The sequence below is a fragment of the Puma concolor genome, chromosome A1, assembly GCF_028749965.1.
Source record: "Puma concolor isolate L17-30 chromosome A1, mPumCon1.1.hap2, whole genome shotgun sequence".
In the NCBI taxonomy this organism is placed as follows: domain Eukaryota; kingdom Metazoa; phylum Chordata; class Mammalia; order Carnivora; family Felidae; genus Puma; species Puma concolor.
In genome coordinates, this window is record NC_141667.1 from 239,093,096 (window position 1) to 239,237,274 (window position 144,179).

Below are 144,179 nucleotides of genomic sequence, written 5' to 3' on the forward strand. Positions count from 1 at the left end.
CTCTCTCTCTCTCTGCCCTCCCCCTCTCGCTCTCTGTCTCTCTCAAAAATAAATAAACATTAAAATTTTTTCAAAAAGAACTTGCCAAAAATACAAATTCTCAATCCCCACTTCATGTCTACTGAATCTGAAAATCTGGAGGTTGACTTTTCCTTTGCCTATATTTGACTCCCACAAATGGTAATGATCATGCAGAGCATACTTATTTCTTCTGTAAATAGTTGATTATCTTTTAAAAGGCTTAAAAAAACAGAAAAAAATAAACCTTGCTTATTTTCTAGCATATATACCATTTCTGGTTGTGTTCATTCTTTTGCATGCATTTGTGGTTTACTTGGAATTATTTTCCTTAATCTAGAAGAAATTCTTTAAAGATGTCTTATAGATCTGTAAAGAAACACCAGTGACAACTTTATTAAGATATTGTTTATTGGGAAATATCTTTATTTTTCTGTTTTTTAATAATTTTGTTACATTTAAATTTACTGGTTGACAATTCTTTTGTTATTTTTATTTTCATGTTTATTTTATTTTATTTTATTTATTTTTATATTTGAGAGAGAGAGCACAGGCAGGGGAGGACCAGAGAGAGGGAGACAGCTTCCAGACTCTGAGCTGTCAGCAAAGAGCCTGAAGTGGGGCTTGAACTCAGGAGCAGTGAGATCAAGACCTGAGCCAAAGTTGGACGCCCAACTGACTGAGCCACCCAGGCACACGCCTGTCATTTTTATTTTCATGTTAAGGATGTTATTCAGTTCTTGCACATCGCATGGTTTCTCATGAGATCAGCAGTCATTCTTACCTTTGCTTACTTGCATGAAATGAATCGTTGTGTGAAACAGCCTGCGTTAATGATATGCACTTCATTATTGGTTTACAGCACATTCATTATGATGTCTTCGTATGTTTTGTTTTTTGGTTTTGTTTTTTGCCTTTATCTTGCTTGGCATTTATTGAGCTTCTCAAAGGGATAAGAGATAACAAGCATGTTGAGAAAAGGAAACCATTGTGTGCTGTCAGTGGGAATGTAAACCAGAGTGGCCACTATGGAAAACAATACTGAGATGCCTCGCAATGTTAAAAACAGAAGTACCATATGATCCAGAGATCCTAATTTTGGGTATATATACAAAGGAAATGGAAACAAGATCTTGAAGAGATATCTGCACTCCCAATGTTGCAGCCTTACTAACAGCCAAGATATATAAGCAACCAGGGGCGCCTGGGTGGCTTAGTCGGTTGGGCGTCCGACTTCAGCTCAGGTCATGATCTCGGGGTCTGTGAGTCCAAGCCCTGCGTTGGGCTCTTTGCTGACAGCTCAGAGCCTGGAGCCTGCTTGGGATGCTGTGTGTCCCTCTTCCTCTGCTCCTCCCCTGCTCACGCTCTCTCTCTCTCTCTCTGAAAAATAAATAAACATTAAAAAAATTTTTTTAAAGATACCTAAGTATCTGTAAATGGATGAATAAAGAAGATGTGGTTTATATGCACAATGTAATATTATTCAGCCATAAGGAAGAAGAAAATCTGAACGTGTATGGAAACATGGAATGACCTATGGGCATCATGCGAGGTGAAATAAATCAGAGACAGACAGACAAATACTGGATGATATCACTGGTGTGTGGAATCTAACAAAAGCTGAACTCCTAAAGACGGGGACTAGAAAGCTGGTCGCCAAGGTTGGAGGGTGAAAGAAATAGGATGTGTTGATCAAAGGCCATAAGCGTCCAGTTATAAGAAGAATAATTTCTGGAGATCTAATGCATAGTTTGATGATTACAGTTAATAATTCTGAATTATATACCTAAAAGTAGCAAAAGAAGTAAATCTTAAATATTCTGTCTGCAAAAAAGAAATAGTAGGGGGAACCTGGGTGTCTTAGTCAGTTACGCGTCTGATTCTTGGTTTGGACTCAGGTCATGATCTCATGTGATCTCGTGATTCGTGGATTTGAGCCCTGCATTGGGCTCCACGCTTGGAGAGCAGAGACTACTTGGGATTCTCGCTCTCTATCTCTCTCTCTCTCTCTCCCTCTCTCTGCCCATCCCCTGCTCTCTCCCTCTCTCTCTCTCTCAAAATAAATAAGTAAACTTAAAAAAAAGAAAGAAATGGTAATTATAGGACAAGATAGAGCTGTTAACTTCTGCAAAGGTGGTATTCATTTTGCAATACATTAAGTGTATTAAGTCAACACATTGCACACCTTACACCCACGAAATGTAATGTCATATATCAACTATATCTCAACAAAGATGGAAACAAAACAAAACAAAAATAAAAACACTACCTCATTTGCTGATTTTTTCCACTTTTCCAATGGGAACATTTCTTTTTAATGTGGGTAAAACCAACCTATTAACTATCCTTTTCCTAATGCCACGTTAGGATATAATGTATCCCAGTAAAAATATATATATGGGTATTACCTAACCCCAAATACATATGATTCTGTGGTATCAAAAGAGCTCTATAATAATTGATAAGTGCTTCGCCTGGGATGTTACGGTAGCTAAAAATAAATAGGAACTCTCACGTCAGAATTCTCAAAGGTCCCTTGCTCCCTAAACCCTTTCCTTTATTTTAAACTTGGATGTTTGTCCTCGTCACACATTGCAACATCAGTTCTGGTCAAATAATAATAGTAATAATCTTCGTTTTTTTAGTAGGACTAGAGAGTTCACAAGAGGCCTTGCTGTCCACATGTTTTGACCCCACACTAGTACTGTGTTGTGTATGGAACACTCTAAGTTTTATAAGAAAGTTGCTATTTTAAAGTCACGTAGGCATTAAGGCAAACATAGCCTTGGACACCAATTGCAATCCTGCCCTTTTTTGAGAAAGAGAGAGAGGGAGAGAGAGAGAGAGAGGGAGAGAGAGAACGTGTGGGGGAAGGGCAGAGGGAGAGAGAGAGGGAGAGAGAGCAAGAGAGACAGATAATCTTAAGGAGGCTCTCTGTCCAGTGTGCAGCCCACGGCAGGGTTCGCTCTCACCACCGTGAGATCGTGACCTGAGCTGAAATCGAGTCTAACGCTTAACAGTCTGAGCCACCCAAGCGCCCCACAATGCTGCCTTTCACAGGCCCTGAAAAGGATTCTAATTGCGACCTACACCTATAAAATGCAAGGAATCGTTATTTTAGAATTAGATGCTACTTATTTTGTTTGTCCTTGAATTCTGATTCTGTATCCCACTCTAGCAACATCGGTGGTGAGTTTGTGATCTCTTCAGTATAGAGTGACGCTACCCAGCTGAATACCCACTGTACCTAGTCAGGCTGGATTCCGCATGCTTTGAAAATACGCTTTTCTGTTTCAAAAGAAATATTACAGTATAATATGCCTACAGTAACATGCACTAATGTATACAGCTTGAGGGCTCGTTAGAGGTAATTAGCAGGTGTAACCGCCACTCCGATGAAGAAAGACAAAATTTCTTGTACTCAAGCGGGTTTCCAAACTCTCCTTCCCACTCAGTAGCACTTTTCCAGAGGTTACTTGGTTTAACCTTTAGTACCCTCTGTTTATCCTGCCTGTCCTTGAACTTCATTAAAATGGCATCGGACATGATGTACAATTTTCTATTTGGATTGTTTCAATCATCTTTATATTTTTACATCCATCCACATTAATGTCTGCTATCTTGTTGCTGTGTGGCATTCTGTAATATAAATATACTTTATTCACCCCTTCTCATGTTGAAGGACATTTGGTTTGTTTCGGCTTTTGGTTGTTAGGAATAAACTTACTAGAGATAAAGATGCCCCCCCTGTTTCAGATTCTGTGTCTCCATCTCTCTCTCTCCCCCTCCCTGCTGGCACTCTGTCTCTCTCTTTCTTTCAAAAATAAATAAACATGAAAAAATTTTTTAAAAATGGAGTGCTTGGGTGGCTCAGTCGGTTGACCATCTGATTTTGGCTCACGTCATGATCTCACTGTTCCTGAGTTTGAGCCCCACATCGGGCTCTGTGCTCACAGCTCAGAGCCTGGAGCCTGTTTCAGATTCTGTCTCCCTCTCTTTCTCTTCCCCTCCCCCTCTTGTCCTCTGTCTCTCTCCCTTTCTCTCTGTCAAAAATAAACATTTTTAAAAAATTTAGAGATAAAAATGCCATAAAAAATCTTGTACGTGTTTTTGATGGACTTACACACTCATTACTCTTGGATACAAATTGGGAAGTTAAATTGCTAGATCATAAAAGAAATGACTGGATTTTGTCAGTCTTTTCTTTTTTCCTTTATCTTTTTAATGTTATCTTTTTAATTTTTTTAATGTTTATTTATTTTCGAGAGAGACAGACAGAGTGTGAGCTGGGGAGGGGCAGAGAGAGAGGGAGACGCAGAATCCGAAGCAGGCTCCGGGCTCCGAGCTGTCAGCACAGAGCCCGACATGGGGCTCGAACTCTCGACCCATGAGATCATGACCTGAGCCACCCAGGTGCCCCTGCTTTTCCTTAATGAAGTAGAACTGACATACGTGTTACATTAGTTTCTGGTGTACAACGTGGACATTTAACATCTCTATACATCGTGCCATGTTCCTCACAAGCATAGCCACCGTATGTCACCATGCAACACTATTACAATACCAAGAACCCTGTTCCTTAGGCTGTACCTTTCATCACTGTGACTTATTCATTCCATAATCGAAAGACCGTACCTCTCAGTCCCCTTCACCCATCATCCCTCCCCCTGCAATGTCTCCCCTCTGGCAGCCATCAGTTTGTTCTTTGTGTTTGTGGGTCTGTTTCTGGTTTTGTTTGTTCATTCGTTTTGGTTTTCAGGTGCCACAAATAAATGAAATCACACGGTAGTCGTCTTTTTCTTCTCCGGCTTATTTCACTTAGCATAATACCCTCTAGGTCCATCCATGTCACAGATGGCAAGATACCTCATTCTTTTATATGGCTGAGTAATAGTCCATTGTATATATATTCTTTAAAAAAATTTAAAGTATAGGGGCGCCTGGGTGGCTCAGTCGGTTGAACGTCCGACTTCGGCTCAGGTCATGATGTCGCGATTTGTGGGTTCGAGCCCCGCGTCCGGCTCTGTGCCGACGGCTCAGAGCCTGGAGCCTGCTTTGGATTCAGTGTCTCCTTCTCTCTCTGCCCCCGCCACCCCCCACTTGTGCTCTGTCTCTCAAAAATAAACAAATGTCAAAAAATTTTTTTAATTTAAAATGTATGTATTGATTTTGAGACAGACAGAAATAGTATGAGCAGGGGAGGGGCAGAGTGAGAGGGAGAGAGAGAGAGCATCCCAAGCAGGCTCCACAGTGCCAGGACAGAGCCCAATGAGGGGCTCAAACTCATGAAATTGTGAGATCATGACCTGAGCCAAAACCAAGAGTCAGATACTTAACGACTGAGCCACTCAGGTGCCCCTTATATATATATTCTATTTTACATGTCTCTTCTTCATCCATCCGTTGATGGACACTCAGGTTGTTTCCATATCTTGACTATTGTGAATAATCGTACTGTCAGGTTTTAAGAATGGTAGTATCAGAAGTGGTAGTAATAATTTTTAGTCCCCAAAGCAACGTATCAGAGTTCCAGTTGCTTTCTTTACTCAGCAAATGACTAGTATGTTTTTTAAATATGTACCTTTGCAGTATACAGTCTACAGTACGTGAGAATGTTTATAACTTCTCGATTCCAACACTTCAGTTATAGCTATGTCCCTCCTGCCTTCTCTTCTATTGCTGGAATACATTTGTATTTATAAATTTGCTATAAACCTTTGAAGGTATTTGGATTATTATTGAGTTAAACAGTAATTTATTTCATAGTCACTCTCATATTTACCCTTTGTAGTATACTTCTCTCTTTCTGGAAGTTCCTTATGGTCATCTGGTGTCATTTTCCTTCAACCTCAACAATTTTCTTTAGTATTTCTTATAGCATCATGCCCGTTGGTAATACATTCCCTCAGATTTTGTGTTTCTTATCACTATGTTTCCTTTATTCTTAAAGACTATTTTTGTTTTATATGCAATTCTTTTTTTTAGTATGAAATTTATTGTCAAATTTGTTTCCATACAACACCCAGTGCTCATCCCAACAAGTGCCCTTCTCAATCCCCATCACCCACTTTCCCCTCCATCTCACCCCTCATCAACCCTCAGTTTATTCTCAGTTTTTAAGAGTCTCTTATGGTTTGGCTCCTTCCCTCTCTTTTTTTTTCTTCCCCTCCCCCATAGACTTCTGTTTAGTTTCTCAGGATCCACATAAGAGTGAAAACATATGGTATCTGTCTTTCTCTGTATGACTTATTTCACTTAGCATAACACTCTCCACTTCCATCCACGTTGCTACAAGAGGTCATATTTCATTCTTTCTCATTGCTGCGTAGTATTCCATTGTGTATATAAACCACATCTTCTTTATCCATTCATCAGTTGATGGACATTGAGGCTCTTTCCATAATTTGGCTATTGTTGAGAGTGCTGCTATAAACATTGGGGTACAAGTGCCCTTATGCATCAGCACTCCTGTGTCCCTTGGGTAAATTCCTAGGAGTGCTATTGCTGGGTCATAGATTTTATTTTTCTAGGTTGTTCACACTGAGCCTCTAGAATGTCAGCAATTACAGTTTAGTTTTTCCCACCCTGATACTTGTTCTCACGGGATTTTCTTCTCTGAATTTATGCTTGTGTGAGTTGTGCTTTTCTGTATCTACTTGTGTCCTCTTCTCTTTTTGGAACAGTGGTTTGCCCTATGACTTAATTTATAGATCTAATAAGCATTGTTGAGTTTCCAATTTACTCAGCTTATTACTTGCATTAGGCTGGAGTGAAAATGTCTTAGCTTCTTCCATGTTGGACTGGAATAGCCATTGCGTTCGAGATACTTTACATACATTGTTTGAAACCCCAGCAATTCTTAAAGGTCAGGTAACTTTCTAGAGGTGGGTAGCAAATGGTGTGGGTTCTGGAGCTAGATGACTGGGGTTCAAATCCAGGCGCTGGCACTTGTTAAATAATTAATCCTGGATAAGTTACTCCAAGTGTCTGCATCCAAATTCCTCTTTTGTATTTTGGAGATAACAATAGCTCCTATCTCATAAGGATTTTATTTTTTAAGGATTAAACAATTTAACAAACTTAAGGAGCTTAGAACAGTGTCTGGCAAATAGTAAATACTCAATAAATATTAGCTATTATATAATTTATGGGAAACACAATTATGGTTCACCTAGGTTTTGTAATTGCTCTAATGTGGCATAGCCAGAAAATGTGGCAAATCTTAGCTTTGAACTTAGTTAAAGGCTTTTAAAACCTGTATTCGTTGCCATACAGTGTGAGTAGATACAATTAACCTATATAAATTTAATGTGTTCTTACTGGTTAACAACACCCAAAAATAGCTGAACCAATTTTCACCAAATGGGACGGTTATGTTTGTAATTATTTTATTTAAAATACACCATTTTAAATCCTATAGATATCTCAAAGAGAAAAGCAGCCATCTTTTTAAAATTATTTTTAGTTGCTGAGGTACTAAGTGATACTAAGTGCTGAGGTAAGTGATAAATGATAAGTCAAAATAAAACCATAATATAAACATGCCATAGATTTTTAAATAGAGAGAATAAGCAGTTGTTTTATTGATGGGGCCCCAGTCAAGTCTGATTCGTGTACACGAATGCATGTATTATCCCGGCAGACTCTCTTGTGGAAAGCTGTATGTTAGATTATTAGCAACAAGAATTTGCTTAATTAACAGTGGTAATAATTCCCCTGAATTAGTGCTTAATGGGTCAGTTAGCAAATATCTACATATAAGTCTCCAAGTCCTTGGCCTGTGTTTTCCAGATGAACATCTGGAGTGTTGGGGTGCAAGCTTGGGAAACACAGGTGGTCCAGCTCAACTAGGAACTCATTTTTTCAGTACTGCTGATATGACCCTGCCATTGTTGAGTTTCAAACATCTCCCTAGTCCTTACAAAATAATCCCTTCACTTTTAGCATCACAAATGTCTGCTTTTCAAAAGATCCTGACAAAAACAAGTGACCAGTCAAGTCAGATTCAGGCAACTCTAAGATTTCTTTCATAGAAGGAATGTAGCGAGCTAATCACAAAGCTAGGACACATCATTTTTTGGTTTAGAAAGTTTCCATGATGTATCACTTCTGTAGAAAGGCCTCAGTGAATAATTGAGAGGATAAATACCATTTGGTCATACAGCTGCTACCGCTGGGACCCCTTTGTAATTTGGTAATCGTATACACCTAGCCATTGTATCAATGCCTACTTATTTGCCATTATTCAGGAATAAATTCCCCTACTTGGTTTGGTCAAAAGTAAAAGAAAAGCCTACTGGGTTAAGCAATTGGGCATTTACTTTCTTCCATGTACAATTCCAGGGGGAGACAGTCCAGAGATTTGAAGTGAGGATTCAAAGTGTTAGAGACCCGGGCTTCTTGAGTTTTCATTCCCCAGATCACTTTTGTGGCCTAAGATGGCTATCACAGATCCAGTCACTATCTCCATATTCCAGCAAATAGAAATGAAAGAAGGGGATAAAGGACATGGCTGTTTTCTCTCTCTCTCTCGAAGGTATTTTCCAGAAGTCGTCATTCGTGTTTACATCATATAGTCCATAACTTGGTAATATAGCCACACTCAGCTACAAGAGCACAGGGGAAATGTAGTCCTTCTTGGTGGACGATCATGTGGCCAGCTAAAACTTGGAGGTCTTATTAGAAGAATGGAAATGTATTAGAGGACACACAACAGCATCCACATTGATAAATTTACGCTTTTATAAATTCTTTACCAGTTTGTCTGGAAAAAGTGGTCTAAATATACTATGGACTTCCTAATTAAACAGAGGATGTCGAACACGGTTTCATTTTTTCTCAGAGTCGGAGGGGGTCATGGAGAGGAAGTGATCACAGGTTGACCCACGAGTTGGACCCAGGCAACTGGAGGCACCCCACCTCTTCCCCTGTCCTTGGAATGTCCATCCCACCTACCATTCCCATAGCCAGAGCTGTTTCAAGGATGTAGAGAACAAGGTGTTGTTTAGACCATCTGGACTGAATATGTGACTGAACTCAGTTAAGGCCTCCATAAAAGCTTTTAAGAGTCAGGTGGGCAAATGCTGGAATCTACTTGCCTTGCGGCCACGGAGATAAGCCTCATGTATCAGTTCCCTTCTTAAAACTGACACCTACCAGTCTGGAATAGTCTGTTTCTCTCTTCAGGCTCTCCTTGCCCTCCGTGTACAGGGGTCAGTTTCAGATTTCATCTGGGAAGTTCCAGACTTTGCCAGCCAACACTCAGTTACTCGGGGTTATGACATTAGCATCAATGAGCATGAAATAGTATAGTCAATAACATGGCTGTACCTCTCTATGTATCCCAGATCTGGGAATCAGAATTCATGGATGCCATGCCCTTATTTTAAGACTGTTTCTGGGGCGCCTGGTGGTTCATTCGGTTAAGCGTCCGATTTCAGCTGAGGTCATGATCTCACCATTCATGGGTTCGAGCCCCGCGTCGGGCTCTGTGCTGACAGTTCGGAGCCTCGAGCCTGCTTCGGATTCTGTGTCTCCCTCTCTCTCTGCCCCTCCCCTCCTCATGCTCTGTCTCTTCCTCTCTCAAAAATAAATAAATATAAAAAAATTTTTAAAAAAGACTATTTCCAAAAATGGCAGAATCCGAATGGTTAGCAATGTCAGACTCTTCTCCCCAACAAGCACCTTCCATTTACTACTTAAATAGGTAGATAAACCAATACATCTACTGGAATTTGAACCATGCTCTTTTTCTAGATCCCACATTTCCTGGAATGAAGGTCGCTATTTGGTGCAGTTGTTTCCATAGGACAGTGCTGGGCAGATCCAAGATCTGGCGCTTCTTGGTCAAACAGCGAGGATTTGTGCAACTCCTTATTCCAGCATCTTCTCTCCCCACTCCACAACCTCTTACACACCATCCCAGCCTAGGTACTCTTCCTTGTCTATGCATTTCAGCCAAACTGCACTCTTGCAGGTTGACTACAACTCTGATTTGCAAGAAAGAGAACCTCATCTAAAATTCGCTTAAGCACAGGAAAATCTATCCATTCATACTCTTGATTCATTCAGAAACCATTGACTATGTGCCTGACACTGTGCTGACACTGTGCTGGGGATAGAGCAGTGGGCCAAGGTCCTAACCTTTTATGGGCGATTCAGAAAATAAACAAATAAATATATAGTATTTTTAGGAGGTAGAGAGAAGGTTTGTGTATATATGCGTGTATATATATATGCAATATAATATATATTATATATAAATCTATATATTATATAAAAAATTTATATATATATATATATTTACATATATATATTATATTTGTAAATTGACTTGGGTGATTTTAAAACTGACCTGATATATATATGAATATAATATATATTATATATAAAATTTATATATATTATATTATATGCATATTATATATATTATATGCATATAATATATATGTAAACTTATATATATATTATATATATATGTAAATTGACTTGGGTGATTTTAAAATTGACTTGAGTGCTCAGAGAAGGACATAGAAAAGAAGCTGGGGTTTTCCAAAAAATAGAAGGACAACCAGCCACATCTCAGAAATGAGCTAAATCCTGGGTCCCGATACAATTGAGACTTGTAGTCCCGTCTGGGCTTCTCTGTCTACAAGGCTTTATTCTTGTTTCTTTCTAAAGACTATCTCTGATTATAAAAAAAAAAAAAAGAGCATAGATATAAGTTTTCCCATTTTGCATCTTAAAATTCCAGCCACCAGAACGGATGCCCCGCTGTTATTGTGTAGCGTCCTGATCATACGGCCTGATATTGACCAATTCTAGATTTAAACCTGACACAACCGTGCCCTCCAGATGTGGTGCCTAAATTGTCTGTTTGCTCATCTGTCATCAAGTGGGTCAGTTTCTTGATACCCCTCCCCCCACTACCCTAGGAAGTAATTTTTATGACCAGTGTTGATTTGTTTTTTTCTCTTCTTACCAGTAAATTTACCTCATATTTATCAAGTGCTCACCATACGCCATGCTATTTTAACGGTTTTTCTTGAATGAGCTCACCGAACACTTATGCATGCTTTGTGTGAAATATACCCACTCTTTAGAATTGTGTACACTTGTGACTGGGTTTTACTGCAGATGGCTGTGGCTGCTTTAGGTTTGGCTTAACGTAGTGACTCGTATTTTTTTTTTTTTTTTCAACGAAAACTAATAGCAGTTGATATGGAGTCTACCTGCCTTGGATGCAGGATAGTCACACACACAGATGCTGGAGCTAGGTCAAATTCCCTGCTTCCCCAACTACTGGCGAGGCAGCTCAGGCAAGTTAGTTCGCCTCCGCGTCCCTCATTCTTGATAAATAAGGATTTAACCAGTAGTACTCGCCCCCGTAGTATTCCGTGAGTGGGAATATGGACAGTCCTGACCACTAGCAGGGGTTATAAAATTGTAGGACTTTCCTCCTGCATGACTTCTCAGCAGAAAAGTCCTCTCCGGTGATGCTGATCCGTACCAAGCTCCAGCTGATCGCTGCCTTGGCAGTTCACTGATACCATATTTAAAATTGTAATTTAAGGCTAAAGAATATTTCTGCTCCCTGCCCAAGAGAGATTGATTCTAAGCACTCAAAGTCTAAACGTTGTCTAAACACTCAGACGAAGAAGACCCATGATGGATCACCCTCCGTGTAGAGTTAGAGATGCAGAGATTCTCACCTCGATTCCAAATTCCCCCGGGGCTTTGCAGAATGTGCCCGCGGTTGCTGTAAGTGCACGTGTGCTAATAAAATGTCTCTCTTCTCAAGTCGGCCATCTCTTCCCCCCCTGACATCAGAGTCAAAGAAAGCCAGATTTAAAAAGGGTTTTATGGATGAAAAAGAAAACACAATGCTACAAGGGCTCCAGAGCCAAGGAGAGAATTGAGGCTGGATGCTAATAAAACATTGTTCTAAGAACTGGGCAGAACGAATCTGCCCCTGTCAGGGAGGTGATGAAAGGAAACAGACCAGAAGAAGGACGACATGGGTTTGACGTGTTTCGTTCCACAGGCTCACAAGATAGGGCCTTGGCTGCAGGGCCCCTGCCTTAAACGCCCTTCCAGGGAAAATCCGAAGTGGGTGCTCTGGAAGCATCGCTCCGCCTCCTGGTTCTTGTTACTCACTGTCCGGCCAGGGCCGAGTCTCTAGCATGTCCTGTCTGATTTTGTTTTTTGACAAGAAGGCACATCTGAAGGGCAAGCCAAGCTGTGTGGCCATGCCTCGTGCTTTTCTCCGTATGCACAGCTCCAGTTGAGCAAACCAAAGCACGTGTCAGATGGTCTTGGATCAGAAACCAAGAGAGGCAAAACAAACCAACCAGTGGATGATCAAACGCCCCAAGAAACTAAAAAATGCTCCTGGATTATTTTAAATGTGCAAATATTTCCCTAGAGGAAGGTGTTATTTTCGTAAAGGGATCTGCGCTTGTGGTGGGAGGGAAAGTGTCAGGACATCTGCCTTGCTGCGGAAGAAGCAAAAATAAGCTTTCTGTCACATATTTTTAACAGGCTGAGCCCGAACAAGCAATAGCTACAAATATGAGTGCCCTTCATTTACATCTATGAGGTTTCCTTCGGATCTCTAGACTTTTAGGAAATAAAATATCTACAAACAGTTCAGGACTCAGGAGATAGATAATGCTTAAAGGTAATGTTTTTTTTCCCTCCAAATTGTAAAAAGAAGGTTTTAGCAGATTCTATAGAATCTAGATTCTAGATTCTATAGAAGATTCTATATTTTGGTTATATTTGTTTTCTTTTGAAGTTTTTATTTCTATTCCACTTAACATACTTTGCAATATTAATTTTAGGTGTACAATACAGTGATTCAACACCTCCACACATCGCCCCGTGCTCATCACGACGAGTGCCCTCCTAATCCCCACCCCCTGTCTCACCCATCCCCCACCCACCTCCCTTCTGGTAACTATCAGTTTGTTCTTCATAGTTAAGACTCTGTTTCTGGGGCGCCTGGGTGGCGCAGTCGGTTAAGCGTCCGACTTCAGCCAGGTCACGATCTCGCGGTCCGTGAGTTCGAGCCCCGCGTTGGGCTCTGGGCTGATGGCTCGGAGCCTGGAGCCTGTTTCCGATTCTGTGTCTCCCTCTCTCTCTGCCCCTCCCCCGTTCATGCTCTGTCTCTCTCTGTCCCAAAAATAAATAAACGTTGAAAAAAAAAATTAAAAAAAAAAAAAAAGACTCTGTTTCTTGAATGGTCTCTTTCTTTTTTATCTTTTTGCTCCTTTCTTTTGTTTCCTTTTCAAGTTTTAACTTAAATTCCAGTTAGGTAACAAACAGCATAATTTAAATTCCAGTTAGTTAACATACAGTGTAATATTGGCTGCAGGTGCACACTTTAGTGACTGGACACTTCACGTACGTTATATCTGTAATCATACCACTCACGATCGATTATGAGCAGAGACGAGGCAAAGTCTGAAAGTGCTTTCTGGAGGATTTTAATCCTCCTTTTCCATTTTGACAGAGGTGTGCAATTAAGAAAACGTATCTGTCCATAATCTGCTTTATACGCATATACGAGGCACTTTCCCGAAAAATAATTCACATTCAATAAAATGCACCCATTTTGAGGGGTTGGTAAAATAAGCTTGGGAAATCGATGCGATCTTGTAATTACAATTTCAACAAGCTATGAAAGGTTATGCTGTCCCCAGACTCCCCTGTGTCAACGTCTTTGTATTCAATCCCTCCCTGTGAGGCAACCGCTGACCTGATCTCTCGAACCGTAGATTGGTTTTGCAGGTTAGAAAACATCCCGTAAGCGGAACGTGACAGAATGTGTCTTTTGTGTCTTGACTCTTTCGATCAGTATCATGTTCTTGAGGTCCACCCATCTTGCTCCCTATATCTGTGATATGTTGCTATTCTACGTTGAATATTATTACTCTACGAATACAGCATGGATAAATTAATGTTTGTCCGTTCACCTTTTAATGAACATTTATGTTGTGTCCAGCCTGTTGTGAAGGCAGCTGGTATACACTTTCAGGTACCATTCTTTCTGTGAACTACTTTTCTTTTCACTTGGGTAAATAAGTGAGCATCTGTAGTCGCAAGTAACCGACAAACTGGTTTACAAGGGGTTGCGCTGTTTACAGCCTTGCACCACAGTGTAAGAACATTCCAGTAGCTCCATGCTCCCACAATATGTGGTATAATTAACCGTACTTATTTCAGCCGTTCGTTGTGGTTGAATTTACTCTTCCCTGAAAACTGGTAGTGTTGACCAGCTTTTTTCCTTGCTTCCTGGCCATTTGTATATTTTGTAAGGGTCAATTCCAATCTTTTTGTTTCCCTGTTTTTCTCTGAGTCTTTGTTCCTTGTACCTGCTAAATACAAGCCATTTGCCAGGTATTTGCACTCACGATATATTTTCCAGTCTCTAACTTGCCTTTTCCTTTGTTTCTCAACAGCGTCTTTTGAAAAACAGAGGTTTTAAGTTTACGGAAGTTTGATTTACTATATTTTCTTTGGCCATTAGTACTTTTTCCGTAGTCTTTACCGCACTTCACAAAAGCATTATAGAAGCATGTGTAAAACTGTTAGCTTTGTTATCCATTTCAAATTAAATTTCGAATGTGGTGTGAGGTTGAGGTCAGAGTCCTTTTTTTTGAACCACGTATACCCAGTTGCTCAGTACCATTGGTTGAAAATGGTATCCTCGGGGTGCCTGGGTGGCTCGGTCGGTTGAGCACCTGCTTCAGCGCAGGTCATGATCTTGCAATTCATGGGTTCGAGCCCCGCGTCGGGCTCTGTGCTGACAGCTCGGAGCCTGGAGCCTGCTTCGGATTCTGTGTCTCCCTCTCTCTCTGCCCCTCACCCGCTTACATTTTTTTTAAATGTAAACATTATCACTGAGATATTTTACCTTCCATTTTTCACACGATCTTCAAATTCTTATGGGCATTTACACCAACTGCTGTGACACATCGCAGTTGGGACTAAGGCATTGCAGGTACTCGATGGCCACATGGGTGGCAGTCATGGAACTCAGAACAAGATCCTGATTTCTGAAGTTTTATATTAAGCTCTCTAATCAGGTGGTATACATCATTCCGCTTTCTCAAAATAATTTTGGCTAGACCAGGTCTTCAGAATTCTATATAAATTTTATCATCAATGAGTCAAACAGGCCACTAAGATTTTAACTGGCATCGTGTTAAATCTGAGGATCAAATTGGAACAAATTGCCTTCTTAACAATCTTGAGTATTTCAAATCACAGACAAGTTATATGTCTTTTTAAAATTTGTTTTAATGTTTATTTATTTTTGAGAGAGAGAGAGAGAGAGAGAATCAAAGTGTGAGTGAGGGAAGGGCAGAGAGAGAGGAGGACACAGAATTCGAAGCAGGCTCCAGGCTCCGAGCTGTCAGCACAGAGCCCAACGTGGGGTTCAAAGCCACAACCTGTGAGATCATGACCGGAGGTCAAGTTGGACGCTTAAGGGACTGAGCCACCCCGGGTGGCCCAAACAAGTTATATTTCTTTATTTAATTAGATCCTTTTTTTTTCTTGTTTTTATTTCACCAGGGTTTTGTTTTTCACGATCAGGATCTTCACTATCCTAGCTTTGTGTATGTTTAAATTTCTTATAAACTTTTTCATGTTTTTGAAGTTATTATGAATAGCATTTAAAAATCATACTGTCCATTTTTTGTGGCCAGTGTGTATACATTGAACTGATTCTTGTCATCAGTTCTGTTTCCTATATTCATGCCTGCCCCATTAATTCTGGAAGTTTTTTCATAGATTTCTTAGGACTATATATTTAAAGAATCAAGCCTTTTAAGAAATAGGACAGTTTTTTTTTTTATTTTTTCAATTCTTTATGCTTTCTGTTTCCTTTTCTTGTTTTATGGCACTGATGAGGATTGAGAGTAAAATATTGGCTTTTCTCCTGAACTTAAAAGGAAAACATTTGGTCTTTTAATGTTCTGTGTATGTTGTTTACAGTAGATATTTCTTGGATGCCCTTTCTCGCTTTTAGAATATTTCCTCTGATTCTTAGTTTTGCTGAGAATTTTGAATACAAACAGGTGTCAAAGTTTGTGTAATACCTTTTGTGCATCTGTTAGTTTGAGTATATAGTTGATAGTCAATATTTAACCAACCTTGTAATTCTAGAATAAACTGTTTGGCTTGGATGTAATATTGTTTTTATATAATCCTGAATAAAATTTACTAATATTCTTTTTGAGGTATTACATTCATGGTCACGAGGATAATTGTTCTGGTCCTTTTTTTTTTTTTTTTTTTTTTTTTACTTTCTTAATCTTATCTTAGTATCAAGGTCATGAATTGAGATACGTCTTTGTAAGAGTGGTATTACTCCTTCCTGAATGTTTTCTCCCACCAGTGAAATCATGTGGATTTGAAAATTTATCTGTGGGAAGTTTTGGAGTATTAATTAAGTTTCTTTAATAGAGAGCGGGCTATTCAGATCTTATTCTTTTGTTTTGTTTTGCTTTGAGCCAGTTTTGGTAAGTTTTGCCTTTCAAGGAATTGGGCCTTTTGAACAAGTTATTAAGTTTGTTGACATAAAGTCATTTATAATATTCCATCTTCACTCTTGTAATGTTGGTAGAATCCTCAATTTCTTTCTTGTACCTAGAAGTTATGCATATTCTCTTTTTTTTCCCCTTAATTAACCTTGCTAGGAATATATCTATTTTATTGACCTTCACGAGATACAGCTATTGGATTTGGTAATTTTCTTTGTGTTTTCTACTTCACCAATTTCTACTCTGATTTAGACTATGTCTTTGCTTTTTCTTGGTTTACGTTTATTTTACTCTTGATTTCTTCAACTTCTTAGCTTAGCAATTTGAAGTCAGTTGATTGTAAAACGTTTCATTTTTTCTAATAGAGGCACCTACAGCTACAAATTCTGTGTAAAAATTGCTTTAGCTGCGTCCCTTCAATTACGATATCGTATGTTTTTATCATCAATCAGTTTGGAATCTTTTTAAATTTCTCTGTGCTCTCATCTTTCAACAATGAGTTTAGTCTCATAAATGCAATAAAAACTCAATAAAAAGTTCATTCTTTAATTTCCAAGCATGTAGACATTTTAAAGCTATCTTACACATTGATTTCTTACTCAATCCTCCCTTAACGAGAACGTATGCTGTAAAGTTTCAGTCGTCAAGAGTTATTGAGATCTTTGATATCAGTTGAGATCCTTATATCCCTGCATATGGTTAATCTGGTTGATCTTGGTAGATATTTCTTCGACATCTGAAAAGAATGTGTGTTCCGCAGTTTAATTGGATCTAATATTCTAGAAATAACCATAAGATCCATTTGGTGTATAATGTTTTAAACTACACATTCTCTATCATTCTTACTGGTCACTGTTTCTCTAATTGCTTAACTTTTAATTTTTGTTTAAAAATGAACAAATATTTGTAATGATTGTACGTGTCATAAGTTTTATAACCAATCATAACACATATGAGTGGAAAAAACTGCTCCCCTAAAAGGCTCCGTTTACTTTTTGCCGCATATATCCGAAATGCTACAAATTTTGGTTTTTGCTTTTTTTTTTTTTTTCATATAAAGGAGTAAACTCTCTGGATAAACTAACTTTCTGAAAGAAGAACCTTTCTGAATGAATGCTGTTATGGGCTGAATGTCTGGATCCCCCCAACATTCATACGTCGAAGCCCTAACTCCATATATACGGCTATATTTGGAATAAGGAAGCAATTATGTTAAGTTCTTAACACCATTCAGAGAAGATCTTCATGGATTAGTGTCCTTGTAAGGAAGAGACACCAGAGAGCTCACTCTCCATCTCGGCAGACATTCACTGAGCGAAGGCCACGGGAACACACAGCAAGAAGGAACACACACCTGCCATCCAAGAGGACATCCTCACTGGACGCTGACCTGGTCGGCCCCTTGATCTTGGACTTCCAGATTTCAGAGTTATGAGAAAATAAATGTCTGTGGTTGAAGCCTGTCATCCTACAGCACTTTTTTATGGCAGCTCAAACAGAACAAGGCAAATCCTTCTCCAATTTTGTCTTGCTTCATCACTGTTCAATAAGGAGATAGAGTAGGCTGGTGAATAAAGTTATAAATGTATTCTCATGAAATCGAATAGTATGGAGTGGAACACCAGGGTGCCTCAGTTGGTTGAGCGTCCAGCTCTTGATCTCAGCTCAGGTCATGATCCCAGGGGAATGAGCCCCGCATTGGGCTCCGCGCTGAGTGTGGAGGCGAGGAGGCTGCTTAAGATTCTGTCTCTCTCTCTCTCTCTCTGTCTCTCTCTCCCTCTGCCCCTCCCCTGTCTGTACTCTCTCTCTCTCTCTCTCTCTCTCTCAGAAAAGAAAAAAAGAAAAAAGAATAATATGGAGTGAAATAAATTCTCTGAAAATTTTACCAGATCCCAGAGAAAACGGTTACAAGTATTGGCATAGTGTTTCTGAACAAAGTCCTAGTATGGATGGGTATCCAGTCAGGAAAGGGGAGAACGTGTCCGGCATTTCACCAGAGGGATTTTAACACGGAGAACTAGATATAAGGCTGTTGGAAAAGCCAAAAAGGCAACAAGGACAGTAGGAGGCAATCAGTAGTCCATGGACTGAAATAACAGTGGGAGGAGGGTACAATGACCAGAATCCCAGACCCAGGGTGTCCCGGCAGCAGATGGGACTATGGAGGACACACACCGTCCTGGAGAAGGGGCAGAGGAGAACAAGGGGGCCTATCGCTTGGAATCTCCCTTCTTCCCAACCTTCAGTTTTATACTAGAGCCTTCCATTTCACAAAGCAGATGGATACCAGTTGGCAAAGGAACAGAGAAAGGAAAGCTTTTGCAGAGTTAAGACCCCGAACACAGAGCAGAACAAAAGGAAAGACAGGGTGGATCTGAGAGCAGACAGGGGAATGACCCGCGCAGCCTTATCACCAACACCGCTCTCCATCCATGAGTTCCTAATGTCACCGATCTAAGGCAACATGATGCATGGGACACACACCCTGAGATTCTGTGGGGAAGCCTTGGGAGTTTGAAGAGTCAGTACGAGAATATGTATGTTTGCAGATGTATGTTTGAATTCAGAAACTATTGTGACATCAAATTAGAGATGAGCATTTGCCCAGAGGCTGAATCAGATATGCACAGTGCTAGTATATTCTAATTCAGCCCAATTCCCCCAATCAAAAGACCTAACACAACAAGGTAGGAATCATTATGCATTTGAAGTTACGTTTTGTTAGTATGAAAACAGTCATGTTGGTAAAATGTACAAAACTTTTGAAGACAGACCATGAAACCGAAAAGAAATTTCTTTCCTCCCCGCATGCAATCCTCACCCCAGACCTCATTCTGCACACCAAGCCCCAGACCAGAAACACTAAACATGGTACCTAGCCTCAGAGAATTTACTAAGTGATTTGGCTGGGGGAGTAACAAAAACATTTTAACACACACACGGAAAAAAATTACAAAACAAAATTGAACTATTTTAGGGAACTTACATTTATTAGTCGTCTGCTAAAGACCCCACCACGCTAGACAATTCATTCATCTAGTCAAGAAACGTTTGATTACCTACTATTTGCCAGGCCTGGTAATAAAATGTTAATTGTGTTAAGGAGAACAATCTGCTTATTTGTAGACCTGTCTTCTCCATTGGACGCCAGCTTACTGACGATAAGAGCTCTGCCTTTGCTTCTCTTTTGAATTTCTAGCATTTGGTTCAGGGGCTGACCAACGCAAAACACTCAGTAAATATCATTGACCCAAGGAATGGTTGTCTGCCTTAAACTTGCTTATCTAGACGTCAGTCCCCAAGTTCCACCAGTCGCTTCACGTTTTGGCCATTTGGCTTTCTCTTTGCCATCATCATGTCACCTCTCCCCATCCTGTATGTATGTACCCAATTGTATTCTTCACCCTTGGCCCCAAACCAGTCCTCTACAACGATCCCCACTGATTAAGCTATACAGTAAATGAAAGAAAATACAAATCGATCACCACCAGCTGCACAAACACATGTAGGGCAAAAATAAATTAAAAAAAATTTTTTTTAATGTTTATTTATGTTGAGAGAGAGAGAGAGAACAGATTATGAGCAGGGGAGGGGCAGGGAGACAGGGAGACCAGAATCCAAAGCTGACTCCAGGCTCTGAGCTGTCAGCCCAGAGCCCGACGCGGGGCTGGGACTCACGAACCACAAAATCCTGACCTGAAAAGAAGTCAGATGCTTAACCGACTGAGCCACCCGGGGCACCCCAAAATTAAATTTTAAAAGCGCCTACGAGATAGCCTTAAAAAAGACGTGAAATGTGTTTGAAATGGCCCAATTGCCTTATTGGAGTCGATGTCACCAGTAAGCTTGCCCATGTGTCTTTGGGGAATCTAAATGCAATACAGGAGATAACGTTGCTCACGTCCGAGTCGTGATCCCTTAGCGACATCACATAAATTCATTTGCACAGGGCAGAAGAGCGTGCTTCACCCCCGCCGTACTGGAGCACGGAGGCAACGCGTACGCACACACATTTCTATTTCTTAGGAGTCCACCATTTGTGATCGAATGTTCTACGGAGGCCACTTTCTTGACAACTCTTTCAGAAAAGAAAACAGATCCTCATGCTCCAGAAACAGGGCAAGCCAAGTGAGAGGAGGGAGGTCAGACAACAGCAGCTGAAGCACTCCGGAGGGCCAGTCCCGGTTTGGTGTTGCTTTGTTTTTACAATCATCAGCCGCTTATGCATCTTTTAAGCCTTTAAAGAGCCAGACGAGGTAGAAAGTACTTCAGGACTCCAGAGGAATTGTGTCTGGACTTTTTCCTCGCTGCTTTGCTGCGCGTGTAACAGAAGGTCACTAGACGCTAAATGAGGTCTGTCCTGGGTGGTCTCCACCTCTTGCCTCCCAGACGATGATTCGTGTTTCTTTCTGTTTCCAGAGAAGGGGCAAGTAAGGAAAATTCAAAAGAGCTGGCAGTCTGTCCTTTGGATACAGCGACCTTTCTAAATAAGCATTCAGCCTTTGGAACGGTGGCACACAAGCATTTTTCCCTTTGTTGTGGATCTTTTTACAAAGCCACACGCAGAAGGAAAACCAGAGACAAATTTGAAAATACACTCATTTCGGGTATTTCGAGTGAAGTCCAATCGTTAGGCGGCCCAAACGAGACGTGCTTGTGTGACTTAATGGCAGAAACAAAAATGGGGTTTTTCAACACCGCAGCGGGGAAATGATGGTTTCATTTTACTTAACAAAAATGTGTCCATAGTAAAAGTCTTAACAGGAGCGAGGAGCTCAAAGTGATCAGCACGCATGTATGTGTATGTGTGTCTGTACATTTTCTGTGCATTTGCTGGGTGATGTCTGCATACGTGTTTGTGTTTTTGACTCTCTCTCTCTCTCTCTCTCTCTGTCTCTCTCTTTTTAAGTTAAAGCAACCAATTAATTACTTGACCGTGTTTACACCTGGAGGGGGGACTCCCCCGTGGCCCACGACATGCTGGTGGACAGACCACTTACAGCTCAAGAGACAGAAGCCAACTTTCTGGTTGAACTCTGGAGAGTGTTCCACGCGGGCTCGGCCGTTGTAAACTCACTAGAATAAATCACTCATACATTGCTGCATTGTTATTGTGGTATTGGGCAAAAATATTTGGCAGGCATTTCAAAGTAAATGCTTCAACGGAATGACGGCAGCTAGAGAGGAAAATGCCAAGGACTAAAGCAAGTGCATACTTTGCTATGAAAGAAAGTGTTTTTCTAATGGAATATTTAATAAAATGAATTGCAGTCATACCTTAATTTAATTAGAAGGGTGGTAACTTTCTTTAGGAATAAGAGGAAAGGTCAATTTCAACATACCGTATTTTTCATGAAGACGTTAAAACTGACAAACGTAAACATGTAGAAAATCTGCAAAATAGAACATGTGAAGAAGCTGTCAGTTCAGTTCAGTCATGATAAATACCCAATTCTACTTTGGAATTCCTCCCTGGAAATATAAATTGATTTTCCTCACAGCAAGAATGTGGTATGAGTTTGAATATAGAAAAACCAGATTTATTATTATTATTATTATTGAAGCATGTTGCCTTACCAGAGCTTAGGTGCGTCCAAATTTCCATTATAAGTTGCTGTTTTCATAAGGACTTTATAACTTGGACATGATAATTGGCTTTAGCCTTTAACTTGGTAAATAACATCTCAGCCTGGGGCAGGCTTTTCTCTGCCTTTTAATAATACCAAAGGCAAAAATCGGGTGAGACAGCTGCTTATTTTTTTCCCCCTTCGGCTTTGAAGTAAGTTCGGAAGATACATTTCAACGTCAAATAAAGATCAGTACAAGTTATTTAAAAAAATAACTTAAAACTTAAAAAATGCTTTTAATTTAAAAAAGCTATTCATCGAACAGTTAATATATATTTTTTTGAGTTTAAGGGGAAAAAAGTTAGGTTCCCCAAATGATCGATTTATACGTGACATAATTTACTTTCATCACAATTTGGATTTGTATTCTGATCTGTATGCTAAGTATTCCACATAAAATACCTTGCCTGTTTATATTATCTTTTGGGAAGGCAAAATTAAATAAACTAAGAGGTTTCAAAAATATCCAAAATGTCAAATCGTTCCTCAATTTGAGTGCTCCAGTGGGATCATTCAATATGGCATCATCTTCTGGAAATAGGAAATTTCTTCCAGTTTTGAACCTAAATTTCCTTCCTCTCTCAGATTTGCATATTTGAAATAAATATATGCCTTAACTGTGAGGAAACCAAATTGTGTGGAGTCTTTTTTGGTTGAAAAATGATTTTGCCATTGCTCGACATCCTTGGAGATAAGCTCTGTGTGGAGGGTCAGGGTTGGTGGCGGGGACTTGGACTTGCATCTGGAGAACAGAGCTGTGTGGGCAATTGTCTGGCTCGCCCGTCTGGCTCTTCACCTGGGCCTCAATTTCTATGGCCTTTGTTTGGATCGACTCCTCTGGATACTCACCCGGGGCCTGCCTCCCTCTGCTGACTCACTTTGAATATAATTCTATAGCTGGACCCCAGCATCCGGGCCTCAGCCATAATCCATTTCCTTGCCGCAAATAAGGAAACTAGCATCACAGGCAAGAGGAGTGCCAGCTTTCCTGTCAGAGTCAGGCACGGAGCACAGATCTTGATGTGACACCTGGCTGTACTCTTTCTGCAGTGGGTTGACTAGATCTTGTTTTGTTTTGTTTTGTTACATTTATTTATTTTTGAGAGAGAGAGAGAGAGAGAGAGACACAGCACGAGCGGGGGAGGGTCAGAGAGAAAGGGAGACCCAGAATCCCAAGTAGGCTCCAGGCTCCGAGCTGTCAGCACAGAGCCCGATGCGGGGCTCGAACCCACGAACTGTGGGGATCATGACCTGAGCCAAAGTCGGACGCTGAACCGACTGAGCCACCCAGGCGATCTTGGTTTGTTTTTTAATCTTGTGTGAGTCACGAACTCATTGGATCATCTAAAGAGAGCTAGGAACTCCTTCCCAGAAAAAAAAAAAAAAAAGGTGTATCTAAAGAAAATCATTCATATAGTTTTCAGGGCCCCATGGATGTGCTAAAGGCCATCCATCAACTATCAAATCCAGGAGCGCCTGGGTGGCTCAGTCAGTTAAGCATCCAACTCTTGATTTCGGCTCAGGTCATGATCTCACGGTTGGTAGGTTCAAGCCCCAGGTGGGGCTCCATGCTGACAGTGGGAAGCCTTCTTGGGAGTCTCTCTCTGCCCCTCCCCCACTTGCGTGTGCACGTGCTATCTCTCTCTCTCTCTCAAAAAAAAGTAAACTTAAAATAATTTTAAAAATATTAAATCCATGTGCCCCACCTAAGAAACTCTGTTCTATATACCATCCAATTATCATAATACAATAATTACATGTGGTTATTCGTATCTTCTTTTCTCCAACTTCCTAGGCACCTATTATTACTATCAACGAAAGCCCCATTTCACTGAGAAGACAGAAATAACCTGAAGAAATCTTTTACCAGCTTCTGCCACTGCACATGCCCACCTGCAAGTATCTGTGTTTCGTCTGACTGTTGTCTTGTTCCCATGGATGAATGGTCTTGGCTGGCTAGTTAAGGTGAACCCCTCAATCTATACAATGGTTTGGAACCTTCCTTGCTCACTCCAAGAACATCACTCCAGCCATTTGCTGACCTCTCCCCTCACTGCATCATTTGTTTCTCTCTCTCTGGAGAGTCTTTCCTGTCAGCAAATTAACAAGGTCTTATTTCTCCCACTTACAAAAGAGAAATTAAAGCCAACCTACCTAATGTTCTTTAATCCCAGCGCCTCATCCTAACCCACAATTCCACCCCCAGGTCTTGGTGCATTTCTATCTTTGCTTAACAGGAAAACTCCTTCAGAGCGGATGTCTCTACTTCTTTTCAAGTGCTTGTTTTTTCTTTCCCCCTTTTTAAACGATTTTATTTTTAAGTAAATCTCCACACCCAACGTGGGGCTCAAATTCACAGCTCCCGAGATCAAGAGTCACAGGCTCCACTGACTGAGCCGGCCAGGCACCCCACCCCTCGCATTATTTCCGTGAACCAAAGAGGTTCCTTCCATTTCCATCCATCCTATCAAAGTTATTCCTCATCAAGACCACCAGTGACTTCTGAACTTCAGTTCAGGCTTCATCTTGATTGACCAAATGGGAGTTACGTTATGGAGATCTCCCCCTTCCCTTTGGCCCTCTCATGTTTTAACAGCAAGTTCCCAGAAAAGCACGCTTTCCTGATTTTCCGTGTACTTCTCAGTATCCTTGAGTGGTTCTTCTTTACCTCCCTGACTGCCGACTAATAGAGTGGCTCCCTGCTTAAGCCTTAGACCTCATTCCTTTCTGATTTGCTCTTGTACTCTTGATGACTTCCCAAAATCTTAATAGCTTGAAATTCCATCTATGTGCTGATGACTCAAAAAATTAAAACCATAGTCTAAATCTTCCCCTTACAGGGGAAGATTCTACCCTAGGGCTTCTCACCATCTGACATGTTATAAACTTTACCTTTCCCTCTTAGTGTCATTCTCCTTCTAGAATGTAAACACGAGAAGGGCAGGGACCCTAGCATATTCACTGCTGCATCCCCAGAACTGAGAATAGCTGACATGAAAAGAGACAATACGTATTTATCAAATAAGTTAATAACCACAATAATAATTTCAAATTTGTAAACTAAAAAAAAAACAAACAAAAGAGATTGAATTTCTCCTCGGTGGCTAGCTCTCATCGCCATAATCTCCCACCACCCCCAACTTAATACCTTGGACAATTCTCATGATTTGAATTTTACAGGTGAGTCAGCTGAAGAGAGTTGAGATCTGGGCTCAGCAAACTGTTGTCTTGGGCCAAATCCAGCCCATTCCTGTTTTTTTATGACCCAAGCACTACAAGTTGACATTTTCAAATGGGTGAAGAAACGAATCAAAAGAACAATGGTATTTCATGACACATTACATAAAATTCAAATGTCAGTGTTTCTCTAGAAAGTGTTATTGACACAGAGCACACTTCTTTGTTTATGTATCTTCCTAAGGCTACTTTTGCGCTGTAATAGAGACTTCTGTAGAGCCTGTAGGCCCAGGTGACGTGGCCTATAAAGCCTACACTATGTACCAGTTGGCCCTTTCCAGAAAAAGTGTGGCAACCTCTGATTTGGATTATTTGTCCAAAGCCATGCAGTTAGTGAACAGAGTAGTGGGGGTTCAAATGTGGAAACAATTGGTTCTATGTTTTCTCAGGCTCCATGACTTCTGGTGGCTTCTCTAAGGTTACAAATAAGGTAAAATAATTTTGTGACTGTTAGGCCTTCCTTTCAAATTCCGTTGTACATCACAGAGCATATTTAGAAGAGACTGCTGTGACATAAAACAAACGATGAGGAAATGTTTCACTTACACAAATGCCGATTATCCACGCTTTACGAACCTACAAAGACCCTTGAGAGCCGAGGAGGGGCCAGTACCTACTCGAAGCAATGTTTCGTGTCTCTATCCAGTGCTTGAATTTCCTAATTTTAATACTCCCTTCTTACTCCAAGAAAAAGGAATGCTTCCAGTGGTACACGGCTCTGTGTTAGCGAAGAGAGAGATTGATAGTGTCAATGGCTGACCCTTGTGGAAAACAGGGAAAAGCGTTTTCCCAAGAGCAATATCAATCTACTTATTTACTAGTGGGCCAGCCCCTCTCTTTCACTTTGAATGTTGAACAAAGAGCATGAGAACAGCTGGCCCCATTTAATTCCCCTTCTAGTAAAGTTGTGAAAGCAACGTTAGACCAAGGCTAGAACCCTTACTCTGCTGCCCCTAATCAGCTGCAGGACCTTGGGAAACATTTAACATCTTTTTATTATATTTACAACATGTATTTGCCATCTCTTGGCCCTATTTGACTTCTCTATAAAATGGCGCTAAATATTGTACCCAATCAATAAGTTCGTTGCGATTAAATCGCTAAGCATTTCCCGACATACAACCTCACACACACGGATTCAAAACAATCATTTTTACATATTTCTTTAATCATTAGGGATAAAAAGCTTTTGGGAATTTTTCTCGACTGTTTTTGTGAGGTTACTACAAAATTGATAAAGGAAAAAAATATAGCTCAACAAATGTTGCTGGCAAAATTGTTTATTCATATGGAAAAAAGTGAAAATGGTACTTCTTACCATACACAAAAATCAACTCCAGATGGATTAAGAACTTCAATGTCAAAAGTAAAACCTTAAAACTTTTAGAATATAATATAAAGGAGCAGCTTTATTACCTCAGGGTAGAGAAATATTTTTAAACATGACACAAAAAGTGCCAAGCATAACAAAAAAGAATTATACATTTGATTATATTAAAATTTTGTTAAAAATTTACCTATCAGGGGCGCCTGGGTGGCGCAGTCGGTTCAGCGTCCCGACTTCAGGTCACGATCTCGCGGTCCGTGAGTTCGAGCCCCGCGTCAGGCTCTGGGCTGATGGCTCAGAGCCTGGAGCCTGTTTCCGATTCTGTGTCTCCCTCTCTCTCTGCCCCTCCCCCGTTCATGCTCTGTCTCTCTCTATCCCAAAAATAAATAAACGTTGAAAAAAAAATTAAAAAAAAAAATTTACTTATCAAAAAAAAATCTTAAATACAAGCTACAAACTGGAGGAAAAATATTTGCAGCACCTAAAACCAACAAAAGATCAGTACTAAGAATGTGCAAAAAAAAAAAAACGCACAAAAATGCTTTGCAAAAAAAATAAGAAAAAAAAATTACGCAAGAGAAAAACTGAACAAAACACAAGAACAGGCATTTCACAGAAGAGAAAACGCCTAAGGGTAGGAAATTTAAAAAGATAGTCAGTTACTAATGAAGGAAATGCCAAGTCAAGATAAAATAAAACGTCCTCTTAAACACCCCTCTAGTTTATGAAGATTAAGAAGTCTGATGATACCAGAGCACCTGAGTGGCTCAGTTGGTTGAGCATCTGACACTTTAGTTTCAGCTCAGGTCATGATCTCGTGATCGTGGGATCGAGCCCCATTGCCAGTTCCATGCTGTCGGTGGAGCCTTCTTGGGGTGCTCCTTTCCTCTCTCCCTGCCCTCCCCAGCTGTCTCTCTCTCTCTCAAAATAAACAAATAAACTTTAAAACAATTTAAAAAATAAATAAAAAAAAAGAAGTCTGGCAATAGCAAATGTTGGAAAAGATGTGGATCAATGGGAACTTCCTCTACATCACTAGTGGGAGGGTAAATTATACTACCCCATGGAAAACTTTGGGCATTAATTTGGGAAATTGAACATCTGCGTACCCTATGAGCCAGGCTCAGGAATGTGCCCCAAGATGTTCTATCAAGAGTCACAACACCAAGAGAAGCCCTTTTCTTAATTACCAAAAACTATAAATAACTCAGATACCCAGGTACAGAAAAACTATAAATAAGTTAAGACGTATACACAATGGAGCATTACAGAGCTTTGAAAACAAAGGAGTGGCCGTCCGTACAACAACATAGATTGAACTTTGTGAAGTCGCTGTCTTAGCTCCAGCTGCTGCAAAAAATAGCATTAACCACGTGGCTGAAACAGCAGACTTCCTATTTCTCACAGTTCTGAAGAGTGGGAATCCAAGATCAAGGTGCTGGCAATTTGATTCCTGGTGAGAGCGGTCTTCCTGGCGGGCCGACAGCTGCCTTCCTGTTCTGTGCTCACGACACCTTTCCTCAGTGCGTGTCATGAAGAGACAGAAAGTTCTGGTTTCTCTTCCTCATCTTAGAAGGGCACTGATTCCACTGTGAGGGCTCCCACCCTCATGACCTTATCTGAACTTACCTCCCAAAGTCCCTACCTCCCAATACTAGCACCTTGGGGGTTAGAGCTTCAGAATATGAATTTGGGGAGGGTATAAATGTTCAGCTCCTAACAGTCACGTCAAGTGAAAAAGCAAATACCAGAAGAAGCATGCAGGATATTACCCTGAAGCAAATAAAGGTACACGATGCATTATTTAGGCTGCATCGTGCAGCATGAAGAGCACAAAGTTAGTGGGCATATTCAAGGTCTTTGATTAGGTAGCAGTCCGCAGGAGTTTATTTACTATATTAAATGAATGAATGTAAATAAACAAATAAGTGGAAGACGGCTGGCTAGGCATGAACTCAGAATTACGGTGTGCTAGGATGTCATTAACCAATGATTATAATTAATGCAGTACTTGAGATCCTTCCCCCTCCCCGCAAAAGAGCGAGAGAATGGACAGACATTGGTGAGGTTCAGGCAGTCAATACCAGACAATGGAAACTAAGTATAATTTCGGAGATTTCAAGAATCTCGACTGGAGCTCGTGTGAGCATTCAGCAAAGGTGCAAACACGTGGCAGACAGTTTTGTAGGCAGACCGCAGAGAACCATTTAGAAAATTATCTTCCTTCATGAATCCATCCTTTCGGGGCAGGAAGACAGATGTGGAACAAGGACATTACAAGCCAGTTATGAAAATAAAAAGTTGTGAATCACATTAAGCTTCAGCCCGAACTTGACTTAGACCATGATGGGGAAGATGGCAGAGTGATAGGTTAGCACTTCTCCCTTACCTTCTTCCAAATTTTGTTTTTATTAGAGTTCAAAAGACCTAGAAACCACACACTTTCTGTCATTTTCCTGTCCTCGCTATTACCCAGGCAGTCTCGAAGGAAATATTTGCCCCCACGTTTGCACCTCCTAACTCAATTTTCAAGTCATTTCAAGTCAGAACAACTCTGTGCACCTGAGTTGCAAATTCCTAGGATCAGGAATTCATAACAAAAGTACAGTAACCTTAGGATTTTCTGGTTCATTACCCTTGGCTTGATTCATAAAATATTTAAAGTGGCGACAAAAGTAACAGATGAGCTAAGAGACGAGCCCACTCAGCAGCACAAATGACTTCTCCAACCAAGCCGCCCCGCTCAGGCATTTCTCAGTGTATACACTTGAAGGTTGAAACATCCCACCCACCCCACACACCTTCCATCTCCCACCTCAAGAAGGCTCTTCTGGATTAGGCAAGGGTGAGTTTTTCCCAGCCCCACTCCCACCACCCACCACTGAATAAGGCAAAGTTGACTAACTGGGTCTTTTGCTCTGGGGACAGGCAATTATGAGTGGCAGTCTGGCCAGGAGACCACCAGACCAACAAAACCTTGCATATGAGAGAAAGAACTTTTTTCCCTGGATAAGCAAATTCAATACCCAGGTGAGCAATTTGCCACGCAAAGAGTGTGGATGAATTAAAAGCAGGCTGACATGTATATACGGTGACCGTATAATTTATCGTCTCAACAGGAACATCTTTGAGCATGAGACTTGAGCGCTATTAATAATTAAGCGGAAGCAGATGACCTTAACCTGATGCGTGCAGGCTACCCTGTATCTACGCCGTAATAACTACAGCAAATGGGTCTCTTACATCAGCTTCCTCCCTCCACCTTTCCCTTAGGGGGCTACTCAGGAAGACAAAAAAAGACAATACTGAACATGTGACTTTGAGCGCATCAGAAATCTAAAGATTCAGGACTTAACCTTCTCATTCGGATAGGGGTTTATCTGGAAGGTGACATTTTTTGGCAGTGGTGTTTCTTTGCGATCAGAAATGTGCAAATACGCACATGTTACTTTTAAAACTGGAAAGAAATATGCCTGAGCATCCCTAGTGGTTAGCTCTTGGATTTAAGATTATGGACTATTTTATTTTATTATTTTTGAGAGAGAGACAGAGAGAGACAGAGTGCGAGCAGGGGAGGGGCAGAGAGAGAGGGAGACACAGAATCCGAAGCAGGCTTCAGACTCTGAGCTGTCAGCACAGAGCCCGATGAGGGGCTCAAACTCACGAACCGTGAGATCATGACCTGAGCCAAAGTCGGATGCTTCACCGACTGAGCCACCCAGGCGCCCAGATTTTGGACCATTTTCAGTTTCTTTGCATACATTTCTTTCCATTTATCTAAGAACTGTATTCTATTTCTAGGTTGCATTTAAAGGGCTTTATCTCGTTCTTACACTTTGTCCATACCTTTTTTCATAAATCAAATCGCCTGACATTATCTGCTCGTGAAGACCTTTAAAGGCCATGTCCGTTCTGGAAACATCCTCAAGAAGAACCTTTGGGATCCATCTCTGTTAGGAACCTTTGCCGTCAAATTTGTGAGACTTGTGAATTTCTCTCTTTTGTCAAAACCCTGCTTCAGAACCACTTAAGATTACAGGTGGAGAACTAGGCACCTTTTGTAGGCATTCATCACACAAGTTCCTGTGGCGTAGATATTAATAGCAATATATTGGCATATGTAAGAGCTGGGGCCCTTTGAATTGCATTTCCTGTGAGCACTCAGTGACTGAATATTGTCTGTTGACTTTAGCGACGAGTCACATAGCGTGTCAACGAGAAGCCCCTGACAGAGCAGTTGTCTCAGCAGGACCCTTACACAGCTGGGCGTAAGCGCTCAAAGACCCTCCTGCAAAGCAGTTACGGTCATTTGCGGCCCTGCACAAAGTAAAAGAATGACAGGGCGGCCGGCTGTCATGTGCGATGAAACTTTCTAAAACTTAAAGCAAGACATTTTATCTGACTTTGCAATGGATGCTTCTTCGTGGAAATGATTTGAAAATGCTACTTCCCTTTGAGCGAAAGCTAAAACGGGACAATGGATGATGTGGTTTTCCTGTGTGTATTTTTAAAGCGCACATCTGGAGAGATGCCTCATCGCTAACGTGTCACCGACGGGCCGTGCTGGACGGTCAGAGCCAGAGGCTGTCCGTGCCCCAGAGTTGCTGGCTGAATGAGGTCTCCTTGGAGGAGCGGCCCTGCCCTCGTACCCCAGGATGACTCAAGAGGATTGTGTGGAGCCAGTGGAGTGACTGCAAGCCCTCCCCCCGGATTAAGCTGACTGAAAAAAATAAAAGCAACCCCGCCGTGGAAACCAGTCTTTCTGGGGTTAACGTCATCTGGAGTTTTGAATGCATGTCAAAGCCTAAGATGCGGAACACCAAATTAAGTTTTCTCTGAATATTCTCAAAAGGCTCTTTGTTTGCTCGTGCTGCCTCTATTCAGAAATTGGGCCTCCCCTTGGTTTCTGAAATATTCAAACTGCTACCACGGAATTTGCTCAAAAATTCAAATACATGTTATAATAATAAATCTCTTTCCACCATAATGATCGAGCTTAAGCACAACAGCTAAATCATAGTTAAAACAGAAAAGCAGCTGGAAAATGGATTCTGAGGTCGTGGGGGTGGAGGTGGGGCACGACTATCTCTTTGTAGGTAATAATTCCCTTGATAGGAATAGGGGTCTGAATGGTGAAACACTCCCGGAAGAACCCTCACCCCCATTTCTCCCTCAGTTCACGTGCTTTTCAACGGAGCCACCCTGACTTTCACCTGGGTGACCAGAGAATCCAGCCGTGCCAAAAAATAAAATAGAAAGTAAGCATCGCTTTCGTTTTTTTTTTTTTTTTACAATGTCAGTTTCGTTGTTTTACAATGTCAATTTCAGGCCAGGCGCTGTGTAAGGTTGAAGAATGTCACCTTAACTGCCTGTATTTAACTTCTCCCTCGCTTCATTGTTATCAACCGGCCGGCAGGATATCGGTTCTCTTCTGGTCTTTCTATGGGTGCTTCTCACACTTTAATGTGCATCCGCGTCACCCGGAGATCCTGCTCACGCACAGATTCCGCTCGCCTAGAACAGGAGCGAGGCCTGGGATTCTGCATTTCTCACAAGCTCCGGGGGCAGCTGAGGATCCAGGACTCTGAAGACCCTGCTGGGAGTGGTAAGGCTTAGGCCGGCTCCCGGAGATAGCCGGTGGTGATGAGTTCATTTCTACACCTCTACCAATCATACCGGAGTGGGTTTAAGTGCGTGTCTTTTTTTTTTTTCCCTCCAGAGGATAAAGATGACAGGAGGACTCCCCTAGTTCTCCTTCTTCACTGCCACCTGCTGTGGATGCCGAGGACAGGCGAGGACAAGGATGAGGGCTTGAGGGCTGCTGCCTTTTGCCCTGCTCACCACAGCCCCTGGGCTCCCTGGATTTCAGGCCCTCGCAGGGCTGAAGCGCCACTGATTGATGGCCCCGACCACCGCAGTGACAGCAGGAGCATCGAATTGTCAGAGGTCCATCTGTGGCTGTTGAACTTAGTAATGTTTCCTTTGAAACATTTCCTTTGGGCATGTCAAATGCTAAGAGGTTTAAAGTAAGTGTTGTAGGTGGTCTGTCTGATGAACTAGAACAGATGCCCCTTTTATTGCCACCCTAATTGTATCAGGCCTTCCTGGTGGGAGATTTAACACTTTTGGAGGGAATAGATAGCATCACGTTCCTTTTTTTCCTTTTTTTTTTTTTTTTTTTTTTTTTTTTTTTTACCTTAAGTCCCAAGTGTCTTAGATTCAAAGTCTGGTTTACAAATGGGAAATTCCTAGATGTGTTTCTCCTCCTCCCCTTTGGAGCCCAGAGTTCAATGCATGCTTAACTTTTGCACCAGCCTTTGGTGCTTCCCTATTGTTGTCCCCGCTGCAAGACAAGAGGAGAAAGCCCACTTGGTCATTTGCATCTCATGCTGGCAGGAGAGAGCTTCGTAAAAGAAAACCAACAGTGGGGCTGGGCACTCAAGCAGCCCATTAATATATCTTTGGGGTGGTGAGTGAAGAAGGCCCGAAATGTGTGTCTTTTTGTTTTCTGTTTCATCAGCTCGGATTTATTATAAGCAGATATCTTTCTCACCATAGCAGGGTCCCCACATTGCACATGAGTCCAGCCCTGATCCCACTTGTATCACACTAGTAGAAGACCGGAAACCATTAGAATGAAAAAAGAATTTATTTACGAAGAAATAATTAAAAGGAAAAAACAGACAGACAGAAAACCACCAACAATGTGGCGTTGCCCGCCTCTGCTTTCAAGATGGTTAAAGACAAAACGAACTAAAGCAGAACACAAACAAAACAATATTTTTTTCATTTCAGTTTGAAATTCTCAGCTTAGTTTACGAAGCTCTTTTCCTCTCTTGCCCCTCTCAAAGTTTCCGGCCTGAGTTATCATTTTCTCTGATACACAAGCCCTGTCTTGTTTTATGCAGATGAATATGGGCGCGCCCCGCATTCCCTCTATCAAGAATGTTTCCTCTGCTGGTCCTGCCTCTCCCTGCAAACGTGGTGGCCATCAGCACATATGTGGTCACCTGCTGTAAATGTCAGTTCGGTGTCCCCACGTCCACCCCAGGCTTTGAGTCACTTCAGTCGGCTGGTTGATTGCTGTTCAGACATTGCTGCACGATCACTGTCCTTCGTGGTCCCCGGACTGCATGGTCTGCTTCCTTGAGTAGAACAGATCTTCAAGAGCAAGTTTTCTTTATTCCCCATCATTCTTACCAATACAAATAGTGCACGCCAGTACTCGAGCCCTCCCAAGAGCGTGGTTAGTTTTTGTTTTCCCAAAAGCCTTTATGACATTTCAACAAATTTATTATGTTCCGTTTTTGGCAAAATGGAATTCCTGATCACTGTGGAATATTTGAAATTATGTGGAAAGAAGAAAACCCAAAACATCATCCATAAACTACAATTTAAATTTTGCAGTATGTACTTCTAGTCCTCATTTGAAGGTTATACACACATATATACTATTTATTGGCATCTATCATCTATCTATCTATCTATCTATCTATCTATCTATCATCTCTCTATCTATCTACCTATCATCTATCTATCTAACATCTATCTGTCATCTAAGAACAAGATATTTTATTTAGGTTTCCCTCTAAAAACCTGGGCTTACATTGTGCTTGATATTTTGCAACTTACATTGTATTTATTTATTTATGTATTTATGTATGTATGTATGCATTTATATTCTAGAGAGAGAGTGTGTGAGCAGGGAAGAAGGGCAAAGGGAGAGAGAGTCTCAAGCAGGCTTCATGATCAGTGAGAAACCCAACTGGGGGCTCGATCTGATGACCCTGGGATCACGAACTGAGCCAAAATCAAGAGTCTGTGGCCAAACTGACTGTGCCGCCCAGGCTCCCTGCAACTTACATTTGGAATTGGCTATCATGTGAACAATATGGGATGTCATTCTTCTAATCTTATTATTACGATTATTATTACAACATGTTTTTAAATAGTGAACATTCAGAGGAACATCCATGTGGTAGAGGGTTACATTTTTGGGCTTCAGAATCACATCGCCCGTGCAGCGCCTCCAACGCTGATTCAGCCTTGGATATGAGACTTGTATATTATTTTCCTCTTTGCCGCTGTGCCAGATTATTTCAAATTTAGCGACTTAAGAGGACCAGATATATTATTTTACCGTTCTCAAGGTCAAAAGTCCAAAATTGGTCTGACAGGACTAAAATCGAAATTCAGCAGGGGCGGCTGGGTGGCTCAGTCGGTTGAGCATCCGACTTTGGCTCAGGTCATGATCTCACAGTCCGTGAGTTCGACCCCCGTGTCAGGATCTGTGCTGACAGCTCAGGGCCTGGAGCCTGCTTCGGATTCTGTGTCTCCCTCTCTCTCTGCTCCTCCCCTGCTCACGCTCTGTCTCTGTCTCAAAAAGAAATGAACACATTAAAAAAAAATTTTTTTGTAAATTCGGCAGAACTGTATGCCTTCTGGAGGTTCTTGGGGAGAACTCATTTTCTACATTTTGTAGCTTCTGGAGGCCACTTTTGTTCCTCAGCTCATGGCTGCATCGCTCTAGTATCTGATTTGGCCATTGGGTTTACTCTGACTCTTAGCCTCCTCTCCCTCTTATAAGGACCCCTGTAATTACATCAGGGCCACCCAGGTAATCCAGGATTAGTTTGCCATTCCAAGATCCTTAACTTAACCACCCCTATAAAGTCCCTTCTGCTGTGTAACCAGATTACAATGTAGACATCTTTGGGGGCCATTATTCCGCATACCGCGAATTGCTTGAGTCAGCGTCACGTCAGCAAATGTAGTGCAAACTAATTGTGGACAAGTGCCTGAACAATAGCTCATCCTCTTGGCCTCACGCTGCCACCGTGTATAAAATCTACGTGCTGTCCTGATGAAAATACCACTTGGATAGGCATTCGAGTGCCCGTGGCCTTTGCAGACAGTCAGATAGACCTAAGAGCGAGACTATCGCGGATCACAAGGCCCTGACCACATTGGCTGATAGAGCCACAGGAATAACTCCGGGAATGACCAATAGCAGAGCTGCTGAGCCTAGTTAAGCCCAACTGAAACTGAAGGATCTTGAATAAATACATCATTCTAGTTTTGAGGCACTATGTTTAGGGTCTTTTGTTATGCAAAGATATAGAACTTACTATTTTAAACAAACTTGTGATGAACGACAGTGCATGCAAATCTTCAGGGGGACATATGAGTTAGTGAGAGCCCTCTTAGAGATTAGGGGGACCCAGAAGGACAAGGCTCTAATGATAAAATTTCTAGGAGCTCTGTGGGTGGAATCATTTCCTTTTGTTAAAAAGCCCCTTTGAGGGATGCCTGAGTCTGACTCTCGGTTTCGGCACAGGCCGTTAACTCACGGCTTCGTGGGTTCAAGCCCCACATCAGGCTCTGTGTTGGTAGTGTGGGGCCTGCTTGGGATTCTCTCTCTCTCCCTCTCTCTCTGCACTTGCACTGTCTCTGCCTCTCTCAAAATAAATAAATAAACTTTAAAAAAAAAGCTCCTCTGAGTAACTTTCTTTTTTTTTTAATTTTTTTTTAATGTTTATTTATTTTTGAGACAGAGAGAGACAGAGCATGAATGAGGGAGGGTCAGAGAGAGAGGGAGACACAGAATCTGAAGCAGGCTCCAGTCTCTGAGCTGTCAGCACAGAGCCCGACGCGGGGCTCAAACTCACGGACTGTGAGATCATGACCTGAGCTGAAGTCGGCCGCTTAACCAACTGAGCCACCCAGGCGCCCCTCCTCTGAGTAACTTTCAAGCCCAGCCAAACTGGTAGCAATGCACTCTAGTGGAAGAAAACATTGACCTTGGTACGACCGATCAAGTTTTGCATCTTTGAACCTTCATTTTCTCAGAAAATGGAATTTAATTAGTGAAACAAAAATGAAAAATAAATGGAAACTCTGTCATTCTTCTCTTTCGGGACTGCTATCGTCCAGTAAAATTGTCCTTATTAAACGTGCTGTGCCAACTTCGGAGTGCTGTAATCATGCAAGCTCTTCCTGGGTTCTCACTGGGCATTTGGATGTACCAGCAAGAGGACAGATTTGGTCAGAGAGCTTTGAGAACCCATGTGACCTTGACCAGTTACTTCCTGTCTCCGATTCCTGATTCTCTCCTGTTGACTTTCACCTCTATGAAAACCTCTTGGTCTTTCTGCTTTTCAGAGTTTCGTCGAACGCTGAGTGAGACGGCAGACGTCAAGCTCCTAGATTTCTTCTTCTTTCTTGCAGTGCACTCAGCTCCCTCCACCCAGCCATCACTGGCCGTTTACATCAGCTGTGTTTAATGTGCGTATTTTGTGCTGCCTTTATGAAAAGAGGTAAGAATACGGGCATAGTCATTACTTAATGTTTTACAGGAACATGCTGAATAGTGTATATGTCCTATAGTACTCAAAGAATTAAAACACACTGGCAAAGGACTGCAAGATTTAAAAGACAGGGAATGGGCAGAAAAGCATCTAAAATGCAAGGTGAGCCCAAAAATGATGAGAAGGAATGCAGGAGTTAGCCAGCCAGGAGTTTATGGCCGTTAGTAAAAACTGAGGGACTTAATATTTTATATTAAGTCAAAAATATCTCTGATGATAGATGAGGTAAAAAAAAAAAATCTAAGCAAACTTTTTGTTACCCAAGACAGGGATGGTTAGGAACGCATTCACAGACTCAAGTCAGCTGAATTATTTGAGATTTACATTTATGAGCAATGAATGCATTCAATAAGTAAAATAGAACAGGGGCTCCTGGGTGGCTCAGTTGGTTGAGCGTCTGACTTCAGCTCAGGTCATGATCTCACGGTTCGTGGTTTTGAGCCCTGCGTTGGGCTCTGTGCTGATGGCTCAGAGCCTGCAGCCTGCTTCCGATTCTGTGCCTCTTTCTCTCTCTGCCCCTCCCTCGCTTGCACTCTGTTTCTCTGTGTCTCTCAAAAATAAATAAATGTAAAAAAAAATTTTTTTTAAATAGAACAGATGGCATATCCAGCCCACTTCCTCCAGGAAGTCTTCCTGAATGACCCAGCATCTAGTCGTCCTTCTTGCACTGTGGACTCCAGATATGATGTAGTCCTTGGTCCAGGCAACTTAGTGATAACTTCTATTTTAGTACTTAATTATACGAACTATTGTAAATTATTCACAATTGTTTCATTGGCGTGACTCTTATCTTACTTAGACTGAAAGATCTGTGAGGAAAAAGGCCATGTCTTATATGTTCTTATGGTTGTGATTGGCCTTCTCCAAACCTTTCCGCCCACGTTCAGAAAAATAACAACACATTCTAGAACTGAATTGGCATTTTGATAACGACGGAGCCAATGTTTCACAATCATTCTGAAGGCCTGCCTTGTCATTGTTTAGGGGTAAGTCAGGTTGGGTGGGCCCAGGGTTCTGAATGGCCTTTGGCCCTATCAGAGAGCTCACTGCAATGAAAAAGCCAGAGAACTAACAATTACCATCTTAACTTAGACATAGCCTTTAAATTTCTCTTTAATTTCTTATCTTATCAGTATGAATTTACCCACTGTGTCACTCGTTTAGCAATTCATCATATCAGAATATAAACATGAAGTCTAGTAGAAGGCTGTTTTTCTGTGGCCCATGTCATAATCATAGCCTATCTGCGAACAATCTTTTAGTGGGTTGCAAGGCATTACTCGAATGCAGTATAAAATTAACCCAAAGGAGGAGGATGCTTTTCTTACAGATTTCTGTCCTATGTATTGACATCCTCCTCCTCTGCCAATTTGAAAATCAGGAAAGTGCTCAGATTGGGTTATGTTTTGTTGCTGTTGCTGTTTGACTACAGCCACCTGATTTCGAATCAGCGGGGACACTCATTTCAAAAATCAGACTCCTGACTCTAGACCAAGATCTACAAATGCAGAATCTGCGAAAGTGCAGCAAAGACTCTGTGTTTTAAACAAGCTTCGTACGGAGTTTTCTGGATCCTAATGTTTGAAGACCGTGATTTTATTTTATTTTATTTTATTTTATTTTATTTTATTTTATTTTGTTTCGTTTCGTTTCGTTTCGTTTCGTTTCATTTCATTTCATGTCAATTTACATTAAATTTAATTTAATTTTTATTTAATTTAATTTTAATTTAATTTTATTTAATCTTTGTTTGTGTGTCTTTATTTTTTTATTTTGAGAGAGACACAGAATACGGGTTGGGGGAGGGACAGAAAAAGAGGGAGACAGAATCCGAAGCAGGCTCCAGGCTCTGAGCTACCAGCACAGAGCCCAATGCGGGGCTCGAACTCATGAACCATCAGATCATGACCTGAGCCAAAGTCGGATGCCCAACAAGCTGAGCCATGATTTTAGTTTTAATCATAGCTTGATTTCCTAGGAACCGATGCACATGTTATCCTCCCTCTTTTTTCTACTTGGTTCAGAAGTATCTCCCATTTATTCATTAAAGCTTGTTTTTGTCTCTTGTCTTATTTTGTTTTAATACCTGAATTGCTGTTAAGACAGCCTGCCTTAGAGTAATCGTTCTGAAACTTGGCCTGCATCAGTACCATCACTGGAACTTAAGAAAGAACACCCAGGCCCTACCCCAGACCCGCTGAGTCACACTCCTGATGCCTAAGGATGGGTGTACATTTGCTTCAAAAGCTGGACGGGTGACTCGGCAGCTGGATGGAGAAATGCCACCTTAAGATGGAGGTGTGACCATCTGGGAGAGCGGCACTGCTTCCCAGTCCCCAGCGTCCTGGGTGGCAGCGGCGGTCTGGCCCTGCTGGTTGGCAAACCCACGTGGCCCTGGGTGTCCTAGGTGTGCAGGTGTAGAGCTCATGCACAGCCCGTGTGCCTGACCTCTACACACCCTTCCCAGCATAGACCCATCCTCCTCTCTGTGGGCAAGTAAGTGTCTGCGAAGTCTTCCTCCTGTACTCCTAAGCTGATGGCCCTTGTCCCCAGAGCCTCTAGTGGCCAGTCCAGGAGCAATGCTTTTACTAAACCTTCCAGAAGCAATTAGAAAGTTTTCCAGCTCATTTGAAAGATAAGTTATTTAATGGGAATTTTCACAGAGCGTTCTAGATTTACCAATTAGCGTCGTATTCCCAGTTCTGTGCCTCTGCCCTAGAGGTCCTTAAGCCACCCTTGCCTGAAGGAATCTTTCATATTCCAAACTGACCTTCCTGGGTAGAATGGGGCACACCCTATCACTTCTTCATGGCGAGATCTGCATGTCCAAATGCAGATCTCGAGGGCGCTTAGCATACTCTCCAAATCTCTGGCAGATGACCTTCCTTCATATGCCACGAAGACATCTGCGCCTCCAGCTTTAGGGACAGGCAGACAAAGCTGATAACATTCTTTGGACAATATGCAAATTAAAAACCAGCAACAAACTGGTTTTCAATAATGAGGTGCCAGTGTCAACATCTCCTCTCCAGACAAGCCAAGGACAGTGAAGGTGGCCCGGGTCTACATACGGGTCACAACCACCTCGCTAAGTTTAACACCACTGCTCTCCATTTTGACTTTTGGGGCTGGTGAATAATTTAGCTAAAGGTTTTGGAGAGAACAAAAGGCATGGGCTCTATTCAGGGACCTCCTGTATTTTGAATTTTTGCAGGCTTAGGTCAGTCCATGAACTATAGGGCTGTTTTAAAATGTAATCATAACTACAAAGGTACTCTCTGGAATTCTTGCATTGTTTGGCATTTAGTGATTAAAGCTGACATTCGTTGGGCCAAACCGGAGTTTTAGAATTGATAGACCTCGACTAATCCCGGCAATAAAAATGGTCACAAATGAATGCTGTGACAGGTTTTGAACCAAGAAAAATCATCACTGAGCTCACTAGAAAAGATTAAGAGACTGTCAAGTTAAAAAATGATTGGCTCCATTTACACTTGCTTTGGGTAGTGAATGCTGTTTTATCCATTTGTATTTCCTCCTCCGTCTCTTTCATGTGTCTTGTTATAATAATTTCCAAAGTCATAAACAAAGAAAATAAGACATCATCTCAGATAAAATGGCACAAGATTTAATACAAAACATTAGCTATGGCACACCCCGGCTTCAGAGAACAAAGGAGTTTAAAATTCATCTTACTTTACAGTGTTAGAATGCTTTACATTAAATATAGATTTTCCCCCTGATTATATTGTTGCACATTCCACTGTTCCCATGCCATCAGCCCGGAGGACTTTATTATTTATGTAATTCCAAGATCTGATGCAGGGTAAGTGCATCTGATCTCAATGAATGACATTGGATAAAAAAAAAAAAATTATCAGTAGAATTTAAGGGAGAGAAAAAAGACCATTTTAATTCTCTTGCAAGGCTATTGATTAGTAACAGATGTTGCTTTTCTGATTGAATTATTTTTGATTCATTTTTCAAAAAAAATATAGATGTGTCAAAGTATTTTAAATCATCTAGAGATAGAGGTTATTTAAACAAGATTCTTTTATTTCTCGGTTTATGGAGAGCTTCCACCATCAATGCTGCACGTTACGCGGGGATCTAATTTAGAGTGACATATGCTTGAATGTAGAGTAGTGCCAGCTTCATCTGGGAGCACCTAGTCCAAAAGGAAAATCATTGGGTCCACTCTGGTGTCAAGGATCTTTGAGCAGAAGGAGAGCTACAGGGTAAAACTTGTATAAAGGAGTCTTGGACAGGCATGAAGTCTCTTTTATAGGCTTAGTTAAGAATTTGGGAGTTCAACCAACAGGGATTCCAGAGAGCAAATATTCTTTCTTTCCCAGCAAAGAATCTTCCTGAGATTTCTCTGTATACTTAGCTCATCGCCGGCATCTATGCTCTACTCTCTTTGAATGGAAGAGCTAACCTCAGAAGAGGGAAATGGGGAGTTCAATTTGGAGATAAGAAGGAAGATTCCTGTGACCGTGTCCCATTAGTTTCCAAAGGGATATGGGTCTCCTCTCCAAAAGAATGAACGAGCACCCTTCCTCTCATTTTCAGAATTTAGGCCATGTGTTCGTTATGTGCTGAAAACTTCCAGCATGACAGGCAGAGGGTGATGAAGAGAGGAAGAAGACCTAGAAGAAGCACATCATGTTCCAAATAAGAAATTTGACAGTAATAAAACAAAGCAAGGAGAAGTAAAAATGTCATTTTCCGTGTCTCTATGACAAAGATTGATAACCCATCAGATATACGGGGTTCTCACAAAATTAAAAAAATAACCGTACGTAGTAAAAATATGAAAATAAGGGCATATAAAGATAGATGAACCTGGATCCTTGGCTTCTCTTTTAAATTTTTTTTTTTCAACGTTTATTTATTTTTGGGACAGAGAGAGACAGAGCATGAACGGGGGAGGGGCAGAGAGAGAGGGAGACACAGAATCGGAAACAGGCTCCAGGCTCTGAGCCATCAGCCCAGAGCCCGACGCGGGGCTCGAACTCACGGACCGTGAGATCGTGACCTGGCTGAAGTCGGACGCTTAACTGACTGCGCCACCCAGGCGCCCCATGGCTTCTCTTAAGAAACAAAATAGAACATCTCCACTCTGGGCCAATTTTCCCACCTGGCATCATTGGTGAGGGCCCAGCAAATTCCAACTTGAGATGATAACATGACCCATACTTCAATGCCTTTCCATCACCCTATTTTCTCCCCTACACTCAGCTTCCCTTTTGTATATCGCATCCCTAGGCCTTCTAGACACTGAAGTTTTCCATCATTTCTCTGTGCCGTCCTTGAAATTATTGTTTCCTTCTCCTCTTGGAGGTAGAGTCCCCACTGAGCTTTCTCGAAACGAAGCTACTTTGGCTGATTTGGAACCCAGATACGTTACTTTATGGTTTCTAATATCTCTGGGTTTTTAAGCTTATTGATTTTGAGACAGAGAGTACATGTGTGTGAGAGTGCCAGTGGGGGAGGGCACAGAGAGAGAAAAAGAGAGAGATAGAGAATCCCCAACAGGCTCTGTGTTGTCAGCCCAGAGCCCGACGCGAGACTTGATCCCACAAACCAGGAGATCATGACCTGAGCCGAAACCAAGAGTCAGACACTTAACCGACTGAGCCACTGAGGCACCCCTGATAGCCGTCTTACTACTGACAATATGCTCTTGACGATGTATGACAGAGTCACCTGCAGTCCCTGTATCCAATGTTGTAGCTGCTCCATTCATAAAATAAATGATGCGATCCATGAATATCTAGAATTGAAGAAATAGAATTGAAGAAAAAAGTGAACTATAGCAATGTGTTACCCTCTGAATTCGTATTATGTATCAGTGTGGGCAACAGTAGGAAAGTTGACTGGGGGGGAAGAAAACCAATGGAGAAACAGGTGGTGATGTCCTGACTTCTGGTCTGTATTTTCCATTTGCTAATAAGGTAAGTTGGTTCCAAAGTAGTACATATAAACTTTTGTAAGGAAATTGATAAAATGCACTAAGTGAAAGCCCAGCATTGGAATTAGGAAAGGAAGACAACCGAAAGTCTCTGTCCAGGAGCATCCGAGGTGAGCCGTACCTCCTGCTGGGTTTCTGTGGCCATCTCTGAGGCCGACTCATGACCCTTTCTTGAGATGTGTCCAACTGTTCTCTCCAGGGTGATTGGCCAACACGTTTCCTGCTTAAAGGCAATAAGTTAGCCCATATGAGATAATTAGTCCTTTCTTAAAGGCCACATTAGGTGCGAAATCAGAAAAGAAAATACCATATGTAAAAGGTATCAGTCTATCTACATAAATTGCCCGACCTGGCACATGAGGTAGGTAAGCAAATAAAAATTTACAGATTGACTCGTACAAGCTCAAAGCTGTCACTGTAATCAGAACAGGCCACGGAGGGCAGTTGTCTTTGGCGTCATGGAGAAATATAGCAATATAGATAGTACACAAAATCTAACATAGATAAAGAATGGCTGATTGCATTTCTCATCTATAGGTCAGATCAAACATTCCAGAGAGCCAAAGGTTTATCTTGTGCAGAAAAATGCAAGGTGAATTGCCAACTTGGACAGGTTTTCGTGGATCCTTGGAGGCTTGGCATTGATTCTCTGCTGACTATAATCAGACTCCTGGTGCATTTCAGGCATTTGTGTTTCTCCCCAGTCATACTGATCCAAGTCTGGCTGAAGATAATTGGACATTGGCCTTCAATACAGTGCACCTAGTGCAGACTGACAGGCTGGAAATGATCCTTATGGCCATCCTTTTGTAGTTAACAGTACTGACAAATGTAACTTTTCTCCCCTCCTAAAACACATTTATGTAATATAATTTCAGGGTATTAATTTCTTTACTTGGATTCTGTCCTGAAACAAGAATACTATTGGTTTGAATGTCTGGGATTTTAAAAATGTTAAAATGATCACCACATAGGTTGAATAACAACATTCAGGAAATGTGTCTACAGAGAGAGGAGACAAAGCTAACTTTTAGTGGTCTTGCAATTCAGTGCAAGGAAGAAAGAGCTCTTCCCAAGTGTGACCCACAATTCAAATAGCATAATATAGGGACTACAGAAAATTATTTTTAAAAATTGAGAGCGCTCTCAAGGAAAAAGACAGTAGCAAAGATTGGGAGGTGAGCATAGATTATGAATAAAAACAAGTATTGAATCAGCTAGGTCAACGGAACCTAGAGTTCACAGAAACCAGGCTAGCCTGAGAGCTCTGTAACTATTGAGGCACTTGGACAACAGGAACATTCCGAAACGCATTGGCCTCAAAAACAGGGTTCCTTCAAGATACCCATTCAGTGACATGACTCAAAGATTTCACAGCTGGTTCTGAGATTAGCAGGTGGAGATGAGACATTGATTTTGGTTCCCATGCTTGGGAAGAAAATTATAGAAGAGTTGGGTGGTGATACAATTAAAACCCAAAATTTTAGAGTTAATGCCAGCAAAGACTTAGGAGAGACGCCTACATTCCCAGAGTGGCAGACTCCCCAAAGAGTGGACATAAATGAAAATTCCTATTGCCCATTCCTGGATGGAAGATATCTAATGCAGCTATGGCATATTTAAAATCAACTCACAGTAACAAAAAATTCCCAAATTTGAAATGACTTAGAACAAAATATGCTACAATGGAAAGGACCTAACTTGGATCGGAGGATGTGATCTGGCCACACCTTTACTTGATGGGTGTGCCTTTGCCTCTGCTACTTGACCTATTGAGTTTCAGTTTTCTCTGAGTTGAGTCATATCCACCTCAAAAGCCTGTTGAGGATCAGATGAGGGAACCTGGTGTGAGAATAAACAAACCCAAAAGTGCTAAGCAAATGGACAGTATTATAACATTTGTAATCATAAAATCACATCAGGAAAAAAATCATCATGTCCGTTGATGTCACTTCTGCCCAAGCCAGGAGATGATACAACTCTTGTCTGAGCACCAAAGGCAGAATGGATGAGTGCCTGAGAGTTTCTTGTCTCCTTGTCAATTCATAGCCACTCTTTTGGGTTTTTCTGCTCTGGAGTCACTCAGTTGGTCACCCTGGGCCATCCTCTTTCGCAAAAGAGGGATTAAAGACCACAAAAGGAAGAGCACAGAGTAACCAGAACTAAGTTAACATGTAGTACTTAAAGTAAAGCAAAAATTAAAAAAAAAAAATCCAGACAGAAGTTATTAAGAACTCAAACTGAAATATGTTTAAAAACTGAAATATGATGAGGTCTTCTCTAAGAAGACACTTATATGGTTTATTTACTCTAAATTCTATCATCTGTCATTTCCAGAGGGCTCCATCAGAAGTCCCAGCTCAAAAAATAAATTGTTGTATATCCCTAAACACGATACAGTATATCAGCTTATTTCTCAAAATTAAACATTAAATTCCAGTTTACTTTTCAAAGAATGATTTTACATAGTATTTTGATTGGTGTACTTAATTCCCAAGTGTATTAACTCATTTTGTTAAAGATGTTTCATTTCCACTTAATCATCTATTTTTATCAACTAAAGATATTGTATTTAAATCTCCATAATTGTTGATAACAGTGTTGGATGTCATGAAAAGATTCAGTTAATATTTTCATTTATCTCCTTGGTTTTCAGTCTTTTCACTAAATTGGTAGCACTCTTCAGGGATAGGTATCACCATGGTTTTTTTTTAAATTTCCAAAACCTCAGACGGTAACTAGTTTTTTAAAGATAGCCCGACTGGGGCGCCTGGGTGGCTCAGTCGGTTAAGCATCTGACTTCAGCTCAGGTCATGATCTCACAGTCTGTGAGTTCGAGCCCCGCGTCGGGCTCTGTGCTGACAGCTCAGAGCCTGGAACCTGCTTCAGATTCTCTGTTTCCCTCTCTCTCTGCCTCTCCCCTGCTTGTGCTTTGTCTATCTCTCAAAAATAAATAAACATTTAAAAAAGTAAAAAAATAAAAAAATAAAAGATAGTCCAATGGATTTTAATGTCACCAAATGCGAAAAGTTCACTGACATGGTTTCAGATTTGTTGTCATCTAATGTAGATAATGAATACTTGATCAATAAATGAGTGGCAATGAATACTGTCAACTATATGTTAGCATCTTCCTATGCTTATCCATCTGAAAGAAACTATGTTAATTTCTTTTTTTTCTTTAAAAAAATTTTTTTTATGTTTATCTATTTTTGACAGAGAGAGAGAGCATGAGCGAGGGAGGGGCAGAGACAGACACACACAGAATCTGAAACAGGCTCCAGGCTCTGAGCTGTCAGCACAGAGCCCGACGCGGGGCTCCAACCCACAGGCCGGGAGATCATGACCTGAGCCGAAGTCGGACGCTCAACTGACTGAGCCACCCAGGCGCCCCGAAACTATGTTAATTTCTTAAATCTGAAACCTCTTACAGCTTTGAGTCTTTAAAAGTCCTTTTAATATCAGCTTTGGGTTTTTTAAACTTTTAATAATGTTCCGTTTGTAATCTGGATTTCTCAACTGGGAAGTTGCAGTGGTGAGGGTTATGATGGATTTGTTTCAAGCGTATATTCCTCACATTTTAGAACCACTGCGAGAGCAAGTACTATTATTAACAGCAGTTTGTAATCTCACTCAGGTATTTTCAAGTGTAAGAAAGATTGACAAGTCCTTTAGTAGAAATCACACTGTGAATGTTGCAGGGGGAGTGCTAGAGTTATTTTTAGTGTCTGAATGCACACAAATTTCTATCATTACCTGATGGGTAGATAGTGGCTCTTTCCTGGAAATAAGAAGAAAAAAAAAATGCATAGACATTTTTTTTGTTCATTTGTTTTCTTTGAAACTTTTTATTTTGCTATGATTGTAGATTTATATGAAGTTGCACCAAAGTAGTACATTACCAAATCCACAACATTGGCATGGGTACAATGACAGATCCTTTCAGATACCATTATTAATACACACACTCGTGTGTGTGTGTGTGTGTGCGCGCGCACACGCGTATGGTCTTCTGCAATTGTATCACATGTGTAGAGTTGTGTAAACACTAGTTCAATCAACAGAAAGAATGGTTCCATCATCACAAAGATTCCCAATGCTACCCCTCTATTGTCTGGCTCCCTCCACAGCCCATCCCTAATCCCTGGAAACACTAATCCATTCTCCGTGTATATGATTTTGCCATTTCAAGAATTTTTATCTAAATAGAATCAGATAGTCTATTGACTTTTAAGATTGGGGTTTTTTTTACTCAGCATAATTTCTTGGAGACCCCATCCAAGTGTTCTCATGTATTTCAATAAGTTTGTTCCTTTTTATTGTTGAGCGATATTTCATGTTGTGGATGTATCACAGGTGTTTAACCATTCACCCAGTGAAGGATATTTGTTCTTGTATTTTCTAGGTGTTGACAATTATGGGTAAAGTTGCAATGCACCCTTGTGGGCTGACCTTTGTGGGTGAACCTAAGTTTTCAGTTTTCTGGGATAAAAGCCCAACAGTGCAATTTCTGGATCTTAGGGTAAGTCTAGTTTAGTATTTACTTAATATTTAGAATTATAAGAAAGTACCAAACTGTTTCCTAGAGAATCTGTACCATTTGCTTTCCCACCAGCGATGTGTGAGAGATTAAGTTCCCCACATCCTTCCCAGCGTTTGGTGCTATCACAACTTTTAATGTCAGACACATAGCTGAGAGCTATGGTGACACCTTATTTGTGGTATTGATTCCACGTGCTTATTTAGCATCTATATGTTGTCATTAGTAAAATGTCTCTTCATGCCATTTGTCCATTTTCTACTTGGATTATTTCCTTTGTAATGTGAGTTTTGAGAGCTCTTTATATATTCTATATGCAGGTCTTTTTTTGGGGAAGGAGTGCTATGTGGCTTATTTTCTCCTATTGTTTATTGTTTTCATCTTCTTAACAAGGTCTTTGACACAGCAGATATTTTTTAATGCTGCTGAAGGTCAATTTATCATTTTTTTTCTTTTGTGGTCATGTTTTGGTGTCATTAGACTGTTTTTTTTTATTATTGGAAACAATCGGTTTCTCATAGTGGCAAAACTGAAAGATCTTACAGACGTTCATTTTTACTTTTCTTCCAGTAAAAGGGAAACAGGTGGGAATTACGGGTGTGGGCATCAGTATGGCTTTTGTTATTTGACAAAGAGAAAGTGTGCCTGGTTTCTGGTCTTAGAGAGCAGATCAAATACTAAAGGGACCCAGAGATTTCTATGACTTGTGGAGTGCAGCGTGCTTAATCTCCTCACACACCCTGGAAAGGTTTTGCTTGTAGATTAAAAGATTTATGGTGCTTCAATTTCATTTAACACAAAACTATAACGACCAGAGCTGTTGTCAGCAGAAACTAATAATTCTTAAGAAGCCTCGATTGAGTTATCTTATTGTGCCGATACATGCATTTTTCTTTAATTCTTGCTCTGACTTTTCACCCATCTAAATCTACTAATAAAGTGTCTCAATATTTGCTTTACGGTTTAGCTTTAAGCACATAGATTTCATATTGCTTACAGTGTGATCCAATGGAAAATAACAACGTGCTGTTGGCTAAACTGGTGTGGCTGTTTGGACTGTTCAGGGTAAGGCATCACTGCCCATTGGACCACAGTTGAGTCCTGCTCACAGGTAAGCCAGCGCCTATGAGAGAACAGTTTCTTAAAACTCACTTGAAATCCAGAGGAAAAATCACTCCTTAACCCAGGACTTTGGGAACTATCTTCTTCTGTATAAACATTGGTCTCTACCAGCTACCGTCTGTTTCTAACGTGAAGACAGCTTCAGTTAGCAGAAAGTTTCACCCTGACGTAATTAACAATCTACAGTTACTAGAAATTGCCAGTTAGCCTGAGATCAGTTGGGGACCTTGGATGAAGTCTGTATTTGTAGAAAGACATTTATACGGCATAGTATCATTCTATGTATTTGTATTTTGTATTTTTGTATTTCCCATTCACATACAAACCCCAAAAGTACAACTTTGCCAAGCTATGCAATTTCCTGATAGAATAATTGATCTATGGTCTTAAAAATTAATACCATTTGACAGTAGATACCTAAGCATCCTATTTTAGTACTTAGACACTGTTTTTATTTGTATTTATTTATTTTTTAACGTTTATTTATTTTTGAGACAGAGAGAGACAGAGCATGAACGGGGGAGGGTCAGAGAGACAAAGAGAGGGAGACACAGAATCTGAAACAGGCTCCAGGCTCTGAGCTGTCAGCACAGAGCCCGACGCGGGGCTCGAACTCACGAACCACAAGACCATGACCCGAGCCAAAGTCAGACGCTTAACCGACTGAGCCACCCAGGCGCCCCTTAGACACTGTTTTTAAATGAATGCTTTTAGATGTAGTTATTTGGGGTTTTCGTTTGTTCATTTTTTGTTATCTTGACTGTGATAACTTGTAATGATCTTTATAATTTTCTTCTCACTGGGGCGCCTGGGTGGCTCAGTGGGTTAAGCGTCTGCCTTCGACTCAGGTCGTGTTCTCATGGCTCATGAGTTCAAGCCCCATGTTGGCTCTGTGCTGACAGCTCAGAGCCTGGAGCCTGCTTCGGATTCTGTGTCTCCCTCTCCCTCTGCCCTTCCCCCACTCGTACTCTGTGTCTCTCTTTCTCTATCTGTCTCTCAAAAATGAATAAACGTTAAAAAGTTTTTAATATAATTTTCTTCTTCCTAAGAAAGATTGTTGAATATCTGATCAGAATTGTGTTGATAACATTTTGAATGCGAAGAATGAACTTTCTTAAAGAACTCATCCACTTGTATGGTTTCTACTTTACTTGTTTCTAAAAATACAATCACACTCCCGTGTAGTTTTCTTGTTAGCGCTAACGTGTTTGGTTTACTCATTTACTGGCCATATTTTATCGACACCGTTTTCAAACCTGAAAGTCGGAGTGACAAGTCACAGAAGAAACAAAAGGCCACTGTGGAGACAAATAAGACATATGTGAATGTTTTAGAGATTTCACACTGAATATAGAAGCACTCCTTCCTAATCCATAAAGGAAAACACCTTATGTCGAAAGACACTGGAACTGTAGCTGCTCTTAGGTAGCTTTTTTGAGGCTGTGAATTACAACTGTTCTATCACTGTAAGGTGGTGTTGAGGGATTTGGAATGGATGGGTGCTAAGCCAACTTTCCTCTCTACCTTTAACTTTTGTTTTTAAATTTTTTAAATCTTTATCTATTTTGAAAGAGAGAGAAAGCAAGCGGAGAAGGGACAGAGACCGGGAGAGAGAGAATAGCAAGCAGGTTTCATAACGTCAGCACAGAAGTCTGACTCAAGGCCCGATCTCACAAACTGAAACCATGAGATCATGACCCGGGCCAATATCAAGAGTCGGATGCTTAACCAACCAAACCACCCAGATGCCCCTTTCTTTCTTTCTTTTTTTTTTTTTTTTAGATGAATTTATATAATCAATTTTTTTTTAAAGAAAACAAACACAGTAAACCAGCCTACAGAGAGAAGTTAGAAGCATGTCTACGTCCAAAGCCACGTCTCTTTCCTACTCTGTCATTCAGAGTTATCATTAGTTGTATATTGCATACTGCAAGTGAAACAAACTCATTTAAAAATGTACTCAAGTGCTGGCGTGTCCATACTCAGCCTTCCTTGCCTTTCTCACCCCAGTTTGCTCCTCGCAGGAGTTTTCTGAATGGAGTGTTAACGTTTCCTACCTTCTACCTTGCTCCTTTTGAAGACCAGCCACTCTGACACCAGATGGGCACTCTGCACTGAGCTGAAGTACTTGCATTTGCTCAGAAATTTTTAAACGTTCACTATTTAGTGTTGACATATAAGCCCCAATATAAACTCCAGCCAAACGAGGATGGAGAAGATATTTTTGTCTGAATGTAAAGTGTTGCTGGCTTATTGTTGATTGCATGCTGTAAAAATAATGTTTATCTCATGTTTCTCAATACGGAAGTGCAGACAGTGACAACTCAATGTAGGAGGCACAGACCGGAAGTGCTCACAAAGCAGGGGTCCTGTACAGATACAGATACTCCAAACCCCCGTCCGTCTCATTGTGACGTCATCACTCTAAAGATTAAAGGATTTTCTTTTTTTTTTATTTTTTAAATGTTCTTATTTATTTTTGAGAGAGAGAGAGAACTGGGGAGGGGCAGAGAGAGGGAGACACCGATCCGAAGCGGGCTTCTGAGCTGTAAGCACAGAGCCCCATGTGGGACTCGAACTCGTGAACCACAAGATCATGACCTCAGCTGAAGTCGGAGGCTCAACTGACTGAGCCACCCAGGCTCCCCAAGGTTAAAGGAATTTCAAATACAGAAGCAGATTAAAACAAATAAACAAAGCAAAACAAATAGCCTCACATCTTGCCATCAAATTGAAAACAGAATTAAACTCTCTTCAGAAAAAAAACAAGACGTAGAAGATGTTCTAAAAATTAAAAAAAAAAATTTTAAAAAAGGGAACATCTGGGTGGCTCAGTCGGTTGAGAGTCCAACTCTTGATTTCAGCTAAGGTCATGATCCCAGGGTCACAGGATCCAGCCAGCCCTACGTCTGGCTCGGCACGGAGAGTTGAGCCTACTTAAGATTCTCACTCTCTTTCCCTCTGTCCTCTCCTCTGCTCACAATCTCTCTGTCTCTCTCTAAAAATTAAAAAAAAAAAAAGAGGTGGAAGACATTGATTCTTATAAAAGAATGATTCCTTGATGGGACTCGGGGTTCTATCTAGAAGACAACCCCATAAATAAAGCAACATTCCGTAGTCGCATTCAATAGGAACTCTCTAAATGGCAATGACCATCACAGAATTTTCTGCATGATGGAAGGGTTCCATATCTGCACTGTCCAAATGGCAGTCATGAGCCACATATGGGTATTGAGCACTTGAAGTGTGGGTAGTGCGATTCGTTTTAATTTTAATGGTCACAAACGGCTACTGGCTACTGTACTGGATGGCATAGTTCTGAAATATAAATGCTTCCTTAAAGAAAGTCATGGAGATTTTTACTGGTCATTCCTGTACCAATTCAACTTTCCATGCATTTCCTGTCCTAGGTATTTCCTATATAGCTTCCTCTCTGAACGGTGGGCTTTTGCCTGCTCTCAAGACCAGCTGAAGACCCACCACCCAGTACATGAGCCCAGAGACACATCAGGTCATAAAATCCCCCAATGAACGCACTGAGACTCAGGTCTGTCCATCTACCTTCAGACCATAATCAAGGCTCTGCATTGAGTCTTGTGACTTCTGGAACACCACTGAAAAATTCAAATACACCTTTGTGTCTAAAGGGACCCATCATACTTTGGAACACGCTGAAAGGTAAAGATCTCCAAGATGGAGGAAAGAATGGCCAGGATCTCAGAGGCACAATTGGACATCTCTGGTACATCAGAGAGGGCTTGGTGAAGCAGGAAATACAGATGTGGCATTGCTCTTGTCTCCTGTTTCACTCTCGACCCATTAGCGAGGACACTCTGAGGCAGAGGCTGAGAATGTGAGAGGTGGGGCTGGTCCCGATAAGGAGCCCGCTGGCAAGCACTGTCAGGGCTGATGTGTCTTCTGGTTTTCTAGACTTACAAGATGAGCCGAAATGAGGTACTACAGAGAAACAGAATGTTCTTAGCCCTCTGCCCAACCTCTCACATGGCTACCCATCTTCATGGCCCCAACTTTCCAACTCCTTCTCCCATTTCCACCTGCACACACACACACACACACACACACACACACACACACACACAGGAGTTTTGGGTAGTAACTGGGCTCTAGCCTTGGGATGTGTACTGTCCATCCGCGTGCCATCCTTTGGGTGGCAGCAGCATCGTGAAAGTCAGCTTACTCCTTCCTACTCTTTCCGAATTCCGACACATCCGCTGAGACTTACCAGCCCTGGAATAAAAGAACACAGAGCCCCGAGGAGGCACGATCATTATCGTGAGAGCATCTCTCACAGTTCCGGTTGTCCAGGAGATAACTCACAACACTTCAGTGTTTCAGCACCAAATTACTCCCTCCTCTCCCTTTTCAGATTGTACTTCTAATCATTGCCTGTGGGTTCCTGGACTCTTCCTCGTAACGGACAACAGATGCATCTCCTCACTGACGAGGACCCGAAGGAGTACAACGGGCCGTCTCCGAGTTAAGCCTAGACTGGGCAGGATGGGGGGAGAGGAAAGTGGGTGGTAGGGTAGAGGAGCCCTCTAAAAGAGATCAGGGCATGGGTGCAGCCGCCAGAGGGGTGTGGCTGTGCCAACAGAGAGGAGCCTGAGATTCATGCCTTTAGATGACACCTCCTTCAGAATGACTTCCCTGACCATCCTGCTGCTGGAGAGGGCTCCCAACTCTGCTCACCGCCATGGAGATCCCACCCGTGCCCTGGCTTCATCCCATCATGGCGCACTCCTGGGGATATGGTCATGGCCGAATTGCAAGCTGGTGCCTCCCACATCCTTGTTTCTCTTGGACTTCACCTGGGGCCAGACACGTTCCGTGAAGAAATGATGAACGGGAGCCTGGAAGTAAACGTTTTCAAATCGTCTTAAACCACAACACCTTCTTTATCCCCTTCCCTTCCTCCTCCTCAGCCTCCATTTCTTGCCGACAAATGAGATAAACGTTAGTAGTAAAGATTGGCTGAAGGTGTGGGGAATTAGATGTCATATCTAAACTAGATTGTTCTGAGAATTGTTATTAGCTGTCATTGGAGTCTGATCAGTATACGCAGTCTGGTCGGTGTGTGGAATCTGGTCAGTATATGGAGTCTGGCCAGTGTGTTGGAGTCTAATCAGAGTATGGAGTCTTGTCAGTGTATTGAGCCTGTTCGTTGTATTGGAGCCTCGTTAGTACACTGGAGTCTGTTAAGTATATAGAGTATGGTCAGCATATTGGAGTCTGGTCAGTGTACTGAGTCTGTTTATTATATTGGAACCTGGTCAGTATATTGGAGTCCGGTCAGCACATTGGAGTTTGTTCAGTATAGGGAGTCTAGTCAGTATGTTGGAGTCTAATCAGAATATAGAGTCTATTTAGTATATGGAGTCTGGTCAGAATATTGGAGTCTGGTCAGTATACGGCTGTGTGATCAGTATACTGACATCTGCTCAGTTTATGGAGTCTGGTCAGTATACGGCTGTGTGATCAGTATACTGACGTCTGCTCAGTTTATGGAGTCTGGTCAGTATACGGCTGTGTGATCAGTATACTGACGTCTGCTCAGTTTATGGAGTCTGGTCAGTATACGGCTGTCTGATCAGTAGGAGAAAGGGAAGAACAAAGTTACATCTGACAATAAAATCAAGAAGGTATCGAATTGTCCCTGATTCTGTCCTTGTTTTTCTTTTTTAATTCACTACATAGGTGTTTTCAAGGGATTTATTTCAAATAATATATACAAGCAAAGTTAAAGCTAACTTAATTTTCATTCTTTGAGGTAAGCAGAGTAAGCAATGAATTAAAATCATTGCCAGAGATAAAGCATCAAGACAAGCCAATTTGCCTTTTGGTTTTGGAGGGATGAGAAGCTGTTGTCTCCCCCTGGACATCACTGGGTTTCAGTTCTGCTGCACAGACCTCGAGCTTGATTGGCGTTATGGTGACCTCTAAAGGACCCTGGTCCCCACAGGACCCACAGCTTGTGTCGGCCAGCAAAGGGCGGCAACCACAAGTAAAAAAAAAAAAAAAAATCTTTAAAACACAATGAAAAGAAGCAGAAGGAGGAAAATCATTAAACACAGAAACCATCTGTGCCTCTGCCCCGTGCAGGTTTATTTTTCCAATGCCTCACATACCTCGAATACTTCAGGACGACTCCTACGTTTGAGAAGAAGAAAAGAAAAATAACAAAACTCGATATTTTATTAAGCAGATTATCTATATTGACATGAAAAATTGGATACTCATTTTTAAGAAAACAAATACAACTTTTGTTTGTTTTTGGAAGCTCCCTGTGTCTGCTTCTTTGGCCAGACGGGTATCTTTCCCACATTATTGTCCCGGGCTGAGTGTAAGTTTGCATCCACTCTCAGGTAGTTTAGGGGGCACTGTTATGCTGCGCATGTCACGGGCTAACACTGCAAAAGGGAAATGAGTCAAAAAGAAGCAGGATTGCTGGTAGACTTTCTTTTTCTTTTTTTACAAATCATTTTACAGCCCATGTGCATTACAGTGCTGATAAGAAGTTGTAAATTTGTGTTGGGCAGCTTATTTTTTTTTCGCTTTAAAAGCAATTCCTGCATCTGTAAACGCTTCATTTGTGAGTATACTTTTATTAATTAAAAAAAAAAAATCTTCACGCCTAAATTCTCCCTTATTGCAGGGTTTGGAGTCACGAAGTTGAGTGGTTCCATATACGTCACACTTAACCAGACGGACCATCATATTTTTATGTAAAGTCTTTCACCAACACCCTGATCAGAAGGTGATTGGGGAGGCACTGAATAACTCTTGTTCATTCTGAGTTAATTTCATGGGATGTGAGGTTTCATGACATTCTCACAAAATGTTTTCACACCCTTACCCTTAATTAAAGTTAATTTGTCTAGAAGATTTTATTTGAAAACATTTGGTTCTATCTAAGTAGGTGCTTGTGCCGTGTAAACAATCATGACCTTCATTCAAAAGCAATCTTTGACCTTCTTCTACAATTGCCAGACAAATAAAATAAAGTAAACATTGTCGATGCACTAGGAAATTTCTATTTATCTGGAAGCAAATGGAGGTAAGAGATCATATGTTTCACGTTTAGTTCTATGAGTTTAGAAGTCCCGATCTTTAAAGTCGTCCTGTATTGCTTCCCTTAGAAACCCCCAGTCACTGCAGTGAACAAAATATTGCTCTATTTACACAGGAAACTTTGCAACGCGCGGTGGTAGAAAAACATGACTGGACCTCCTCAGATGGAGTTCTGTCTCCTTTCCCAAGGAGAATATACAGTATACTTCAACTCTTTTCCACATAAACTTTTACACGGGAAGATAATGGTGGCACCGATAATGTTGATGATTAGAGATACCCACACACTTACGTAGTACGTTAGGCTGTTCGTCTTGGGCTTATGTATGGTAGTTACCACTATTGTCTACCTGCCAGGGCTGGCTTTTCTATTCCTCTCTCATGAGCTATTTGAGACCATAGATCCAAATGAGCCATTTTGTCTCTGGCTTCTAGGGAGCCATGAATACACCAATTCTTCATATTCAATAGTCAAACTCCATGGTTCTCCGTTGTGGCTTCTGTGCCTTCATGGCTTTTATTCCTAGGAATTTTTCATGATTCAACTTATTAAAACAAACAAAAAGCCAACAAATTCTTCCCACCCTTATGCTAGAGAGAACATTTCTTTACTGCCAATTGAGTCGTCAGGTCTGATACGCAGATAGCAGCCGGGGTCTCAAAAATCGGTAGTTACTGCAAGTAAACCTTTCTTTTGTTAATAAAGCATAAGCCATTAGTATTACTTAGCACATCTGTGTTCTCTGCGTACATACATTTTTCAGTTCTCGTTCTGAGGAATTCTGCCATCTCATTTTTTGAACGTTCACTGTCACCTAAGTTACCAACTGCGTCATTCTCTTTGGGCGAATGTACGACACGTGCTCAAAGTTAACTTGAACTGTCTATATATTCTGACCTATAACAATAAGAAAAAGTTAGGAAGAGTAGTGACTTCTTTTTTTCTCTTGTTTTGGAAGAACAGTGACTTCTGCCTCTCAGCGTGTTAGGTTTTTATTTAATTAGCGCCCCTCCAAAAAACTGATGATAACTTAAACTTGTGTTCCACTCATGGATGTCACGAGAGCTTCAGCAGCAAGAGCTATTTGGCATGCAGAGGTCATTGCCACATGTAAAAGAAATGATCCCACATCATCAGGCATGTGGAAGGGGTCGCAAGTGGCACAGAGTTTGCAAGTACCCGAGTCATTGGTTGTGACAGGATGCCGGACCTTTTGCTAAGTTTAGAATCCCCTCAAGCGTCCTGAGGTTCAAGTACCATTAACTCTTGGCAATATTCTCCTTCCTAATTCAAAGAACAAAGGATTACTAAAGCCCATAAAAAGGCTTCTCGAATTTCAAATAGCTTTTCAAAAAAACATTTAATGAGTTAAGAGTAATTGAATCAGAAACATATGGGTTACATTTTCCTTGAAATCACAAGGATTTAATATGGAGGGAGAAGTCATTCGGCAGAACCCCCCAAAGATTAGCCAAACCCATTTTTTACGACCAGCGCGTCATCTTCTACAAGCCTCCGTCTTCACTCGTTTATCTCCGTCGAAAGAATTTTGTGGTTTGAGTGGTATTGTGTTGATTACAGTTGTACCAATAGACGATGCATCTGTCAATAAGAGAGCTTCGAACATCTGCTGCGTATGTCTTCATGGCTGGATTTACTTATTTACTTAAATGTAATTTAACTGTGTCATAGCCTCTTCCATCTACAACCGTGCCTTTCGACCTGTGTAACCAACATGAGCTTTTCTTGTAAGCCCAATCACATGTGGTGATGCACCGGCTGGCAGGTTGAGGGGCAAGAGAAAGACGCTCTAGTTTCCACCTGAGGTGGCCCCTCAGCACCTCTCTGGGGTCCTGGAACACAATTTACAAACCTTTGATCTAGCATTCTAGCCAAGAATAGGGAAATATGCAAAATAAAAAGGGAAGGGGGATTCCTAAGAAGGCCAATGGACATTCCACAGTCCATGAAACTATCAGAAAATTCTTTGGCCAGAACCTTTATAGTCTTACTTTACAAATACCCCTAGCAAGCATGGATGGTTTCTATGTCAACGGAAGATTGAGTGTAGCAAACTGGGGGACCTAAAATCGTAGGAAAACTAGAAGGGAGGGAAAGGAGGAAAAGAGAAAATCTGGACAATTTTCAAAAGGGTTAGCAACTCTCCCTTAGGTTTGAGAGAAACAGGCTCCTATCTCAATAGACTCAGTGCTATCGATGCTTCGAAGGCAACATAATAACACGTACGCATAATTGGGACCTCAATCCAAGACCTCAAGGAAATCTTCTGCTCAGAAATGCTCTAGAGCAAGAGAAAATTTGCGGTGCATACAATAGACCCAAAACTTTGTGGTGGGCTCCTAGGAAATGGGAAATACAGGATAAAATCTACACTATAGCTGTGGGTGCCCACCTGGCCCCCCTGCCACCCTTCAACTTTTGTGCACATTTCTTCTAGAGCTCAGTTAATATAAAATAGCAGGGAGTTCAAATCCACAGGGACAAAAATACTTGGGTCTCTATGGTGTGAAGCGGCTGTAAAAGCAAGTACCACCATGGATAGCATTCATTCCATGAACTGGATAATCCGCAAACGACCTATAGAACTTCACTACATCTATGTTTTCAAGACGCAGTGAAATCCGTTTGGAAATGTGGCAGCAATGTGTTAGGCGTAGTCATAGCTGGAGGCAGATGTAAGATTCAGAGTAACAGAGAAAATGTGGATCCAGAAAGAAATACCAAATTCCCTTAGGAAAAAGAAAACGGGTTGTATTATCTTGGCACGGAATCAAGTCTAGGTAGAGCTTTCAAAGACCTGTGGAAATTACTAACAGCACATTTTGACTTCAACAGATTAAGCCTCAGAATATAGTAACACGGCTCATGCCTTCCTTCGTAACTCCATCAGGTAGGATTCTTGTTGGCAAAAAAGACGCACTAAAATGATATCTGGGGGGCGCCTGGGTGGCGCAGTCGGTTAAGCGGCCGACTTCAGCCAGGTCACGATCTCGCGGTCCGTGAGTTCGAGCCCCGCGTCGGGCTCTGGGCTGATGGCTCAGAGCCTGGAGCCTGTTTCCGATTCTGTGTCTCCCTCTCTCTCTGCCCCTCGCCCGTTCATGCTCTGTCTCTCTCTGTCCCAAAAATAAATAAACGTTGAAAAAAAAATTAAAAAAAAATAAAAATAAAAAAAAAAAAATAATAAAATGATATCTGGGATTTCTTTATTTACATGTGTGAAAATGAGATTCCCAGAGCTTAGATGAATATAACCTCCCTCTTTTGGAATATTAAAGCATTGCTGATGAATGTTACCAAAAAAAGATCTCCATATTAGAAGTTCCAAGGCACTGAACATTCTGAAAATTATTCACCAAGGGTTTGACCTTTTACAACCACCTAAAATTGAACCCAAAGCAAAAAACTAGAAACCCAACAGGGAAAGGGAAAAAAACAAATACAAGGACACAAATGTAAAACTAACACAAAGGTAACACATGACGTGTCCAAACCCCATTTTGGAGCAGAAATGGGGCCATTTCTATGGATTTGAAGATTTTGCAAAATAATTGGTGCAAATTTAATGTCAGTATCTCATTCCCTTAAAACCCTAACACCTATCAGAGAACCCTGCCAGTTTCCATCAGAGTACAACAAAGACCTCACTCTCCTTGAAGCTAAGCCAAGATCTGGTCTTCTGACTTGAATGTCTGCACCGGCAATGTTGCCAAATGTCTTTGAGCCCTGCAACCTCCCACCGATGAGTCCTGATTTCTTCTGGATGGTGCTCTTTCCTTCACTTCCACGGGAAGAAGCATATCGTTCTGGAGCTCAAAGCAGGACGACCTTCTGCCCTTCTGAGAGCTTGCTGTAACAAACATGTTATTTCGCCACGCCTCAGTTTGTCAACAATAGGAGAAAAACTGCGATGCTGCTGTTTAAAAGAAAAAAGCCAATTTCGTAACTCGAGCAATACAAAAGGAAGAATGCTTGAGGACGTGGTTTTGAAGACCCGAGGTACTGACACATTTACCTTACCAAGGGCTGGTAGAGTTAAAAGGAGAATTTGTTTCCTTTTTCTTTGATTAGTTCATTTCAGCAAGCTCTGGAGAAAAACACCAGATGCTCCCAGGAGGAAACTTTTACCTGAGCTGCTGGCAGTCCTTTCTCCCGTGGTCTAGCGCTGTTATGACTCTGGGTGTTTTTGTTTTGTTTTGTTTTGCTAACATCCGACACGCCCCTTCTTTGGGAGTAAAATGCCATACCACGAGGAAATTTTCAAATCAAAAATCCACGTCTTTTGAAAAAGCGATGTTCAGCCATACCTTTACATAACAAAAAGTTCATGTTCTAATATGCTGAAAGTCCAGTAAGTCTTTATGGGGAAACCCGAGCATAGTAGGCTGAGGTAGGTGCACTTGGGTAAAGTCAGAGCAAGGGCTGAGCTCAAGAGGAAGGAGTCCTTTCTCCCCTGCGACGGGGGAGATGGAACAGACCGAAGGCGGCGTAACTGTCTGGCTGTGAGGAACGCTCTAGCCTCTGGATGGAAATACGTCCATGACGTATCCGTGCCCCATGTGCATGTTGTTTTGCAGACTCCCCACATTGGAAAATCACTTAGCATCACTCAGAACTGGAGCCAGAGCCGTGTGTGTGTGCATTTTTACTAAAGCAAAATGTGTGCTCATATTTAAAAATAAAATAATACTGAGCGCTTCAAATTAAAAAGCAAGGGCGCCCTGCCTCCTGCACACCCCACCCAGCACCACTCCCTCAAAAGGAACCACTATTAACTCTGTTGGCAACTTCTGGCGATGACCTCCGTTTCTCTAAAACTCTGGACTTGTAAACTAAAAAAAAATTTTTTTTAATGTTTATTTTTGAGATAGAGAGAGAGAGAGAGGGACAGAGTGCGAGCAGGGGAGGGGCAGAGAAAGAAAGAAGGAGACACAGAATCGGAAGCAGGTTCCAGGCTCTGAGCTGCCAGCTCAGAGCCCAAGGTGGGGCTTGAACTCACGAACTGTGAGATCATGACCTGAGCCACAGTTGGGCGCTTAACCGACTGAGCCAGCCAGCCACCCCTAAAACCCTAGACTGTTTTTAACCCTCGTTCTTGATTCATCTATTTTACCCCTTACCTATTGACTTACAATCATGGCTGATGAAGATCGAACTTGCCTAAGGTTCCAATAAAGTCCCAGCTGTATGTTAATTCCTTGGCAGTCAGTTACCTTTGTCACTGGAGCAACCCGTGCTTGCCTTCCTACTTGCCCTTCCTAAGTCTCTCTGTGGTACAGTTTCCACGACCACCCGAGCTTCTAGTAAGAGAGCGTAAATAATGCTGTGTGTCTCAGCTGTAAGCAATTCAAAAGTGAGGCCTCGACAGTCCCTCCAGGCTTCTGCTTCCTGAACGGTAGACGGGCCCCGCACTGCATGTGGTTACATTCGATTTATCACGTGGCTCCCAACCTTTAGCAAGTTTGTGAAAGGGATGAGCTGCTTTGCAAATGGAGAAGTTTCACGGTGCTGCCGAGGGGCAGGACCACATAGTCTCCATCTGGGCAGCCATGTGCCCAAAGTCCTCTGGTTCCTTAATCATGAGTCATTCGAAGCTAAATGATTCTGCCTTAAAAATACTTGTCCCTGTCCTCTTAACATATGTCAGTCTGTCTATATCCTCTTTAATGTGACCTCACAGTAATGTGTCTCTGAGACAAAATTCTGCCTTTAATGACCTGTATGGCTTTGGGCATGCCATCTCACCTCTCTGAACCGGGGCACCTGGGTGGCTCGGTCGGTTGAGCATCCGACTTCGGCTCAGGTCGTGATCTCGCAGTCCATGAGTTCGAGCCCTGCTTCGGGCCCTGTGCTGAAAGCTCGGAGCCTGGAGCCTGCTTCGGATTCTGTGTCTCCCTCTCTCTCTGCCCCTCCCCCGCTCATGCTCTGTCTCTCTCACTCTCAAAAATGAGCAAAGTTAAAAAAAAAAAATTAAATCAACTCTCAGAACCTTGGTTTCTTTGTATCGACTACAATTGTTTTTAATGTCCAAGAACAACACATAAAATTGGAGAACTATAGAATCTTCAATGTGGAAAAAAATCTCAAAAGCCTGAAAATTCCATCTCTTTTCAAATGCCTAAATCCTTCCCGAGTATCCCTGGAATATATCAGTTAGTGCCTAAATTGTTGTAATAAGAGGGAATTGAAAACAATACTTCACGTGTGGTCTGACCTGAGCAGAGAACAGTGGGATTATTAACACCCTTGATCTTGACACTGTTCTATTTTAAAAAACCAAAGTTTGCATTATGTTCATATGTAGTTTTTGGCTGCTACATACTTTTGGCTCATTGAGTACTTGTGGTCAGAGAAAATTATGAGAGTCACACACACACACACACACACACACACACACACACACATCCTGAACTTAATCTTTTTCCTTCAAATAAGACTGATTTTTGTTTTCTAAATTGTTTCTTGCTTTTGTTACTGTTTTGCTCTGATCAAATAAGTAATTCAGGTTTATTGTGAAAAAAGTCTGAAAGGTTTTCAGAAACAGGAAGTGAAAATCAATTCTAATTCCGACTCAGAATGTGCCACTGTTATATTCTGGTCAATATCGCTTCAAATGCTTTTCTCCTCTACATGTATGTGTATCTACCAGCACGTGCACTCACACGCACTCACACACACACACACACACACACACACACACACCAAATTATGGTACATTTCATTGCATTTGGGTTGACCAAAGCCCACTTAAGTAAATTGATTTCAATGATGAAGGGAATCGCGAGGCTTTGTGGATCTGAGTCCAAAGGCAGGCCTGCTTTAAGGGGTGACTGGTGCAGTCGCTCAATGATGTCATCAAAGACCTGCCTGTGCCATTTTCCCACCCCATTGCCCATGGTATCAGCCTCCCAGTGCTGTCCTTTTCTCAGGATATCAGGATGGGTGACAAGCACCAACGGAAACAGATGTGCGCATATCCACATCCAAGAAGAGGGACTGAGAGCCACTTCTGGAAGTTCTCTCAGGAAAGCAAAGACCGCCATTACTACAAATTTCCAGCCAACGTGTTCTCCCATATCACTCTCCTGAAGGGAATCACTGGTCCATATGTGATTGAATAATTGTAGCCAGGTGATGGCATTACACTGATCAGTTTGGGCCTTCAGTAACCACTCCACTACTAAGGCTAAAGTTAGCTTCTTCCAAACTCCTAGACTGGAATGAAGAAGGTGTAAACCACTCGATGAAATTTACTAGGAGGTAAAACAGGTCATGGTGAAGCATCTGCTATGGTCACTATATGCATTGTTATATAACAGCAAGTATTATTCTATTATATATCATTATTAAGTAATACGATATTATACATAAAAACCTTTTAGATAGGTAGGCAAGTAGGTAGGGAGGTACATGGAGAGATGTATGGATGCATAGACAGATAGAAAGACGGATACATTAGGTAGATAGGTAGATAGGATCAAGTCGCACAAGTTGTTTCAGAACCTGCTTTTCACAGTTACCATGTGCCATGAACACTTTGGATGCCAGTGCTCAGATCCTTCCATCTTTTTAAATGGATCAGTAATACCCTGATATGATCTTGACTAATGGTTTTAATTGGCCCTTATTATGGAGCAATATGATATTTTTGGTTCTTTCTAGCAAGCGTGCGATGCTGAAATAACATGTTTGTACACGCATTATGGCACAATCAGCTGCCTGTTTCTCTTGATAAATTTATGCAAATATAATTTCTGAGTAAAAGGATAGGAAAATATAAAATTTCAAGACATATGGCCAGATTGCCTTCCAAGAAGGCTACACGCACCTATTCTGCCAATGATCATATGTAACTGCCCATTTGGACACACAGTGAACACAAATATGATTTTTACCCTTCAAGTCTAAGAGGGGGGAGGGCAATGATAAGTGCTCTATGTTTGTTTTCCAGTTGTTTTGTTACTAGTGGGGTTGAACATCTGAACACATATGGTTGTCTCTTTTTCTTTTGCCTATTTTTCTATTGAAGTGCTCGTATTTTATATAAGTGTGCAAATACTTTGTAAATGTTTAACTGCTGCTATATTTGTTGCACATTAATCATTCCTTATTTGTCCTTAAACTTTATTTATGGCGTTTTTGCCATATGAAGTTAACACATTGCAATGTAATAAATCTGTTGCTGTTTTCACATGGGGGGGGGCGGCTAATCTGAAATATGTAGAAATTGAAATACTTTTTCACATCTCCATAGTGGTTCCTAATATATTTATCCAGTGATTTAAAATGCCACCTGTAAATTTCAAATCATTGACAAAGTGTTTTAAAAAAAAAAAAAAAAAAAAAGTGCTGGGTACCTGGAGGTGAAGGGATAGATTCCTACCTCAAATTTTACATCAGAATAAATTTTGAAAAGATTTTGGAAAAAAAAGTCAAACATTTAAATGTAAATGAATAAATAGATAGATAAATTGAAAGAAATATGGAATAAGTTTTTATAATCTTAAATTAGAAAGATCTTCAAATATGATATAAAACACCAAAGCCCAATAAAAGAGATTGATAAACTAAAAAATATATTTGTAAATAGGCACATTAAAAAAAATCCCATGTCAAAGACCAATAATAAGCTGGGAAACATATTTGTAACTCGTGAAAACGAAAGGACTAAGTCCCTTACTGCATGTAGACTCATCCAAATCCACAAGGAAAAGATATGTGTAAAATACAAACATGTCTTGAAAATCACAAAATACGCATCATCTCAGCCATACTAGGACAAATGCATACTAATACTATAAGAAGACACCATTTTTAATCTATCAGATTGAAGAAGTTCAAAAAGTTCCCTACATTAATTACAGTTTGGGCAGGGTGTAGAATAGTAGGGATCCTCCTACATCATTGTTAGGAATATGAATCACTCGTGAGGAGTATTAGGGCCCAGAGATGCCTGGGTCTCATCATATAGTTGTGTCATACATGAGAGAATCGTGAGTGTGGCGGGACATGCACTGCAATATTCAAATGTGTTCATAGACTAGCCTTCCAGGCCATCCAGTCAACGGATGCTACACAGCTTTAGAAATAATGAGATAATTCTAGGTACTGACGTGGAAGAGTGTCTAGGACACTATTACTGAGGAATTACTAAGTATTACTAGGTCTCTAAGATACGTGACTAAAATAAGGAAAACAAATAAAGGGAGTGCAGTGCGGAGGCATTGCACGGGCTTTGCTACCATGCGTGCAAACGACGAGAACGCGCAACGTGTGTACTTGCATATACGTGGATTATCTGCGGAACGATAAACAGAACCTGGGCAGAGTGATTACCTCTGGGAGAAAGAAACTGAACAGCCAGGGATCGGGGATGGAGGGTGATTTACTGTTCATTGCACAACCTTCTGTGTGGTATGCGCTTATTGCCTATTCAAATATAATTATTTGTAAAAGATAAAACGACATATTTTTATGTTAGATTCCATTAAATGTTTGAGTCCGCATCTGCATTCTCTATGCTGTTGCGTTGTTATATTTCCCAGGCCGCATCAACTCCATTTTACCACCTATTAATCAACCCGTATTAATACATAGGAAGGCTTCTTTCCCATCTATGCATCATTTTGTCAGAACTTGTCCACTATTCAGAAATGTTTACTTTTTCAGATACATTTTGCGACTCTCTGTCATTGTTCAAAATTATGTTGCTGAGGACTTAATTGCAAAGAGCGAAATGAATGTTAGTTTGTAGAGAACCGGTAGGTTAAAAATGCTAAGTTTTCCCGTTCCCAACTGTGGTAGCTCTCTCCGATTGTAACATTTTCTTTTACCTTCCATAGATAGGTTATGAGTTTCTCCACAGAGGTCGGTGCTACAATTTCTCATTACGTTTACTCCTCAACATCTTAATTTCTGTTGATTTGGTGGGTGAGTCGTTTTGCATCACATATTTGGATACTTTAAAAAAAAAACTACATTTTTAAAGGTTATTTGTTTATTTTCGAAAGAGAGCGAGCATGAGTGGGGGAGGGGCAGAGAGACAATCCCAAGCAGGCTCTGTGTTGTCAAGCACACAAAGCCTGATGACGGCTGGATCTCACAAGCTGTGAGATCATGACCTGGGCCGAAATGAAGAGTTGGACGCTTAACCTACTGAGCCACCCAGGCTCCCCCAAAAAACTATTTTTTTTAACTATGGATGCTGCTGAATTCTTTTTTTATATATATTTTATTTTTTAATTTTTTTAAATACAATTTATGGTCAACTTGGCTTCCATACAACGCCCAGTGCTCATCCCAACAAGTGCCCTCCTCAAGGCCCACTGCTGAATTCTAATATATGTACAATTTTCCTCAATTCCTTGGATTTTTTCCTCAATTCCTTTGACAATATTTATACTTACTAATGAACCTATGCTCAATTTGCTTTGCTTGGTATTCCCAGAGTAATTTAAATGATAGCAATAACAATGGACACTCATTATTTATTCCTGTTAGTGGGGATAAATCCCGCGTCCTGCCCTTACACAGTAGATATCTGTTCACGTGCTGACAGCCAGCGTAGTTTCAGCACAAACATCTATTAAAAAGTCAACCACGCAAGCACTGGGCAAGGCAGGGATAAATAATGCAGAGCAAAACGAACGTGGGACCTGTCTCCAGAAAGCATAAAGATTGATAGAGGAAGACATAATAAAGAGGCAAACAACAAATAAGGATGAAATGACAGACTTCGAAATGTGCTGTGAATGGCGTGCTTAGGTAAAAAATAATGGAGGGTCATGCACTGATCTTATTTAGGGGAGGTTTCAAGGAAAACAGCATGTGAGGAAAGAGTAAGCTGAGGCGTGAGAAGGATAAGCGAGACATTGTGAGCCACAGACGGAAGTGCCTGTAACTTTAATAAAATGCGAAGGCATTCAGGTGTGTTAGGTCAGGGAATGGTAAGATGACAGGTAAGCATGAAAAAGTTGACTCCATTTGGTGTGTCGTCCTGGAATGGTGAAAGAGGGCAGGGTGGGAGAAGAGAAGAGAGCAGAAAACAAGACCCAGATTGTGGTAGGACCGTTGGACGTAGAACATTTGGGGTGGGTCCAAAGCATTTTCGGGCAACTCACTATGCAGGACTTCTTGTAAACCGATTATAGGAAGTGGAAGAGTGTGGAGTCATTAAAAGAGATGCGAGAGACTTGGAAGGAAGCAGAATTAGGAGTGTGGCATCCGGAGTTGAGTTTTGAGAGGCTCAAGATAGGCGGGATGATATTGCTCCTGCGAGAAAAGCCCGGGCTGAACACATCAGCATGGGACATCTTAGAATGCAGGGGATAATAAAGCCAAGCGGGGGAGCACAGACATTAAGCTGGAGTCTGGCAAGGAAACACACAGGGGACGCAGCTCATCCCAAGGAGTCTAGCTTTTATTAGAGACGCAGTGGAAAAGGTCCTGAGAGGCACATCATGGCACTGAGGAGGTGAGACCAACAAAAGGAGGGAAACAGGTGGCTCTCGTGTCACGGGACAAGTGTACTGAGGAAGAAGGCATGGCCACCTGCGCCGGATGCTGTGGAGTGAGTCCACGGGAGGAGGACCTCGATACCCATTGGATGAGCCACACGAACATAATAAAGCAGCATTGGTGTGTTAGCAGAGCTCGGACCATGATGCCTATGGTTTGTGTATAGACCGGCCAAGTGGAGTCTCTCAGCCAAGTCTATAACTTTGTCTCTGATTACCCAACACATTCTCGGGCCAACACAAACAAAAAGTGTGTTTGTATTTACAAAGACACGTGTGTCATCACCTTCCTGGATTTGTAAAGCAATAGTTGCTGGAGGGACCACGGGCCTTGGAATCAAAAGATGAACGATGTTAGGGTCACACAGGAACTCATGGCTTTGCATTAAACTTCGGCTTGGGAGCAAGGAATAAGGGTCAGAAGCTAAAGACTGTTTTTATGAGAGATATTGTAAGATCCCGAACACAAGAGGACCTGCCTTGTGATAGGCAGGGAGGCAGAACCGGGTCAGATGATCACAAAGCCTGCGTCAGAGAATTGTAAGTTGTTTCATTACACAGCCTGACGAGGCCTGATTCTTCTTTGTCCATTTGAACTATGATAAAAGCCCGGGGGGAGGGCAGAGCAAAATATCAACCTTCGGAGGCTGCTTCACTTATTCAGCAAGTATGTGCCGAGCATTCATTCTGGCTGGAGGCTACCGAATGGGCAGAACCAGCCCCTCCCCCAAGAAGTTCACGGTACTGGGAGAAAAGTGTGGTTAAGTGTGTGGCACAGGACGAAGGAATGACAGCTTTAATTTTGCTAAGGGAGCCCAGGGAAGAAGTGAAGAAACGTAGAAGTTTTCAGAGATGAAGTGAAATTTAGCCTGAGTAAATCAAAAGGCAACAGCAGGCATGCCCAGGCAAAAGGAACATCCTAGATAAAGGCGCAAAGATGCGGTGAAATGTGGGGTTTTCTGGGAATGGCTAGTTCTTCATGGTGGCTGAAATTAAAGATGCACAGAAACAGACAGAATGGAAGGAGGTTAACTGAATATCGGGGGTGAGTAGTTTTGAGCCAGAGAGCGATGGGCCCTGTGAAGCATTGCTTTCAGGTAACAGGAGTCATAGAGAACGTGTTTCGTGTTTTGTTGTGTTGTGTTGTGTTGTGTTGTGTTGTTGTGTTGTGTTGTGTTGTGTTTCGTTTCGTTTTAAAGTAGGGAGGTCATAACATCAGATGTCAGATTTAGGAAAATTTCTGTGGCAGTCCAAGGGGTAGTCCAGCTTTGCCCTGGTCCAGAATGAGACAATGACCTTGTGCATTGCAGTCAGGACGTGATTCGCAAAATCATTACTGAGGGACATGTCTCCGTTACATGAACATTACCCACTGCTCATCTTTCCAAAGGCACACGGAAAGGAGTTAAGAGGCAATCTTTTCATTATCTCTAACGCAACGTTAGCCTCCTGCTCTGTAGACTAATCTTTGCGGTCCCCGCCTCCCAATTCCTATGTCGAAATCCGAACCAATGTGTGATGGTGCTAGGAAATAGGGCCACTGGGTAGCGATGGGGTCTTGTGGGTAGTGGCCTTGGGAATGGCTGCCCTACAGCCCTATGGAGTAGCTACTCTGTAAATTATTTTCCCTATTTTACAGATTGGAAGAGCAGAGGCATGGAGAGGTGAAGTAACATAATCCTGATCACCCACACGGAAGGCTGACCTCCCAGGCTCTCCCTCCCCTCAGATCAGCCTTCCTCACAGCCCCCAAAGTGAGCATGGCCAAATCCAAGGCTAATCAGGCCATCCCACTGCTTACCTCCTTCGGTAACTTTCTATCACCTTCAGTATACTATCCTAGTCTCTTAGCATGACCGGGAGGCATTAACGATCCAACGTTTCTGTGCTTATCTCTTAGCATCACTGCTTCCATCTTCTCCCGCACCCCCAAACCCCACATGCTTCTCCCTCCCCCCCCCCCGCCACCTGTGTCTATGCTGCTCCCTTTGCTGGGAAGGCTGTTCTTTTCTTGCCTTCTTGCCTTCCACCCTCATTCCCAATAGCTTCCATTGCCGCAGCCTGAATCCTGGGTCACTTCTTGTGAAAGCCCGCTCTTGACCATCCCTGTAAGAGTGAGGAACGTTTGCCCTCAAACACCAGTATGCGCACACCTGTGGCAGCTTTTGTCACTGGCATTCATCACATTCCCAGGTCTCCCCATCCCACAGTAGCATATCGTAACATGCTACAGGCCGCAGTACTGCTTACTAACAGAGGGTACAGGAATCAGGCCCGATGAGGTTAATTTGCCAGGACAAACATTACACTGTGGTGAAGGGTGAACTCAGGCAGGAGCTGGTGCAAAGAGGCAGCTGGTGATCATCAGACGAAACATGAACGGAGAGAAGAAACGGGTCTGATTGAAGTATCAGGTTTTTAGCTGTTCCCTTGGCTATTCGTGCCTCACTTACCGTGGTTATTTCTTGTTTCTTTGCTGTTAAGTCTATAGAATTAAAAGCAAAACACCACCCTGAAACTAGCCTTAAGGATAAATCATTTTTAGGGGTGCCTGGGTGGCACAGTCGGTCAAGCGGCCGACTTCAGCCAGGTCACGATCTCGTGGTCCGTGTGTTCGAGCCCCGCGTCGGGCTCTGGGCTGATGGCTCGGAGCCTGGAGCCTGTTTCCGATTCTGTGTCTCCCTCTCTCTCTGCCCCTCGCCCATTCATGCTCTGTCTCTCTCTGTCCCAAAAATAAATAAATGTTGAAAAAAAAAATTAAAAAAAAAAAAAAAAAGGATAAATCATTTTTAGGAATCGTGCTGAGGACTGGGTGGGACAAGGCCTGGGGGCAGAGCATCTGGTCACACACAGGCTTGGAACGGTGACCAGCTGCCAGTCAGGACGGTGGAACGGCAATGTGTCACCATGTTGCGCCAGTGAATGTGGCCCAGCACTGTTACCTGTACCCGGCACTCTATGGAGTAAGACGTTCTCACCAGTAACAGTGACTAACATCCACAGTGGTTTCTTGTGGGAGGTTGGACACCCCCATCAGGGAGAGATGACAGCAATATTTCCAGGAGTATGTGTAGGAGGTGTGAGAAAGCACTCTGGATGATTCTAATTTCTCTCTACCAAACCCCACAGGCCCCCCAACCCTCCAGGGTCCAGTAAGGATTACTGGCCTCTCAAGCAATTATCCTTTGACTGTGGACACTTGCCTTCCAGGCCCTTTGGATCTGTCCAGCATCCTGAAAAGTGCCTAAATCTACTTGAAAGAAAGAGGCCAATTTTAACAGGCCGCAGTACTGCTTAGTATCAGAGGGTACCGGAATCAGGCCCGATGAGGTTATTTTGCCAGGACAAAAGTTATACTATGGTAAAGGGTAAACTCAGGCAGGAGCTGGTGCAAACAGGAAGCTGGAGACCGGAGAGCGGATCCACAGGGTAAAATCAGACGGTGTTTCTGGCATTGCACCCAACAAGGAGGCTGGGTGCCTCTTCTAGAGAGGAGGAAGCCGGTGATTCATTCCCTGCAGCTGCTCTCTTGACCTTGGCTAACCTTCAGGCTGGTTCAGTGGGCAGAGACCCTGACTCAGAGAGGTTCCATTTTCGGGCTCAGCTTTGGGTTGCCGCAGCTTGTATAGATGGTGGTGTGAGTATTTGAGAGCAGCAACCTAAAATTTTCTAAATGTTCTTTGTTTGTCTAAGTGTGGACAAAAGATGATATGTCTCTCCTACTTTTGCTATATTTTTATGACTATAAACATGTCGTCACTGTGTACTCATACAGAGCAAAGGGTGATTTAAAAATAAGTCTCCCTTAAAAAAATCACCCTTTGGTAAGAAAATACATATTTGATTCTAGATGGAAAGTAATTCCAGAACAATCATTACAGTAACCAGCCATCCTAGGTCTTGAGAACTTATTCGGCGTCCCTTTTCTGACCCTTGGCTCCTTCTGAATATCCACTTCCCTCTCCAGAGTTCGAGGGCCTGTCAGACAGGGGTACGGTTGAGCCTCTTGCCTCTCACAAAAGGAGGAGCAGACCCTGGGAGAGAGGAGAACTTTTACTGTCCCTTCTGTCTTGCCACCGAAAGGAGCCTGTCCTTCTCAGCTTTGTGATGGAGAAGCCAATTGGTAGGGAACCATACATTTGTCACTTTTTCTAAGTTTGTTTATTTATTTATTTAGAGCACATGAGCAGGAGAGGGACAGAGAGACAGAGACAGAGAGAGAGAGAGAGAGAGAGAGAGAAGGAGAGGAGAGGATCCCAACATGGGGCTCAAACTCACCAACCATGAGATGATCTGAGCTGAAATCAAGAGTTGGATGCTTAGCCAGCTGAGCCACCCAGGACCCCTATATTCCTTTTTAAATAAGTATTTTATTTGAGAATAAGTTATTGATTTTAAAAAAAGGTTGCGGAGACAAAGTATTCTCATATACCCCACCCTCACTTTCCTTTGTTGTTAATCTCTCATATTACTATGTTCTATTTGTTACAACCAATGAGCCGATGCTAACACATTGTTAATGAATAAACTCCAATTAACCAACACCGACAATTTATTGATGAATAAAGTCCACCCCTTATTCATATTTTCTTGATTTTTACCCAATGTCCTTTTCCTGTTCCAGAATTCCACCCAGGACCCGACATTACATTTAGTCTTCGTGTCTCCGTAGGCTCCTCTGGGCTGTGATGATTTCTTAGGCTTGCTTTGTTTTTGATGACCTTGACAGTTCTGAGGAGTACTGGTCAGGTGTTCTGTAGAATGTCTGTCAGATTGTGTTTTGATGGTGGTTTTCTCATGGTGAGACTGACATTCTGGGTTTCTGGAGGGAGACCACAGAGGAAAAGAGACTTTGTATTCTGATCCTCTCAAGGGTGCATATCAATATGACTCATCACTGTTGATGTTGACTTGAACACCTGGTGGAGGTTTTGTTTGTCAAGTTTTTCTCGTGCACAGTTACTTTCCTCAGCCCTTCCTCACTGCTTAAGGGAGTGATGTCACCACCCACAACCCACACTTGAAGGGTGAGGCAGAGTACCTGCATAAATTCTATGAAATTTTTCTACACAGATTCATCTATTCTCTGCTATGTATTTGTTTATTCAATCATTAATCCATATCAGTGTGAGCATATCACTATCTATTCTAATTGAGTTATGATACAATGCTGTGTTTTTAGTTCTCAGGTTGCCCTGATTTGGCCTCTGGAGCTCCTTCAATTGGCTCCTGTGTCTCTCGAACATACCCTATCATTGTCAGGTGTGCTTTTGTTTTTGTTTTTATTTTAAGCAATTCTTTACTTACTGGCACTACGTGGCATCCCAGGCTTATCGTCAATATTTCCCGCCTCAGCCATAAGAGAATCAGCTATTTCCACAAAATGCTCAGATCCCTTTGATTGGAAAATGGTGTTAGAAGCCACGATCTGGGCACCAGGTGTGCTCATTGCTAATGGGGTGTTGTTGCTTCTAGCCCTTTTCAGTTGACAAAGCAAAGAAATACATATTTAGCTATATATGTTTTCAGAGTTGCTTTTTATTACCTTTTCCATTTTATGTCCTTAGTAGCGATCCTATTTCCTCTATCCTACAGAGAATGACATAAGGTGGGGTGAAAAGCATATGAGCCAATGAACTGGTAACTGTGAAATATGTCTACTATTCAGAACCCACACCTGGCTTTGCAAAGGAACCTGTAGAAGTGTGATGAATTGGTTCTCTCCGGTTGTTTCAGGAATTGAAACAGTTGAGACTTTGCTCAACTGACGTGTCTTCAAGGAAGATTTATTATATGAATCTTTTGTCCTAACTTTAGACCGGATTGGCTAGTGACTTCCATGGCTCCCCACGCAGATGGCAGCTATATTCTATCGATATCTTTTTATGTTTGCTTCCTCGTACACAGAAAGCAGACTTCGGCCATATGTCCTGTTTTCTATAAAGGTGAAACTAGTACCCGGCACTTTGTAAATAAGCGATAGACATCACATGAAGAAATGAGTGAGTGAGTAAACAATCTAACGAATTGTTATATCTAAGTGATTAATAGAGTACTCTGGCAAATCGTACTTAAACTGTATCTGCAACTTATTAAGCACCCTCAGAAACACATCCCTCACAATTTTAGGAGGGTGGGAGTGGGGCCCAGACTAGGGTTTCCCAGAGTCAGAGCTTATTTATGGGCATATGGACAACGGAGGAGCTGGCCTGTCACAGATATCACATTGGGGTCAGATCAGTGCCATGCTTCTGATTCCTCCCATTGCCACCCACTCGTGTTCTGGAAGCACAAATGAAGGACGTTTGTTCTCCTCCTCTGTCTTCCTCCAAAACTGCTCCTGTGCCACACTGACTGATGGCATATACGGCCATGTCACTTTTTGCTATCACACTCTTTGATTCACGTTCCAAATATCAACACTCATTTCACATTTTTTCAGAACTAAAACGGTGGGGCACCTGGGCGGCTCAGTCAGTTGAGCGTCCACCTCTTGATTTCGGCTCAGTTCATGACTCCAGGATTGTAGGACCATGGGATTGAGCCCCGTGTCGGATTCTACACTGAGTGTGGAGCCTGCTTAAGAGTCTCTCTCTTTCCAGGGGCACCTGGGTGGCTCAGTCGGTTAGACATCTGACTCTTGGTTTTGGCTCAGGTCATGATCTCATGGTTCGTGAGTTCGAACCCCACATCGGGCTCTGTGATGACAACACGGAGCCTGCTTGGGATCCTATCTCTCCCTGTGTCTCTGCCCCTCCCCACTCGTGCTCTATCTCTATCTCTCTCAAAATAAATAAATAGGGGTGGCTCGGTCGGTTGAGCATCCGACTTCAGCTCAGGTCATGATCTCGCAGCTCACAGGTTCAAGCCTCGCGTGGGGCTCTGTGCCGACAGCTCAGAGCCTGGAGCCTGCTTCCGATTCTGTGTCTCCCTCTCTCTCTGCCCCTCCCCTGCTCTGTCTCTTAAAAAATAAAATAAAATGTTAAAAAATAAAAACAAATAATAGATAAATAAATAAACTTTAAAATAAAAAAAAAGAAAAGATTCTCTCTCTCTCCCTCTGCCCCTGTCCCCTGCTCACACACTCACTCTCTCTCCTATAAAAATTAAAATTAAAAAAAGGAACAAAATGGTTTTTCCATCTGATTTTACTTTAAAGTGCGATGGAATCTGTTGTTTTCCCCATTTTTAAAATTCCCTTAACTAATGCAGCTCAACCACGGGCTGAAGCAGAGCCTTGCACTATATCCAGGAGCAGGGCATGGTGACTTCCGGGCCCTTAAGAAGGGCTGTGCCCTGAAGCCCCCTGACACATCGCCAAGCTCACCCTTCTCCTCCAGATTGCATCCCGTGCCCCGTCCCAGCCGGCATGGCCTCGCCACCGCCCCCCCCCCCCCCCCCCCCCCCATCAAGAGGCACTGGAAATGTTCTCACGCAGCCCGGGGAGGTGAGACCTCTGTGGATGTTCCCGATTCCAGCAGGCAGCTTCACGGCTTGTGTTGAGACCTTCGCACGGATCCTTTTCCTCTTCTTCTGGGCCCACCACTTACCGTGGCTCGATTTTCTATTTCCGGCAGGCAAAACGTGGGGCTTTGGAGCAAAACCGATTGCGTATGCTCCCAGGCCACTGACCCGGAGACGCGCGTACTCGAGGGTCCAGTTGTGCCACCGCGGTGCCCTGAGACTCCGTGCACAACTGCGGTGCCTAAAAATGGCCCGCGTCGCCTTGCTTTCTCACCCGCGAGAGCCAGGCTGCAGGATGCGTTTGGCCGGGGCCTTCTGTCCTCTGCCCAGCCCCCCAGGGTGCAGCCGGCCCCGGGGCTGGGTTGCAGCTGCACACAGTTTTTGTCCGCAGTGCCCTCCCTGAAAATAGTTGTCTTTGTTGTGACTGAGATATTTAGATCTTTCTTCCAGTCGTGCCCTTATTTGATTGACTGATGAGCCTGCGAGTTATTTTGAATCTGGGTTATTTCTATTTCTGAGGGAAGATGCTAGAGACGCCTCCATGCTCACCCCACTCTTTTTATTTGATCATCTAAACTAAGCAAGGAAGCTGTTCTGTTAAAGGCTGTATTTTTTTTTTTTTTCCAGAACTATTGATGGTCAGAACCCAGCACTGGGCGTCTCCCCCTTGTATTAAATTACACTGCTTGGAGGCCTCACATGTCAACATCTTGGTGTCTAGGGCTCTCAGGGGAATGAATCTTTTTTAGGATTCTTTTTCTGGAGGACCAAAAACCCACACTGCCCCAAGGTCCTTTAGTAAATCATTCTGTAAGTGGCTCACAAAAGATGGAGGGATGTGGCCTGGCAATAAAGATATTATCTGGAGAGGTTTAAATTAATGACGACATTGAAGGAGGTGAGCTGGTTTTCCCCATGACTGGATTTTGATAAATTGGGTTATTCACACCGCGCAGAAATGTAATTTGATGACACCCTAAGGTTAAATGGGAAGGAGGCAGAATGACAGCAGAGTCTAGAGAAACACGACTGCTGACACAGCAAAGGAAACCCTGGATTAGCTCGGCTTGGCCTCTGCAGTTTGCACATGAGGTGAAAATTACTAATATCGTCCTTGTTTTTTAACGTAAAACATTCGCTTTAAATTTGAATTTGAATAGATAGGGGCAGGTGGGTTAAGTGGCCCCTTGGGTTAAGTGTCAGACTTCAGCTCAGGTCATGATCTCAGGGCTCATGAGTTTGAGCCCAGTTTTGGGCCCTGTGCTGACAGCTCAGAGCCTGGAACCTGCTTTGGATTCGGTGTCTCCCTCTCTCTCTCTGCCCCTCCCCCCTCATGCTCTGTCTGTCTCTCTCTCAAAAATAAATAAACATTAAAAAATTTTCAATTTGAATAGTTTTATGGACTCCCATGAAATGAGTTATTTTAAAATTACAAAAAAAAAAATGAATAAAAGTTAACTGGGCAAGGAAATAACTTCGAGATCGTGAAAATAAGCGATTAGGCTAAGAACACCGGTGTGGAAATTTCCAGAGTTACGAAACTGTCAGAAGAGTGATTCCTTAACAGCAACGTTGTCCTACCTAACAGATGCAAAACCATGCCGATACTGGGGCGCCTGGGTGGCGCAGTCGGTTAAGCCTCCGACTTCAGCCAGGTCACGATCTCACGGTCCGTGAGTTCCAGCCCCGCGTCGGGCTCTGGGCTGATGGCTCAGAGCCTGGAGCCTGTTTCCGATTCTGTGTCTCCCTCTCTCTCTGCCCCTCCCCCGTTCATGCTCTGTTTCTCTCTGTCCCACAAATAAATAAACGTTGAAAAAAAAAATTTAAAAAAAAAAAAAAAAAAAAAAAAACCATGCCGATACTTATTTTACTATTGAAGTAAATCTTTACACTTGTCAAGATTTAGCAGACGATTTTGCAAAAAATATACTGGTGCATTCTGTTTATCAAAAGCCATACAATGAAGGGATCCATGGTGGAAGGCGGAGTTGCCATGCCAGAAGTAATGTGTAGTTGGGGCTGAATGAAAAGTGTTTGTATTCTTAGCATATTTCAGTAAATTTTCCCTCAACCTGAGTATTATCATTGTTATCAAATTATTATTCATACTATTATTCATACATTGTCATTAAAGTACGTGAAGCATATTTGGTGGGTGAAATTTCATGCTGATGAAATTTTATTGCAGATATAATTAATTCTGTACAGTTTAATTAATTAATTAATCTGGTACAGTTTAGGTGCATATCACCGATTCATATTGGCCTATGAGCAGCAAAATATTAAGTCAATGTGCAATGAAAAGCTCACTGGAAGCCTGGCAACTAGCTATGTGATCCTTTATGCCAGGCTTGGTATGTCACTATATTGTCTTTGAACTTCCTCTTTCAAAAGGTATGAGAAGTTGAACTATTTTTTTAATTTAATGTTTATTTATTCTTGAGAGAGAGAGAGGGAGAGGTTAAGAGGCCGACACAGAATCCCAAGCAGGCTCTGGGCTCCGAGCTGTCAGCGCAGAGCCCGACGTGGGGCTCGAACTCACGAACCGCGAGATCGTGACCTGAGTCAAAGTCGGTGTTTAACAGACTGAGCCACCCAGGCACCCCAGAAGTTGGACTATTTTTTAAATACACTTTTCATCTTAGTTTCGGTTCACAAAAAAGTTGCAAAGATAGCACGGAGGGTTCTTCGGTACCTCGCGCGCAGTTTCCCCCACGGCTGACGTTACACGTGACTGTGGTATGCTTGGCACAAGTGATGAAACAGTATTCACGCGTGTTGATTAACTAAAGTCATACTTCATTCAGATTTCCTTAGTTTTTCTTAATGTCTTTTTTCTGTTCCAAAATCCCATCCAGGTTTCTACATTAATGTTGAGTTATCATGTCTCTGGAGGCTCCTCTCAACTATGACAATTTTCTCGGATGTTTCATGTCCTTGATGGTTTCGGGGACTATAGGTCAGGCATCTTGTAGACTGTCCCTCTCCTGGGGCGCATCTGATAGTTTTCTTACAACTAGACTAGGGTCGCGTGTTTTGGGGAGGAAAACCACAGAGGTGAAGCGCCCTTCCCACCACATCAGAGCAAGTATGACTTACTACTATAGTTGACCTTGATCAAGGTGCTGACCTTGATCACCCGGCTGAGGTGATGTTTGTCAGGTTTCTTTCTACTGTAGGGTTACTCTTTGTTTTTGTTTTTGTTTTTGTTTTTGTTTTCCATTTCCATACTGTACCCATTACCCTTGGGAAAAAGATCACTCTCTGAAGTCCACACTTGACAGATGGGGGTTATATTTCTCCTCCTGAGTGGACAGGATCTGCATAAGGGTCTGGCATTCTACACAGAATATTTGTGTACCTTCTCCCATGTATTTATTCAGTCATTTATTTATGTGATTTTTGGACTCATGGGTATTTATTTTACACATTTTAGTTATAATGCAATACTATGTTGTTCATTTCAGTGCTTAAACTGGAACCTAAGATTGTGACTCCAATTGTAATGCGTGGGTGGTCCCCCGCATCAAACAATTCTCAGACACCAGATGTGTGTCCTACAATTCAACTCAATTCTGCCACCGTCCACTGGAGACAGCATCAGATCCCACAGGTCAAAGGCTCAGTCTTGCAAGTCTGTCCCCTCACTTTCAGGCACCAATCACAGGTCCAGGTTGTCCCCTGTGCTTCTGACCGATTTGCTGTAGATCTAAGTTCCCCCAACCCCCTCCTTAGATTCAATTCATTGCTAGATAGCTCACAGAAATCAGGGAAGCATTTTACTTCCTAGATCACCAGTTCATGACAAGAGGATATAACTCAGGAACATCTAGGTAGAAGAGATGCATGCCCTTTCTGGACCCTTCTCTCCCCACGTCTCCGCATGTTCACCAACCCGGAAGCTCTACAGACCCTTTCCATTCGGGCTTTTAGGGAGGTTTCATTAGGTAAGCATGTTTGCGTAGATCACTGGTCATCGGCGGCTGAGCTCGATCTCTAGCCCCTCTCCCCTTCTTCAAAGTCGGAGGTGGAGGGTGAGTCTGAAAATTGCCTTTTAATGGCAGGGTTGGCTCCATGGGCAACCAGCCTCCCACTGTAGGTGCTTTCCAGAAGCCACCTCATTAACATAGCAAAAGGTACCTTTATCACTCTCATTAAAGGAAATTTCAAGGATCTCTGTTCCAAGGGCCAGGATGAACACTAAAATATATATTTCGTATAACAGATCAGAATATCACAGAACCAAGATGCTGTGTTGATTTTATTTCATATCTATAGGTTCCTTTTTATTCGCTGGTCACAACCTATTTTTCCAACCTTAACCAATATGGACAACCAAATTTCTAAAGACATTTTAGGAATCTAATCAGGAATCATTATTTTTTTCATTTCTTCCAGTTAAGCTTCTGGAACCTATGCATGTTATTATTATGAAAATTACCAGATCCACTATAGAAACTATTCTTTAGTTTTGAAATCTCCATCAACAGCATTTAAACATTGATTTTACCAAGTATTATTAATTTATGCCTGCCCTTTGTATATTTTTTAATTCATTCTTATTCAGGAAGAGAAGTGTTTGTCTGCAGATTATTTATGTGGGTTGAATTATAAAGGAAAATTTGTTGCTAAACCGACAGACATGCCTTCTTGAAACAAACAAGCTTTACCCCAAGAAGAACAAAAGTTTTATAACAGATGTCTATGTTAAATAATAAAATCATATGGTGGGGCTTAGGAAGCATTCCAGCCTCAGACATTGAGTCGCTTAAGGGAAGACCTATGATCTTTCCACGAAAAGCAAAATTTTGAGAATTGGATAAAATAAACATGAATAAATCTGTTCACAACCATGGAAGTGGGACTAATTCAAACATGGTTGAAGGGATTAGGACCCCAGAGAAGGTGACGCAACAAGGCTAGCCCGGTGACGTTTTGTGCAGTTTTATTCTGGAGGCATTTGCTTACTCCAGGTAAAGGGAAAGAGGTGAAATGCAGGATTTTCCCTGGCAGAGGACTGCCCGTGAGCACAGAGGATCCAGCAGAGTTTTGGGTGGTCCAATGAAGCTGGAGAGACAAATCTGGAGACTTGAGGGGCCAGTATGTCAGTGACAAAGACTATCAAGAATGAGCCTGCCACGGTGTCCCCCACGCCAAAGACATTTGAGGGATTCTGAAGCATCAGGGTTAAAAAGCTAAGCAAAGAACTTCCGAGAAGCAGAACAGAGATCTCTGTTGTGCAGATCTAAGACTTACAGTGGAGATCTCAGCAAGACAACGGGGGTCTCATAAATTCACCAGGCTCTGAGTTGGAAGCCCCTAGAAAGGTCTGCGCAGGAACAAGATCAAATCAGAAGTAGAAGAAGCCTTATAAGTCTTTAGACCACTTGGGAGTCAGTTCAATCTCTAAGTGAATTAAATGAAACTGATCACCCCCTACTCAAACTGTCTTGCAGAGGAAAGAGTGAATGTTCTCTGAAGGAAAAAAAAAATCATCAGGGGACTCTAAACCTGTTTTAAACACATTATTTGACATTCAATGAAAAACTTTTAGAAAATCTGAGAAAGGGAGCCATGTGACCTAATGTAAGAGAAAACTTAAACAAAAGGAATAGGTCCAGTGATGCAGATGTTGGAGCTGGAGACACGGAGTTTAAAATATTTCTGGTGACTGTGATAAAGAAAAAAGGAGAAAGATGGGGGCGTGTATTAAAAGTTGTAAAATTTTAATAGAATATGGGTATCTATAATAAGAATTGAGTAGAAATTCTAAAAATGAAAAAGACAACTGAAATTAATAAGTTAATAGTTTCACATAACCAGAGGAGAGAGAATCTGTGAAGCAGATTTATAGAAAATACCCAATCTGAATCCTAGGAAAAGAAAAAAAAAATGTGTAAGCGATACAATGAAATGTACCAATGTTATGTGTCACTGCAGTTCCAGAAAGAGAAAAAGGAGGGGATAAGACAAAAAACGGTATATGTAGGGATAAATACTAAGAATGTTCCCAAAGCCATTAATGACATCAACTTATAGATTCAAGAAGTGGAGGGGACATAAACAGAATAAATACAAGGAAGGCACACTAAGGCAGATCTCAGTAAAAGTACTGAAAACCAAAGGAGACAGAGTAGAAAAACTTTTAAAGTAGCCAGAACAAAAAGATGCAGTTTCCCCAAAGAAGCAAACAACAAAGCTACAAGAAGACCGACTTCTCTATCAGCATTTGAAAACTGGCGGTAACTTTCAGTGCTGAAATAAAATAACTTCTTTTTTAAAATTATTTTTTCTCTTAAAGAGAGAAGGCAAGTGGCAGCGGTGGGGCAGAGGACGAGAGAGAGAATCTTAAGCAGGCTCTGTGTCCAGTGCAGAGCCCGATGCAGGGCTCGATCCCATGACCCTGGGATCATGACTTGAGCTGAAATCAAGACTCAGATGCTTCACTGACTGAGCCACCCAGATGCCCCAAAATAAAGTAACTTCTAATCTAGAATTCCATATCCAATAAAAATTTCTTTCAAAAACGGAGACAAAATAAAGACATTTTCAGAGAAACTAAAATGGAGAGACAAGACCTGAACCAAAGGCTGAATTGAGTTTTTCAGGAGGAAGAAAAATCGCCCTGAACGGAAACATGGAAATGAAAAAACTAATAAGGAATAACGGAGAGAGTAAATTGTGGGTAAATAGAAACATTTACCCCCTGAAAACAATAACAAAATTATAATGTCTTTTGTTGTTTTAAATAAGTCAAAATGCAAAATAATAATGCAAAAGGTCAGAAGAAGGTAAAGGTGCTATATTCTATCAGCTGGTAAAAAGTCAAAGATATATCTTGTAATCTCAAGTCTGAGAAAATAGTTATCCTAGAGAATAATTAAAGACAATTTTTAAAAATTAGAGGGAAAAGGGATATTTAGAAATATGCAGTTGATTCACACAAAGAAAAAATGTTTTAAAGGAGGAAAAAATAGGGATAACAGTGAAAATACAGAAGGGTCAAATAGAAAAATAGAAAGTAAAATGACACATATGAACCTAAATATGTCAGCAATTGGACTAAATATGAATGGGCAAAATCTGCCAATTAAAAGTCTAAGATTCTTAGAACAGATAAGAAAAGCAAAAGCTAACTTCTATATTGCTTATAGAAGAATCACCATGAGAGAAGCACACAACAATTTTAAAGTAAAGGAGTGGTGGGGGGCGCCTGGGTGGCTCAGTCGGTTAAGCGTCCAACGTCAGCTCAGGTCATGATCTTGCAGTCTGAGTTCGAGCCCCCCATCGGGGTCTGTGCTGACAGCTCAGAGCCTGGAACCTGCCTTGGATTCTGTGTCTCCCTCTCTCTGCCCCCTCTCTCACTCACGCTCTGTCTCTCAAAAAATGAATAAATGTTAAAAAATTTTTAAAAAGTAAAAGAGTGGAAAAGGATGTACTGCATAACCATCAACTAAAGGGAAGCTCATGCACCAATATATCATCAGGCAAAGTAGGTTCTAAATAAAAAATATCAAGAGAGCATAAATACAGGTAAAGAGGGATATTTTGTTATGATAAACAGTAAAATATTGTTATATATGTATATCCATGCACCAGTATTTTAAATATATAAAATATAAATAACACAAATAAATACTAAGTGATGTAAATTAAATAAAACACAAAATAAATAAGTATGGAGTAAGGAGAGATGGAAATGGAAGGAAATAGGCAAAACAACATTCCTACTGGCAGAGTTTCACACACTTCTCTCGATAGGTAACAATAAGACAAAAAAGACTAGATAACATTAACAAATTTTTTTTAAAAAATTTTTTTTTCAAGGTTTATTTATTTTTGGGACAGAGAGAGACAGAGCATGAACGGGGGAGGGGCAGAGAGAGAGGGAGACACAGAATCGGAAACAGGCTCCAGGCTCTGAGCCATCAGCCCAGAGCCCGACGCGGGGCTCGAACTCACGGACCGCGAGATCATGACCTGGCTGAAGTCGGACGCTTAACCGACTGCGCCACCCAGGTGCCCCAACAAATTTGATCTAGTGTGATATATAGAACAAGATAACTAACAATGTGGAATGAAATTTCTTTTCAACAGGACTTGTAAGTTTCCCAAAATTGATCATATACTGAGTCATGATGCAAATATTAATAATTTTCACAAGGTTGAAATAATTCAGAGTATGTTCTGTCCTGATATTTTAACCAAGGCAGAAGTCAATAATAAAATAGCAAAAATAGTATCTCCACTGTTTAGAGAGTAAGGAAGGAACTTTCAAATGGTTCCTAAGTCAAGGTGCAATTCAAATTGGAAATTAAGTTGTATTTATCACTAATGACTTAATATCGAAACACGGGGATACAGATAAAGCAGTACTGAGAGGGAAATATACAGTCTTGAAGGAATATAGTACAAAAGAAGAAAGGAAATCAATAATTTAAGTTCCCATTTGAAAAACTCAGAGAATGTTAAATCATTTCCAAAGAAAGTAAAAGGAAAGAAGTCATATATGTCAGAGAAGAAATCAATCAAGTCGAAAACAAATGTATAATGGAGAAAATCAGCACAGCCAAATAATGGCTCTATAAATGAATGACAAAATAGTGAAGGTTATCAGCTAATAAAAGAGGGAAATAACTAAGCAAAAATACCAGGTCTAAGAAAGAAGTCACCACTACAGAGTCTATAAATATTTAAAAGATAATAAAAGCATTTTAGAGGAAATAGACAAAGTCCTTCCAGAGCACCACCAATCAAAAGGGCTCTGGAAGAAACTTTTAAAAATCTGAACATTCCAGGGGCGCTGGGGTGGTTCAGTTGGCTAAGCATCAGATTCTTGATTTCGGCTCCTATCATGATCTCCTGGTTCGTGGGATCCAGGCCCGCATTGGGCTCTGTGTGGAGCACAGAGCCTGCTTGGGATTCTTTCTCTCCCTCTCTTTCTGCCCCTCCCACACTCATGCTCTGTCCCTCTCTCAAAAATAAACATTTTTTTAAAAAGCAATTTTAAAATACCTAAATAGGAGCACCCCGGGGGTTCAGTTGGTTGAGCATCCAACTTCAGCTCAGGTTATGATCTCGTGGTTTGTGAGTTTGAGCCCCGGGTTGGGCTCTGTGCTGACAGCTTAGAGCCTGGAGCCTGCTTCAAATTCTGTCTCCCTCTCTCTCTGTCCCTCCTCCACTCACACTTTCTCTCTCTCTCTCTCTCTCAAAAATAAATAACAAAAAAATTAAAATACTTAAGTATATCTGGAGAGATAAACCACATTTATGAATTTGAAGGCTCATTACTGCAATGGTGTTAATTTGCCCCAAACTGATATACAAATTTATTACAGTTCCAATCTGCATCTCAGCAGATTTTGTGAAAAATCTGCAAATTAATTATAAATTAGCTGGACATGAAAAGGCAGAGGATAGTCAAGGCAGTTTTGAGAAAGAAAAAGCAAGCTAAAGGAAGTACATGGTTTAAAATGAGAGAGGAAAAAAAAGACAGAAAGTACCAAGTGTTGGCAAGGATTTAAGTAACAGGAATTCATTATACTTCACATTCTGCTTGGCAAGAGTGTACATTGTTAAGTTCTCGTTGGAAAATTGATGGCGTCTAAGTCTGAACATATGCATACCTTATAACCCACAAATTTCAGTTCTACAATATGTTCTATAACACAAAGAAAGGAGAGACATACAGATGTTCATTAAAGGGTATTTAAGAATTCATCCTGGCACTGTGAACAATAACCCAGATCTGGAATCCCAATGCCTGTGAATATTAGAGCAAGGAAATAAATTGTGGATATTCATGAGATAAAACATACAAGGAATAAGCGCGAACAAACCATCACTGCGTGCAAAGCCATGTCTGGCTTGCAAAACATAATGTCAAAACAAAAGAGTCTATATACTACACAATTCCTTTCCATAAAGTCATACAACAGGTAAAATGGACCCATCATGTTGTAAATCATGATAGTGGATACTTTTGGGGGTATGGAGCATTAGGAGAATTTGTGGTGTTGGTAATGTTTGATCTATTTCTTGATCTGGGAGTTGGTAGGTAAAAAGGTCCCTTTGTATGGGCGCGTGGGTGGCTCATTTGGGTGAGTGTCTGACTCTTGATTTCAACTCAGGTCATGATCTCACGGCTCGTGAGTTCAAGCCCCACTGACCGAGTGGAGCCTGCTTGGGATCCTTTCTCTCTTCTTCTCCCTCTGCCCCTCCCCTGCTGGTGTGCTCTCTCAAAAATAAATAAATACACTAAAAAAAAAAAAAATGTCCCTTTCTAAAGCTTAGTCAAGCTCTACACTTCCTCCATAAAAATTTTGCTTTAAAAATTTCAGATGGGAAAAGGGATGAGAAATTTAGCCTAACGGGAAATACTATTTTGAATTGAAATATAGCGAAAAGCATAGACATCGTATGTGAATGCAATTAGAAGCATCTTTCTCCTTGACCAAGTCTGTCTCCATCCGGCTGTAATAAATGTTTCAGTAGCAGACGTTGACCATAATAAGTACTTTCGCAGGCTCAAAGCCAAACCCAGATAAGCCTCAGTAGGACTTTGCCCAATTTCTTAATTTAAAAATGCAGTATTCATTTTAAAGGCTAATTTTAGCCATCCTGTTAAATCTTTGTTGCACCAGGCTGTTCACCTTCCCCAATGTTTACTAATCCTTGAAAATAATTGAAAGCAATTTTACGGAAGCATGAAATGAGTTTTCAGGATTTTCATCTATATGAAGTGGGCTTCGAAATTATATTTGATCCTGAGTAGATTACCTACTTATGTTTTTTTCAACTTCTCCTATTTCTTTATTGTAACTTCTCTAAGTCTCATATGCTGTTCCTAGAAAGACTTTTAAGAAGTAATTGCTAAGCAAATAACATGGCTGAGATTATATAGTTTTCTATCGATTGTAAAATAAAAAGCGTATCATGATGCGTGTTTTGAAAACTCCTTTCCATTTTTCGTTGCATTATCTACAGCATGCCATTAACATCATTAACACTTAAATCATTTTTTTTTTAATTTTTTTTTTCAACGTTTATTTATTTATTTTTGGGACAGAGAGAGACAGAGCATGAACGGGGGAGGGGCAGAGAGAGAGGGAGACACAGAATCGGAAACAGGCTCCAGGCTCTGAGCCATCAGCCCAGAGCCTGACGCGGGGCTCGAACTCACGGACCGCGAGATCGTGACCTGGCTGAAGTTGGACACTTAACCGACTGCGCCACCCAGGCGCCCCTTAAATCATTTTTATTATATAAGTAATATAAATATATTCTTCCTTTCAATTCATTTAATATGGAAAAATATATACGCACACGTCCATACATGCATATGCACGCACACACTTTTGTAGTAATGCTCTCCTCCCCCATTCCTAATCCTACTCCCCTCTCCACAGGTCTTTCTAGAAGGTGACTGACTATATTACTTCTGAAATGACTTCTCTCTGGAAACTTCCAGTATCTTCAAATCCCAGGGCATCATTTGATCATCCCATTTTCTATTTCCTACATGAAAAAGAAATCTTCTCGAAAGAGGATGACGTTTCTATTTTCACTTGCTTTGTAGCGGCAGTGGTAACCAGCAGCATTTATTGTGTCCCATGGGGACAATTTACTAAGCACTTTACAAAGGACAGCTCATTTTCTTCTCCTAGCTTTCTGTGTGTCGGGCATATGCCACCTCCCATGTAGAAATTCTTCCAGGGAGAGGAAGGTAAACACCTGGGATCACAATGCTTATGCGGTGGATGTGAATTGTGAATTCGTGAAATCTGGTTCCCAACTTCCAATTAACCCACATCTCCATTAGTGGGATTCTTACCCTGAGCTTCAGCGATGCCCCATTGGACCATAATAGAGAGTGAGTAAAGAATTCAGGTGGTCACTATGACCTCTCTCAAAGTCACGAAAATACCAGTGCACCAAAGTACCAAATTTTGGTACCAAAATTGGTACCAAAGCACCAATGTCTGACCAAGCAGTTGTCTGCAATTTGGAAAAAGTTATCTCAAGAAGTCACGAGTTGTGCTTGATTATGATTGAGTATGAAATCCCCTGAGACCCCAGGGTCTGTCTGGCCGACAGCCTCTGTGATAATTATGGGAGACATTCCTAGGTGTCACAGTCATGTCCGCTCTCCTCGTCCCACTCCCCTCCCCCACATCTGGCAAGCAGCGTTTCCTAACACCCCTGAGGTTAGGGGCAATCACGTGACTTACTCTGGCTACGGAAATGTGGGCAGAGCAATATTTTTGAGCCGCTAAGGATCTCATTGGGCTCCTTGTACTAATGCTCAATCCTGAAGCCTCAGGCTGTGATGTCAACATCCTCACACTACGGGGCCACCAGGCAGGACAGAGTTCTTTTCTTCCAAACCACCACTAACCCAGCTTGGTCCTCGGTGGTGAGCTGGAAACAAACATTGTTATTTAAGCCACTCTCCTTTGGGGATTGTTCGTAACTACAGAAATTCTTTGGCTCTCCTGACGGTTAATTAAAAAATTAAAACAAACAACCTTGGCTTGTTGAGTGTTTAGATGACATCTTCCTTACTCGCACCATTTCTGTTAGATGTTACCCATAGTCTCCTTAAAGGTAAAGGCTAAAATTTCAACAGCACTTGCCATATCCTGAGCACTATTCAAGTTTTTCAACAATTCTATGAAGTAGGGGTATTACCATTGCCATTTCGCAGAAGAGCAAACGTGCTTTTGTTCAGACAGCGAACAAGTGATAGAGGTGGGATTTGAACTGGGGCAATGTGTGCACCGAGACATGAAAAAGTCTGTGGGAAAGATGTGTTTCACGCAAGTGGAGTGAGTTCTAAAGGGCACAAGGCTAGGAAGGCACTTTAACAAGTCCTGATGAGAAGAGTTGACCTCAGACCCCCTGAGGATTCCTGGAACTGCTATAAAAGGTCTAAAGAATGTCCTTTGGGGACTACTGAAAGTTTTGCAGGGGCTCCTGAGCGGCTCAGCGGGTTGAGCATGTGACTTCATCTCAGGTCATAATCTCACAGTTTATGGGTTCGAGCCCCGCGTCGGGCTCTGTGCTGACAGCTCAGAGCCTGGAGCCTGCTTCCGATTCTGTGTCTCCCTCTCTCTTGGCCCCTCCCCCCTCCTCTCTCTCTCTCTCAAAAATAAATAAAACAATTAAAAAACATTTTTTTTAAGTGTTGAAGACCCCACAGAGATTCATAAGAAATAAGTATAGAGGGATGCAGGTGTTTCTCCCTCTTTGTGTTTTGGTTACGAATTAGTCTTCAACACTGTGATTTTAGTTTTTCTCCTGCTCACTTTTGCTAATTAATACTCACCCCACAAATAACAATAAAATGATGCAAAGGGTTACTCTCAGGAGAGTTACACAATTCTAATTTCTTGCCTGGTTCTAGAAATACCTAGAAGGCTGCAAAATGCTGAGTTACTCATATTTCCTTCACATGCATAAATCAGAAACATTAATTATTTAGTTGCTTTATTTTTTGTTTTTTGTTTTTTGGTCATATTATAGAATTATTTAGCTGAAAGGGATATTAGTCTTTCTTAGTAGATAGTCTAACATCTGTATAAATCTAGATTATTTTCCAGTCCTTAACTATATAGGAGATATATATATATATATATATATATATATATATATACACACACATACACACACACACACACACACACACATATATGTACATCCTATACATCTACACTTAACCATATAGGATATATATATATATATATCCCCTATATATGTATACATAATATAATATATATATATACACATACACACACACACATATATATACATCCTATACATATACCCTTAACTATATAGGAAATATATATATATATATATCCCCTATATAATATATATATTATATAATATAATACACACACACACACATATATACATCCTATATATATACCTTTAACTGTATAGGAGATATATATATATATATCCCCTATGTAATATATATATAAAATACACACACACACACATATATATATATATATATATATATATATATATACATCCCCTATATATGTATACCCTTAACTATATAGGATATATATATATGCACATATATCTCCCCTGTATATGTATGTATATATATATATATATATATATATATATATATATATATATCCCCCCTAGAAATCAAGTCAACAGTTCATTTGTTTTCTTTTCCTTATTGCGCATAACGTGAATTCCTACACCAGGGAGCCATGGAGCCCTTTTAGGTTTCTGGTTCCTGCATTTGCTCACAAGTTATTTTTGTCTATGTTGCCTGTCCTTTGCTGTTTCATTTCTGTCTGCTCACATGCTCCTGTTCCTAATGTCCAGTGAAGGTTCTGGCTCTCCTTAAGCTACTCTGTCTCTGTTAGTCTAGCTCATGTGATCAATTATGCTTCACTATTCTGGGAAAGAGTAGGGGCCGCATTATTTATTGAATAGCTTTTATGATTGCATTCCCTGCTTTGTTATCTTTTGACATCTATCTCTTCTTAAGGTGTACGTTTCTTAAAGAAATAACTTTTATGTTTTATGTATATATATATAAATATATATATATATATACACACACACACACATTATACATAAATATCAAAGAGTCTGGTGCAGGACTGTGAACATTTTAAGAGTTAATAAATGTTTTGGAATTCACTGCTGGAGAGGACCAACTCTACACTGTGGTATCTTACAATAGAAAGTTGCTCCTAAGTGATGTTTGTTTTCTACAGTTTCCTATTAACATATACTACATGTTATATAACGTGTATTGATTCAAGCAAACAACTATCCCTTTGTTATGCACTGAAGATATAACCAGGGCTTCGTTTATGTCTTATCTCTTAGAGTATAAAACTCCTGGGATCCAGGCCATGATTTCTCTTGTTTTTGTTTTTGTTTTCTGTATTGTTTTGTTTTGCTTTGCCTTTTTTTTTTTTTTTCCCACCAGTGCAGCAGAAGTACTTGGGTGTTCCTTTCCAAACACAATCCGTATCTGGGCCACCAGCCCTAATTTTGATAATTAGTTCCTTTCTGTTTTTTTTAATAATTTTGTAACCTATATTTGTTTTTTGAAACATGTTCTGTATGCTTTCGATCTTCTGAAATGTGTTGAAATTTTATTTCTGTCCAATGTGTAGCCAGCTTTTAAAAAAATGGTCTGTATGCATTTAAAATAATAGATTTTTTTTGCAATAGTTGGACCCAGTGCCATTTCTATGTCTATTTGGCCAAATCTGTTAATCATAATTTTGTCTGCAGGTCCTATCAATTACTCAGATGAATTAAAAATCTGCATTATGATTATGATGTGCATTTTTCTTCATCTGTTTCTTCTTGAAGTCTTCCTCCCTTCCTCTCTCTCTCTCCCTCTCTCTGAGGAAAACTCAGTTTTGAAAAAACAAAGCGTGAACCCTATGCTATGTACCACCTAGAGCAGGGGCAGACAGTACCCTGCATTAAAACACCTTAATATTCTAAAACAAAGCCACCACTATGGATAAATAAAAACTACAGATGATAGCTTGTCAAGTCAGCTCAAGTTTTGGCAGCAAAAGATCAAGGCTTTCAGTTTCCAAAGCTTTGTTGATTTCATCATTGTGGATGAGAGATTTTACATCTGTATTTTCAGGGTAGGTTATAATGTGTAATATGAAGAGAGTTCTCTTCCAGCACATGGAACCATTTATCATCACAAAGTGATGAGCATCTCTAGAAATGCCTTCCACTTGAAGTCCTATTTGTCTGATATTAATACAGTTGATATCAATGTATATTAACATTGTAGCAGCAAACTAATGTATTATATATGATATTCTATTATATCTATAAAACTCTGGTTGGTATTTATTTACTGTATCTTTCTCCATCTCTTTCTATATCCTTACAATTTAGGTATATTTTTGATGTGTCTCCTATAAGCATATAATTGAATTTTTTAAAAACGTACTCTGAAAACATTTGTCTTCAAGTACTTAGTCTCTTTGAGATTAATGTAATTTCCGTATCATATTTAATAAAATAACTATGTTCAAACTTACATCGTATTTTCTGATTTCTGTATTTCTCTCCACTTTTACGTCTTTCTCGCCTTTTCGACCACTTGTCTTTTCTTTTAATTGGTTTAATGTTTACTTATTTTTGAGAGTGAAAGAGAGAGAGCATGAATGGGGGAGGGGCAGAGAGCGAGAGGGAGACAGAGGAGCTGAAGCAGACCCCGCACTGTCTGTGCAGAGCTGATGTGGGGTGTGGACTCCCGAACCGCGGGATCATGACCCGAGCCAGAAACAAGAGGCCGACACTCAACCAACTGAGCCATCCAGGCGCCCCTGACCACTTTTCTTAATTGAGTTTTGTACTTAACGTGTTTTTCTCCCTACACATGCAGAAGTTGCATTCTTTCCTATTAGTTGTCACCTTAAAAATTACAATATGCAGACCCGAGAAAATCTAAAACGAATTCTATTAATCTTCAACCAGATGATAACACAAGGGCCTTAAGACCATGTACCACTCATGCATCCCCCTGGCTTGTATGCTCTTCTAGCCATCACTACCTTGCACTTTTCCAGAACACCTCGGGCCATGATGATGTGAGCATGCGCACTGGGCCGACTGGAGTACAGCTTCTCCCAGCTGCCCGGCACCCTTCTCCAGCCTCAGGTGGAATCGGGATCTGCTTACATTTAGTTCAGCTTTTCCCTGAGTCCTAGCTTCGGGAGAATCCTCCCTTTGGAGATCCAGCTTTTGTGTTAGACTGAACACGACGGACAGGCTCTGGATGTTGCTCCATATTCTCATCACCCCAAGAGACCCTCACAACAAGAAATTAGATTCACCTATATCAGTAATTGCCCTCAGGTTAAGGTTGCTTCAACACTCGGATTGCTTTCTTGTGTCTCTGCTTTTACTTAGACTTGGAACCCCAAAACTAGCTAGCTTTCTTTTTCTTTCTTTCTTTCATTTTTTTTTTTTAATTTTATTACAGTTGGCATACAATGTTACATTAGTTTAAGGGGTAAACATAGTGACTTGACAAGTTAATACATTATGCTATGTTCAGCTACCTTCTATCACCACACGCTATTATAATATCATTGACTATACTCCCTATGCTATGTCTTTTATTCCCATGACCTAATCATTCCATAACTGGAAGTCTGGACCAGGTAACTTCTTTTTTTTTTTTTTTTTTTTTTTAATTTTTTTTTTCCAACGTTTATTTATTTTTGGGACAGAGAGAGACAGAGCATGAACGGGCGAGGGGCAGAGAGAGAGGGAGACACAGAATCGGAAACAGGCTCCAGGCTCTGAGCCATCAGCCCAGAGCCCGACGCGGGGCTCGAACTCACGGACCGCGAGATCGTGACCTGGCTGAAGTCGGACGCTTAACCGACTGCGCCACCCAGGCGCCCCTGGACCAGGTAACTTCTAATAAACCCACCAGCTTCTCACTATCTAAAAAATCTTTTAAAACACTGTATCTACATTTTGAGTGTGATGCCTCAGTTAATTTCCCAACAATATGAATTCATTTATTAACAAATGTGTATGAGCATTTACTATAAACTTATGCTTAAATTTACTAATGATAGAATACCAATGTTTATGAAAATACCGGGGGTATTATATTGTGTTTTCACAAACAAATTTCTTGGTATGTTAAGTGAAAATGAGTGCCAAGGTAAGGCTAGTGATTATCTTTGCAGAGAACATACGTGTCTCTGAGACTTCACATCTTCCAATCAATCTACTTACATAACAACAATCCAAGACTCCCATCTTACGTGAAATCAGTCAACGAGGGTTCCTCATGGTCTTTGGAGCTGCCCCATCCCTCACCAAGAACCTGCAGAGCCTACGTAGGCACCCTCCTAACTTCCTCTGTGGGGCAAGCGCCTTCAACAACTTTGCTCTCTCAGGGTCCCACTGTTTCTTTAACTGGTGATGCCCCTAAAGCTCAAGTCTCAGATGACACAGAGCCACTTCCCAGCACAGATGTGACCAGACCAGAGCAGTTCCCCAAAGGTTTGCTGAAAATCTGGGAATAATATAAGAATTGCATAATTCAAAGAAAGAAAAACCTAAAACTGTATGTCAGAGCATAGACCCTAGTAAAATCCAATGAAAAGATCATTTGTCCAGGGGTTCCCCCACTGACGACTCTCCTCCTGGGCTCTTTCAACCAGAACCCCATCTCTCATATTTCTCCCCAAGGTCTCATATCCCAGCTTCCTCTGCCATTTCCTGGCCTTGCTCTCCAAAGATGTCATATAAATTATGTAACATCATAATAATTGCTCTAGAACTACAGCCCTACTGACCTTAAATACTTTGTACGATAGTATGTCAAACAGTATAGCCATTATTAGCCTCTCCATTCAAGGGCAGACTTGCTGCCTTCATTTTACATAGAAAAAGCCTCTTTATAGGACCTTGTCCCCAAGATTAAGATGAATCTTCACCAAAAACTGAGTTCCTGGTATCCCACAAAGTAGAAAATATCCACTGTATTGTCAGTGCTGTCCATCCAGTGTGACCATGACCTTAGAGAAGCATTTGCACCTTCTGGGGCTGTTTCTTTCTGCTCCAGCCAATCTCCTTTGCCCCAGTCCTCACTTTTTGTTTGGTTTATATTTTCTTACAGCACTTATCATGATCTGAGTTTTAAATTATTTATCAAAGGCCTTTCCCCAATAGATTGTAAATGCTACTCTAACAAGGTGTTATGGGTTGACTTGTGTCCCCCCCCCCAATTTTCATATGCTGAATCCTAATCCCCAGTACCTCAGAATGTGACCTCTTTGGACAAAGGACCTCTATGGAGGTAATCAAGTTAAATGAGATCATTAGGGTAGGCCCTAATCCAGTATGACTGGTGTCCTCATAAAAAGAGGAAATTTGGACACGGACAAGAACAGAGGGAAGCCAATGCACTACCATGGGAGAAAGATGGCCATCTACAAACCAAGGAGACAGATTTGGAGCAGATTTTTCCTCATAACCCTCAGAAGGAACAACAACGTGACACCTTGACCTCAGATTTCTATTCCCCAGAACCATGAAAAAATACACTTACGCTGCTTAAGCCACCTCGTCTGTGGTACTTCAGTATGGCAGCCCTAGAGAACCAAAACACAGGAGATCTTTGCTATATTTCTATATCCCCATGATGGAAAAAGATCAATGAACAAAAACCAAAAGACAAAAGTAAAAAGAAAATCATAAATGAGGGGCAGAAATCAATGAAATATATAGAAAGATGTGCTATAAACCATCAATAAGTACTATACCAGCTAAAAAAAGTCAGATGCATTGCACAACGGATGAAGAATAAAAGAGAGAGTGAAAACGAAAGCCTTCCTGCAGGACTTGACAGTGACGGTGGGCTGTGACCTGCAGCGCACCATTAGTGCAAGTGCCCCTGTGCCTGGAGATCCCAAACAAGATGGCTGACACGTCTTCGTTATGGACTGTTCTACCATCTTGATTCTCTAAGAATGCTGCACATACACTCAGTGAAATACGGAAGCCATTCACAAGACTGTATACATGCAAACCCCAAAGCATAATATTTATATAAAAGACTAAATGAAAATACACCCTAAAAGCTATTTTTTCTTGCATGGTAAGTTTGTGAGTCATGTCCCCAGGGTTTCTACAATGCTCATGAGTTTATCTTAGCATAAGAAAAAAATTTATTTCTAAGATAACCACATAAAATTCATAGGAAAAGATTCTGCAAAATCAGAGTGCAAAAATAGCTTTGAAATGTGCTGCCTGCAAAGTGCTAATGTGAGGTCATGCGGTAGATAAATGACTCCTTGGAACTGAGATAGTCATACATTGACAGATCATTATCATTAAAGCAACGGCAAGACTTACTTAGAAAGTCTGACGTATTGGAATAGCAGTAGCATTGTACTGAACCTTTGACTTACCTGGAAATTATTGAAACTCAGGAACTCAGCATGGAGGAAAAGTTGATACAATTTCTACTTAAGAACATTTACTATTTCCAAAGGAAAAGTTTCTATTTCTTCAAAACAAAAATATATGTTTTAACAAACTCCGTGGAACTTAGCTTCTCTTTAATATCCTCTACTGAGTGGAGAAGATACATGAGAAATATTCTAATTAAATTGCCCCTCAAGAGTCTATTGACTAAATATTCAGTGGTGGAGGAAGAAATCACACAGAACCATAGTTTGTTTCCAAATATCTAGATACTTCCATATCTAAATATGCCTGGCAGTCTTCAGCATCATTCAGATACAACTTGTTTGGCTTCCCTACTCCATGAATAAATATCAGTACTGGAGGAAGATGTGTGATGAGTAAATCTACACAGGTAAGTGAACCTAGGGAGACTGAAGGACACAAAGGGGCAAGGAAGAATTTAATCAACTCACATTAAAGGACACAAAGGGGCAAGGAAGAATTTAATCAACTCACGTTAAAACACCTTTTAAGTGGGAATATCATGTTCCTCCAAACATTAGGAAATGCTTTCAAACAAAAGGCCATCATCACTCTCTATTTACCTAAAGAAACTAAAGTTATAAGATCGCATGAGACCAAGTAAAAGTAGTTTATCGTCTCATGAATTAAAACTATGAAGAAAACCAAAATGGAACGTAAATTATCTTCCATGTTTGCATTAGCTGGTGTTTAAGAGCCGGAATAATTCGGTTGACAACCTGTCATGTTTTATGAATTTAATTTGGTTACCTTTGTGTCATATATCAAGCATTATGACATCTCCTTTTGCCCCTATTACACACACACTCTGTATTCCTTTACTTTTTTTTTTACTGTGAAATTTATTGTCAAATCGGTTTCCATACAACACCCAGTGCTCATCCTAACAGGTGCCCTCCTCAATGCCCATCACCCAACCTCCCCGCCCTCCCGCCCCCCATCAACCCTCAGTTTATTCTCAGTTTTTAAGAGTCTCTTATGGTTTGGCTCCCTCCTTCTCTAACTTTTTTTTTTCCTTCCCCTCCCCCATGGTCTTCTGTTAAGTCTTACTTTTTGTACTTTTCCAAAGCAAAAACCACAGGCATATTATATATATGAGTATTTATTTGCTGTCTTCACCTACAAGGGCATGACTTCTATGAGAGCAAAGACTGGAATGAAAATATGCATCATTATTAGAAAAAATTTCTCAATTAAAAATGTACCTCCGGGGCGTGGTATGTGTAGAGATTATACCTAAATCCAGTTGAGGTGAGGAATTTTAGAACTAATTAGAATTACTTTGGAATCCCCACATTTGACAAGTGCCACCTAGAAAGAGAAGATTTCAATATTAAAGAGGATCTTTGAATTTTATTGAGAGCCTTTCGTATTTCAATATTTTAATTTTGACATCATTCCAATTGAATAAAATAATCCCAGATGATGGCGTTAGATGTGTTGCTTTTTAACGTCACAGAAATGAAGTTTTGGAATGGGAATGTAGATAGAAATGTTTATGTTTCTCTAGGAAGGCCTTTATAAGAGGCTACCTCCTACGTCCATGATTTGGGAACTGGACTGTAGATCCCCACGCAGGAGCCCATCAAGAACCTCTTACGAATTTTTGAAAGCCTCACAATCCTCCTTGGAAAACATTGCAACCACACTTCTGGCCTCCGCATGGCAGAAGATTCTCTTCTTACCCTGGAAGCAACCTTAAGCAGCTTCCTTTTATTTGCGCGATTCTTTTGAGAGTCTTTCTTTAATTGACTAATTAAGTAAAAGGCCACAGTATCGTCCTGGAAGTATTTTCCTTCTAAAAACAGCATTGTGGCCTTTAAGAGTTCCAGAGAACGTCCTCCCCTACCACAAGGTCCATCAGCCTTGGCACCTGATCTGCTCCAGCCACCACATTCGTGGTGTTTCTCTGAGTCTAAAATGGAAGAGGGAGGTAGAAAGCCAAAATCGGCCAGTGTTTCCTGTCTCCCAACTTACTCATTTCCATTAAGAGCCTTAAGGACTGGCTGCTAAATTGTGAACCCAGCAAAGCACCTTTGGCTCTCAGTGGAAACAGTTGGAAAGTTTTCATTGCTCATCCCAACCAACAAATCGTCTCTGCCTATAAAAGAAAGTGGCTCAACAGTATTTTTATGAAGTTGTAGGTGGACTGGACCATAGTCAGGCTTAAGCAGGGGAAGGCAGTCTTCTGAAATTTCTGAAATCTTCTGCTTCACGTCCAGTGAAAAATAACACGTCCAGCGAGAAATAACACGTGAACTATTGTACAAAGGTCACAGGTCCCCTCCCAGCTGAAAATCCTTAGAACCCAGCAAACTAAATGTGCTGTGGTATTTATTTATGATATTTATTGCACTGGTAGACACATGGGGTACGGCAGTAGCCTGGAAGATTTTCCTCCAGTAATAACACAATTATAGCACAGGACTGTGCAGCCCATAAGGTAACCTGCAGGGTCCTCCCTGAGACAAGGGGCGCTGAGATTTCTGAAGTCCATCTGCTCTGATCATGGGCTCTCATTGTAATGTGGAAATACCCCAGCCCCCTACAGCTATTGCGTGAAAATTCTTCACCGTTTCTTGGCCCAAACCACTCTTTTTAACGTCTTGATAGATATGGACCTTTAAGACAGTTAAGTAAGACCTTTCTCATAAGGAATGACATGGCTGGCCCTTCTTTCGGAGACTGCAAACAGGTCATAGGACAAGGCTGCAAAGAGGTCACAAAAGTTAGCAGCTAGAGCACCCACAGGCCCTCCCTGTGCTGGCCCTCCCAGCATATTGCTGAACACTTCTCTTTGCTCTACTTGACCCGTTGGAAAATCAAAGTGGTAATCACTTTTATCCTAGAAGAACTGAACAGATACTTCTAAATTGTTGGCAATAAAGCTAAGCAACGAAAGATTTCTACAAGCAATAAACAATGGCTATGTCTGCTTGACTCTTTATTTCCTGATTCTCTACTGATCATTTACAACAACCTCACTGACACCTCTCCCCTCTTTTCCATTTTCACTGCCATCATCCTGATTTGGGACCTCACTGTTTATTTGCTCAAAATCGTGGCAATAGTTAAGTCATTGGGCTTTCGACCAGTGCACCTCCAGGTGCTTTCTCTTCTAATTCAGACTACATACACAGCAAGATTGATTTTCCTAAGCACCCCGCTGATATAAAAACTCTCTGGTAGATGCCTGTCACTTATCAAACTGAGTAGGATACCTTAGTTTTGTATTCAAGACTTCAATATGGCCACCCTCCTAGCCTTAACTTCTTATGTATCCATTACTCTTTGTCTTAGATCTTTCTCTTCACTCCGATTTTGGGAAGATGCCTGTGCCTTTGGTCCAGTGTAGATTCCATCACTGGGTTCCAGAAACCCACCAAGAGATTACAGGCAAGAAAACAATGTGGTCATGTTATGCATTAGATAGGTTTGTGATTGTAGCTTGGAGGGTGACTAAGCAGTTTGAAAGCCACTGCACTTGTCAAGTTTGAAGGCTTGAACTTGACAGTAGAAGGAGGATGGAGAGGAGAGACATGAACCAAGAGAAAGGCGCCAAGAAAAGGGATTTCTAGAAATAACAATGTTGACGAAGAGGAATGAGTTCGAAATAAAAGAAACAGGCAACTTCCAGAATACCCCATTCTGTTTGAGCTATGTGGTTTTTTTTTTAATGTCTGTTTATTTATTTTGAGAGGGAGAGCATGTGTGTGCACACGTGTGAGCAGGGAAGGTGCAGAGGGAGAGGGAGAATCCCAAGGAAGCTCCACGTTGGCAGCACAGAGCCCGACGCGGGGCTCAATCTCAGGAACCATGAGATTATGACCTGAGCTGAAATCAAGAGTCTGCCACTTAACCGACTGAGTCACCCACGTGCCCCTATTTGAGCTATCTTTTAAGAAGCTTTCAATGACGTGTTGAAGCTTTCACACAAAGCTCGGCATAGTAAGTCCTATGTCTTTCAGTTTTAAATGGCATGTTTTATTTCATTTTAAATACCACTCAGATTAACATGACTTCATTTTCCCACTAATCTATCCCCAGCGTTTATCATCTTTTAACCACAGGCCTATCAGATAATCTGATTTACTTCCTCCACGTATTTTAATACCTGTATCAATATAAGCCAAGTTACCAGATGGTCGATTCACAGTTAACTAGTACTCTAATCACTGTGTTATCTGATTGTGGAGTTCAGAGAAACATATTTTTTTCTGTTAAGTTATTTAAAACAATATTGTGAATGTAACACACACAAAATGATCTACAAGATGAGACAAGGTATAGTTATGCTATGTTTTATTCACACAGTAGTTGCCCAACTATTGAGTAGTTGCTCAATAAAGGTGTGCTGAACAATTATGATATTCTTCAGAGCTTTTAAGTTGAAAACACAAATAGTATCGCAGGAAAACAGGTGCAATGATTATCATTTCCACCTCACAAAGGGCAATGAATAAAGGAATTTCTAGCTGGCTTACACTATCTTTTTTTTAATTTATAAAAATAGTATTGCGGGGGTGGTTTGTTGTTAAATTCCTTGAAAACTTTATTTAGAAAAAAATGTTGATATATGAGCGTTTACTTATTGAGCAATATAAGGGTTAGGAAAATGTTAGGCTGCAACTTGCTCCCTGAGTGAATATGGTTCTGATTATCTCTCAGGAATCAGAAAATAAAAAACATTAGAGGCCAGAATTTCTACAGCGAAAATTCTAAATATCTGATGAAATGTGTCTTACAAATTAAATCCCAGACCCTTTTCAGAGCACTTAATACACTCTCAGGGGTGAAATGTGTTTGTTTTTAGCAAAGTAGATTAGCTTACATCTTGTGATGGGAAAAGTCTATGTAATCCAGCCTGTCCTGTAGCTCTCATTTCGAAGCGTTTCTTTTGGGTTGTATCTTTTGGCCATAGTCGTGGATCTCAATTTTCTTCCCTGTCTGAGTGTTAAATCGTTTTCTGTCTGCTGTCAGGCTGTCTCTTTTGGTTCCCAGGACCTCTCCCCTTTTTGTGAGTTACTCACTTACTTCCAAGGTCAGGTTGAATCCATCTTTAGTTTTCTTTCTTCATCACGCTCTTCAAAATCTAACGTTCCTCATGTACCCGACTCCTGAGTATGTCCAGTTTAACTTAGAAGATAAACTATTGGAAAATTAATAATTGGGATTGAATTTTGTTCAAATCACATGTTCAATGGAGAAACCTAGATCTTTCAGAGCTCAAAAAAAAAAAAAAAAAAAGAAAAAAATTGTGGAAGAGGGCATTAGCTCAAAAGACAGGTTTTAAATGCTATTTCCAGTAGTTGGATGAGTTGGAGGACTGGTCAACATGAGCCACCACCATTGTCCAAACCACCTTCTGTGTCCGTTCTTTGCTATCAGAAACCTGGAGAGAGCTACCATTCCCAAGCTCGCAGGCTGCTTCCATCACCCCTTCCAGATGGAACTCCCCTGCTAAGCCAGGGGCCCCAGGCCTACTTTCATTCTTTCTCATGGCAAATAGTCCAACAGATGTTTCCTAGAGGGTTGTGGTGGCTGGAGGATTGATTTCCTGGCTTACTGGGGTGCTAACATAGTATCTTGAAAATTATGTCATGCGGATTATAAGCCTCATGCTTTTCTAAAAGAAACTTTACACTTGTTTGGAAAAGGATACATGTCTATATGGAATTACTTTGGCAATAGCCTTTCTTTCTGCTTCCAAATCAAGAAGGGCAACTTCAAATACTAGAAGACAGGCTTCAACAGGATTCAGTCCCCCAAAGTGCAAGATCTCCATCACAAAGCAATGTTATGCAGCTCATCACAGATATTTACTATAATGAATTCCAGCAAGCAAACTATTATTGTCTCCTGATGAAAAGTATGATAGTTTATCAAGACTATTTTGAATTCTAAGCCTGATCTTCAACCAGCTTGCATAGCTTCCACATGTGGATGATAATAGCTAACATTGATACAGCAATTTACTCTACACCAGGTGCCCTTAAAAACACTTTACGTACGTTAACTAATTTGATCTATTCCTAACAACCCCCCTCTGATACAGGTACTGTCACGATTCCCATGTTAAAGGTGGAGAACTAATGCACAGAGACGTTCAGTAACTTGCCCCAAATCCAATAGCTCGTAAGTGCTCGAGTCAGGATTTGAATCCATCAGTATCAACCTCAGATTAACTAGTGTATACTATTCCATCTCCATAAACTTTATGCAACTCAATTCAAACGTTTATAAATCATCGATGTTAAATTTTTTAACCAGAGGTGGGATTGATTTGAACAGATCGCCATTTTTGATCCAAACACTCACAGTGTTAAACAATGGATTTAAATTAATGTTTATGATAGGCCAATCCGTGGGGAAAATACCACGGAGTAAGAATCTGGGGGGTCCCAAGTGAGAGCCATCAAGGCCATTTGGGGGACTATTGCTGCTGAGATGAGAGCTGTCAACAGCCTGGAATATTAGTCTAGTAGGAAAATTCATGATATCTTCAGAGATACAAACAGCGTCTGGTGCTTCGAGTGCCCCATCACTCGCTAGCGGGGTGCCCTTGGGGAGGCTACTTAACTATACCTGAGAGTCTTCATCTGCAACATGGTAATAAGAGTAATAGATAATTTGTAGAATTATAAGGATTAGCTGAAATAACACATGTGAAGCACTTGTAACAATGGCTAGCACATAGCAGTCACTCGATACCCGGGTATCATTACTACTATCGTCGTGAAGTAGCTATGGGCATAAAAGATAAAAACATGCAGAATGGCTCCTGATTTCTAACTTGAGTGACCGAAAATCGTGGCGCCGTTTATTGACAGTAAGAATAGAGAAAGAAGAGTCAGGGGAAGAGGAAAGATCAACTATATAATAGAAAAGGTGCCGGACTGGTGGGATAAGACCCTGAGGAAACACCAAAGAATGGGGTCACCAATACAGGAGGAAATATCGGTCTTGAGTTGACAAGGGATAAATGAGACAATAACAGACACAGCTGTAATGACCTCTACAGGGGAAAAGAGAGGTGGGCCATAGTTCACATCAGAAGGCCCCTGTTGCCTGGATTAATGTTCCTGGGTGGTATGCAATGAAAGGACAAGAATGCAGAGAGTTGGATGAGGGATCATGCAATTATCCACTATGCTGAATCAAGACAGAAGGGAATGAACAAGTCGAACTATATAATAATACATTGATAGAGTAGGGATAATTGAAAAATAAAGAAACTGGAGGCCTCCATAGGACAATGAGCAAATACAGTGAACACTAGGATATGAGACAGAAGGATAGGAAATGGTCACAGAAGAGTTTAAGTTTTGGGACAAAGGGTCAAAACGTTTAGGGGGTTGAAACAAGGCAAAGGTGAAGGTCAGTAGTCCCGACAATGCCCAAGAAGCTGGATGCTGACCTGTTGGCTACTTTGGCCACAGAAATACTGGAATGAGCCAGTTTGATGGTACAACATGGGCTATAGAAGACTTCTGTGGTGCTAGTGTCTTCAGTAATTGTAGCAGGATGACTAAACGTAGATAGTGTCATGACAATAAGAAGGATGACTGACTGGAAAAGTTGGGTAGTATTGACTTAGAATGCAATATTGCATGAAAACACAAGAACGTTTCTTTCAAAAGTGACCTTGAGGAGCTCGGGGAATGCCAGTCCCTCTCCTGGCCTTTGAGTAGATCAGGAAACGTTCACTTCATAGGGCAGCATAAAAGAAAGTCTCGGGGGAGAGCACGGATTTCTTCAAGGGATGGCGCGAAAATTCTGTGAAAGTTTGGTGGCACAGGGTAGGAATTTATCATGAAATGGGCTCTGCGAGAGCACAGGTGAAAGTCGAGAAATGGGGAGAAGTGGAGACAGGAGATGGGAGGAATTAAGGGCAGTGTGGGAAAGACAACGCAATAGGACATTGTGGGGCAAAGGGAGTCCCGCAGAGAAAGACCAGAGGGCGTATGGTACCTGCAAAAGTTTCCAGTGGCTCACTCTAGCCTCCATGTGGAGAACAAGGCCAGAGCAGGAGGAGAAGATAATAGGATTCCGGAGATCATTAATAAATCTGAATCTGTAGATTGCTTACACCTGGGTGGATGAAGCAATGCACTGGGACAGGTTACAGGTTAATGTCACCTATGGATCGGGCATAGTAGCTCTTGATCAAATATGAAGGAAGGACTGAGGCCCATCTATCAAGGGTGCTCACATACACTGTGGTTATTATTAAGGATCAATTAAGTTAAGTCTTCAGTTCTAACATCTGGTAGCCACATTCTTGTGTCCAGAAGTCTTGCAACATTGGACCAGGACGAACGGTCAATAAATTTAGATCGTTAAGCTTGGAGTCTGAGTCTGAACGAGTCAATGAGAGATAATGGAAATTGATAATAAAATCTTGAAGGAAAAGGAACAAGAAATCCATTACTCTGCCATTTCAAACAGTTTGCATGGATGCTCTTTATTTCCCCCCCTAATTTTCTATTTGGCGTGGTCTAATGCATAAATAAGAAAGTAGGCTGTCATTAATTACTGTTTAAATTGGAAAGCATACTTTCGCTTTGCAACAGTTTGGTTGAAAAAAATTAACTCTCACGTTTTTTGATGATGTCCTAAACATTAAATTTCCAGTCTAATCTTTTCATGTTAGCAAAAATTAGCTAAATTGGCACTTCCCTCCAAGACTGCTTCTTCCGCAGCTCCAAAATACTTGCTGTGTGTGTGTAAAAGCGATTTGAATGAAGTAGAAAGTTAAAGCTTCCTACCTCAAACTTCACTCTAGTCGTATTTAAATATATTTATAATCATTTCCTGTACAATTCAAGAGTAGAGTTATTATCCTTTAATGAGGATCTGTACAATGGTGTAGTATTCATCACATCATGAGATTTGAAAATGACAAAGGACTATGCCTAGAATTAGGGCTTAAATGGAACAAGTTCTTACAGGATTAAAATGCAGTATGTTGGAGGGAAGTGAAAAGGCAAGAAAGGGACCAGGGAATTTATAGTTGGTTGCCATGATCAGTAAAGGGAACCTCGGAACATTTTTTTCTTTGCTTTTACCACTGCATCCCTGACAGCAGTATTTGGCGTTTTGGATTTGTAGACATGATCTCAATTTTAAACTATTCTAGAACTCGTTCTGCCGATCATAAACCTAAGCTAAACATTCTTCAAGTTTACCTAGTAAAAGGAGAATTTATCTGCAAATTATTGTGAGAGTGGGAAGTGGGGTTTATTTTTTTTCACGCTATGACCCTTGTGGTATATTATGGGCCACAGGGGTTGAATGGAAGTGAATTGTATTTTACCCCCAATGTCTTAAGACTATTGTTACCTTTCTTTATTCTTTGAAAGGAGAGAGAAACAGAAATAACCAGCAACACACGACACACATACTGACCAAATAAAATCTTTAAAATATTAAAATTTAAATATCATAAAGTTAACTGCAAAATATGATATGTTTCCCAAACAACACCCCATTGCCTTTAATCTTCTGGTAGAATACAGTGTAGACGTCTATAATTAAAATGCTCCACTAGAATTGGTGGGGGGCAGGATAGAGGGAGATTTTTCTTATTTTAATTAGAAAGTTGGGGCACCTGCGTGGCTCAGTCAGTTGAGCGACCGACTTCGGCTCAGGTCATGATCTCACGGTTTGTGAGTTCAAGCCCCACATCGGGCTCTGTGCTGACACCTCAAAGCCTGGAGTCTGCTTCTGATCCTGTGTCTCCCTCTCTCTCTGCCCCTCCTCCACTCATTCTCTGTCTCTGTCTCAGAAATAAACAAACATTAAAAAAAATTTAAAAAAAAAAGAAAGTAAGATAGGGCCACCTGGGTGGCTCAGTTGATTAAGAGTCTGACTTCGGCTGAGGTCATGATCTCACAGTTCATGAGTTTGAGCCTTGTGTCAGGCTCTGTGCTTACAGCTCAGAGCCTGAAGCCTGCTTCAGATTCTGTGTATCCCTCTCTCTCTGCCCTCCCCCGTTCACACTTTGTCTGTCTCTCAAAAATAAAACATTAAAAAATAATTTTGAAAGTAGGATAAACTGGAAAGTTTCATGTCAAGGATTATGCTAAATTGTTTAATTACATGTGAAGGATAAAAATGGCAAAAAAAATTTGTTGCATTGGATTCTAAGTCATATTTTGAAACATGAAATAGTGGAAAAGTATATCCCTTCACTAAAAGAGGATTGTAGGGGCGCCTGGGGGGCTCAGTCGGTTGAGCATCCGACTTCAGCTCAGGTCATGATCTCGCAGTTCGTGAGTTTAAGCCTCGTGTTGGGCTCAGAGCCTGGAACCTCCTTCAGATTGTGTCTCCCTCTCTCTGTTCCTCCCCTGCTCATGCTCTGTCTCACTCTCTCAAAAACAAATAAAGATGAAAAAAAAGAGGATTGTAATGTACAAACGAAAGAGAGTTTGTCAGTCATCATCAACTTTTTTCACAAAATTTGAGTCAGTTCTACTGAACCCTCCGCTCTTCGATTTCCTCTCAGTTGGCTGCACCATGTCTCAGCTTTCCCTGTCACCACACTTCTGCTTTCCTGAATTCCTCTCTCCCAGGCCCTTCCTCCTGGCTTAACAAACACATCTGTAACTGGCCATTTGTCTTGGAGATGCCATTCTGTTTTCTGCAGTCCCCCATTTTCCCATACTGGTAGTCACAAAAATTAACTTACACTAATCTCAATATCCTCAAGTTTCTTAAGAGAATGCACCTTCTAGTAATACGAAAAATAAATTTTTTAGAAATTCTGTGCATTAGATCGGCATAGTTTGGATTTAAATACACTTGAAATGCTTGTAGGATTGAGGCCACCCCAGTTGTCATCCTTTGTCACGAGTTGTGTGCCTGTGTACCCAGTGGGTACCCACCCAAGCTGTGTTATAATATTGAAGGTACTGAAGTTGTACCATCCCAGGACAAGAAAGTTCAGGACTCTCATCATCCCCAAGGCAAGTGAGCCAAGTCCCCTGCCCACTGTTCTGCATCCAGGGACCTCAAATAGACCATTAGGACAAAATTGATCATTGAGGAAAGTCTTGTGGATAGCTTAAGAATGTATACGTTATTCAGTACAGTTCAGTCAGTTTCTATTATGCTCTTTACATCTTGGCACCTTACTCAGATCTGCCCTCACTCACTTCCCAAACCACTTTATTCAGGGATCTGTACCATTTGAATCTAATACGTCTTTCCCCCCTCTCATTAATGCCTTCCACCAACCTTTGAGCCATTTCTTTCCTTCATTAACAACTTTGGAAAATGGTTCATAGCCTTACCCTCTGCTCTAAACCCTGCTATCACCCTGATCGCAGCCCCTTCATAGCTCATCATGCATTTCCTCATGAATCACAAAGTCATCTCCTCTTTGCTATGCTAGTTAGATATTTCCACTAAGAGCTTTCCTTAAATAGAGCACAGATTCACTCTGAATACGATGAAGTAATGTGACAGTTCAGTTGAAAGAATAGGTTTGTCGTAAGAAAGATCTGGCTTTGCATCCTGACTCTCCTTGAGTGGTCGTTTTAATTTGGATAAGGTATTTAATTTTTCTAAACCTCATGTTTTCCCAACTCGAACTTTGGATATTGCCTACCGAAAATGATGAATGATTGAATGAGATAATCTATAAACCTTCTTGACAGATCATTCTCTTTACTTGCTTCAATAAGCAAAAATTTGAGTACTTGGTACATACTGCATTAGACAGAGAAAACAACAATCAGCAAATATAAGGCAGGCCTTCCTCTTAAAAAGCTTACGATGTACTGGGGTGCCTGGGTGGCTCAGTCGGTTAAGCGTCCGACTTCAGCTCAGGTCATGATCCCACAGTCCATGAGTTCGATCCCCGCATCAGGCTCTGTGCTGTGCTGACAGCTCGGAGCCTGGAGCCTGCTTTGGATTCTGTGTCTCCCTCTCTCTCTGCCCCTCCCCTGCTCAAGCTCTGTCTCTCTCTGTCTCAAAAATAAATAAAAACATTAAAAAAATCTTTTTAAAAAGCTTACAATGTACTGAATAATGTATACATTCTTAATCAAATAATCACTCTAATTAATGAATGTACACTTAAAAAGTATCATCAGGGCTGTAAAGAAAAGGAAAGGTGTGTTCCATAGGCACATGGCAGAGGAAGCTAACTTAGATTGGTTATCCACAAGGCTTTCCTGAAGAGGAGATATTTGAGCCAAGATCAGAACATGTAATAGGCATTAACTAGATAAAGAGCTTTTTGGGCTTGTTTTGTGACATGAGAAGGAGAGAACTTTTCAGGTAGAGGAAATAGAATGTGCAAAGACCTTATGTTGGAAAGGATCATGTTGGATTAGGAGGATTGAAAACATGCCAGCGTAGCTCAGAGAGTGAGGGAAAGAGTAGGTCAAATAAGCAAAGAAGTGAGCAAAAATCAGAACATTAAGGCATTTCTATATGATATTAAGGATTCTTGTTAATCTTCTAAGAGCAATGAGAAGTTTTAAGCAGAGCATGGCATGGTCACATTTGTATTTTTGCAAACTTCTTTCATAGAATAATGAAATGAATTTATATACCTTTGCAACGAACAATCCTAAACCAAAATTACCAATACGAGTTTGTGTTTGTATAGAAAATAATAAAAGACTTAGGAATACATTTAACAAAACAGTGGAAAACTTACACTCTGCAAGCTTCAAAACTTAGTTGAAAGAAATTAAAGTGGATCTAAATAAGTGGAAAGACATCTCATGTTAATGGATCAGAAAATTCAATATTGTTATGATGGCAATACTACCTAAAGCGATCTACAGACTCAACACAATTTTTTATCAAAATCCAAACTGTCTTCTTCGAAGACTTGGAAAAGTTTATAGCAAAATTCACATGGAAATTGAAGGGAATAGCTAAAAGAAGCTTGATAAAGAACAAAGTTCTTCTGTAGAACTCACATTTTCTAGTTTCAAACTTATTAGAAAGCTACAGTAATCAAGACAGTAGTCAGGACTGACATAAGGGTAGACATTTAAATCAATAGTATAGAATTTAGAGTCCAGAAATGAACTTGAGTGAGATCGGTGTAAATTGTGAAGTAGTGAACTTCAAGTTCTCTCCACAAAAGCAGCAAATAAATGGACAAACCGTTAGAGATTAGTCAAAAGCTTATAACCACCAAGGAATGGCTTAATCGAGAAAAACAGCTGAATCTTATGAGAGTTTTGCAGTGTGTTAGGCTACCCTGGCCCCATCCCCCACACCTCATCTTGGCAGCAGCCTTGAAAACAGCAGGCCACATCCCCAGTACAGGGCGTGTTAAGAAAGGAAGCAGAAAAGACCTTATTTTCAGAGAACTGTGGGATAGACTTTTTGTTTCAATCTATTTTGTGGCTCCCTGAGAAGCCAATGCAAAGAACCTGTCTTCATTTCACCCAACTTGGAACTCTACACGGACTGAAGTGGCTACCAAGGGAACGTTTAAACATTTAAAGGCAAATGCATGACTTTGTGACACCTGAGAAAGGGATAACGGTTGGGTAAAATAGTAAACTAACCAAAAAAGCTTCACAGACAAAGATAGGAAAGAATCTAATTTTCAGAATGCCACATTATAAAATTCAAAGTTCCATTTTTCAATGGATAATTTTAAAGCCTGCAAACAAACAAGAAAGTATGGCCCATACACAAGATTAAAAAAAAAGGAAATTAATACAAACGATCCATGAGAATTAGACAAACTGTATATAAACTGGTTTAAAGATTCTCAAAGAGCTGAAGAAGACCATCAACAAGAATTAAGGAAATCATGAGGATAAAATCTCACCAAACAGAAAAAGCATCAATAAACAAAAATATATTGTGAAAAGGAAACAAAAAATATTGACATTGAAAATTATGACAACTGAAGTGAAAATTACACTGGACAGGCTTAGTAGCAAGTTTGCACAGGCAGAAGAAAAAAACAGAAAACTTGATGGGTCAATTGAGATATCCAGTCTAAGGAAAGGAAAGAAAAAAATCATGAAGGATAAGCTAGCACAGCCTCAAAGACCTATAGAATTGTTAAGCATATACATATTACATATTTACACATTAAGAATTCCAGAAGACAAAAGAAAGGGAAACAGCAATATTTGTTATCAACTAATATTTGATGAAATCACAGCTGAATACTTGCAAAATATATAAATCTACACATCCAAGAAATTCAACAAACTCAAAGTAGTTTAACGTGACACATTATAATCAACTTATAGGATTCCAATAACAAAGAGAGACTCCTGAGAGCAGCAAGAATTATTAATTCATGATGTACACAGAATCCTAAATAATATTAATAGCTTCTCATCAGAAACCATGGAAGCCAGAAGGCAATGGAATGAAATATACAAAGTGCTAAAATAGAAAATTGTCAACCAAGAATTTTATGTCTATTTATCAGAAAAAATATCCTTCAAAAATGAAGGAGAAATTAAGACATCCCCAGATAAACAAAAACTGAGCATTTATTGCTAGTAGATCCACCATAGAAGAAATTCTAAAGAAATTTCTTTCTGTGGAAATGAAGGGACACTAGACAGTAACTCTAATCCACATAAAGAAATAGAATACCAGCAAAGGTAACTACATAGACAATATAAAACTTAGGATTAATGTATTTTGGTTTATCACTTATCTTTTTCACTATTTGATTTAAAAGGACAATTGTATAAACCAATAATTATAAATCTAAGTTGATGGGCTGACAATGAATACAGATTTAATTTGTGACAACAATATCATAACTAAGGAATAGAGCTATATAAGAGTAAAGTTTTAGTTTACTATTGAAGCCAAGTTGGTATTAATTTCAACTAGATTAATATAATAAAGATGTTACTACTAAGAAAATAACTAGTAAAAAAAATGACAGAAAAAAAACACACCTCAAAATGGCATACAAGAAAATATCTAATTAACATAACAGCAGCCAGTAATGGAGATGTTGAGGAACAAAGAATATAGAGCACATAGGGAAAACACAGAGCAAAATGACAGTAGTTATTAATCTCATATTAGTAATTACATTAAATGTAAATGGATTAAGCTCTTTAATTAAAGGGCAGAGATTATTAGAATGAACTTTTAAAATGACCAATCTATATGCTGTCTACAAGAAACTCACTTTAGGTTTAAAGATGCAATTAAGTTGATGTAAAAAGAAGGAAATACTGGGGTTCCTGGGTGGTTCAGTTGGTTCAGTGTCCAACTTCAGCTCAGGTCATAATCTCATGGGTTGTGAATTTGAGCCCTGCTCCCAGCACAGAGTCTGCTGGGGATCATCTGTCTCCCTCTCTCTCTGCCCTTCCCCACTCTCTCTCAAAAATAAACAAATATTTTTTTAAAAAAGATGGAGGCACCTGGGTGGCTCAATAGGTTAAGTGTCTGACTTCAGCTTAGGTCATGATCTCAAAGTTCACAGGTTGGAGCCCCGTGTCAGGCTCTGTGCTGACACCTTGGAGCCAGGAGCCTGCTTCAGAATCTGTGTATCCCTGTCTCTCTGCTCCTTCCCTGCCCATGTTCTCAATCTCAATGATAAATAAACATTAACAAATTTATTTAAAGATGGAAAAAAATGTTTTGTACAAACAGTAACCAAAAAAGAGCTGGAGTGATTCTCTTAATATTGAAAAAGATGAAATTTAATCAAATTAAAACAAAAATTGTTTTAAGAGATAATGAAGGATATTATATAATTGTATAATGATATATATCATGATAAATTATCTAATGATATTTATCATTATATAACTTTATATAAATTTTATATCATATATATATCAAGATATATATATATCTTCTATCAAGAAATATATATATATATATATATGTCTTCTATCAAGAATATATAACAATTATATGGACCTAACAGAGCTCCTAAATATATGAAACAGAAATAAATTTTCACACTTATGGTCTATTTATTTTTGACAAGATTGCCGAGACAGTAATAGTGAACAATAGTACAACAAATGGTGCTGGGAAACTGGATATCCACATGCAAAAGAAAAAAGTTGGACCCCTGTCTCACAACATATATAAAATTTCAAAAATGAATTGAAGACCTGAATATAAGACCTAAAACTATAAAAATCTTAGAAAAAATATAGGAATAAGTTTTTTTGACCTTAACTTAGGTGATAGTTTCTTAGGTATGACACCAAAAACACAAACAAACAAGCAGGGGAAAGAAAGAAAGAAGAAAGAAAGAAAGAAAGAAAGAAAGAAAGAAAGAAAGAAAGAAAGAAAGAAAGAAAGAAAACAAAATAAATTAGTCTTCAAACAATTTAAGACTATGTTACAAGGAATATCATCAAGAAAGAGAAAGGCCAACACATTCCCAAGAATGGAAGATAATATTTGCAAATCATATATATGATAAGAGATTATATTTTGAATACAAAAACAATTCTCACAGCTCAATAACAAAAAGCACCAGATCATCCAATTTAAAAGTGGGCAAAGGATCTGAATAAACATCTTTTCAAAGAAGATATACAAATGGTCAATAGGCAAAGGGAACGAGTCTCACCCCCAGGGATTTTCAACTCAGAAATACAGAAGATACCACTAAACAGGATAAGAAGTGTCGGTGAAGATGTGAGAAATTACAGCACTCACACACTGCTGGTAAGAATGCAAAATGGTACAGTCACTTTAGAAAACATTCCTCGAGTGTAACACATTTGACCCATCAACATTTTAACATCAATGTTAACGTATGACCCATCAATTCCACCCTTAGGTGTACACCCAAGAGAAATAGAACATAAATCCACACAAAAAAATTTACATGGATGTTTACAACAGCTGTATTGATAATAGTCAAAAAGTAGAAACCACCCAACTGTTCATTACTGATGAATGGAAAAACAGAAGTGGTACGTCCATACAAGGGAGCCGTATTTTCCCACTAAAAAGAGAAGAAGTACAGGCTACACACGGATACTTTGTAAACATTATGCTAAGTGAAAGGAGCCAGTCACGAACAAAGGCATATAGTTGTGGTTCCATTTATATGGAATTATGTAATTTATATAATTACATGAATTATATAATTTATATGAAATCATAGCCAAATCAATGGAGACAAAAGTAAATTACCGGTTTCCTGGGGCTAGATGATTTGGGGAGGAGGAGGAATGACTAAGTGCTCAGGGATTGGGATTTCTTTTCTCCATGCTAAGAATGTTCTAAAATTGACCATGCTGATGATTATAGGGCTCTGTGAATATATTAAAAACATCGAACGAGTAAGTGGGTGAATCATATGTTATGCAAATTATATCTAAATAAAGCTGTTGTTTTATGAAACCTCAATATTAGAAAATATCTGAGGGGCGCCTGGGTGGCTCAATCAATCGAGCATCCAACTCTTGATTTCAGCTCAGGTCATGATCCCAGGTTTGTGGGATTGAGCCCTGCATCTCTCAAATAATTATATATCTATATCTATATCTATATCTATATCTATCTATTTATCTATATCTATCTATCTATAGATATATAGATAGATAGATATAGATATAGATAGATAGATAAATAGATATCTGAAAGAAACCAATGGATTTCATTGTCTAATGAAATAAAAGCTCAATTCTCTATCCCTTGAAGAAACATAGATCAGCATGCTATAGAGAGTAAAGCAGAGAAGAAGCAATCTTTTTCAAAGGGCACACACACACTCTCAAGCTGGGAGTGGCTCTGAAGCAAGGTAGATCAGACAAGCCTGTCTTCACGGCATGTAGCTGGATCCTGTTTTCTCTCCAAACCAGCAGATGAAGCAAAGTAGCATTTTTTTGTTTGTTTGTTACTTTGTGGCCTGGCCGTGCATGAGACTTCCCTCGCTCTGTGATTAGGTAAGTGGGCCGTAAGGACTCCAGAGAGGAGATCAATTCTGATTTATTATATGTGCCTTGTCCATTTATTCATTAAAAATAAATGGAGTGTTTATGGTGAGGTGGAGCTGTATCAAGGTCCCCCTCAGATGAAATAGACATTTTTTGGAATTGTGAGATCGGCTTTCTTTATTCTTCTCTTTCCTGCCCTTTCTGTTTACCCCTCAAAACAGTGTCCCTTCACTTCTCTTGTTCAAATGTCTAATGCCCTCCAAACTCAACTCATCTCTAAGAAGTTCTAGGAAAACTGTACGAGGACAAATATTATCACTTTTAGGGGAGTTTTCTATCTTAAAAATAAATCAAAGCCATGAACTAGAAGAAATGAAACCCTAAAAGTGGGATTTTAAATATTGAGAGGGCTTTGTGTATTCATTTTCACTCAAAAATATGACTTGCCTAATGAGCTCTGGAACTAGGTGGCAGAGAATTGAAAAGATGAACCAGTAGCTTGTGAATGTGGGTGCGGTGCGTATAAACGTAAAATCCAGGATTTCAGGGAAATGGGTATTTCCAGTTGCTGAGTACCCACTAAATCTTGGGAAATTTTTTAAAAAGCATATATTTGAAATTCTGCTTATATTTTAAAGTATATGTATATTATAGTAAATATTTGCGACAAGAAAGAGAAATGGCAAAGGGAAAACCTGGTTTGATAAAAAGTGGACAGAAGGGACGTAGGGTGAAGGGTGCAAAGAAACATAAGAAATCTGGCTTAACAGTCAAAGGTCTGTGACCAAGAACCATAACCTTGGAGGTGAACACAACTGTGGACGTGCTAATCCCTTCACTGACCTGCAGAACTTCAGAATGAATTCTTGGACACCAATATACTTTTTCTAGAGTCACCTTAATTTTCAAAACTTTTCATAGGGTATTCACACCCTATCTGAAACTCCAGCACCATGTCTAGTGGCCATGCTCTACACACGGATCGAGTGGGAAATCTGAGTTCCCCAACTCAGGGGCCTTCAGGGCCTAGGCACTATGCTACAGAGGAACCAAAACCAGTGGGTGCTGGGCACTGAATGTTCGCCATAAACACAGTCCAACTCAAAATGTTTTTTAATTCTTGCCAGCCCAAGAAAACATGGCTACCAGCCTTGGCTCACTGGAATAGAACCTCCTGTTGTCTGAAGACGTATGAACAGGACAAATGACTCAGCCCTCTTTCCACTCTTTCCATGTCAGCGGACCACGCCTTGCTCAGGCTCCCATTCCCCACCTCTTCGCTCCTCCGAAAGGATGCATTATTCTCCCGACGACGGCCTTTCCTCTCTTCCCTATCAATTTGTAAACCCTCAGTGCGACACTATAAACTAAACGTTAAAAGATTAATGTGATCTAATTAAATGGAAGCCCATGAAATTGAAGATGAAACCATTATTCTTGGTTTTCCCAGGAGGCTTTCTATTAAAATGCCTCAAAAATGTAACTTCTCTGACTCTCCGGGGGGAAATTCCATGAGGAAATGGTACATAAGCAATGAGCTCTCTGGCTTTGATATGGTTAGCCCTGTATGTTTTTACAAAACTGGATGTCTTTCTCATTTTACAAACAGAATAATACATAAACCCCCCTACCAGCGAAGAATCCCTTGTAATCGGTTGGCCTTAGGCCAAAATGCCTCGTGACAAATTTGTGAATGCTGGTCTGCTGGATGTTTCTAGATGAAGTGCCTTGGCCGCCACATGCAGTAAGAGCTAAATCAAGAACGGAAACAGTTAATGGTCTCAGAGACACAACAGGTCTTCTCTAGCCTTCCAAAACATCCCTCACTAACCTGGGGTTATATAATGAGTTCAAGTAGGTCCAAACATGTCTCCTTACACGGGAAGTTATTCGTGGAAAAGTGAGCAAGTACAGAATGACCTGAGACGTTCAGATCACTGGCTGTCATTGAAATAAATATCTGTCAGTCATTGGCAATGGCTTTTGAAAACAAGCTGCATTTTACATTGCACGGCGTAATAAAGATCACATCACAGCCAACCCATTATCAAAGCTCAAAAACAAATAAATGTACCGCAGACGTGCCAAGGCCTTTTCTCAGGTTTTATCATTGCTGACAATAGAGCCAGTGTTGTGAGAACCACGTGCGTTGGCCAATTCCCACATGTCACGCTTTGTTCTCTGCCTGAACCTGCTCCTACATGACTTTAGGACGAATGCTATTTATTTTTGTTGTTATTCTTCAACGCAATTTGGCAGAAATGCAGAAATTCTGCAATCGTTTAGTCAGCCTCTGCAATTCTTATGAAATTCTTCCAGGAGGGCAAGAAAAAGAACATTTCTGTGCTAAGATGAAAACACCTAAGTGACGCATAATTGACCTTGACAGTTTGTATTGTGGAGAAAATTGTTGTGGATAATCGCGAGACACGATGTCTTGCCTCGACCTGGGGACACGAGCACACAAAGGGGTGCGAGACGCTGGAGATTAGGAAGCGCGTCTGCTCCATCTAACTTCCTCGGCGAATGTTGTTTGCGTGGTCATCATGGCCAAGGCTCTGTGCTGGGCCCTCTGAGGACGGACAAGGGCATATGAGACAAAGGGCCTTTCGTGAGCGGGCCACGCAAGAAACTGATGAGTCGACTTTAGGCACTGTGGACATGAGCGGGGAAAAATGGATAGGACCCCGTTCACCTAGGGTCTAGTCCAATCTCTGACACTAACCTGTGACCTCAGATAAGTCTCTTTACTTGGTGCCCCTATGCCTCACCCGTAGTCTCTACAATCAAATTTGGGAATAATCTCTAAATCAAGTGGACTAGTGTGCTGGGTTTTCCTAGAGCAGGAGGGTCTGGCTTAGCTAGGTCCAGGACCCCACTATCGGTCCTCCCACTGATTCGGTTTCCTCTTACTCTGCCATGAGTATTCAAGATCTACCTGGAGTCCCCAGGTGTCTAAGGACAAAAGTTAGGTTGTGGTAGCTTTCTTCAAGCACATCCCATTTAGAGGATAAAACTGCTTTCCAAATACATTCAGTTTTTATACACTCTCCAACTATTGAGGTCGGTGACATCACTGTGACGAAATCCTCATACTCATAGCTCACGCGTCTCTTAAAATGTATTGTCATTACTCCATTTATATCTACAGAGCTACTATTTTGTCGTGAAACTCAAGGTCTGGAAAAACCACACGGACGACTTTACAGATAATGTCCCCTGAGGGCCTGCCATCAGTGAGGGTGCCGTTCCAGAGCCTCTACTCTGTCCCCAGGCCGGGGCCACTTAGTACAGAAAGGCATGCCATGAGCAAGAAATGGGGTCCAGGATTACATTCTCTATGTGGTTAACAAGTCCTCTCCCAACCCCTCAGCGGAGTAGCTGGAAAGACACAGAGGAAGTCTATATTTCTGACGCCACTGACCAAAAATGAGGGCCAGCAGTTCAATTTATTCCAGAAGCTGGGAGAAGTTCTGAACAACCGGAAAAGAGCTGGAGCTAAAGCTCCCAGCTGTCAAAGAGCAGGCGAACCGGTTCAGAAATAGGAGGGGCCCCGAGATTGGCCTTCCGCTGTGGGTCGCGAGTCTGACACGGAGGGACGTGGTGAGGCCTCCAGAGTGCTGGAATTCTCCCGCCCCACCGACACTTTTCCTCCTCCACCCGTTCAAGGCCCCAGCTTGCAGAAAGCAACGGAGAGCAGGAGTGCATTCGCGGTGAGCCATCGCATTTGGGGGGGTGTAGACCCTAAGGGTAAAATACTACAAGCAGAAGCGGGGACAGGAAGACCTGGATAGCGCTATGTTCCATCTGGGCCTTTCCAGAAAAAGTTTGGCATCCCTGCTGTATATTATAATTAGGGGCGCCTGGGTGACTTTAGCATGTTAAATGTCTCTTGATTTGGGCTCAGGTCACGATTTCACAGTTCATGAGTTTGAGCCCCGTGTTGGATCGGTGACGGCAGCACGGAGCCTGCTTGGGATTCTCTGTCTCCCTGTCTCCTGAGGCCAGGGTGTGAGAGGGCATCCCTACGGAATGAGATAATGGGGAAGGGGTGAAAGGGCGGGAAGCAGGACAGGGACAAGACAAGAGGTTCAGGAGCCCAGCGAAACCAGAAGAGAGATGCTGTACCTGCTCTGTCATTTCCCCGTGGGTCGATAAACGCAGTCTGCAAATACCGGAAATACTGAAATCATTTCTTTGTCCCTCAAGATGCTGGCGTAGGCAAGCATCTTCGTGCAAATGCCACATGGGATGGATACTCAGAAAAGTCATCTTCTTCTTCTCTCTCGACTTCAGGTGGTGCGAACCCACGGAAAGTATGGATGACTAACCATTGCAAATAATACAGGGGGAAAATACTAGTTATATATTTGTCTTCCTCCTCAGTTGAAAGAAAGGTCACTAACAATTCTTTTCCGACATGAGTGAGATGGTTTGAAATAATCAGCCCCTGTTTAAAAAAAAAAAAAAAGATTTTCAGACAAATAAAATATTTAAGCCATAAGGTTGGAATGTAAAACAATATCACCAAGATAAAAGAAAATGCCTGTTTATATAGAAAACAGACTTGATATTTTCAATGAGAAAAAAACAGCATTCAAAGGGATTTTAATATGGCTCCGAAGGCAATGTACCCAAAAAGTGTGTGTGTGTGTTTATCCTTCCATGTACTCTTTTCAACATCCAAGCACTAGGCTCCCAAAGGTCACATGCGATCTGATTAAGTGGAAGCAAAGAAAAGGAAAGAGGTCACCGATAGAGCTCGCGGAGAGTACCTGATGCTGAATGGGCCAGGGCACAGAGAAATCTTGTTACGGCGGTGACCCAGTTTGGGTCCTTTCTGGGTGCTTAATTTGGAGTCTCAAAATCTATTAGCCTCATTAAAATCACCACATGTTCAAGAGTCTCTGTAGCAGGAGTCACGGGTGCAAACCAGCACGAGAGTCGAGGAATGGTCACTGTCTGTGGTGTAATAATGGGGGTCGGTCCTGGGTACTCCACAGTCGGAAATCACAGCAGTGAGTTAGTGGAGTTCACAGCCAGCTTATGCGTTTCTAGCCAGCTTAGCTAGACGTAAAGAGATCCCAGAGTTCAAGGATGGCAAGGATGACAGTAATTTTCAAACTTCATTTTTAAAAATTTTTTTTTAATCCTGATTTGTTTTTGAGAGAGAGAGACAGAGTACAAGTGGGGAGGAACAGAGAGAGAGAGAATCCGAAGCAGGCTCCAGGCTCCGAGCCGTCAGCACAGAGCCGGACACGGGGCTCAAACTCACGAACCGTGAGACTATGACCTGAGCCGGAGTCAGAAGCTTAACCAACTGAGCCACCCAGGCGCCCTCAGACTTTATTTTTTTCAAAATACAATGTTATAAAGAACAGCATGCATGCATTCATTAATTCATTCTAACAAATGTTTACTAAGTATCTGCTTTGCATCGGAAATAGGATGGCAGACCAGAAGAGTTCCTGTCTTTTAGAAATTTATAAAATCCAAACAGATACACCAGCGAGTTACTGTAAAGTAAGGAGAGGTGGCAAGTCTCCCTGACAGACCTGGAAGTGTATTCGTGCTACACCTGGGCTTTGTGTCACACTCTAAAAATTACCGGACTAGAGCATGAATGCGAAACTAATGAAAGAAGGAAGGAAGGAAAGAAGGAAGGAAGGAAGGAAGGAAGGAAGGAAGGAAGGAAGGAGGAAGGAATGAAGGAAAAGAAAGAAAGAGAAAGAAAGAAAGAAAGAAAGAAAGAAAGAGAAAGAAAGAAAAGGAAGAAAGAGAGAGAGAGAAAGAAAGAAAGAGGATGAAAGAAAGAAAGAAAAGGAAGAAAGAGAAAAAAGAAAGAGAGAGAGAAAGAAAGAAAGAGGATGAAAGAAAGAAAGAAAGAGAAAGAAAGAAAAGGAAGAGAGAAAAAAGAAAGAGAGAGAGAAAGAAAGAGGACGAAAGAAAGAAAGAAAGAGAAAGAAAGAAAGAAAGAAAGAAAGAAAGAAAGAAAGAAAAGGAAGAGAGAAAAAAGAAAGAGAGAAAGAAAGAAAGAGGATGAAAGAAAGAAAGAAAGAAAGAAAGAAAGAAAGAAAAGGAAGAGAAAGAAAAAAGAAAGAGAGAGAGAAAGAAAGAGGATGAAAGAAAGAGAAAGAAAGAAAGAAAGAAAAGGAAGAGAGAGAAAAAAGAAAGAGAGAGAAAGAAAGAAAGAGGATGAAAGAAAGAAAGAAAGAAAAGGAAGAGAGAGAAAAAAGAGAGAGAGAGAAAGAAAGAAAGAAAGAAAGAAAGAAAGAAAGAAAGGAAAGGAAGAGAGAAAAAAGAAAGAGAGAGAGAAAGAGGACAAAAGAAAGAAAGAAAGAAAGAGAAAGAAAGAAAGAAAGAAAGAAAGAAAGAAAGGAAAGGAAGAGAGAGAAAAAAGAGAGAGAGAAAGAAAGAAAGAGGACGAAAGAAAGAAAGAAAGAAAGAAAGAAAGAAAGAAAAGGAAGAGAGAGGAAAAAGGAAGAGAGAGAGAAAGAGGGAAGGAAATCCTCCAAGTGATCACCGTAGGAGAAGTGAGAAAGTAGCATGGTGAACATGTAACCAGAAAACAAGGGCAACACGTTCTTACTAGTTGCTTTGCAATTATGCACATGCAGTTTCTTCCCAAAATACAAACTTCTGGATTAATGGCAGATCCAGCGACAATAATGAGTTCCCGGAGCCAGTGAGTTAGTAAACGGTGTAGGGCATTTTGGATGGTTCGCCCCACGGATGGTATTTCCTTTACAATTCACTCTGGCTTGAGCTTAAAAGCCTACTGTGTTTTAAAAATGTTCAAGAGTGTCCGCGAAGGTGTTGGACGGAATTCCAGTTCTAACATTCCATCGCTTTGTGAGCTTCGAACATTCCACTGCTTTTGTGATCCCTGTTCCCGGTTTCCACTCTCCAAGAAGGCAAGACAGATTTTTATTTGCATTCGTCTGGACAATGCGTGTGCTTTAAAGTTTCCATACCTCTCTACCACTGCTTGTGAACTGTGACGTGTCTGGGTCCTTCTGCGGTTACCTGCATCTACAGGGCCGTGCTTCTGGTTGAAAACGGAGAAAAGCTTCCAACAGAGATCAGAGGGCAAATGGGGTGATTTTGAAACTGAACAGGTCTTCTTATTACAAACTCCTTGGGAAAGAGTAGGGGCCGGGGAAGTGGAGAAACCAGGGGCTGGCCGAAATTAGGCAAGGGGGAGGAGGTGGAAATCAAATCTATTTAAATTTCACGAAATCAGAATATATCAAGCGGACCCAGCCACCACTGGCGTTGCTCGGATTCCATTCTGAGACTTAGTCATTAATATTTAGCATTTTTGGTGATTATTTTATAGACATGATGTCATTGTTTCACGGTGTTTTACTAATCACCAATGACTCAGTTGCCAGAGAGCAAAGTTACAATGTAGTGATGTTATGAGTGGAAAATGTTGCCATTGGGGTGGGGTGGGGGTGGGGAGAGAGAAGTTCAGATTAAGTTCAAGGTGCTCGGCTTGGATTTTTCTGGGGGAACCGAATCTAGACTTCTCGGTGGGGGGGGGGGGGGTGTTCCACATCTTAGAACCACATTGAAAAGCTCCCCGTTTTCTGGTTGCAAAAATACCCATAAAAGTTAAAGCTTCTACAATGGGAATCTTGGGGAAAGGGAATAAAACCACAGACATTCCAGCAAAAAACAACGTTCTTCTTTTTCGACAACTCCGGGTGTAGACATTCCTTAGGTTTATGGCCGCGAGGCAGACCAAGCCGGCAGAGGGGCCGGCAGGACCCCTCGGTCCTTCTGAGCCCTGCAAGCTGGCAACAGCTGCTCCCGGACACGTACCTCCCCGGGGGGCGGGGGGGGGGTGACGGATGTGCCCTCCGCCAGGGAGGACCCAGCCCCACGCAGACGAGGCTCCACGAGGAGGTGACACGCATTTGTGATCTGAGGCTCCAAGTGGAGCCGCCAGGGCGCGCGTGATGGATGGAGACAGACTCTGCGAACATTCTGGGATGTGGGAGCCTCGGGCCTCCTCGGGATGGACCTTTGCTTCGGGGCCTCCGCTCTTTCCCCTCCTTCGTCCAAAACCTGGGGGCCGCTTTCAACTTACTCACCTGGTGTCAGCCCTGCCTTAGCGGGTCCAATGAAGAGCGTGATCAAAGACTCTCTCCTGTGCAGATGGCTCAACAGGACTGCTCCAGGCGGACGGTGGAGCGGTGGGGAGACTGACAATCTGTGGCCCCTGAAGAGAAATCGATGCCTTGAACTGTTGCAGGAGTAGAAGCACAGCCTTACGCGGTCCTTTGTTTCTGTGTTGGGAAGACGACTCCGTTTCTCCCCCTTTTCCCAGCACCGGGGGTCCCGGGGATAGTTCACTCTACTGGATGTTCCCTCCGGTCTGGGGCAGGACACGCAGGACAGTTGGAAGAGTGCTGTAGATCGGTAGGAGCCTGTAACTGAGAAATAGTTGGCTCCGATCTTTCCTAGGGACACACTTGAGTAGTGATCACAGAAATCCTCTGAAATCAGACAAACAGCAACCACCCGGAGACTTGTGCCCCAAGAACCCCCTCCTTTCAGATGTTTGCAAATGTGACTGAGAGAAGTCAAGCATTCTGAGGAGTAACCGGGCAGCTGGAAAATACTAACAAGACAATGGGTATGAAATAAAGATGTTTTTCACAACACACACACACACACACTCAACATACATCCCACATTTCAAAAGAATCTCTTAAATGGGAAAAAGAATTCAAAAGAATCTATTATATCAGAATATGTAGTATTTTCTCATTTCAAGGCACAGAAGCAGAACGGGTCACAGAACTTGGTAAAAGATAATAGATGAACACAAATAAAATCCTTTGGCTAAAATGGTAGCTGGAGACCCTCACCCTGCCACTCCTTCTCCGTGATCCTTGGTGGCTTTTGCAGAATTGGGTTTTGTGTTTCTTGGTCTCTCATAGCTTCTTACACATGGCCTGTGAGTTGAACTTCTGAGTGGAAGTCTTAATTTTTTGTCTATTGCGTTTGTTTCTGGAGGGTCCCACAGTGAGGCAAGTAGGGCATTTGCCTGCCGCACAAGATTTCGGTGACGCCAACACACTCGGTAATCAAGGCACACATTTTAATGCAATATTTAAAAAATTAAAATTAAGGCGAAAGCATCGTAAGTAATGAACAAAGCGTCCAAATTTTAGTTTTCAATTTTCGTCGTGTTGACTTTCGTTTTGAAACACAGAGAGCCAGGGAGGCAGAGAGCACGTGGGGGGAGGGGCAGAGAGAGGGAGACAGAGAATCCCAAGCAGGCTCCATGCTGTCAGTGCAGAGCCTGATGGGGGGCTGGAGCCCACAGTGCGCAGGATCATGACCTGAACCAACTGAGCCACCCCAGCGCCCCGCAAAGGTCCAAATTTTAAATACAGACACCATCCACTCCTGCACCGAGAGAACCAGGCTCTCAATCCGCACCTAATTCAGCCCCTGCTTGTTAAAAATACTCGGGCTTGTTGGTCGGCCGATATGATCACCAGTTGTATTGGCCAACCCCAATCACCCACAGACATAATTTTCATGTTTTTGCATGTTTTGAAGCAAGGAATTCCAAGGAAGAAGTGAGGGAGGGAAGGAGGGCAGGAAGGGTGCAAGAGATTCAAGAACATTACAAGTAGCTATTTTAGAGGAATTTTGCAAACTTCCTTTCATTAGCATTATTTTCCAGTCTCCCCTCCGTACCCCTCAATGAAGGTGCTAAATAAACAACAACCCAATAAAGGTGCCTTAGCCAAGACATATGAGTTTTCATTCAATCCCGATCTTAAGATAATGCAGGAAAAGAGGGGTTAAATGTGAGTGACACGTAAGGGAAAGGGGACTCTGTTGTCATTTACTGCCTTTCTGTAAGCACTTTATCTATCAGACGGTCTTGGGGCTCCTGGACCCTGAGAGTCGTTCATACCTGCTCCGAGAGAAGTACTCTTGGTACTCTCGACATAATAATTTCCATTTCAAAATCAAGACTTCCAGAAAATGCGAATATGAAGAGGTCAGCTTATTCATGAGCGGCGATGGAAAAGGTTTTGTCTGATGATGCTGTAAACGTTGGAGGGCTTTGGCACGCAGTGAATTTTGAGATGTCTAAATTTCACAAATGTCTACAACTCAGGCACATGAAGTTATAAGCAGGGCGAATTGTTCCATCAACTGGAGCATGTCAAGGGGCAGCCCAAACGAGGGGAAGCAAAGGCCAAGCCATGTCAGCATTTGAAAACCCCAACTGGCCGGTCTGATCCTATCAGGTGCCCCAAGACCATCTGCCGTCTTCCTGTGCCTCTCAGCCCCACGTTACATCCCTGGCTTTGTGTGCAGCCTGTGAAATGTGCTCCTTCCAAAGCTCGTCCAGACGAAGGATCATTTTTCAAATACCATGTACGTTTGACACATGTGCAGCAAATGCCAGCTTGAAAAGCAGATATCAGCAGGAGACGGCATTCCGCACTTAGAGACAGAGAAAGGGACTGAAGGAGAACAAAATCTTACTCTCTGCTAAGAAGCACGTTAGGTTCAGAACGGTAATCGAAACTGTCTTTGCTGGTGAGTCCAACGGGGCTCTTACATGAAAGGTAACACCAGCTCTGGCTGTATTGTTTGCTCTGGTGCACAGTTCGGATTCTATGAAAATTCATATATTGAGATTGGTGGGCAGGAAACTGTGGTGATGGTTATGACAGTTCCTTGTCCAACCCAGGCTGCTTCTCACCAGGGACTGGCACACGTAGACGAGTACTTCCGAAGCAGTGCAGCGTCGTAGAATTCTAATTATACTGATTATTAGATGTCTTACCATGGACAGACTATTTCAAATCTTTCTCTCTCTCTTTTTTTTTTTTTTTTTTTTTTTGAGAGAGAGAGTGAGAGAGCATGGGCAGGGGAGGGGCCCCAGGAAAGAGAGAATCTCAAGCAGGCTCTACATCCGGCGTGGGGACCAATGCAGGGTTCGATCCCGCAAACCTGGGATCATGACCTGAGCCAAAATCAAGAGCCGGGCGCTCAGCCAACTGAGCCGCTCGGACATCCCCCTCCTTTGAAAACAAATAAATAAAAGAGGTCAGAGTGGAAGTGAGCCAAAGCATAAGAGACTCTTAAAAACTGAGAACAAACTGAGGGCTGATGGGGGGTGGGTGAAGGGTATTGAGGAGGGCACCTTTTGGGATGAACACTGGGTGTTGTATGGAAACCAATTTGACAATAAACTTCATATATTGAAAAAAATAAAAAATAAAAATAAATAAATAAATAAAAATAAATAAATACATAAATAAATAAACGAACACATGGACTTGTAAGATTCTGCCTAAGTATAACTGAACTAATACTATGAAATTGCACAGTTAATTTCTTTCTTCGCTGCTAGGTACTCTCACAGCTTTGAATGATTCAAAGCTCCTGAAACTTTTCATTTGAAGTCCTGAGACTTTTAATTTGTTACAGACCAATAGGAGGGCTAGAACCATTTACTAGAACAACAGTGGCCTGATACCGTATCTGCAAGAAAGCAAGTAACACCCAGCAAAAGAGGAAAGAGTCAAAACACACCGCGAAAATATTCTACCTCACTATGTAAACAAAGATATTCAAATTCAGAGGAAACCTGCTTTTTTCTTTCACTTGTAAAACTAAAAGCTGTAGTTTACAGATATGATTCCATGCTGATGGATGGATGATGAAATTAGAATCTCATTAAATATTGCTGAGGCAATGTTTTACACAAACTTTGGAAAACATTCTGAAAATACGTATCAGGAAACTTAACATTTCCTTACCTTTTTTCACTCTTGGGAATATAAGAGGATAATCCGTAATCACACTTTGAATTGAAAACACATATTCAACTCGCAAATAATCTAAAACATGTATGTAAAAAAAAAAAAAAGGAAGAATGGAAATTTGTGTTCCATATTCACAAAGTAGCTAAGTAACTTTTATCTCCTTCTACCTGAGAATAATATTCTGCATTCATAAAAAAGCTGTGAACATTTATGCACAAATTTATTTGATCCCAGTACACAAAATCCAATAAGCAATACAGTCATAATGATGTTTAAATATGCAAAAGAGATCTGTTAAGAAAGAACATCAAAATATTTACAGTTTGTCTCCGCAGGTGGTGAAAAACCGGATTGTTTCTTGTTTCATGATTATAATACTTGGGGAAAGTTAAATTTTTTAACACATTAAAAAAAAAAACACCCACAGAAATTCGTAGACCCAACAAGCACATACTGATGGAAGAGGCATGTATTTTCTGTATGATTAGTGAAAACATTTAACTAAAAACATTGCTCTCATTTTACGTTTTCCCTGAAAGGTTGATTAATGAAGTTTCCTATGATACTGAGAATTTCACACTGGTCTTTGGATTCATGTTAAGATCCTAAAAAATAGAAATTTTAGTAGCATCAACTCGCTCTGAAGAAAGAATGCCTAATGGGGCCTTAGCAGGTCTGTAGAGTGACCCCCGTCACAGGCTCCAGCGGGCTCTGGGGCCTAACATGCCTAATGTAGGTTCTGTTTGGGACTGTTGCCTGATCATGCTCCCCGCTTCGGACTCGGGTCCCACAGCCCCTCACTCAGCAGACGTGCTCTTTGTCATCTGTGGCAAATCATACGGTGGGAACAAGGTGCACCATAAAAAGTACAATAGGAATCCCGATTGTCAAAGGGACATGGGTCGATCTCCCCAAGATCCCTGGCATCTGTTCTCTTGGTTTTCCTCTCTTTCTCATCCTCTCTCTCTGTTTCTCTCTCCCTCTATCTCCCCTTATCTCTCTCCTCCCCTCCCTCTCTCTCCTCCCCTCCCTCTCTCTCTCTCTCTCTCTCTCTCTCTGTTTCTCTCTGTCTCTGTCAGAACGCTTTAAGGCTTCTCGTAAGTACCTCACTAATTCCTATTTTTCTGCATCAAGAAAGGCTTTAAAGTGTGGGCACAGCATTCTTTCAAACTTGCCTTATAGTTAACTCCTTGCTATGTGGTATTTTTAAAGACAGCATATTATAAGTTTACGTCTACATGCAAAATTAGTTGAAAGATCTGGAATGGATTTGCTAACATCCAAATTTATATATTAATACTTATTTTTAGTAGCTGCTAAATCTAGCCCCACAGTCTTAATCTAATTCTAGTCCCATATGCCTTTTTCACGCCAGGTGCTGGATTACAAGTTCTGAGGGCAAACACCAGGCTCGATGTTTTTCTACGACCCTAACCCTCCCCTATATTTAGCTCTGTCTCGGCAAGTTAGAGACAGCCGTGTAGTCATCCATCAAATCCTCGGATACCTTCTAGGCGATGTTGTAGGTACTGGGACACAGTGGTCGGGAATCAGGCCGCGTTTGTGCTCTTGCCGAGATTATATTTCCATGAATGGGAACTGGGAACAAACAGCCCAGCAGGCAGGGAGCGAGTGCGGTGGTCGTGTCCCAGGTCTGTGCTGAGATTTACAAGAAGGGGATAGGAGAGGGGCAATCGGCTGGTGGAGACTGGAAAGAATTCTCGGTGGTGATGTTTACAGTGGAACAGGAGGGACAGAGAGGGCCCTCATGTGTGCACATTGCTACGAAGAGAATATCAGGCCAAGCGGAGAAGGTCAGGTGCAGTCCTTATGAGGTCAAGGAGCAGGAGACACTGGCAAACAGGAGTGAAGCCATTCTGTTTAGAGCTTAGCGTGGAACGAGGAAAGTGGTGTAAGGGGGGTAAGGTAACAGCTCACGTAGACCTTTGTAACGATGTGCTCAGAATCCCCGGAAATTTCTCGCTGCAACATTAATTAGCTATTGGAGTTTGGGAAACACAGTTACCCTCTGTGAGACTCAAGCCCCCCCCCCCCCCCACCCTGCCCCGTCTTGGAAATCATGATATCTATCTTGCATAATTTTACATCTTCAGTGATACGAAATGTATGGAAGTGTCTCATGCAGTGCCTCATGTTTACCAGAAGATCAACTTAAGTTGGACATGACTTTTTTTCCCATGACAGTAAAATATTTTCTGGCAGCTGGAAGGTAAGCTGAGTACAATGACTATCGTGTAAGAAGAAAGACAGGGAACGTAGGTGTTCAATAAAGATCAACTACATAAGCAGACCAAGGGCAGACCTACTGAAACACCAGGACCGGGGTGAGTTAATTCTTTTCCTCCTTTTTAAATAAGAGAAAATGACGATAAAGCAAAGACCATCTGTGTGCACAGTGAAGAGAAGAACACATTCATTTTCTTTTTTCAAATTACCCCTCAGCAGAATGACCCACGGCAGAAAGTGCAAGCCCTTTATAATTATAAACCTTATCGGTGTGTTAATACATCCATCTTGGAAGACTCTGTTTTGTGAACAAATGAGTTCTTACGTGAATCATGAATATAAATATGGACTAAATTAGATAGCTCCTAAATTTCAATTCTGTCTTGTGCACAGGGCAGGGGAAATTCTTTAAGCACGTAGCAGGGAATACTTGGGCTTTGGGCTGCATCTTTCTCTCTTCCCAGGATTTCGTGTGGCGGTGAAGGAAGCCAAGCCTCCGGTAAGCCACACGGCCACTGACTGTCCAGCACTAGGTCAGTGAGCTCCTCAGAGCTATGGCCCTCAGACTGCTGTGGACACCTCCGCGTCTGTTCCCATGATTCATCTTTATATGAGCCTTTTTGCCCAAACATGAAAGGGTCTTTTCCTCCTGGTACTGCTTTATTAAGAGCAGGGGTGTAGTACTTTAAACCACAAAGGTCCATAGCAACTTGGATGTTGAGAAGACCCAGGCAGCTTCCACAGCCACCGCAGGTTTAGAGAAGAACGGTCAGTGCCAGGAAGATTCTAGAAAAAACTGAGGAGACTAGCCCCAGCAGACAGCAAACTATATTACAAAGCTACAGAAATTTAAATATTCTGAAACTGAACTAAGTAAAGAATCCAGCACCGGTATTAAATAGCAAGTAATAACTTATATTTGATAAAGGGGACGTTTAATACCAGTGGGGGGAAATCTGGCTTAGTCAATAAATGGGATTTATCGTGTCACTCCCTCGTCAAAATAAACTCCAGATGAATCTTTAAGCACTTAAACATGAACCATAAAAGTGCTAAAATGAATCATGAAAGAATTTTTTTTATAATCTTGGAAAGGGAAGCTTTTATAAACATGACACAAATCCAGAAGCCTTTGAAAACATTAAAATTGAAAAGCAATCTGCATGGCACTGAATGCCATTAATGAAGTATTAGCTATACCAAAAATCTGGTGAGACAAGATATGGCTTTTATTGCCCTCATGAAAAAGCTCCTGGACATTCTTTTTTAAACAAGCGAGGCCCAAGAAAAAAAACAAAAAACATAACACAGAGATTACAAAAAGAGAAGTACAAATGGGCTCAAAGATATAAAAAGGTGATCAACTTCCCTCGTATCAGAAGAAACACAAATTAGAACTGTAACATGTTATTCTCAGATTAGCAAAACTCCCAAAATTTGATAATACAAGGACTTGGGAAGATTGAACTTTCCATTCATTGTCAATGGGAAGAGAAAAATACAGCCTCTGGGAAGTACACTTTGACTGCAGCTCCTGAAGTTCAAAATGCACATTCTCTGTGACCAGAGAATTCTGGTTCCAGGCATTTGTGCTACTGAGATATTCCTCATAAATAACATACACCCAAGAAAAATCACAGCATCATTTTTTTACATACCGAAAGATTGGAAACAAGCTAAATATTCAATAGGGGACTAGTAAAGAAAGGAAAATTAGTGCATCTGTGAAAGGCATTTTATGCAGCCATGAGGAGGAGACAGCTGGTTTGGAATGATCTCGAAGGTCTTGGAAGGGAACAGAATAAAGGTGCAGAACTATAGGAATTGGAGTTCGCCGTCTACAGTAAAGGAGGAACAGGTATCCAAATGTGTTTGCATAAGCCTAGAACATTCCTGAAAGTGTGGGAGACAGACCTGCAATTGTGCTGAGCTCAGGGAGCTAAGCTGGATGCCTAAGGTTACAGGTGGGGGGAGGATTATTTCACTCTATTCTGTTTACTACCCACGGGATTGTGTACAAAATACACTAAGTACATGTCCCCTAAATTAATGGATTTTAAAATATCCAGCATGTTTCTGAAGCTTTGTAAGAACATCCTCCTACTCTTCACGTTCGTTCCTGGGGGCCTCCCCGGATCAGACAACCCCACTCTCTGTGTGCAACTGAATATCAACCTAACTGCCAACGAGTGCTACTTTTCTCAGTACAAACTGACCGTGCAGTTTGAGAGCCCTCGAACATACACCGTCGTCTTTGCTTGAGTCCGGTCCGTTCTGCAATAACGTTTTGCACACTAAGACTTTTCTCCCAGTGTGGCTGTTCCGTAACTGTGATGTCCCTGTAAGAGTACTCACCGTGGGCATCTCGGCGCTAACAGCGTGGAGACGGCATGGGCCCTGAATCTATCTGGCTTTGGTATTATTTAATCCGCTTGCTAATTCTGTGTCCTTGAGCAAATAGCTATAATTAATGACTCATATTATGGAGACAGCAGAAGTATCAAGCTGCGGAAATTTAGATTATTGTACCTTTACTTCCTCCCACGGGTCAGAGTGGCTTATGTATTCTTTTGACCTGGGGTTGGCTCTGTGACATGTCTTTTCCGGTTACTGAGCATGGGTGACGGAAGTGTGGCCTGCAACTGGGCTTTGTACCTTGCACATCTGCCATCGGCCCGAGGAGAACATGGAGGAGGTGACCTGCAAGACCAAAGAGAAGAGGAAGGCAGACACAGAAGCAGAGCTGAGAAACCCTGGCTGAGTTGGAGCCAGATCAGCCGACTTCCGGCCCATGTAGCAAGCCAGCCAAGGACAGCCTTCCCCAAACACTCGGAAGCTGCAGAAATGCGTGCTGCTGTATGCTAATGCCATGGAGTGGGTGCCTGTTACGTACAATTATTGTGCCCACGGTTAATTACCTATAACCATAGCTACCAGTTAGGAAAATCAAGAGAACCAATACGTTTGAGGCCCAGGGAATACTGCTTGGCACGAGTCAAGCATTTTCTAAGAACTGGCTCTTATACTTGTCGTTAAGGATGCTAGTTTTATTAGGATAATTTCAGGACTCACGGGTCTGATATTGTTCAGATAGCAGCTATCGATCTGTTCTGCTGCGGGAGGCACCTGTCTCGCCCGTTTCCCTGTGGCCTATCGCCTTCTGGAAGGGCGCTCAGACTTTCCCAACACAGGACGGTTCCTTTCTTAATCTCACGTGGCAGGCGGGCGCCCCTAATCTCAGCCCACCTTTAACACAACACAGCGCGTCATGCACTCCTACCTCTTTAATTCATTTCGCTCTATTCTTATTTCTCTACCCAGTCTCACAAGAGCAGGGAGCTTCGGGCAGGAGTCTACGCTGGCGGAGCTCTAACACAGAGTGTGACCCTTGGTGATTATTTCTTGTCTCTCGACCTCAGATTTCTCCTGGGCAAATGAGCACTTAGGTGGTTCCCTCGCTGAGAATTCTCCCACCTCCATTTCGTCGACCTGAATGAAATAAAGCAGAGGTACAGTAGCAGGTCCCTCTGAACTTGTGAACTGTAAGGTCATGTTTCTGTGCTTGTTTAAAACTGAAGAAGGGCAAAAGAACATCTGTGACATGTTTCTAAAGATTCTTAACAAGGTTATACGAAAACACATTATTGTTTTATTCAAAATGAGAAACTTTACGCTCCAAGAAATTTCCACCTTTCATTTTCAATGTGATTCTTCTAATTCCAGAATATTTTCTTTAAAATGTCTCACAATGGGGATGGGGTGGGGGGTGCCTGGGTGGCTCAGTCAGTTAAGCGTCTGACTTCAGCTCAAGTCATGATCTCGCAGTTCGTGAGTTCGAGCCCCACATCAGTCTCTGTGCTGACAGCTCAGAGCCTGCAGCCTGCTTTGGATGCTGTGTCTCCCTCTCTCTCTGTGTTCCTCCTCCACTTGCATTGTCTCTCTCTCTCTCTCTCTCTCTCTCTCTCTCTCTCTCAAAAATAAAGATAAAAAAATAAATAAAATAAAATAAAATAAAATAAAATAAAATAAAATAAAATGTCTCATATATGAGAAACACCAGAAAATGTCAAAATATCTCATATTTTTAATATATTCAGACAGAGAGAGGGAGCGAGAGGGAGAGGTATATTGCATCTAATTCATCAATCGAGGTTACCAGAATTAGAAGTTTAGTGGATATTATTTCAACTTTTTCTGTTTTACATGCACATGCACACAGAATTTGTTTTGTGACCATAGTATCCGATTGCTATGTGACTTGTTTTTTGCAGTTAAAAATTTGCAGTGAGAAATTCTCATGGTCCTTTCCAATGGCTGCCTCGTAATACATTGTGTGGATATACTGTAATCATTTAGAAAATATTCTGTCATTACTTTAGATTGTTTCCAATTGTCCTTACAAGTGATATGGATTGGACACCCTTGTTTATGTATCATTATACATGTGAATAAGCATTTCCAAGGGTCACGGTCAAGAACAGAAATTGCTGAATCATAGCATCTGTTCATTTCTCCAAATGACCTTCCAACAGAGTTGTGCCAAAATGCACCCTCACCAACCCTGTCTTATACTGTGTTTCTCCGTAAGCTTGATAAGCTGGGTGGTTACGTTTTATTTGTTTGTTTGGACACTGCGGGAGATAAAAACGATATTAATTCGCTTTTGTGTCTAATTATAATCACTTTCCTATGCCTTATCACATTACATATTTTTCTTTTATGAATTGTTACTTGCTCATATCTTGTCACCTTTTTTCTATTCAGTAGGTTTTTTTTTATCTTGTTGAATTTTAGTAGCTGTTTGTATATTCAGATGTGAATTCTATGTCTATTCTGTGTCACAAATACTGTCTTCTTAAGTTTTAATGTTATTTGTGGTATATTCCCCAACTCTAAGTTTTTATGTTTGATTTTTTTTTTTTTATAAATCTGTCATTTCCTTTGAAATCTTCTGACTATCAAAACTTCTTCAGAAGGCTTTCTGTAGCCCAGAATTGCAAACATGTTCCCGTGTTTTCTTCTGTCGTATTTTGAAAATTACACAAATCTGGGACCATCTGTACCTCTCCTCACTCAAAGACCCAGAAAACCCAGAAACTTTAGTACTAGATTCTGTTTTAACCACAACGACTCTGCAGACAGCCCAATATTGCCAAACCAACGCTGCCGATACACTGTGAGATTTAGAGACGCTTCCAGGCAGACCCTCCACTTGGTGGAGCCCACGTATATGGAAGTCGGCTTGACTCCGAGGGTGGGATTTAACCAGCCTCCATTTTGCCTGAGGACAAACCGAAGGAATTGGCTGGAAGACCTGGCACTGAGGATTGGTCAATCTTGGCATAGAGACCAAGGTCAAGGAAGGACTCTCTTTCCACACTAGATCTCGGAGATTGTTATCACACTGTCATCAATAATAGCAGCCCGCACACTGCTAACAATACAAAGGAGACACGATGTCGGGGCCAAAGTCTACAATGAAGGTGCAGTACCTAACCTCGTGTAGCTGAGCCACGAGTATCTTTACTCAAAAGAGTTTCGAAGAGAAATGGTAGTCCCAGTCCAAAACATAACCACACTTGTATCCCTTTCAGGAATGATGGAATCACTATATATATATATATATATATATATATATATATATATATATATATTCTTTTTAGCCACATGGGAGTTGATATGCATAATATTATGTTTTCTGGTGAATTTCCCCTCTAATGACTCATGGGTACCATCAAATAGTATGAGTAACATGCTGTATTATTTTTTTCTTTTTTATGTGTTTTTCCCCCCTTACCAATTACTCAGCACCCTAAGCTATTGTTAGCAAGCTCGTCAAGTTTCAGAGCCCCAATTCAGTTTTGAGACTGATTTAAAGTTCCACTAGATCTCCTGCAGCTGTCAAAGGAAATGTCCTCGTTGCTATTCTGGGGCAGTCTTTGGTGTTTCTGTTCAACCCTTATTATCTGGAAAATCTCTAAATAAGTTCTATAAATGGAGCTTTCAGCTGCTTTTACCAAGAGTGACTGGGATTATAAGGTTTTAAGGTCATGAGTTTTTATTTGGAGCTAACTCATACTCCAAGGGTTGGAGTCAACCATCATATATCACCTATCAAAAAAGAAAAGAAAAGAACTCAACCTGCTACCTCTTGGACATTATTATATTGGCGTATTTATACCTATCAGCATGTGTTTGAGAATATTTGGAAAGCACAAGGCGAGGGAAAGGTGGCATTTAGCTATAGGCAGAAATCTAGGCAGGGCATGGTCAATGGCAAACTCAGTAGAACAGTCTGAGTATAGAACAGACAACAGTTAATAAATGAACTCTAGGGCTGACACCAGTTTTTGGTATTTTCATATTTGGGAATTGGATTGCAGGCTATGGACCCAATCTATGTTTGGAAACAAGGAAAATATTGTGGTATGCTGGTGGATAATCAGGATAGAGACTGGGCCGGGGGGGTGGGCATGTGAATATGGGGAGGTTGATATAAGGAAGACAATGTCGGACAAGGTTTATCTAGCACTAGAGTTTATGAAACTTCTTCACATCAATATTATCTTTGATCTTATATCATTGCCTTGAGGTATGGATTATTATTCTCTTTCTACAAATGAGGAGATCAAATCTCAAACATTAAGCTGACTTTACCCCAAAATACACAGCTAGCAAAGGATACAGTTAAGATTCACAACTCTAGATTTCTGACTCATTGTCTTAAATTGCCCCTGTGTTCACTCTTTCATGCTATTGGATGGTATTTTAAGACCAGATTACAGCACACTCATCTAGCACAGTACCTGTTGCAGTGTGAGGGGTACATGATAGAAACCCTCCTTCCCCCCCCCCCCCCCGCCCCATGCACATGTGGGAGAACCCTGCGAGTCAAACAAATGGAGACTAAAAGAACTTCTGATAAAATTCAGAGCATGACTTGAGGTCTTTTAGCTAACTGAGACAGTTAATGTCGTTCCTCTGGATTGAGTTTTCCCAGCTGGTCAAAACCCTTCCCAAAAGGAGAGAAGAGTGCAGAGAGAAGAGAAAAAAAATCGCATCAGGCGATCTGGTAAGTGGGAGAAAGAGAGAGGTTGTAAATCACTCAAATTGAAATCCTTCCCAGGGGAAATACAGGGGGTAGTGAGGAGATCTTTCCACAGAGTGCCTGGTTTTTAGTCAGCACGTAGTTGGATAGATATTTATTCTTTAATAGATATTTAATAGACAGACATCTACTCTTTCTGATGTTTACAATACACTACATTGACTTCCAACCTCTTGGCTTTATCCTGACATTTTTGATGCTTTTACCTTCTTTATTTTCTATGCTTTTACTCTGAAATTTCATTATCTTGCAGCTCTGTTCACATAGAAAGAGGAAAATAACGAGAGGCCACAGATAATAGGTTACATTGGGTATTAGAAGGGAAAATTGAAATGGCCAGTGATGTGAGGTGAGGCAGTTACGAAACAATAACCACTACCTGTGTTTTGTTGCTCACAAAGGGCTTTCAGTTCCGGTATCTCATTCAACTCAATCATTTTCTAGACGATTCGAAGACAATCTGTACAGATAAATGAGGGGATCTGGCCCCCGAGTGGTCAGACATGGGTCAGCACTGGTTAATGGAGAGTCTGGGAGTCATATGGTCCATGACCCTGTCAATCAGACAGCATGTCCAAAGATTTCCATAAAAGCAATATGGGAGCCTACCCACCTCAACCGCTGCATTATTTCTCTGACCAGATGGAAATGATTCAACAGGAGTATCCATGGCCTTGCCCCTCACACTGTGCCTGTCGGAGCCGCCTGCTGAGGCTCCACCGGGCCTCCTGAGCTAGGAGAAAGGATGGAAGGACTCTGCCCGAGCAGGATTTTGAGAAGAAGGAAGGCAACAAGGACAGAACAAGTACAAGACCCGGAGGTCCTGCGTAGGCACGTGAGAGTGTACAAGTCTCAAGCATCCCGGAACGGGGCATAAGATGGCATACGCGGGACGCTGACTGGAAGGGGGGAGGTGAGCGAGGGGGGTGGGACAGGAGGAAAGGGGTGCAGGTGAGAATGTGTGCCTCCCCCACTCCCCACCTCAGGAAAAGGAATCTGGGAAACGGGGAATAGGAAGATCAAGCCAAAGCTAATGGGTTCCAAGCACCATTTACTTGAACCCCACGAAGTATTTGAAGAAACCATGAGGCAAGGTTGGAATCTGCTCAGCCCAAGCTTCAATCCCAGAGCCCAGGAACCACTCCAGGACCGGCTAAGGTGGCTCACTGCTCCATCAACGCCGAGCTGCCCTTCCCCCGGCCGCCAGGCTCATTTTATTGAATTCCCAGGTCAAAGGCCACAGTGCCCAATATTTTATCTTTCTCTTGTCTTGTACTGTCGTCCCCACCTTCATCCCTGTGTCTTTTCTTCAATGGGGATCAGCTCTACTCTATGAAGCATCCTTTTATGTCCCCATGTTTAGCCAACTGTACTCAAGGACAGCTTGTAGTTCTGTCCTTTAGGCTCAAGCCAGCTCCCTGCATGACACCAGGGGCCTTTCTTCTCCCGAATCACTCTACGGAAAGTTCTCCAACTCTGGCTAGCATTCAGAGGAGGAGACTGGGAACAGAAACCGCATCATACCCACCGCCTCGTTACCATATTACAATACCTTCCTCATTTACTTCATGTGAAAGACAATCTCTCCAACTTTTCCAATTCATTGCATTCTCACTTCCTTTTTCTAGAACATTTCTTCAAATATCTGATTAGATGGCCAACAGTGAAAATAATCCCATCCGCAATCACCTCGACTCCCCCTTCTGTGCACAAATAATGCTGTGGTTACAGCTTTCATAAGCTCATGGATAAACTTTTTATACTTTTTTTTAATACTTCAAAGAAATGTCAGCATGTTTATTCGAAATGGTGGATGTTAATAAAATATTGCCTCACTTCAGATGATTTTGTTTTTAGGTCGTCACTTCAAAAAGAAAATATTAGAAACCTTACAGAATCACGACCTGGCTCAACACATGTGGAAATATATTTTGTGACAAGTAACCAAGCTGATTAGAACCCACTCGAAGAAGCAAGGAGTTGCTATCTTTAGGCTGTAATTATAGGAACGTTTATTTAACAACTAATTTACTGCAAAACTTTACTGATACTACTAAGCAGGGACCATTTCAAACCACTCACTCGGTAAGTGAGTAAGAAGAAAATTCCTCCGGGGCGCCTGGGTGGCGCAGTCGGTTAAGCCTCCGACTTCAGCCAGGTCACGATCTCGCAGTCCGTGAGTTCGAGCCCCGCGTCAGGCTCTGGGCTGATGGCTCGGAGCCTGGAGCCTGTTTCCGATGCTGTGTCTCCCTCTCTCTCTGCCCCTCCCCCGTTCATGCTCTGTTTCTCTCTGTCCCAAAAATAAATAAAAAAAAGTTGAAAAAAAAAAAAAAAAAGAAGAAGAAAATTCCTCTGTTCCAAACTCCTACTCAAAGAGGAATACCTTCTACACTATTCTGGAGTAGTCACTCAGGTCTGTTTGATTGAAAAGCACAAGGGTTGGAAACATCCAATTCACATCAAGCCAGCTGGCCATCTTTTGCGACTTTTGACAATCGTTCACAGTTCTACCTTCCAGGAGCCAATCGAAGCTAACCGAGCCTACTACATGGTCAACAGAACAGAACTTTAGATACTCAAAAGACATCCACAGTGTCCCCCATGAACCTTCTTTTATCCTGGCTAAAAGTTTTATTAAGTTTTATTAAGTGTTCCCCCACATGGCGTTTTTAATTTCCAGATCCCTCACACTATTTTATAAACAGTCCTTTGAAATGTGGCTGCCCAGAAATGAACACTGTGTCCCAAATCTGAGCAGGGCTGAAAAACAGTGCCTCAGACATTCCTTGATCTAGAGCTCACAGTCAAAGACTATTAGAATGTTTAAAAGAAATGCCATGATGTCCGTTGTTTTTAAGGTTACGGGCAACTGAAAATCCAAGAAGCTCTTCTGCCCCCTCTCATTCGATGCGCACACAAGAACAGCCGGGCCACCTGACTTTCCCATTCCGTCAACAGATACACATTGCGGAAGCCAAATGCAGGACTGTTGCCCTGCTTATTATTCCAATCCCACATTCTGTTCTTTAGCATGCCCGATTTTATCTCCTGTGCTGATAGCAGTTTCTCTCAGCTTGTACACTAAATAATAACAACTCTTCACTGAGGTCATAGGTTCATATGTCACAGGTCATAGTATAACCAACAATAGGACAGCCATTAAGGGCTCCTCGTGTCGAAATGTTCTTTGGATATGATTTCATCAGTTGCAGCTCCATAAGAAGACACTGTCAAATACTTGTTCCTGAGACTTAAAAAATATAAAAACTGCTATCCTCTAAAACTTTAGATCCACAAAACAGTTAAATTCTTAAAAATCATTACCACTAAGAAATAAAAATAAAATAATGCAGTGGTAATTTAATGATCATTCTATTATGCATTAGATGATTTGAATTGTATCGTCCTCAGGGTGTCTTTGAAGCTGGATGGAAAGACATTTGAGCGATGGCTGAAGTTCTTTACCCCGTTGGTTTCATTTCCTATATTCCATTTCTAATAAATTGGACATAATTTGGCTAAATTCCACATGTTCTCTCTGTCGATGAGGATCCTCTCCCCTCTGGTTTCCTTCAAGATTTCTTTTCTGGTTTCTGCATCTGGAATATATGTATCTAGCGGTGTTGTTGGTGTTGCCATTGTCGTGGTGGCTGTTGTTTCGCACTTATCCCTCTTGGAAGGTCTCTGAGGTTTTTGAAACTATAGCTTGGTGTCTGTCATCAGTTTGGGAAATTTCTCAGCCACAATTTCTTCAAGTCTTTCTTCCGCCTTGTTCTTTCTTCTTGCAGATATGCCTGTTCCATTTGGTACTGCCCCACATTCTTGTTCTTGGATGCTTTTGTTTTACTCTTATTTTTGTGTTTGCATTTTGGAAGTTTCTCTTGACCCACCTTCAAATCCACTGGTTCTTTCCCTGGTTATATCTATCTACTAAGGAGCCCATTGAAGGCACTGGTCCTTTCTGTTACTGTGTGGGTTTTGTTGTGGTGGTTTTAGTTTTGTTTTTCATTTTCTAACATTTCCTTTCGATTCTTTCTTATACTTCCAGCAGTCTGCCGACATTACCCATCTGGCCTGGCATGTAGTTGACCTTTTCCATTAAAGTCATTAGCATATTCACCGTAGTTGCCTTAAATTCCCTTTGTGATGTTTCCGACTTCTGTGCCCTATGTGAGTTTTGCTCTGGTCATTGCTCTGTCTCGTCAGACGGTGTTTCTCTTGCCTTTGGCATTCCTTGTCATTTCTTTTGCTTGCTTGCTTGCTTTTCTTTCTTTTTTTTTTGGAAAACAGATGTGTTGCAAAAGGTAATAGATATGAGGTCAATAGACCTTTAACGTGAGGCTTTATGTCAATATGGCAAAGGTGTGGGCCATGTTTCATGTCTGTTGTGGTTACAGGCACCAGAGGCTTCAGCCTCCTCTAATGTCCTTGTTTTTGTCTCCCTTTACAGCCTTGGAGCTTCTCTTTGTACTATTCCTCAGAGACACTCTGTGTCTGGTAGTTCTTTCGGCTCTAATCCACTGTTATTACCGGAGGCTTATTAGTATAACTGTGGGGTGGAGGGGGGGGGGGGCAAGGGCCGTTCTCTGATCTTCTAATTAAGTCTCAGTGTTTGAGTGGGCTTGTGTCTCAGAGGTGTGGTCTTCGAAGTCTTTGTCAACTTCCTCCTGGGCATGCCTCTCCCTCACCCCTGCCCCAGTCCGCTACAGCTCTCCAGCCTGTTTCCTTAAAGCCCTACCCGCTGTCGCCTACTGCTTTTATTTCTCTTTTTTTCATTACGTGAGCCAGGAAGGCTGGAGGGGGCAGGAGTGATTTGGAAGGTTTCAGTTTTGCTCTGGTGAAATTCCTCCTCCCAGGGAGTCAAGGCTTTGCTAGGGGGAAGTCTTGGAGGGTGGAGTTCATGACAGCTCACTCTTCTCCTTCCCCTGCCCAGGCCACGTGGGCTCAGATCTTTCCTGGGGAGGTTCTGGTAGGATTCCCGGCGGAAGAGCCTGCAAAACCGTGGGCCCTTCTCTAATCGCAGCCCCCAGGAGCTTTTTGTTAGCAAGCCAGTCTGCATTTGGCCTGCAGTCAGGTTACTAGAGAAGTGTTCCTACCGGCTTAGGGCACCTGGGGTCCTCTGTCCCAGGAAAGCAAATCTCAAGGGCTGTGTCTATGCGGGTATGAAGATACCATCTTGGGATGAAGACGTGCTCTGTGACCTCAGTTCTGCGACAGAGCTGAGAAAAGGAAGAACGAGGGTAGCAGCTTTCAACTTTATGGGATAAAACCCAAAAGGATCATATCCTTCAGTACTAAGTCAGCCATGCAATTTGCCCCAAACTTTTCTGTTAGGATAAAGTAAGACAGAGACTGTGACTCAGATGCGTGTTTTTATTCACCCTGACTCGATATATTACCATCCCGGTCGTGATACGCGTCTTAGGGTCTACAACAGGGCTCACAAAACAGTCATCACCTGGCTGGCAAGCCTCTTTGGTGAGGTGTTTTAGAAGCGATTAACATAACAAAAAGAAGTAAAGAGCTTTTTATACAGGTGACTTGCATATGTCGAGCTATTTACATACTGCCTGTTAGTAGTCCTAGTCAGTTTTATTTTATTTTATTTTATTTTATTTTTTAGTTCTAGTCAGTTTTAAAGTAAAATATATAGTAAGTAAAAATACGATAGCAACCATAGTAATTGTTTCCTCTTCTTTCCTATTATATGTCCTTCTCATTGTGGACATCCAACCTAGTTATCGGATAAAGGAATTGCATCAATAGGTTTTCTTGTGTTTTTGTTTGTTTGTTTGTTTGTTTTCACTTTTCCCAGAATATATTTGATTTTAAATTCATGTCTGGTTTTACTTATTTCTCAAAAAAAAAAATTGTGCCTGGTTTTGCCGTTAAAAGTGATATGCCTTCAGTTTTACTGTCTCCACTAATTTAAAAACTATCATCATTACTTAAAAAGCATGATCTTCGTTCGTTCTGGAATAATTGTGCTTTCTAAAAAAGTCAGAGATTTTGGAAATGACTAGAAAGTATTATAGTGAAGGCTTCTATTTCCGCTCTCAGTCGTGGACCTTTGTAACCAGTGTGACCATAGGTATATCCTACATTAGTCCAAGTTTATACTTGTTGTAGCATTCCAACCATTTCAGCCTTTTAGAAACTTTCTTTCCTCTTCCAGTTTCTGCCATGGTTTTGTTTGGTAGTGTGTGAAATTCATGTGCAATAAGTAAGGTGATTAAATGTGAATGGCCAACCAGCGCCAGCCCTGGTGATTTATCAGTTACACTTGTGTAGGGCCTTTTCTGACCTCCCGATGCTGGGTTCAGACGGTGGCTGGGGCCAAACCATCCAAGACGGCATCTGCCCTCACATATCCTCTTCTCAGTGCTTCTTTACGTGGATCGCCCTCCAGGCACTGTCTTGTGTTCTAGCGTTTTCCCAAATCGCCTCTGTCTTCAGCAGCAAAGACTGGGCACCTCACTTCATCTCTCGACGAAGGTTTATTGGTTAAGGGAGTCAGAGGCCACCCCAGGCTCACTGTGGGAGGCCACTGGAAAAGGATGTGAACACTGAGACGTGTAGGTCATCGAGGGACATCGATGAGAACAGTTACCACATTCCTCCCATCTGTCCTCAATTTTGCAACCTTCCTACATGGAAAGTACACTTATGCCTTGCCAGTATCCCTAAATCTCGTCCCATTATGGCATCGATCTTAAGCATGACGTTTCATCATCTGAACGTAGAGGTGGAGATGAGGCTTCTTGAATGAGGCACCTCTTAATCTGAAGACGCGTATATTGAAAAGACAAGTCATCTGCCTCACCCCCCCCCACACACACACCAAATACATAATGGTAAGTTGGCAACAGAGGAATAGCAAATAGTCAAAAGTTGGGGGCAGAGGGGGTGCCTGGGTGGCTCAGTCGGTTGGGCGTCCAACTTCGGCTCAGGTCATGATCTCGCTGGTCCCAAGTTCTAGCCCCACATTGGGCTCTGTGCTGACAGCTCGGAGCCTGGAGCCTGCTTCAGATTCTGTGTCTTCCTGTCTCTCTCTGTTCCTCCCCTGCTCCCACTCTGTCTCTATCTCTCAAAATTAAATAAACATTAAAAAAAAAAAAGTCAAAGGCAGAAAAATGACAGTAGTCAAAGGCCATAGAAATTCTGAAGCATGACGGGTACCTATATCCAGGAATTAGAGTGGGACTCGGTCCTGCCTTCTGGAAGTGTTTTTCCCATGGCTGCTGGCTTCATCCTCTGGGATTTGGACTTGGCCTTCCAAGTCACCCTTTCTTTTCCAAAAGAAATAGGCCAATTTTACAGATGAGGAGCATTTCTCAATCCATTTTCTGCACATCAAAGTTTGAAGGTTCAGAGTCCTCCTCATTTTCAATGGACTCTGTCCCCGGCAGCCCAAGAAATTACAACGTCCTTTGAAACTTTGTGGGTTTCCTATGCATCAAATTATAAATCTGTTCCCATAGACAAAAGACACAGTCCTATATCTCTTTAAGACAGGCCCCTCTCTCTTAGACTGCTGTGAGTCAATACCCTAAGATGCTGGCCAGATCCTAAGAAGTCATTTTGTCTAGTGAGCACCGCTTGAAATAATTCTGAGGTCTTAGGAATGTTTCTTAGAAAGCACCCATGACATCTTGACCTTAAAACCACATTGCACTGAGAGCACTCAAGATTTGGCCATGGTTCTGAGGCCCCTTTCTCCCTTTGAGTATCATCCACTGAGAAACACTAAGAATGATAGTTTTATTTTTAAATATAGCAAGTCTCAGTTACTTTACATCCTCTTGAAATTTTTCTTACAAATGAAACAGCTCTCTCTGGTACTCATCTCCCTACTTCTATGCTTTATTAAAACCAGCTAATAGAAGCCTGGAGGGACATTTATGTCTGGAAAACTTAGCCTGATCCAACTTTCATTAAGTTAATCTCTATCTTCCTTCCATATTACCAGAGGTGACACTATTCCCAAACTTCCCACCACACTATAAAGCCAACTGCCTTTTTCCTCCTATCTTTCTCCCCTGTCCCTCCAGCTTTTAATGACAGTGTCCTTGAAGCCCGTCCAGCTTCCACCTGCCATGTGGTCCCTACACCAGTACCATGAGTCTTAGATGTCTGTTATGGCAACACCCAATCTGAGTGCCCATTTCTGTTTCAGTAATCTAATGCTGCATGACAAACTATCTCACACCTTGATGGCTTAAAACAATGACAATTTTATTCTGTCCCGTTATCATGTGGGCTGGCTGAGGATTGGCCTGTGGCTCCTCTGTTCACCTTCCTTGGGCTACCTTACATGACTACATGTAAATGAATGGAGGTTAGAGTGTCAAAGATGAATATCCCACTCACGGGTCTGGAGGCTGCAGGCTCCTACCTATGGTTGATCTCCCCACACGATGGCCCCTTCTCCAGGGCCTCTCCACATAGCTTCTCTCTCTAGAAAGGAAGTCCAGAACCCAACAGGGCAGCAAAGGATGCTTCCAAGACTGTCCAAGAATCACCCTTGAAAATGACAGCATAACATCACGCTAACCACTGTCTATTGGTTAAGGCAAATCGCAGAGCAGTTCAGAGTCAATGTGGGAGGGGGCCACACAAGGGCACCGGGAGCTACAGGCATGAATGTGTTTATTTTATTATTTGGTAATGCTTTGCAATAAACTCATTTGCAGCGATGAGCTAAAAAGAGAAAGAATAAATGCTCAATAATTGTTTTCAAAGTACTGACTTTTGATTTCTGCAAAAGATGATGGTGAACTTGCACTATGTACCCATTAACATTTGCCATTTACTGTGAGAGCAGTGGCAATATCAACGATCAAACGAATGGCAAAAAAAAAAAAAACAAAAAAAAAACAAACAAAAAAAAAAACCACAAAAAACAAACAGAAAACACAGGCCATACATCAGCATCAGCTTCAAAATTAATTGCTACCTTTACAAAGACTTCGCTCAAAATGATAATTTATCACGTGTTACTGTTTATATATTATTTTATAAAATGAGATTTGCCATGTAGACCAAATAGCTGATCTCCTTAATTAATTTTCTAATGTAATTTTTGCAAATGTGCAAAACATTAACTGAGGGCTTTTTCATGTGTTGACTCTATTTGCAGAAAAATTGTGTAGTTATGTCAGTATTATTTGGTGATTTAAATAGAAAATCAGTTGAGTATATTTCAGCAGTGATTCTATTTTCCCTACTTCATAGGATTAAGCTAAAGCTTTATATTCATTATGTCAAAGTTAAAAATTCCAACATTTTTGGCAAATGCTATTGTAAATCTAATTAAAAAGTTCACCTTTAAAGGTAAGTCGTGTGTGGGAAGGAGAGTCATTGCAGAGATGCAAATATTGGTGAAATCTCGTATCATAGTTAAACCAAGCTTCTTGTTACCTTAAGAAAACTATGTAACGTAAATTTACTTGGAATTGATTGACAGTGTGGACCACAGACTGGGCAGTGGGAGCAGTCTGTCAGGAACTAGTGACAAAGGACTGTGTTACCTGCCACAAATTGAAAACAATGCCCTCACCCCCAAATCGGTTCCTCATTACCCTCATAACCTGTCCAGTCTGAACAACGCCAATGATGAAACACTGTTATCCCTAAAATCACGTTTTGATCAAAGTTCTAAACAATCTCTACAATTTCTGTTGAACCATCATCATACATATGGGTAGATGTGCTCTGAATTAGCATATTTTATTTATTCTTTTACTCTGCAAGGTAATTCTATAAGGAAGTTAATTCAGAGAACTAATTATGCAGTTCACCCTACACAGAAACTCAGCTACATGTATCTCCATGCTTCTTTTTCGCCTCCCTTCACTCATTAGATTTTAGAAATGTTTTAGCTTTCAGACAATTACATTTAGATGTCACCAAACTTTCTCAGGGCATTGCAGGTTTTTTTTTTTTAATTTTTAAATTTTTTTAGTGTTTGTTTATTTTGAGAGAGAGAGAGAGTGCATGGGAAGAGGAGGGGCAGAGAGAAAGAGAGAGACAGAGAGAGAGAGAATCCCAAGCAGGCTCTACACTGCCAGTGCAGAGCCAGACGTGGGGCTTGAACTCACAGACTGTGAGATCATGACCTGAATGTGAAATCAAGAGTCAGATGCTTCATTGACTGAGCCACCCAGGTGTCACATACATTTTTTAATGATGTCTTTAGATTTCTTTTTTTCTTAATTTTTAATTTCAATCCCAGTAGAGTTAACACACAGTGTTGTGTTAGTTTCAGGTATACAATGTAGTGATTCAACAATT